Here is a 133381-nt window from a genome sequence, read left to right on the forward strand (position 1 = left end):
GGAAAGCTAGACTAAGACTTATGTGCTATGACTTACAGAAGATATTTTATTTTTCTATAGTTTCCACATATGGAAAATAAGGAAGCTAGGTTGGATGGTCTCTAATGTCTATTCCATTTCTAACATTTTTAAATTAATTATTAGAACTAAACCTGCACCACTCTGACAAAATGACAGAGCCACCCAGGAAAGGAGAAGTAAGAGCTCCAGTCTCTCCTCCATCACTGATTTTGTTACATGATTTGGGGGCACTACAGAATAAACTTAACCCTTCTTTCAATAGCATATCACCCTAGAGAACTCAGGTACCATAAATTGTACCTCTTCTGTCTGCATCCCTACATAAGCATAACTCTTCATGTGGATGCTATTAAGTATTAAGAAATGGTTGGAGAGTAAAGCCTCACTTATGTGTCTTACATGGAGCAGGGGCTTTCTTGAAAAGAAGGCTATTCCCTGTATCAATCACCTGGGGAAGGGGCCTAGATCTGAAACAGGCAACCAGAACTGAAGGAGGTGCCCTGGGTAGGACAGATGGGATACAAACTCTGGTGTTATCCATGTGATCAATATATCTGGGAAGAGCTCTCTGATGGTGGGTGTCAAGATGGTGTTTCCCACCTGGAAACACGCCAGATGCCTGGTCTGATACCTATGGCTTCCTATTCTAGTATTGCTGGGAAATGCCAAGAAGTACACTTCCTTAAGCTTGCCCTAGCTTGTCAAATTCTATTACTCACATTTACAGTTTTGAAGCCAAAGTTAAGGATTTAAAAACTGATGAAAATGAAACAGAATCCTACACAGAGGGAACTTGTGGGCTCTGCACTGGCTACCCTGCTGGATTGCCCAGTTCCTGGTCTGAGACACAGATTCCCAGGAAATGGTTGAGGACTCTGAGTCCAAATCTGGGACCCACTCAATCATCCATGTATCCACCTCCAGAGCAGAGCTTTGCCACTCCACCACCAGCTGGTCCTGAGTGAAGCAGGTCTGCATGGCCTCAATGCACTGAAATGCTGAAAGGAGAAAAGAGGACTGCTTCACAACACCCAACTCATCCTCCAAGTGCACCAACAACATTAACAACCATTCATTGCCCAAAGTGTAAAGAAGGTCAAAGTTCAGGATCCCCACTGCAGCCTTCCCCTATGATACTGTTATTACTGCTTTTATTGTGTCCCTTTTCCTTACCCTCAATATTTGATGAACTGCCTTCTTCACATTTTGTTATCTTCCCCAATTTCACCTATTTCCAGCAAAGAATCTTACTAGAAGGTTGATGACTAAGACGACTTACAGGGTAGCTCTGGTGTCTCTGCAAGTCAAAAGGAAAGCAAGCCTGAGACAAAGAATGAATCTCTAAAGGTAGAATTTCAGGCACCTGTAATTCTGTGGCTGGGAAGCTGGAATGTGGTGACGCTAAAATCATACCAGAAAAAGTACAGAGGACTTCCGGGAAGATGGCGGAAGAGTAAGACTCGGAGATCACCTTCCTCCCCACAGATACACCAGAAATACATCTACGCGTGGAACAACTCCTACGGAGCACCTACTGAACGCTGGCAGAAGACCTCAGACCTCCCAAAAGGCAAGGAACCCCCCACGTACCTGGTTAGGGCAAAAGAAAAAAATAAACAGAGACAAAAGGATAGGGACGGGTCCTGCACCAGTGGGAGAGAGCTGTGAAGAAGGAAAAGTGTCCACACACTAGGAAGCCCCTTCGCGGGCGGAGACTGCGGGTGGCGGAGTGGGGGAGCTTCGGAGGCGGAGACTGTGGGTGGCGGAGACTGCGGGTGGTGGAGTGGGGGAGCTTCAGAGCCGCGGAGGAGAGCGCAGCAACAGGGGTGCGGAGGGCAAAGCGGAGAGATTCCAGCACAGAGGATCGGAGCCGACCGGCACTCACCAGCCGAGAGGCTTGTCTGCTCACCCGCCGGGGCGGGCGGGGCTGGGAGCTGAGGCTCCGGCTTCTGTCGGAGCGCCGGGAGAGGACTGAGGTTGGCGGCGTGAACACAGTCTGCAGGGCGTTAGTGCACCGCGGCTAGTCGGGGGGTGGGGGGGGGGGGAGTCTGGACCTGCCGAAGAGGCAAGAGACTTTTTCTTCCCTCTTTGTTTCCTGGTGCACGAGGAGAGGGGATTAAGAGCGCTGCTTAAAGGAGCTCCAGAGACGAGCGCGAGCCGCGGCTAAAAGTGCGGAGCCCAGAGACAGACATGAGACGCTAAGGCCGCTGCTGCCGCCACCAAGAAGCCTGTGTGCGAACACAGGTCACTATCCACACCCCCTTCCGGGGAGCCTGTGCAGCCCGCCACTGCCAGGGTCCTGGGATCCAGGGACAACTCCCCCGGGAGAACGAACGGCGCGCCTCAGGCTAGCAACGTCACGCCGGCCTCTGCAGCTGCAGGCCCGCCCCACACTCCGTGACCCTCCCTACCGCCCCCCGCCCCCCCCCCCCCCCCCCCCCCCGCCCTGAGTGAGCCAGAGCCTCCGAATCAGAGGCTCCTTTAACCCCGTCCTGTCTGAGCAAAGAACAGACGCCCTCCGGCAACCTACACGCACAGGCGGGGCCAAATCCAAAGCTGAGCCCCTGGGAGCTGTGAAAACAAATAAGAGAAAGGGAAATCTCTCCCAGCAGCCTCAGAAGCAGCGGATTAAAGCTCTACAATCAACTTGATGTACACTGCATCTGTGGAATACATGAATAGACAACGAATCATCCCAAATTAAGGAGCCCTGTGGATGAAAGGCTCTTGGTGCTGCAGCCAGGAGTCAGTGCTGTGCCTCTGAGGTGGGAGAGCCAACTTCAGGACACTGGTCCACAAGAGGCCTCCCAGCTGCACATAATATCAAACGGTGAAAATCTCCCAGAGATCTCCATCTCAACGCCAGCACCCAGCTTCACTCAACGACCAGCAAGCTACAGTGCTGGATATCCTATGCCAAACAACTAGCAAGACAGGCACACAACCCCACCCATTAGCACAGAGGCTGCCCAAAATCATAATAAGTCTACAGACACCCCAAAACACACCACCAGACGTGGACCTGCCCACCAGAAAGAAAAGATCCAGCCTCATCCACCAGAACACAGGCACTAGTACCCTCCACCAGGAAGCCTACACAACCCACTGAACCAACCTTAGCCACTGGGGACAGACACAAAAAACAACAGGAACTACGAACCTTCAGCCTGCAAAAAGGAGACCCCAAACACAGTAAGATAAGCAAAATGAAAAGACAGAAAAACACACAGCAGATGAAGAAGCAAGATAAAAACCCACCAGACCTAACAAATGAAGAGGAAATAGGCACTCTACCTGAAAAAGAATTCAGAATAATGATAGTAAAGATGATCTAAAATCTTGGAAATAGAATGGACAAAATGCAAGAATCAGTTAACAAGGACCTAGAAGAAATAAAGATGAAACAAACAATGATGAACAACACAATAAATGAAATGAAAAATACTCTAGATGGGATCAATAGCAGAATAACTGAGGCAGAAGAACGGATAAGTGACCTGGAAGATAAAATAGTGGAAATAACTACTGCAGAGCAGAATAAAGAAAAAAGAATGAAAAGAACTGAGGACAGTCTCAGAGACCTCTGGGACAACATTAAACGCACCAACATTCGAATTATAGGGGTCCCAGAAGAAGAAGAGAAAAAGAAAGGGACTGAGGAAATATTTGAAGAGATTATAGTTGAAAACTTCCCTAATATGGGAAAGGAAATAGTTAATCAAGTCCAGGAAGCACAGAGAGTCCCATACAGGATAAACCCAAGGAGAAATACGCCAAGACACATATTAATCAAACTGTCAAAAATTAAATACAAAGAAAACATATTAAAAGCAGCAAGGGAAAAACAACAAATAATACACAAGGGAATCCCCATAAGGTTAACAGCTGATCTTTCAGCAGAAACTCTGCAAGCCAGAAGGGAGTGGCAGGACATACTGAAAGTGCTGAAGGAGAAAAACCTGCAACCAAGATTACTCTACCCAGCAAGGATCTCATTCAGATTTGATGGAGAAATTAAAACCTTTACAGACAAGCAAAAGCTGAGAGAGTTCAGCACCACCAAACCAGCTTTACAACAACTGCTAAAGGAACTTCTCTAGGCAAGAAACACAAAAGAAGGAAAAGACCTACAATAACGAACCCAAAACAATTAAGAAAATGGGAATGGGAACACACATATCAATAATTACCTTAAATGTAAATGGACTAAATGCTCCCACCAAAAGACACAGATTGGCTGAATGGATACAAAAACAAGACGCATATATTTGCTGTCTACAAGAGACCCACTTCAGACCTAGAGACACATACAGACTGAAAGTAAGGGGATGGAAAAAGATATTCCATGCAAATGGAAACCAAAAGAAAGCTGGAGTAGCAATTCTCATATCAGACAAAATAGACTTTAAAATAAAGACTATTAGAAGAGACAAAGAAGGACACTACATAATGATCAAGGGATCGATCCAAGAAGAAGATATAACAATTGCAAATATTTATGCACCCGACATAGGAGCACCTCAATACATAAGGCAAATACTGACAGCCATAAAAGGGGAAATCGACAGTAACACATTCATAGTAGATGACTTTAACACCCCACTTTCACAAATGGACAGATCATCCAAAATGAAAATAAATAAGGAAACACAAGCTTTAAATGATACATTAAACAAGATGGACTTAATTGATATTTATAGGACATTCCATCCAAAAACAACAGAATACACATTTTTCTCAAGTGCTCATGGAACATTCTCCAGGATAGATTATATCTTGGGTCACAAATCAAGCCTTGGTAAATTTAAGAATATTGAAATTGTATCAAGTATCTTTTCCGACCACAACGCTATGAGACTAGATATCAATTACAGGAAAAGATCTGTAAAAAATACAAACACATGGAGGCTAAACAATACACTACTTAATAACGAGGTGATCACTGAAGAAATCAAAGAGGAAATCAAAAAATACCTAGAAACAAATGACAATGGAGACACGACGAGTCAAAATCTATGGGATGCAGCAAAAGCAGTTCTAAGAGGGAAGTTTATAGCAATACAATCCTACCTTAAGAAACAGGAAACATCTCGAATAAACAACCTAACCTTGCACCTAAAGCAATTAGAGAAAGAAGAACAAAAAAAACCCAAAGTTAGCAGAAGGAAAGAAATCATAAAAATCAGATCAGAAATAAATGAAAAAGAAATGAAGGAAACGATAGCAAAGATCAATAAAACTAAAAGCTGGTTCTTTGAAAGGATAAACAAAATTGATAAACCATTAGCCAGACTCATCAAGAAAAAAAAGGGAGAAGACTCAAATCAATAGAATTAGAAATAAAAAAGGAGAAGTAACAGATGACACTGCAGAAGTACAAAAGATCATGAGAGATTACTACAAGCAATGCCAATAAAATGGACAACCTGGAAGAAATGGACAACTTCTTAGAAAGGCACAACCTGCCAAGACTGAATCAGGAAGAAATAGAAAATATGAACAGACCAATCACAAGCACTGAAATTGAAACTGTGATTAAAAATCTTCCAACAAACAAAAGCCCAGGACCAGATGGCTTCACAGGCGAATTCTATCAAACATTTAGAGAAGAGCTGTCACCTATCCTTCTCAAACTCTTCCAAAATATAGCAGAGGGAGGAACACTCCCCAACTCATTCTACGAGGCCCCCATCACCCTGATACCAAAACCAGACAAGGATGTCACAAAGAAAGAAAACTACAGGCCAATATCACTGATGAACATAGATGCAAAAATCCTCAACAAAATACTAGCAAACAGAATCCAACAGCACATTAAACGGATCATACACCATGATCAAGTGGGGTTTATTCCAGAAATGCAAGGATTCTTCAATATACGCAAATCAATCAACGTGATACACCATATTAATAAATTGAGGGAGAAAAACCATATGATCATCTCAATAGATGCAGAGAAAGCTTTTGACAAAATTCAACACCCATTTATGATAAAAACCCTGCAGAAAGTAGGCATAGAGGGAACTTTCCTCAACATAATAAAGGCCATATATGACAAACCCACAGCCAACATTGTCCTCAATGGTGAAAAACTGAAAGCATTTCCACTAAGATCAGGAACAAGACAAGGTTGCCCACTCTCACCACTCTTATTCAACATAGTTTTGGAAGTTTTAGCCACAGAAATCAGAGAAGAAAAGGAAATAAAAGGAATCCAAATTGGAAAAGAAGAAGTAAAGCTGTCACTCTTTGCAAATGACATGATACTATACATAGAGAATCCTAAAGATGCTACCAGAAAACTACTAGAGCTAATCAATGAATTTGGTAAAGTAGCAGGATACAAAATTAATGCACAGAAATCTCTGGCATTCCTATACACTAAGGATGAAAAATCTGAAAGTGAAATCAAGAAAACACTCCCATTAACACTGCAACAAAAAGAATAAAATATCTAGGAATAAACCTACCTAAGGAGACAAAAGACCTGTATGCAGAAAATTATAAGACACTGATGAAAGAAATTAAAGATGATACAAATAGATGGAGAAATATACCATGTTCTTGGATTAGAAGAATCAACATTGTGAAAATGACTCTACAACCCAAAGCAATCTACAGATTCAATGCAATCCCTATCAAACTACCCCTGGCATTTTTCACAGAACTAGAACAAAAAATTTTGCAATTTGTATGGAAACACAAAAGACCCCGAAGAGCCAAAGCAATCTTGAGAACGAAAAACGGAGCTGGAGGAATCAGGCTTCCTGACTTCAGACTATACTACAAAGCTACAGTAATCAAGACAGTATGGTACTGGCACAAAAACAGATATATAGATCAATGGAACAGGATAGAAAGCCCAGAGATAAACCCACGTACATATGGTCACCTTATCTTTGACAAAGGAGGCAGGAATGTACAGTGGAGAAAGGACAGCCTCTTCAATAAGTGGTGCTGGGAAAACTGGACAGCTACATGTAAAAGTATGAGATTAGATCACTCCCTAACACCATACACAAAAATAAGCTCAAAATGGATTAAAGACCTAAATGTAAGGCCAGAAACTATCAAACTCTTAGAGGAAAACATAGGCAGGACACTCTATGACATAAATCACAGCAAGGTCCTTTTTGACCCACCTCCTAGAGAAATGGAAATAAAAACAAAAGTAAACCAATGGGACCTAATGAAACTTAAAAGCTTTTGAGCGGCAAAGGAAACCATAAAGAAGACCAAAAGACAACCCTCAGAATGGGAGAAAATATTTGCAAATGAAGCAACTGACAAAGGATTAATCTCCACAATTTATAAGCAGCTCATGCAGCTTAATAACAAAAAAACAAACAACCCAATCCAAAAATGGGCAGAAGACCTAAATAGACATTTCTCCAAAGAAGATATACAGAGTGCCAACAAACACATGAAAGAATGCTCAACATCACTAATCATTAGAGAAATGCAAATCGAAACTACAATGAGATATCATCTCACAGCAGTCAGAATGGCCAGCATCAAAAAATCTAGAAACAATAAATGCTGGAGAGGGTGGGGAGAAAAGGGAACCCTCTTGCACTGTTGGTGGGAATGTAAATTGATACAGCCACTGTGGAGAACAGTATGGAGGTTCCTTAAAAAACTACAAATAGAACTACCATATGACCCAGCAATCCCACTACTGGGCATATACCCTGAGAAAACCATAATTCAAAAAGAGTCATGTACCAAAATGTTCATTGCAGCTCTATTTACAACAGCCAGGAGATGGAAACAACCTAAGTGTCCATCATCGGATGAATGGATAAAGATGTGGCAAATATATACAATGGAATATTACTCAGCCATAAAAAGAAACGAAATTGAGCTATTTGTAATGAGGTGGATAGACCTAGAGTCTGTCATACAGAGTGAAGTAAGTCAGAAAGAGAGAGACAAATACCGTATGCTAACACATATATATGGAATTTAAGGGGAAAAAATGTCATGAAAAACCTAGGGGTGAAACAGGAATAAAGACACAGACTTACTAGAGAATGGACTTGAGGCTATGGGGAGGGGGAAGGGTAAACGGTGACAATGCGAGAGAGAGGCATGGACATATATACACTACCAAACGTAAGGTAGATAGCTAGTGGGAAGCAGCCGCATAGCACAGGGAGATCAGCTCGGTGCTTTGTGACCGCCTGGAGGGGTGGGATAGGGAGGGTGGGAGGGAGGGAGACGCAAGCGGGAAGAGATATGGGAACATATGTATATATATACCTGATTCATTTTGTTGTGAAGCTGAAACTAACATACCATTGTAAAGCAATTATACTCCAATAAAGATGTTAAAATGAAAAGAAAAAAAAAGAATGAGTTTGCTTCCTATCTCTTTTCAACAACTCTATTTCCAGTGACAAACAGATTCTGGGAATTTTGAGGAAAGGTATTTTATTTTATATTATATTTTATTTTGTTTTATTTATTTATTAGTTTATCATCACCCAGATCCCTTCATAATTACTCCATTAACCTCAGTCAACATTTTATTTCGTCCACAAGTCATTTACTATATAATACAGGAAGTGCACCAGCCACCAAGAATATACTCCAGAAAGAGTACAGTCCTCCAGTTTCTGCTTCAGTTCCTGAGCACTCCAGCCAAATGGGACATCTCATAATTTCCCAAAAGCACCCTGCGATTTCGCATCTCCACACTTTGTCCATGTGGCTCCTTCTGCCTAGAATGTCATTTCCTCCTTATTCCTGAAAATTAATCCATCCTTCCAGACTCAGCTCAAGGCTAACCTCTAAATGCCTTCCCTCAACTCCCAGATGGACTCGGCCAGCCAGTCCTCCCGTGTCCCACCCACTCTCCATGCCATCTGTACTGTGGCACACGGCACACAGAATGGCGTTTAGTAGTTTATCTGTTGGCTTCTCTACAGATAGGGAGCTTCTGAAGAGTGGAGCTTCTCTAATGCCTCTATGAAGCCTTAGTGTTGAAGGCAGTGCCTGGTATATGGTAGACATTCACTACTGTTCGTGGAATAATTAGAATAAAAGACTATTGGCACTGGCTCCTCATCTCATCCCAGATGACATGGTGAGATAGTCTCAGGATATAGCAAATGTAAAAGCAATACCTCCCTTTCAGGAAGAAATAAATGCTACATTTTCAGCTGACATATCATCATGGGGCGGGGAAAAGGAGAGTGCTCAACAAAATAAATCATTTTAGAAAAAATCCCATGCAGCATTTCTGGACAAAACCACAGGGATAACATTTTCTCACACACAAACCAAGTGAAATACCTAACTGAAAATGCCTAAGGCAAAATAAAGCAGAATGAGAACTTGGATCCATAATAATAAAAATACCATCATGAAACAGTAAGAGACTGGTTACATAACAGCAATAGTTAATGCCCGTTATTCAAGAGCTATAGCTAATCTCTCCAAAAATAACTATTTTGATTGAAATGAGTATAAAACTTAAAGGGAAAAATTTTTAAGTTTTTCAGTGAAGAATAAACGTGTTCTTTGAAAATTAATTATAACGGTAATAGCATTATTTTTTTGGCCACGCGGCATGTGGGACCTTAGTTCCCCAAGTAGGGAATCGAACCCGTGCCCCCTGCAATGGAAGTGCAGAGTCCTAACCACTGGATCGCCAGGGAAATCCCAGTAATAGTATTTTTAACGTCTAACTATTCACAATGTTGTCTTAATTTTCTCTAATTCTTAGCCAAAAGACATGCCTTTACAAGATCTAAAAGCATACTGGAAAGGTAGGGAGGCCCAACCATGTAGGCTGACATTCTCAGTAATTGAATAAATAATTACAGGTGCTAAAGCTCAAACTGTTATTCCAATACAGGATTTTGCATTTAAAAATCTTATCAATATTAAATATTGAATATTTTATGTATATAAAATATTTTAATTAATTGTAGCTATTGCTTTCTTCCTTTATAGTGAGAACACTCACCTATTATTTGTGAATTTTTTTTAGGCCTTAAGAAAAAGCAACAGGGTTTCCTTGGTGACTCAGTGGTTAGGAATCCACCTGCCAATGCAGGGGACACGGGTCCGAGCCCTGGTCCGGGAAGATCCCATGTGCCACAGAGCAACTAAGCCCATGCGCCACAACTACTGAGCCTGCGCTCTAGAGCCCGTGAGCCACAACTATTGAGCCTACACACCACAACTCCTGAAGCCCATGTGCCACAACTACTGAAGCCCACGCACCTAGAGCCCATGCTCCACAACAAGAGAAGCCACCGCAATGAGAAGCCCGCGCACCACAAGGAAGAGTAGCCCCCGCTCACCGCAACTAGAGAAAGCGCACATGCAGCAACAAAGACCCAACGCAGCCAAAAATAAATAAATAAATAAATTTAAAGGAAAAAAGAAAAAGCAACAGTACTAAGTTATACCCAGAGACAAAGCTGGAAAAATTGCAGAAGATAAAAGGCTTGAGGACCAGTGATCTACTTGCAGAGACAGAAGCATGGACAGTAATAGAAAATATCACCTGGTAAGTGTTGTAATTACAGTAGTACAAGGAGAGCACAGAGTGTCCATGGAGAGGAAAGAGCTGACGACTGGGGAAAGCCAACAAGCGTTGCTAGGATGATGATAATGCCTGTTTGTCCTCCAGTGCCTTTTCCACTTCCCCTCACACAGCAGAGAACCACCGCATGTGACTGCTTGTTGGTAGTAAGTGCGAACAAATGTGAGGTGCCTCCCAGGAACTCAGAAATAAGTTCAATTGAGAGTTCAACCAGCAAAATCTGTGCACAGAGGCTATCCTAGTTAACTGTGGGAGTAAATCAAGAATGTACTCGTAAAAGGGTAATTGAAGAACTTGAATTCTCTCCAAACTCCATCCAAGGAAGCCTGGGAATAAACTCAAGAGAGTTGGATCTGGAAAATCAACATTGCCATTTAGCTGCATGAATCTATTCAACTAATTGTATCCTAAATGGAAGGAGATTTTGGGAACAGAAAAGAGAGGTCACCACAGAATGTAAAACATTGATGGTTAAAGAAGACAAAAGTTGGCAGTGTTCATCCAGTATGATCCGTGGGAGGAAATGATGAAGTTTTCTGTTGCTGGAGCAATATACAGTTGACCTTGAAAAATGTGGGCTTTAGGGGTGCTGGCTCTCCACACAGTCAGAAATCCACTCACATAACTTCCGTCCATATATGTGGTTCCTCCCCATCCAAGGTTCCGCATTCGTGGATTCAACCAACCACGAATAGTGTAGTACTATAGTATTTACCATTGAAAAAAAGTCCACATATAAGTGGACCCACACATTTCAAATCCATGCTGTTCAAGCGTCAGCTATACTCTATAAGAGGGCAACTTTATGGACCTCAAACTTCACCACGGCCTTGATGAAATATACCTCAAAACCCAAAATCTCCATGATTGCTCTGATTCTATGAAGCCCTTTCTGGTTACTAATTTAGCAGAAGGGGAGACCCTGAAAAAGGGATATAAGCCTTCTTCTAGTCATTAGAAAAGACTATCCCGCCTTTGTTTAAATATATCAGTATCATGAAGTCTTACATGAGGTGAATCAACCCTCCCAAATCTGAGCAATTCTGGGTGCAGCGAGACTACGGGCTGCAGAAAATTCACAAAGATTATCCTGTGCTCTTAAGGAGAACCATCAAACCATTTCCTTCATTGCCTGGGTTATCAGCCCTAAACTTTTAAAATGCAGCAGCTGTGAATAACTGGTCTTCACTAAGAGGGCACTTCCTAGAAATATACAGTTTCTCATTAGTGGTGCCTCATTTGAATACAGCATTTAATGGAGTCCTGGAATTCTCAAACAACGCTATGAATATTCCATGCTGAATCAAAGGACTCTTAGAATATAAAGTGATGCCACTTAAGTAATTTGTGGTGTCTTATCTTCAAAGTCGGAGCTACTGTTTGGAGTAGAATGACTGGAAATAAATCCAAGTAATTACTGCTGACTATAGCAGTGGCTGGAGACAAGGTAGGAGGGAGAAAACAAAGGAAGAGACACTGCCCCTGCCCGTTGATGTTAAATTATCCCTGCTTCCCAACATCCTGTCTCATATGACCGAAGCAAAAGCAATGGAATGGCTGTTCCACTCTCTAGCAGGCTCCCATTACACACACAAACACCCCCCCTACCTCGGCTGTCCTTTGGCAATTCAGTTCCCGCTCAAGGCTGTGTCCTGGATGCTGTTTTATCTGATTTCACTTGTATAAAAATGTATCACTATGTGATTTTTCCCAGGGCTGACCTTACTTTCACTCATTCATTCATTCATTCATACATTCACTCAATTAATGTATGTTGATACTCATACTGTGCCACAAACTATGCAGAGTGTGGGATTGGTCTTTAAAGGATGAGCAAAGGAGTAGTAAATTCTAGGGAGAGCAATACACTTTTACGTTGAATCATACAAAACTGCTCTTTTCATAAGTCTAAAACAGTCAAATATTGGCAATTTCAGCCTAATAAATAATACTATCCTTTCTTTTTGGATTATGTACCTTGCCCAAAATGAGATTAAGAGCTATCAACATGGTGACGATAGTTGGCAATACTGTATCGTATATTTGAAAGTTGCTACAACAGATTTTTTTTTTTTGATGTGGACCATCTTTAAAGTCTTTATTGAATTTGTTACAATATTGCTTCTGTTTTATGTTTTGGTTTTGGCTGTGAGGCATATGGGATCTTAGCTCCCCGACCAGGGATTGAACCCACACCCCCCGCCTTAGAAGGTGAAGTCTTAACCACTGGACTGCCAGGGAAGTCCCATGACAGTAGATCTTAAAAGTTCTCATTATAAGAAAAAAATTCTGTAACTATGTATAGTGATGGATGTTAACTAGACTTATTGTGGTGATCATTTCACAATACATACAGATATCAAATCATTATGTTGTACATCTGAAACTAATATAATAAGTCAATTATATCTCAACTATTTTTTAAAAGAACTGTCAGATAACTACATTCAATTTCAAAGTCTATAAACCCATTTGAGGTTCAGGGTGCTTTCATACAATGAACATTTTGAGACAGCCAACAGCAAGATTGGCAAAAACACAACCATGACGATAGTGAGAGTCTACAAAGTGCTGATTACATTACAAATTACATCTGTCCCTCTTAAAATCTCTGCAGAGTTGGTATTATTACCTCCACTTTACAGATATGGAAGTTGAAGCTCAGCAATATTATGTAATCAGTCCAAAAATCTTATAGTTTGTAAATGGCTTAGCTGGATTTGAACCTATGATTGTCTTATTCCAAAGCCTAGACTCTTTCCATCAAAATTAAGCAGTAACTATTAGTGATTTACTCTCCCTCAGTCCTCCTGCCACAAAACACCAATACACACAAGGATTTTCCTCTGAACCTCCTAGGTCTAATTTTCTATAGCCTAGAGTTTCCAGAAAGTTAAATCCATTATGTTCATATATTTTCTGCAGCCCCTGACCACTGTCCTCCATGATTTCCCACTCCAGTCCCAGCATTTTAAAATATTTACTGCCAAAAGATTAGATTCCCTGTAACCATCAACAACCAGTCTAAGGAGCAATTCTAAGGTTAATTCTGACCCATAATTTTACTGAAGAAAGCAGAAAAACACCCTTACATAATAGAAGAAGAGACCTAATCTGCAAGTGTTTGGGTTATCAAACTCTGCAGCACTCACCTCCCTGTATCAGATGGTGTCCCACAGATGTCCAGCTGGTTCAAAGGATCTGAATCAAACGTCTCTGTCCCCTACAGCACAAGTGAGAACAGGGAGGGTAGTCTGTAATTTATCCACATAGAGCTATGTGAATATTTCCTCTCTGGTTGTCCAGGGGCTTTTCTTTTGCTTTTAAGCCCAGCCCAAGCCAGGGTGGCACTTAACCCACTTATGCTGGGAAGCAGAGTGCATTATTGTAACTTAAAAAAAATCACTTCTGTGAGACCACTCAACTTTACAGGAAAAGTGACACCTGAACGTGCCATAAAAAAACTAAAAGGAATGACTAAATTTAAAATTTTCTATTCAGGGGAAGTCCTTACAAATGTGGTAATGGGTGAAATGCTAAAAGTACGTTTAGCTTGAAAGAGGACTATATCATCATGCAATCATCTTTAAACAAAGGAGGAGATGAAGGAGAGAAAATAACGGTAGCTAACTTGGAAAAAGTTTTATAATTCCTAAGTATGTATTAAGCATACTAAACTGAGAGGCCAGAGCCCAGCTAAACTACTAACTTAGTGGCTTATTATGATAAATAAAAATATATGGAGTTCTTACTATGTGTCAGGCACTGTACTAAGAACTTGAAATTAATTATCTCAATCCTCACAACAATTCTATGATATCGGTGGTATTTTTATTCCCATTTTACAGATGAGGAAACTGAGGCCAAACAATTAAGAAATGTACAAAGCGAGTAGTAGAGCCAGGAATTGAACCAAGACAGCCTGATTCTCAGTTTCCTATAAATCAAAGGGTTAAATCTGATGATTTCTGGGGTCACTTTGGGCATTATAATTGTACAACCTTTTGTAACTGACTGACAAAATCATAAAGAAATCTTTCTCTAGGGAAGAGATTATGATGCAAAAGGAAAGAAACCCAACCTAAGCTTTAAAACAAGGTATGCTCTCCACCGTCATATGTCTTATTTTAAACCTATTTCCCATCTTCCTTAAGCAATGTTCTACTAAGTAGGAAAGTTTAGCAGAAATAAGGAGGGGAAAGAGAGGTGGTCTTTTACCTAGTAAACTATAAGTATGAGATACTAAACATCCATTATAATGTACTAACTAGGATAGCTAAATTTTTGCATAAAAATAGCACTTCTTAATTTATTCAACCAATACTTAGTAAACCTATTATAACACCTGACTAATGGTGTCTATGTATGAAATAAAATTCTGGTTACCACATGGTTGACTGAATATATGTATTTATCTCTGTTCTATCAGGTAACTCCACAAAAATTATGGTAAAGGTAGGGGAAAGCTACAGAGCCACAAAACAAAACAAATGGGAGGAGAGACAACAAGTCGCGGCGATAAGAGAGGTCAACAAACTTTTGGAGTATGAGAAGTGAATCAAGTGGCAACTGAATTGGGAAAGATGAGAAAGCTGAAACCTAAAAACTCCTAAAAGGGAGGCCACCAAGAAGACCTATGCTGTAAATTTCATAACGGTCAATTGAGACACCAGATGGGTACAATCGACCCTCATTATCCATGGATTCATATCTGCAAATTCGCCTACTCTCTAAAATTTACTTTGTGTCCCCAAAATGAACACCTGAGCTGTATCGTGGTCATTCACAGACATGAGCCGTGTTGAAAAACTTGAGTCGCTGGAAGTACACATTCCCAGCTGAGGTTGAACAAGGCAACACTATTCTCGTACTGTACACACGTCCTTTTCATGGTCTACTTAGTGCCACAGTTTTCGCATTTTTGTGCTTTTTGATGGTGATTCTGTTTAAAATGGCCCCCAAGCATAGCGCTGAAGTGCTGTCTAGTGGTCCTAAGCAGAAGGCTGTGATGTGCCTGACAGAACATATATGTGTTAGATAAGCTTTGTCAGGCATGAGACACTGACAAAGCTTACACTGCTTACAGAGTGTAAAACTTACACAACACATACACTGCTGTTGGCTGTGACTTCAAGGTTGATGCACCAACAATATATATTAAGCTAGGTGTCTTTAAATGGAAACACGTATGAAACAAGGTTATGTACTGAATAGCTGGCAAACAGTCTCACAGGAACTCAACCCTGTGCTTCCCCTAGGGAGAAGTGTTCAGTATTCACTAATTCAGTGCTCACAGTGACTTCATAGAATACAATTACTGCAAATAACATGTACAATAGGGAAGATAAATGTGAACTGAAGGAGGAGGGCAAATTGGACCTGCAGGGGCCACTGAAGCTATGTCAGCAGGAATTTGTTGATAAGGGCTAAAGCAGATCTGAGCATGTAACAGAGCATGGGACAGAGCACATATCAGATAGCGCTGGCTAGAATGGGTAATTAATATACTTGAAGAAAGTAACACTGAGGTTGGAGGGGGAGAGAAGAAATCCATGCCTTGCAGCCTTTCAACTCGATTCCACAAACATAATTCAATGTTAGGTCCTGTGCTTGACTCTGTGGAAACAAAGTTGAGAAAAGCAGAGGCCCCAACCAGGAAAACTTCACAACTTAGGTAGGAAAACAGACTTGTAAACAAGGTGCTATAAAGCAAAGTAGCAAGTGCTGTCAAAGGTGTGTATAAAGTGCTACAGGAAATGAGAAAGAGGAGCCATTAATTCTGCTCTATGGGAAATGTACACCAGAAAGTAATTAAGAGAAAGGGAAATTTTAGTGGTACATTCAAGGTAAATGTACAAAATTATAAAATAAATATTCCTGGTAGAGATGTTTAAGAGCCTGACATTTACGGCACCTGGGATGGGGTCTAGAAGACCCAATGGTAGCCCTTGACTATACCTCCTTCAGTGAGTCAAACAGTGGACCCTCAGAAGTTAAGTCCACCCAGAACTCGCAATATGACCTTATTTGGAATAAGGGTCTTTGCAGATGTAATTAAGGTAAGGATCTCTAAAAGTGACTATTCTGGATTAGGTGGGCCCTAAAGCCAGTGACCAGTATCTTTATAAGAGGCAGAAAAGGAGAGTCAAACACAGAGAGACACAAGAGGAAAGCTATGTGACTACAGAAGCAGAGATTGGAGTGATGCATCTGCAAGTCAAAGGACACCAAGGATTGCGAAGCCACCAGAAGCTAAGAAAGAGGTATGGAACAGATTCTCCCTCAGAGCCTGCAGAGGGAACCAATCCTGCTGAAAGCTCGATTTTGGATTTTTGGCCTCCAGACTGTGAGAGAATAAATATCTATTGTTGTTACCCACCAAGTTTGGGCTAGTTTGTTACAATAGCTCAAAGAAATGAATATACCTTCCTATCTCAGGTTACATGTGATTCATAGACCAGGCTGACCCATCAGATTCTCCCCTCTGGGAATGTGGAACTGAGTGAGCTAGATGGTGGTGGACAATGGGACTGTCAGGGTCATATGGGTGCTGGCAGCCATGTTTTATATGTGTAAGAAAGAAAGGTTAAGAAGGGAGTGAAGAAAAGCAAAGAGAGAAGCAAAGGTGAGAGTCCATGTGATAACAGACAGATCGATAACCGACTTCCCAGCTGCTTGTGTGGAACACATGAGACCTGGTGTATTCCCTGCCTGTGGACGTCCCTGACATTTCCTGTTATGTAACTGAAATAATCTGCTACTGACTGAAGTTAGATTGAACCAGTTTTTGTTCCTTGCAACCAAATGAGCCCCAATTTAACAATGATGCTTGGAGTAATTTGGTTTTAAGAATATAAGGTGGTGGAAATAAAATCGTAATATCTAAACCGATGGTTTCAAAGTGTAAACTGATCAGGAAAGAAAAGGTAACAGTTGGGAAATGTTAGCAGTAAAAAGGCTCCTGAATAGAAAGCAAACACATTTTCTTTTATAATATAGCATGATTGTTTCAGGCCCTAGACTAGATATTCACATCAGGGGAGAAGATGAAAAAGGAGAGAGTATCAAATGCTCTGGAGACTTAACAAGCACAGCTCTCCTGACCCCCATTTACATGTCTCCATGGGGTAGGTCTTGTGGTCCCTCTGCCTTGGATCAGGGCTGAATATCTTATATGCCAGATTAATTACTTGATTCTTTCGATCTCTAAACATCTATTAGCATCTACTATGTACCCAATTCTAAAACTTAAACATCAATAAATAGTATTTACAATATTGATGATATAATCAGTAACCACAGCAAAATCAAATAGTGCTTTGCACACATAGAAAAAGAAATGCAACCCCATGTCCCTCGAACTATAACGCTAGATTATGTTTCAAGAATGAAAGTCAATTGGATTATCTTTTTCTAAACTCTAATGATTCCTCAAAACTATGCCACTTTTTTCTTCCTATTTGGACAATGACTCTCTAGTAGAACTTTTTATTTTTCCTGAAGTTTTTGTTTTCTATTTTCTTGCTGACATGAGGGGCCTATACTTTCATCTAATACTAAAATCGTTCAAATTCTTCATCACACATTTTCTTAAAGTAAATCCATTTTCTCTTTGAAGAGTCTTCTCGGAGCAGGCTGAAATGGAGTATATGCAACAGGAGGAGTATATGGGAAATGAGGAAGCAGCATGACTCTTGAAAGAAGCTTAACTCTGAAATGAAGGTTGCAAAAAAAAAAAAGGATACATTTGTGGTATGCAAAGCAGAGTGCTGTGGATGTGTCTATTTGTCCTCTTAGAATTAAGAATGGGCTTGAAAGTAGATGTGTTTGTAGATTGGAGCCCTTTCCACCTGACAGCCCCACTTAAATAGGAGAAATGGCCACCTGCTAAGAGAATGTATCTAAGGACAGTAATTACATTTGGAATAGCTAATGAGAGGAACGTACTAGGGACTGGATCTTGCTGAGGATAAGGACAGCTGAGTGGCATCCAGGATCCTACGTAACTGAGAAATGAAACATTCTTATTCTCAGATACTCATTGCTAAAAAATAACTTCATATTTCTATGGCACTCATCTAAAAACTTCAGCTCTCTGATATTATCTCAAGAGACAAGAACTATGGTGTTAAGTCAAAGAATATTTTCCTGGCACAGCACATAAAGAGGTTATAAACCTGTTACCATTTCTTTAAACTCCTAACTCCTTCACTCTTCCTGCTTTAATAATTATAGTGGAAGGCAATTACATAGATACCTGCAAATTAATTAATCATTATAATCTTATTCACTATAAGAATCACTGGTGGGCTTCCCTGGTGGCACAGTGGTTAAGAATCCGCCTGCCAATGCAGGGGACACGGGTTCGAGCACTGGTCTGGGAAGATTCCACATGCCACAGAGCAACAGCCAGTGCACCACAGCTACTGAGCCTGCGCTCTAGAGCCCGCGAGCCACAACTACTGAGCCTAAGTGCCACAACTACTGAAGCCCGCGCGCCTAGAGCCCGTGCTCCACAAGAGAAGGCACCGCAATGAGAAGTCTGCGCACCGCAAGGAAGAGTAGCCCCTGCTCACCACAACGAGAGAAGAAAGCCCGCGCACAGAAACAAAGACCTGATGCAGCCCAAAAAATAAATAAATAAAATAAAAAAAAAAAAAAAAAAAGAATCACTGGTAACCTTTCTCATCTGGGTTCCTCATCTGAACCACAAACAGAGAAGAATTTAAATGCCTATTTCATTTTACAAAGAATGCAACATAATTAGTATCAATCCAGATGCACAGAAGTTCATTCATATCATATACAATATAATATCAATATTATATACAATGGATGCCTTTAGGGCATTAAGCTTAAATCTCTCATATAACTTCAGCTGAGAAAGGCGAGTTGAGGTAGATATCCAAAAAGTAGTTGGAATTACTGAATTTTGAGCAGTTACAATATCCTTGAAATACATCTGTGATCCTGTAAACTGACTTGTAAAAGATAACACTCCTTTAGATTAACAAATTCTGGCTTATTTCCAAAACAAATTTCTAAACTATTATAGTTATGTCCTCTGTAATTCTTACTCCCAACTCTATACCTGCAAGAAGCAATGACCCCATTTCTAGGGCTTGGGATTTTAATAGGCTAATCAAGGAATATGGTTGTGATTCCACTAACTCAAAATTCCACTTCTGCACTTCCACTAATTACAAAAGAAAAACTGCAGTAAAACTGCAAAACCACTGTGCACACAGTCCCACTTCAATTTGAACAGTGATGTGAATGAGGCAATTTAAAGTGGTTTTCTGAAATCTACTTTCTTGAAATATAATAGAATCAAATAACAACCTTCCAAGCAAACTCTCACAAGTAGACTCCATTACATTATTATGCCAAACACTAATGATGTACCATGCTCTCTGGGAAACTTTATAAGCCTTTTAAGCATTTACCTCATTAATTAATTCAAAAAATGTTTAAGGCACATGAATGGAAAACATTTGCATTTTCACATAACTAAGCACCTGCCACAAATACCAAATGGCTTTTTCCCACATCATTATAACTAAAAAAAAAAAAAGAAATGGGAAACAGATGTACACAGATAGTCATCACTCATTTCTTCTTTCATTGTTTTAGTATCAGCTGAGAACCAGTCAAATTGCCCCAGAACTTGACTTTTCAAAGTATGGTCCATGGATCAGCCACGTGAACATTAACTAGGAACTTGTTTAGAAACACAGATTCTCAAGTTTGTTGGAACTGCATCTCAGTTTGAGTTCTCCCTCTGCCCAATCCTGATTCCTACCCCTCCCTTTCACAGGCATTGATAAATATGCTATGCCCCAAAGTAAAGCAACCACAGTAAATTCCCACAATACAAGAGAAAGCCTGCCATGTTTTTGTGCAGATCAGCATATGTCAGTATATTAGGCACTCCATAAATATCTGTCAAGTGAATGAATAGACCAGTCTCCATGTCTTGCAAATCTCACAGCAATCTTTCATATCCAAATTATGTGTCTTCTATAGTCATATTTCTCAACTTTTAAAAATCCACTCTCAATTTTGATAAACATAAAAATCCCATTAACAGCCTGCCAGAACAGGCATACTTATTTCCAGGGGTAATACTATTTACCTGAGTCTCTACACATGACTAGCATTTGAGCAAAACTTGTCAAGAGATAGTTAACAGAATCAAACTCAGAGATGACTTAGATACTGAACTATCAAACAGGAACTTTAAAATAACAACCAGGATTAGCTCAAGATGGAGGAGTAGAAGGACATGAGCTCATCCCCTTCTTACGAAAACACCAAAATCACAACTAACTGCTAAACAACCACTGACCAAAAAAATGCTGGAACCTGGGCTTCCCTGGTGGCGCAGTGGTTGAGAGTCTGCCTGCCGATGCAGGGGACGCGGGTTCGTGCCCCGGTCTGGGAGGATCCCACATGCCGCGGAGCAGCTAGGCCTGTGAGCCATGGCCGTTGAGCCTGCGTGTCTGGAGCCTGTGCTCAGCAACGGGAGAGGCTACAACAGTGAGAGGCCCACGTACCGCAAAAAAAAAAAAAAAAAAAAAAAAATGCTGGAACCTACCAAAAAAAGATACGCTACATCCAAAGACAAAGAAGAAGCCACAACAAGGTAGTAGGAAGGGCACAATTATGATAAAATCAAATCCCATATCCACTGGGTTGGCGACCCACAAACTGGAAAGCAATTACACCACAGAAGTTATCCCACAGGAGTGAAAGTTCTGAGACCCACATCAGGCTTCCCAGCCTGGGGGTCCAGCAATGGGAGGAGGAGTCCCCAGAGAATCTGGCTTTGAAAGCCAGCGGGGTTTGATCGCAGGACTTCCACAGGACTGGGGGAAAGAGAAATTCTCTCCTAGAGGGTGCACACAAAGTCTCATCTGCACCAGGACCCAGGGGGAAAAAGCGGTGACCCCATAAGAAACTGGGCCAGACGTACCTGATAGTATTGGAGGTTTTCCTGCAGAGGTGAGGGGTGGCTGTGGCTCACTGTGGGGACAAAGACACTGGCAGCAGCAGTTCTGGGAAATACTCACTGGTGTGAACCCTCCTGGAGGCCACCATCAGCCCCACCAAACAGCCTGTAGGCTCCAGTGCTGGGTCACCTCAGACCAAACAATCAACAGGCAGGAACACAACCCCACCCATCAGCAGACAAGCAGATTAAAACTGTACTGAGCACAGCCCTGCCCACCAGAGGGACTAGACCCAGCTCCACCCATCACCAGTCCCTCCCACAGGAAACTTGCACAAGCCTCTTAGACAGCCTTATCCACCAGAGGGCATACCGCAGAAGCAAGAAGAACTACAGTTCTGAAGACTGTGGAATGGAAACCACAATCACAGAAAGTTAGACAAAATGAAACAGCAGAGGAATATGTCCCAGATGAAGGAACAAAATAAAACCCCAGAAAAACAACGAAATGAAGTGAAGGTAGGCAACCTTCCAGAAAAAGAATTCAGAATAATGAGAGTGAAGATGATCCAGAATTGTGAAAAAAGAATGGAGGCAAGGATCAAGAAGATGCAAGAAATGTTTTACAAAGACCTAGAAGAACTAAAGAACAAACAAACAGAGATGAACAAAACAATAACTAAAATGAAAAATACACTAGAAGGAATCAATAGCAGAATGACTGAGGCAGAAGAAAAGATAAGTGACCTGAAAAACAGAATAGTGGAAATCACTGCTGCAGAACAGAATAAAGAATGAAAAGAAATGAAGACAGTTCAAGAGACCTCTGGGACAACATTAAACACATCAACACTTGCATTATAGGGGTCCCAGAAGGAAAAGAGAGAGGGGACCTGAGAAAATATTTGAAAAGATAATAGCAGAAAACTTCCCTAACATGGGAAAGGAAACAGTCACTCAAGTCCAGGAAGCACAGAGAGTCCCAGGCAGGATAAACCCAAGGAGGAACATGCCAAGAGACATAGTAATCAAATTGACAAAAATTAAAGACAAAGAAAAAATATTAAAAGCAACAAGGGGAAAATGACAAATAATATACAAGGGAACTCCCATAAGGTTATCAGCTGATTTCTCAGCAAAAACTCTACAGGCCAGAAGGGAGTGGCACAACATATTTAAAGTGATGAAAGGGAAGAACCTACAACCAAGAATACTCTACCCAGCAAGGCTCTCATTCAGATTTGACAGAGAAATCAAGAGCTTTACAGACAAGCAAAAGCTAAGAGAATTCAGCACCACCAGACCAGCTTTGAAACAAATGTTAAAGAAACTTCTCTAGGGGAGAAAGAGACTAGCAACTTAAAACAATATTGCACATATAAAGATTGCTATATCAAAAGTTTGTGGGAACAGCAAAGCCAAAAGCTACAATAGATACACAAACAAAAGAGAAAAAGCAACCCAAACAACACTAAAGATGGTCATCAAACCACAAGAGAACAAAAGAAGGGAAGAAAAAGGACCTATGAAAACAAACCCAAAACAATTAAGAAAATGTAAATAGGAACATACATATCGATAATTACCTTAAATATAAATGGATTAAATGCTCCAACCAAAAGACACAGACTGGCTGAATGGATACAAAAACAAGACCCACTGTCTACAAGAGACCCACTTCAGACCTAAGGACACATACAGACTGAAAGTGAAGGGATGGAAAAAGGTATTTCATGCAAATGGAAATCAAAAGAAAGCTGGAGTAGCAATACTCATAGCAGACAAAATAAGCTTTAAAATAAAGACTGTTATAAGAGACGAAGAAGGACACTACATAATTATCAACGGATCAATCCAAGAAGAAGACATAACAATTGTAAATGTATATGTACCCAACATAGGAGCACCTCAATATATAGGGCAAATACTAATAGCCATAAAGGGAGAAATCGACAGTAACACAATAATAGTGAGGGACTTTAACCCCCACTTTCATCAATGGACAGATCATCCAGACAGACAATCAGTAATGAAACACAGACCTCAAATGATACATTAGACCAGATGGACTTAACTGATATTTATACAGCATTCCATCCAAAAGCAGCAGAATACACATTCCTCTTGTGTACACGTGGAACATTTTCCAGGATTGACCACATGCTGGGCCACAAAGCGAGTCTTGATAAATTTAAGAAAACTGATATCATATCAAGCATCTTTTCTGACCACAACACTATGAGATTAGAAGTAAACTACAAGAAATAAAAAAAAAGAAGTAAACTACAAGAAAAAAACTGTATAACACAAACATGTGGAAGCTAAACAACCAATGGATCACTAAAGAAATCAAAGAGGAAATAAAAAAATACCTAGAGACAAATGAAAACAAAGGCACAATGATTCAAAACCTATGGGATGCAGCAAAACCAGTTCTAAGAGAAGTTTATAGCAATTCAATCTTATCTCAGGAAGCATGAAAAATCTCAAATAAACAACCTAACCTTACACCTAAAGCAACTAGAGAAAGAAGAACAAGCAAAACCAAAAGTTAGTAGAGGGAAAGAAATCACAAAGATCAGAGCAGAAACAAATGAAATAGAGACGAAGAAAACAATAGCAAAGATGAATGAAACTAAAAGCTGGTTCTTTGAAAAGATAAACAAAATTGATAAAACTTTAGCCAGTCTCATGAAGAAAAAAATGGAGAAGACTCAAATCAATAAAATTAGAAATGAAAAAGGTGAAGTTACAATAGACACCAGAGAAATACAAAGGACCATGAGAGACTACTACAAGCAAGTGTATGCCAATAAAATGGACAACCTAGAAGAAATGGACAAATTCTTAGAAAGGTACAATCTCTGAAGAGTGAACCAGGAAGAAATAGAAAATATGAACAGACCAATCACAAGTACTGAAATTGAAACTGATTTTTAAACTCCCAACAAACAAAAGTCCAGGATCAGATGGCTTCACAGGTGAATTCTATCAAACATTTAGGGAAGAGCTAACTATCCTTCTGAAACTGTTCCAAAATAATTGCAGAGGACAGAAAACTCCCAAATTTATTCTATGAGTCCACTATCACCCTGATACCAAAACCAGACAAAGATACCACAAAAAGAAAATTACAGGCCAATATCACTGATGAACATAGATGCAAAAATCCTCAACAAAATACTAGCAAATAGAATCCAAAAACACATTAAAAGGATCATACGCCATGATCAAGTGGGATTTATCCCAGGGATGCAAGGATTTTTCAATATCCGCAAATCAATCAGTGAGGTACACCACCATAACAAATTGAGGAATACATACCGTATGATCATCTAATGGATGCAGAAAAAGCTTTTGACAAAATTCAACACCCATTTATGATAAAAACTCTCCAGAAAGTGAGCATAGAGGGAATATACCTCAACATAATAAAGGCCATATATGACAAACCTACAGCTAACATCATACTCAACAATGAAAAGCTGAAAGTATTTCCTCTAAGATCAGGAACAAGACAAGGATACCCACTCTCACCACTTTTATTCAACATAGTTTTGGAAGTCCTAGCTACAGCAATCAGAGAAGAAAAATAAATAAAAGGACTCCAAATTGGAAAAGAAGAAGTTAAACCATCACTGTTTGCAGAAGACATGATACTATATATAGAAAACCCTAAAGACACTACCAGAAAACTACTAGAGCTCATCAATGAATCTGGTAAAGTTGCAGGTTACAAAATTAATACACAGAAATCTCTTGCATTTCTATACACTAACAATGAAAGATCAGAAAGAGAAATTAAAGAAACAATCCCATTTACCATCACATCAAAAAGAATAAAATACCTAGGAATAAACCTACCTAAGGAGACAAAAGACCTGTACTCTGAAAAGTACAAGATACTGATGAAAGAAATTGAAGATGACACAAACAAATGGAAAGATATACCATGTTCTTGGATTGGCAGAATCAATGACTATACTACCCAAGGCAATCTACAGATTCAATGCAATCCCTATCAAATTACCAATGGCATTTTTCACGGAACTAGAATAAAAAAAATCATAAAATCTGTGTGTAGACACAAAAGACCCTGAACACCCAAAGCAACCTAGAGGCAAAAAACAACAACAACAACAACAACAACAACAAAAATGCAGCAGGAGGAATCAGGATGCCTGGCTTCAGACTATACTACAAAGCTATAGTCAATAAAACAGTATGTTACTGGCACAAAAATAGAAATATAGATCAGTGGAACAGGATACAAAGCCCAGAAATAAACCCATGAATCTATGGTCAATTAATTTACAACAACGGAGGCAAGACTGTACAATGGAGGAAAGACAGCCTCTTCAATAAATGGTGCTGGGAAAACTTGACCGCTACATGTAGAAAAATGAAATTAGAACATTCTTTAACACCATACACAAAAATAAATTCAAAATGGATTAAAGACCTAAATTTGAGACTGGACACTATAAAACTCTTACAGTAAAACAGGCAGAACACTCTCTGACATAAATCACAGCAATATCTTTTTCAATCTGTCTCCCAGAGTAATGGAAATAAAAACAAAAATAAACAAATGGGACCTAATTAAACTCAAAAGCTTTTGCACAGCAAAGAAAACCATAAACAAAACGAAAAGATAATCCACAGAATGGGAGAAAATACTTGCAAATGATGTGAACGACAAGGGATTAGTCTCTAAAATTTACACACAGCTCATGTGGCTTAATATCATCAAAACAAACAACCCAATCAAAACATGACAGAAGACCTAAATAGACATTTCTCCAAAGAAAACATACAGATGGCCAAGGGGCACATGAAAAGATGTTCAACATCACCAACTATTAGAGAAATCCTAATCAAAACTACTATGAGATATTACCTCACACCAGTCAGCATGACTACCATCAAAAAATCCACAAGCAATAAATCCTGGAGAGGGTGTGGAGAGAAGGGAACCCTCCTACACTGTTAGTGGGAATGTAAATTGGTATAGCCACTGTGGAGAACAGCATGGAGGTTCCTTAAAAACTTAAAATAGAGCTATCATATGATCCAGCAATCCCACTCTTGGGCATATATTTGGAGAAAAACACAGTCTGAAAGAATACATGCTCCTCAATGTTCACTGCAGCACTGTTTACAATACCCAAGACATGGAAGTAACCTAAATGTCTATCAACAGAGGAATGGATAAAGAAGATGTGGTACATATATACAATGGAATATTAGTCAGCCATTAAAAAGAATGAAATAGTGCCATTTGCAGCAACATGGATGGACCTAGAGATTGTCATATTGAGTGAAGTCAGTCAGAGAAACAGAAATACTGTATGATATCACTTATATGCAGAATCTTAAAAAATGATACAAATGAACTTATTTACAAACCGGAAACAGACTTAGAGAATGAACTTATGGTTACCAGGGGGAAAGCAGGATTGACATATACACACTGCTATATTTAAAATGGATAACCAACAAGGACCTATTGTATAGCACAGGGAACTCTGCTCAATATTAGGTAGCAACCTAAATGGGAAAAGAATTTGAAAAAGAATAAATTCAGGTATATGTAGAACTGAATCACTTCTCTGTATACCTGAAACTAACACAACATTGTTAATCAACTATACTCCAATATAAAATAAAAAGATTTAAAAATAACAACCATATTAATAGTTTGGTGAAATAATATTTAAACAGTGTCTAAGAGGTTTCATCTTGTCCAACAGGCTAATTTTGAGATGTTAATGTTCCACTCTCTTATGTTTCCTTCCTTCCCCATTATAAGCAAGAAGACAGGACCCTTGTTATTTCTTTTACTCAGAAATGTGAACAGGCTGGAAATGTCCACTTGAAGTCAATGACTCTTCCAGTCTTTAGGGAGGGCTCAGATTAATGGGAGAGGTACCTCAAGGAAGGGAGAAGAGAGTGTCTAGAGAGGCAGCAGAGAATAAGAGGAAGAAAACCCCCACCCAGCCCCAGACCATGGAGAGGTAAAGGATTTTCTAGGTTTCAAGAGTTTGATCTGAAGGGCTTCCCCAGGACTTTGGTGGTGCTCATGAACCTGGAACCTCAGCATAACTATGAGTTTATGTGTTGGGGTGAAGGTGATCCCTAATAATGCCTGAGATCAAATTTCCTGCCATTCCAACAGGATAGGGACTATCAGATTCAGGCTGAATTTTTAAAGTTGTTATATTACTTTCAAGAGTTATGGAATAGGAGTCACACCCCTATGTGTTCCAGTTTCCAAACTGTATATCATTCATGTAATAATTTACATTCTGTTTTAGACAGCTTCTCAAACATCTCCCATTGGAATTTAAATTGATGCAGCCACTATGGAAAACAGTTTGGAGATTCCTCAAAAAACTAAAAATAAAACTACCATATGATCCAGCAATTCCACTTCTGAGTATTTATCCAGAGAAAACAAAAACAGTATTTCGAAAGGATACATGCACACCTATGTTCACTGCAGGATTATTTACAATAGCCAAGATATGGAAGCACCCTAAGTGTCCATCAATGGATGAATGGTTAAAGAAGATGTGGTATAAATATACAGTAAAATACTACTCAGCCATAGAAAAAGAATGAAATTCTGTCATTTCAGACAACATGGATGGACCTTGAGGGTACCATGCTAAGTGAAATATGTCAGACAAAGAAAGATACATACTGCATGATTTCACTTGCATGTGAAATCTAAAAACAAAACAAACAAAATTCACAGATACAGAGAACAGACTGATGGTTGCCAGAGTGGAGAGGAGTTAAGGGGAGGGCAAAATGGGAGAAGGGGATCAAAAGGTACAAACTTCAAGTTATAAAAGGGGATCAAAAGGTACAAACTTCAAGTCGGGTTTCCCTGGTGGCGCAGTGGTTGAGAATCTGCCTGCTAATGCAGGGGACACGGGTTCGAGCCCTGGTCTGGGAAGATCCCACATGCCACGGAGTAACTAGGCCCGTGAGCCACAACTACTGAGCCTGCGCGTCTGGAGCCTGTGCTCCGCAACAAGAGAGGCCACGACAGTGAGAGGCCCACGCACCACGATGAAGAGTGGCCTCCGCTTGCCACAACTAGAGAAAGCCCTTGCACAGAAACGAAGACCCAACACAGCCAAAAATAAAAATAAATAAATTAAAAGAAGGCTCAACATTTAAAAAAAGAAAATGAGTCATGAGAATGTAATGTACAGCATAGTGACTATAGTCAATATTGTACTGCAAGTCTGAAAGTTGCTAAGAAAATAAATCTTAAAATTTCTCATTACAAGAAAAAATTCTTATAACTTTGTATGGTGACAGAGCATAACTAGACAGATTGTGATAATTTCTTAATGTATACAAATACCGTATCATTATGTTGTACACCTGAAACTAATATACTGTTGTATGTCAATTAGACTTCAATTAAAAAAATAAAAATGTCTGCCAATCATCTTGCCTTTTGTTATTCATGCTCTGTGTAATGCTCTCTTGAGTGTAGGTTGGAATTGGTGAGTCACTTCTAATTAACAGAACACAGCAAAAGTGATGGGATGTCACTTCTGTGATCAGTTTATAAAATTTTAACTTTTTTCTTTCTCAACTCTCTCCTGCCCTCTCACTTGCTCACCCTGATGACACTAGTGGTCACATTGTAAACTGTGCTACGGAGAGGCACATATGGCAAGGAACTCACAGGGCAACCTTTGATAACAGCTCGTGAGAAACTGAGGTCTTAAGTCCAACAACCTGAGAGGAACTAAATCTTGCCAACAACCACTTGAGTGAGCTTGGAAGCAGATCCTTACTAACCAAGTCCTGAGATGACCATCCCAGCCAACACCTTCATTGCAGCTTTGTGAGACACGCAGAACCAGAGGACACAGCTAAGTCATGCCCAGATTCCTAACCCACAGAAATGGTGAGATAATAAATGTTGATTTATGCCTCTCAGTTTGGGGCTAATTTATTATGCAGCAATAGATAATTAAAACAGATTTCAAGAGAAAAAGTAGAAAAGAGAATGTGCTAATATACATTTACCTATAGGTGATATTTCTATAGAAAGTAAAATCTAGCCAGTGCTTCTTAAGCAGGGGTGCACATCAGAATAACTCAGGGCTAAGAGGAGTGTTAGAAGACAGAAATATACAGAAAAGGTAAAATGGGGTAATAAAAAATAAGGAAAATGAAGTCCATTTTTTTCCAATGAGATTCCACTGCCCAAGCCTCTGGTTCAGTCCATAGCAGGTGAGGCTGTCAGAGCCACTGTCTCAGGATTTGCTCTCCTTGTTACAAAAGGGCTTTTGTTCACCACATTTCTTATGTGGTCTTTCAGGATCCTTTGGCTTCCTGCTATCTACCAGTTGAATTTGGTTTCCAAATTGCATTAAAGATAAATGCAGGGGCTTCCCTGGTGGAGCAGTAGTTAAGAATCTGCCTGCCCTTGCAGGGGACAGGGGTTCAATCCCTGGCCTGGGAAGATCCCACATGCCGCGGAGCAACTAAGCCCATGCACCACAACTACTGAGCCTGCACTCTAGAGCCCGCGAGCCACAACTACTGAAAACTGCATGCCATAGCTACTGAAGCCCGCATGCCACAACTACTGAAGCCTGCACGCCTAGAGCCCATGCTCCGCAGCAAGAGAAGCCACCACAATGAGAAGCCCGAGCACCACAATGAAGAGTAGCCCCCGCTCGCCACAATTAGAGAAAGCCCATGCGCAGCAACAAAGACCCAATGCAGCCAAAAATAAATAAATAAATAAAAATTTTTAAAAATTTAAAAAAGATAAATGCAAGTGAAGAGGGACACTGTTGTGATATCATCAGAATCTTATCCCCAGTCCTTATTCCTAGACAGGCTTAGCAGTCAGATTTGGGGAAATGGCTCCAGTTGGATCCTTAGAACATTCCACAGTTTAATTAGTTTGTTCTGCCCTGGCAGAGGTTGTGAAACAGCTCATGGCAGTCCTGACACAGAGTAAAGTGAAAGTTTCCTTTCATATGTGTAGTCTCTTCAGGACTCCCTCCAGTTAGTGAGAGCCATGAGCTAGTGAAATTAGTAAAGTCTCATTTTCAGTCATATCATGTTTCCCAAAACTACTAAGCAAGATTTCAAGTCATTCCCAGAAAACCTTGGCGTGGTTAGAGGTGCTAACAATCCCTAGAAAACACTAGTGAGTGGGGGAAGAAAGAGGACATAAGATTTGACAGTTAGGTGTTTTACTACTTTGACCTTTACAAGATAAGGACTTTGGGCCAAAAAAAGAAAAAGGAAAACTTACTCTTCTCAGGTGACTGAGAAATAATTTACTTAGCCATGGGAAGCTCTCATAATTAAATACGGAGGAACAATCATCAAAGAAAAATTAGACATTGGCCTCTCTGCTTCAGAATGTCCACTGTATTCCCTTCTGATTCTATACCCTACACCTCAATCTATCTCAACAGAACATGTTAGGACAGTCTAAAACACAGATGCCAAAGACATAAACTGCCAAATTCAAGATCTTATGTAGGAAATGTTTAAAAGAAAGATAGGTAAGAAAATATAAAAAGATATTGTATCTCACCAAGATTAAGACTTTTTGATTCTGTACTTGCTTTTTTTTAAAATTGAAGTATAGTTGATTTACACGATTATATTAGTTTCAGGTGTACAACATAGTGATTAACATTTTTATAGATTATACTCCATTTAAAGTTATTACAAAATATTGGCTATGTTCCCTGTGCTGTACAATATAACCTTGTAGCTTATTTTATACATAATAGTTTGTATTTCTTAATCCTCTACCCCCGTCTCTCCCCACTGGTAATCACTAATTTGTTCTCTATAACTGTGAGTCTGTTTTGTTATATTCGTTCATTTATTTTTCAGATTCCACATATAAATGATAACATACAGTATTTGTCTTTCTCTGTTTCAATTATTTCACTAAGCATAATATATTCCAGGTCCATATATGTTGTTGCAAATGGCACAATTTCATTCTTTTTTATGGCCAAGTGATATCCCATTGTATATATATACCACAACTTCTTTATCCACACAGCTGTTGATGGACAATTAGGTTGCTTCCATAACTCGGTTACTGCAAATAATGCTGCTTTGAACACTGGAGTGCATATGTCTTTTCAAATTAGTGTTTTCCTTTTACATACCCAGGAGTGGAATTGCTGGATCATATGGTATCTCTAGTTTTTAGTTTTTTGAGGAACTTACATACTGTTTTCCATAGTGGCTGCACCAATTTACATTCCCACCAACAGCATAGGAGGGTTCCCTTTTCTCCACATCCTCACCAACACTTGTTTGTAGACTTTTTAATGATAGCCATGACATGTGTGAGGTGATATCTCACTGGGTTTTGATTTGCATTTCCCTAATGATTAGCAACGCTGAACATCTTTTCTTGTGCCTGTTGACCATCTGTATGTCTTCTTTGGAAAAATGTCTATTCGGGTCTTCTGCCCATTTTTTAATTGGGCTATTGGGTTTTTCTGATGCTAAGTTGTATGAGCTATTTATATATATTGGATATTAACTCCTTGTTGGTCATATCATTTGCAAATATTTTCTCCCATTCAGTAGGTTGTCTTTTCTTTGTTGATGGGTTCCTTTGCTGTGCAAAAGCTTTTAGTCTAATTAGGCTCCATTTGTTTATTTTTGCTTTTATTTCTTTTGCCTTAGGAAACAGATCCAAAAGAATATTGCTACACTTTATGTCAAATGGTGTTCTGCTTTTGTTTTCCTCTAGGAGTTCTAAGGCTTCAAGTTTTATATTTAGGTTTTTAACCCATTTTGAGTTTATTTTTACATATCGTGTGAGGAAATGTTCTAATCTCATTGTTTTACATGTAGCTGTCCAGTTTTCCCAGCACCACTTGTTGAAGTGATTATCTTTTCTCCATTATATATTCTTGCCTCCTTTGTCAAAGACTAATTGAACATAAGTGTGTGGGTTTATTTCTGGGCTCTCTATTCTGTCCCATTGATCTGTGAGTCTGTTTTTGTGCAAGTACCATACTGTTTTGATTACTGTAGATTTGTAGTACAGTCTGAAGTCAGGAAGCTTAACACCTACAGCTTTGTTCTTTTTTTCTCAAGATTGCTTTGGGTATTCAGAGTCTTTTGTGGTCCCATATATATTTTAGGATTATTTGTTCTACTGTGAAAAATGTCATGAATATTTTAAACAGGGATTGCATTAAATCTGTAGATTGCTTTGGGTAGTATGGGTATGTTAACAAAATTATTCCAATCCATGAACATGGGATACCTTTCCATTTCTTTGTATCATCTTCAATTTCCTTCATCAATGTTTCATAGTTTTCAGGGACTTCCCTGGCGGTCCAGTGGTTAAGACTCCATGCTTCCAATGCAGGGGATGCAGTTTCAATTCCTGGTCAGGGAACTAAGATCCCACATGCCCTCACACATGGCCTAAAAAAAAAAGTTTTCAGAGCACAGGTCTTTCACCTCCTTGGTTATGTTTATTATTAGGTATTTTATTCTTTTGATGTGATTTTAAATAGAATTGATTTCTTGCTTTCTCTTTCTGAAAGTTCATTACTAGTGGCTAGAAAAACAACAGATTTCTGTATAGTAATCTTGTATCTTGCAACTTTAATGAATTCATTTATTACTTCTGACACAGTTTGGTGGAGACTTTAGGGTTTTCTACATATATAGTATCACATCATCTGCAAATAGAGACAGTTTTACTTCTTCCCTTCCAATTTGGATGACTTTTCTTTTTCTTGTTTGCTGTGGCTAGGACTTCCAATACTATGTTAAATTAAAGTGGCGAGAGTGGACATTCTTGTCTTATTCCAGATTTGAGAGGAAAAGCTTTCAGCTTTTCACTATTGAGAATGATGTTAGCTATGAGTTTGTCATAAATGCCCTTTATTATGTTGAGGTATGTTCCCTATATACCAACTTCAATGAGAGGTTTTTTTATTGTGATTGGATGGTGAATTTTGTCAAATGCTTTTACTGAGTCTATTGAGATAATCATGTGATTTTTTTAGCCTTCCTTTTGTCAAGGTGGTGTATCACACTGATTGATTTGCAAATATTGAACCATCCTTGCAGTCCTGGAATAAATCCTACCTGATCATTGTGTATGATCCTTTTTATATATTGTTGGATTTGGTTTGCTAATATTTTGTTGAGAATTTTTGCATCTATGTTCAGCAGAGATACTGGCTTGTGATTTTGTTTTTTTTCTGTAGTGTCTTTGTCTGGTTTTGGTAACAGAGTAATACAAGCCTCATAGAAATGAATTGGGGGGTGTTCCCTCCTCTTCAACTTTTTTGGAATAGTTTGAGAAGTATAGGTATTAGTGCTTCTTTATGTGTTTGATAGAATTCCCCTGTGAAGTCTTCCAGTCCTGGATTTTTGTTTGCTGGAAGTTTTTAAAATTACAAATTCAATTTCACTAGTGATTGGTCTGTTCAGATTGTCTATTTCTTCCTGATTCAGTCTTGGAAGACTGTATGCTTAAAGAAATGTGTCCATTTCTTCTAGCTTGTCCAATTTGTTGGTGTATAACTGTTCATAGTATTCTCTTACGATTTTTTGTAGCTCTGTGGTACCAGCTGTTATTTCTCCTCTTTCACTTCTTATTTTATTTGGGTCCTCCATTTTTTTCTTGATGGGCCTGGCTAAAGACTTATCAATTTTGTTTTGTTTTGTTTTTCAAAAAAACAGCTCTTGGCTTCACTGATCTTTTCCATTGGTTTTTTTTTTGGGGGGGGGGCTCTTTTTCATTTCCTTGTTGATCTTTTTTTTTTTTTTTTTTTTTTTTTTTTTTTTTTTGCGGTACGTGGGCCTCTCACTGTTGTGGCCTCTCCTGTTGTGGAGCACAGGCTCCGGACGCACAGGCTCAGCAGCCATGGCTCACGGGCCTGGCCGCTCCACGGCACGTGGGATCTTCCCGTACCAGGGCAAGAACCCGTGTCCCCTGCATTGGCAGGTGGACTCTCAACCACTGCGTCACCAGGGAAGCCCTCCTTGTTGATCTTTACTATTTCCTTCCTTCTACTGACTTTGGGCTTTGTTTGTTCTTCTTTTCTAATTCCTTTTTCTAATTCCTTTAGATTCCTTTAGGTTAGGTTGTTTGAGATTTTTCTTGTTTCCTGAGGTAGACCTGTATCGCTATAAGCTTCCCTTTATAGACCTGTTTTTGCTGTGTCCCATAGATTTTGGAAAGTTGTGCTTTTATTTTGTCTCAAGGTATTTTCTGATTTTCTTTTTATTTCTTCATTGACCCATTGGTTTTTTAGTAGCTTGTTGTTTAGTCTCCATGTGTTTGGGGTTTTCCCCCATTTTTCTTACTGTAGCTGATCTCTAGTTTCATACTGTTGTGGTCAGAAAAAATGCTTGATATAATTTCTATCCTCTTAAATTTGTTGAGACTTGTGTTGTGGCCTAGCATATGACCTACCTTGGAGAACGTTCCATGTGCACTTGAAAAGAACGTGTATTCTTCTGGTTTGGGGTGGAATATCCTATAGATATCTATTAAGTCCAACTGATCTAATGTATCACTTAATACTACTGTTTCCTTGTTGATTTTCTGTCTGGATGATCTGTCCACTGATGTAAGTGGGGTGTTAAAGTCACCTATTATTAATGTTAATTTCTCCCTTTACATCTGTTAACATTTGCTTTATATATTTTGGTGCTCCTATGTAAGGTGCATACATGTTAACAAATGTTATATCCTCTTATTGTATTGATCCCTTTATCAATATATAATGACCTTATTTGTCTTTTGTTATAGACTTTGTTTTAAAGTCTATCTTATCTTACAAAAACAGAAACATAGATCAATGGAAGAAGATAGAAAGCCCAGAGATAAACTCACGCACCTATGGTCAACTAATCTATGACAAAGGAGGCAAGGATATACAATGGAGAAAAGACAGTCTCTTCAATAAGTGGTGCTTGGAAAACTGGACAGCTACATGTAAAAGAATGGAATTAGAACACTCCCTAACACCAAACACAAAAATAAACTCAAAATGGATTAGAGACCTAAATGTAAGACCAGACACTATAAAACACTTAGAGGAAAACATAGGAAGAACACCCTTTGACATAAATCACAGCAAGATCTTTTTTGATCTACCTCCTAGAGTAATGGAAATAAAAACAAAAATAAACAAATGGGACCTAATGAAACTCAAAAGCTTTTGCACAGCAAAGGAAACCATAAACAAGACAAAAAGACAACCCTCAGAATGGGAGAAAATATTTGCAAATGAATCAACGGACAAAGGATTAATCTCCAAAATATATAAACAGCTCATGCAGCTCAATATTTAAAAAACAAACAACCCAATCCAAAAATGGGCAGAAGACCTAAATAGACATTTCTCCAAAGAAGACATACAGATGGCCAAGAAGCACATGAAAAGCTGCTCAACATCACTAATTATTAGAGAAATGCAAACCAAAACTACAATGAGATACCACCTCATACCAGTTAGAATGGGCATCATCAGAAAATCTACAAACAACAAATGCTGGACAGGGTGTGGAGAAATGGGAACCCTCTTGCACTGTTGGTGGGGGTGTAAATTGATACAGCCACTGTGGAGAACAGTATGGAGGTTCCTTAAAAAATTAAAAATAGAATTATCATATGATCCAGCAATCCCACTACTGGGCATATACCCAGAGAAAACCATAATTCAAAAAGACACATGCACCCCAATGTTCATTGCAGCACTATTTACAACAGCCAGGTCATGGAAGCAACCTAAATGCCCATTGACAGACAAATGGATAAAGAAGATGTGGTACATATATATAATGGAATATTACTCAGCCATAAAAAGGAACGAAATTGGGTCATTTGTTGAGACGTGGATGGATCTAGAGACTGTCATACAGAGTGAAGTAAGTCAGAAAGAGAAAAACAAATATCGTATATTAACGTATGTATGTGGAACCTAGAAAAATGGTACAGATGAACCGGTTTGCAGGGCAGAACTTGAGACACAGACGTAGAGAACAAACGTATGGGCACCAAGGGGGGAAAGCCACAGTGGGGTGGGGATGGTGGTGTGATGAATTGGGCAATTGGGATTGACATGTATACACTAATGTGTATAAAATTGATGACTAATAAAAACCTACTGTATAAAAAAGTAAATAAAGTAAAATTCAAAAATTAAAGTCTATCTTGTCTTGTATGAGTATTGCTACCGCAGCTTTCTTGTCATTTCTACTTGCATGAAATATTCTTTTCCATACGCTCACTTTAATTCCATGTGTGTCTTTAGCTCTGAAGTGAGTATCTTGTAAGCAGCATATACATGGGTCTTACTGTTTTATCCAATTAGGCATTCTATGTCTTTTGATTGGGACATTTGGTCCACGGACATTTAAATATACTTATTTCCATTTTGCTACTTGTTTTCTGGTTGTTTTGTAGTTCTGTTTTCTTCTTTTTTAGTTTCTTCCCTTGTGGTTTGATTATTTGCTTTAGTGGTATGCTTGTTCTTTTTTCTCTAGCTTTTGTGTATCTATTGTAGGTTTTTGATTTGCAGTTACCATGGAGTTCATATGCTGACCTATATCTACCTGTTTTAATTAAACTGGTAGTCATTAAGTTCACACACATTCTAAAAGACTTACATTTTTTTACTCCCCACCCCTGCATTTTTGTATTTTTGATGTCATATTTTACATATTCATGTTTATCCCTTTTTTGTAGTTATAGTTGACTTTACAATTTTTTTACCTTTTAATCTTTGTACTAGGTTAAAGTGATTCACAGCCTTTACTATGTATTTGCCTTTACTAATTGGATTTTTCCTTTCCTATAAATTCTTACTTATTGTTGTAGCCTTCTTTTCCACTTATAGAAAATCCTTCAACATTTCTTTTAGGGTTGGTTTAGTGTTGATGAATTCTTTTCATTTTTTCACTTGTCTAATAAGTTCTTTATCTATCTTCCAATTCTGAATTATAACCTTACTCAGTAGAGTATCCAAAGTTTCAGGCTTTTTCCCTTCAGCACTTTAAATAAATCATGCCACTCCCCTCTGGCCTGCAAAGTTTCTGCAGAAAAATCAGCTGATGGCCTTATGGGAGCTCCCTTTTAAGTGACTCTTGTTTTTCTCTTATTGCCTTTAGAATTCTAACTTTTTGCCATTTTAATTATGTCTTATTGTGGGTCTCTTTGTGTTCATATCTTTTGGGGGACTCTGTGCTTCCTATATCTTGATATCTATTTCCTTCTTCAGTTTCAGGAATTTTTCAGCCACGGTTTAATCAAGTTACATTTTCAGTACATTTTTCTCTCTCTTCTGAGATGCCTATAATGTGACTATTAGTATACTTGGTGTTTTCCCACAGGTCCCTTAATCTGTTCTCATTTTTTTTCTTTTTGCTGTTCTGATTGGGTGATTTCCCTTATTCTATCTTCCAGATCACTTATGTGTCCTTCTGTATCACTTTAGTCTGCTGTTCATTTCTTCAAGTGTGTTTTTCATTTGTTATTGTATTCTTCAGTTCTGACTGGTTCTTTTTTACATTTCTACTTCCTTATTAAAATTCTCACTGTGTTCATCTATTCTTTTGCCTAATTCAGTTAGCATTTATTACTAATGCTTTTAACTCTTTACCTGATAAATTATCGTTTTCATTAGTTTTTTCAGGGTTTTTTCTTTTTCTTGTTCTTTCATTTGAAAAAAAAAATGCCTCTTTCTCATTTTGCTTAGCTTTCTCTTTTGAAATTAGGTGAACCAGTTACCTATCCCAGTCTTGCAAGGGTGTCCTTGTGTGGGAGCATGCCTATACTGTCTGCATGTGCCCAGTGGCTTTCCTGGGAGAGCTGGACCTGAAGTGATCATGAGTCACATCTTACCCCAGGGTGTGCTGGCAGCTATCACCTTGGTGGGAGGTGGGGCTGGAGATGGAGGGGTTAGAGTCAGAGCCAGGTGTGAGCCAGGGCATCTCCTCTGCTCAATGACCAACATCATTCTATTGGGGCCAGGGGCAGGTCCCAAACTGCTGGAACGAAAGGCCTGAGGGTCAGGTCTGAGCTGGTTCTGTTCCTTCTAAGTCTGTGCTTTCCCCCTCCCAGCATCAGTACCCTTTACCCCAGAGGGGAGCAGTGCTGGAGCAAGAGGGACTCAAGTGAGTGATGGGAGTTGGTGACTGGTGCAGGCCAGGGTGCACACTGGGGCAGTCCCAGCACACCAGAGTTCCACACCACTCCCGATCTGTTGCCCCCATAAATGCCAGTAATGCCTGCCCTCACCCTATATGGGTGCTGTGCTGGGTCTGAGCCACTCCATCCCCAACTGTGTACTCTCCTCAGAAACAGCAGCCTTCACCCTAGTGGGAAGCTGCACTGCAGAGCAAGAGGAGCTGGAGCAGGTGCTTGGCATCGGCCGGGGCATGCACTGAGTGGTCGAGGGAAACCAGCCTAAGTCCCAGGCAGTTTCAATCTACGTCTTCTGCCCTGTTTCAGGAGTAAGCAAGCATGTGCATGCTCTTCGTGAGCCAAGTCTAGTTTCCTAACAGTTCTATTGTTAGTCCCACTGGTTTTCACACCAGCTAAAAGGACTTGTCTTCCCAGTGTCAGACCTCAGGGCTAAGGCACCCAATACACGGTTTGAACTGTTCACTCCCCAGGGAGGATCTGAGCCCACATAATCCTGCTCCTCTTCTGTGTCTCCTCCCAGGGACACAGGTCCTGACCTGACCACTTTTCTTTCCTTCCTACTCAACTCCATGTGGATCTTACAGCCTTGGTTACCTAAGTCTGCCAGTCTCCAGTTTGTTTTCTATGAGAATTGCTCCACATGTAGATGTATTTCTATGTGTTCATCAGGGGAGGTGAGCTCCATATTCTCCTTCTTGGCCTTCTTGCTCTCTATCTGCTCGTACTTTTCTTGATTTTTATCCAAAAGCATCAGTTAGATCACAGCTGTTACCTGGATGATGTCAACTGTAAAATGCATTCTGATTTCAAAGATATTAAAACGTGAGGAAATGTCCATCCTAGAATAGATGAGAGTAGTTTCAGGTCCTGAGAATAGAAGTATTTAGATTTCATATGTAAGGAGTCCACCTCCCAGCCCAAAAAACCTGAGTTTTCAGGCTGACCATAGGCAATTACAAAGGCTTTCCCTGGTAGGCTTCACAGGAGAAAGAGGCCTTCTCTATATCAGATTTGGTACAAAATCAATACACAATGCATTGCCATTTCTGAAAGTTGTTGCATACAAGGACTCAGGTCCCCATGGATGGCCATGCTCTTACACACATCTGCATTCCTGGCCCAGGAGTCTCTATTTGGAAGTCTTCCTATGGTGGAAAACTTGAAGACAATTTTCTTCACCCGACTCAGTACTTTCCCACTCCTAGCTCTTCCTTCTTCCTTCTCCCAGCCCCTAGGTCCATAAATCTGCAGGTGCCTTTTGTTCAGGGCTCCCTGAAGAGTGAGACAACCCCCAACATCTGTGCTGACCCTCAACCAGTAGGCCATTCCACAGGGAAAAGTGGAACAGAGGGAGTCTTTCTTTAGTTTAGACCCCTGTTTATACAAACTCAGTAAGTGATTAACGACTTGACTGTCACTTTCACTTTGGCTTGTTGTTTAATCCAGTACTCCCAATACCTGGCAGTTCAGCTCTCTCTCTCCGTCTCAGCCAAGCTGCTGCCACTACTCAAGTCAAACAGAATGCAGTAAAGCAATTTGAACACAAACCATGGGAACAGTCAGGTTCTTAAGAAGTCTATCAGCCAGGATTTCCACTTGTTTTCTGTGTACTCAAGCAAATGTTGAGGAACTGCTATTCATGAAACACTGAGAACACTGAGTTGGCATGGCTAGATATGACATGACATGAGTCAAATGGGAAACAATTCACAACACTGTAGATATATATTTGGATGACAAAATATTGGGGTCTATGAGAAAAGAATCCAGGAATGGGAGGAAGTATTATGAACTATAGTAACCAAGGAAGGCTTTGTGGAAGAAGTGTGAGTAGAGCACCAAACTAGTAAAATTTGCATAATTAGTGGGAAAAAACATAGGGATGTTAAAACATAAAACTCCCATTCTCAAAGAATATAGTCCTTTTTTCACACTATGGAACATTGTGCAAGTTAGATTTTTGTTGTTGTTGTTGTTAAATTAGATGTGTCTGCCCCTGTAACAACAAAATAGTTTCCTCTGCTGAGCAACATAGAATAGGATGTATGATTATTTTTCAGAATTAAAACCTTAATTATTTTGACTTCATTCATTTTCCTTTAGTTTATATTCCCCAAATTCAAACCAATGAAGTACAGAAAGATCAGACTGACTACTTTCCCCCATAGTTGTTTAGCTAATCCACTATGTGGCAATTAATATGCAATTTGACCAGAGTTGCCAGCCACTGGAGTGGAAAGAGGCATGCTCCAAAAATGTATAGCCATTCTGGCCTAAATAGCTCCACACTAAATGCTTATTAGGAATAATTAAATTTTGGAAACAAAGACGTAGCTTTGGAAGCCTGGCTTCCCTCCAGCTATTCAATTAAATTAGTTTATTTATTAAGTCTCACTTTCAACTCTACCAACTTTAAAATAGGATATTATTTTCAAACCACAAATATTTCCTGAGCACTTTCTCAGTGCCAGGCAGAAGTCCCTGCCTTCCTAGAGCTTACAGTTAACTTAGTCTACACTTTAGAGTTGCACTGTCACTAAAGTAGCCATAGCCACTAACCACATATGGCTACTAAGCACTTGAAACACAGCTAGTGCAACTGAAAAACTGAATTTTTAAAAATTTTATTTTACTTAATCTAAATTTAAAACCTGAGACATGATTCAGCTACTGGAAAACTTAAGTATGTCTGGAACAACTTGAGTATGTGAATCTATATTGGGTACATGAATCATAATTTGCTATATTCAGTATAGTTGATAAAATCTAAATATCGATCCTAAGTATTTCCAATGAAAACAGCATCCAAATTGAGATATGAGGTAATTATAAAATATATACTGGATTTCAAAGATTTAGTACAAAAATGTAAAGTACCTTAATTTTTATATTGATTACATACTGAAATGATATTTGGGATATATTGATCACATATGTGGCTCACAATATACTTCTATCAGACAGTACTGCTCTAGAGCCATGATTTGCCCAAGGCAGGCTTAAAAGCAGGGCTACTTAGGAAGCTCTACTGCACCTCACCTCACACTCATTTTCTTTCTGTTCCCTTCTTTCTTCCCTTGTTTTCTTCTCCTTCTCTTCCTTCTAACAATGATGTGCACTGGACTCAAGAGCTAGAAAGATTGCTGACCCAGGGTTTAAATAATTCAAGGCAACCGCTTATTCGTTGACGATTTTAATTACAAAAGATCAGTGGAATGACTTAGCAACTACAGTATATTAGGAGTATCTTAGTAGCTCAAGGGAAAGGTGTGAAAGAAACAACTTCGCATTTCCCCATGGACAGTCTTAGAAGTAGTGTTCTAATAAGTCACTAAAAAATACTTAAACACTTTTCTAAAGTTTTAATATCAAAAAGTCCTGAAATATTAATGAAAGATAAGTTTTATTACCTTATCCTAAATTACATTTCATAAATGTAAGATATTACATAAATAAAATTACACTGGATAACAGCTTTCACCAAAGCATTTTAAGCCAGCACAAAGTGGATTTATTAAGTTATCATTATCTTTTATGGTCACTCTCCAACTCCTATAGCACAGGCAGGTTGCAAAAACACAGAATGGGGAGGTATCTTATTTAATATCTTCTTAGCAGTTTACACAGGTTCCTTGCTACTTGAAACAAATCAAGAATTTAGTCCTTGTCTTGAGTTTAGTACAGAAATCCAGTGACTGTTCCTAAGAACATCCCATTTCACCAGTATTGGCAGAGACTGCTAGCTGATTCCCAGTTTCCTGGGTGTACAGAAAAGGCTACTTTACCTAGTCTCCCTTACAATTAGATGTGACTAAATTCTCAACAGTGGAATGTGAGAAGAGGTATATATGCCATTTCCTTGCCTAATCCATAAATATCTTCCATATGTGCACCTCTGCCTTCCCCCACCCACCTCTTCCCCTTTTCCTGGTTTGATGAAGAGAAGCATAAAGACCTTGGAAGCCATGTACCAAAGATCACAGAGCCACAAGATGGAAGAAGCCTGAAGTCCTAAGTAACAATTTGAGAGGCCACCTACCTTGCAGGAACACCCTCCTTGGACAGTTAGGTGAGCAAAAACCTCCTTCTATCTTGTTAAGTCACTGAAGTTTTGGGAGTTGTAAAAGCAGCTAGTGTCATTCTAGTAGATATAATCAGTGACTCAAAAAAAGATAAACCATTTCACAATTCTTGGTGTCACCACCAAGCAGCAAGATAGCACCCCACCCCTTGATTCCACCTTTTCTCCACCCCTTTTACCACTCCCAGGTGTACTGTTGCCAAGACTGTGACCAGGTAGACATGTAAACAGGTGAAGAAAGAATGAAATAAATGACCGACACATGAAAAGGTGCTCGACATCACTAATCATCAGGTAAACATAAAACCACAGTAAATGGTTAGAATTTTAAAAGCCAGCAATACCAAAAAATGGTGAGGATGTGAAGCAAATGGAACACTCTTACAATGCTGGTAGCTATAATAAATGATTCAACCATTTTGGAAAACTCTTTGTCTGTTTCTAATAAAGTTAAACACATACCTACCCCATGATCCAGCAATTCCACTCCTAGGTACATGCCTAAGAGAACTGAGGGCTGTGTTCACCAAAAGACTTGTAGTAGAATACTCACAGAAGCTTTATTTATAGTAGTTAAAAACTGGGAACAACTCAAATGCTCATCAACAAGAAATTGGAAAAACAATTTATAGTATATTCACATGACAGAACACCACACAATAAAAGAGACCTACTGATACACACAACATGGATGAATCTCACAAATACTATCCTAAACAAAACCAAACACAAAAGAGAGCGTACTCTATGATTCCATTTATATAGAATTCAGGAACAAATATAATTTATGGTTATAAAAATCAGTATAGAGGTTACCTCTGGGCAAGGGAGTTGAGTGCAAAGGGACAAGAAGGTGATAGAAATGTTACCCACCTTGATTCACACAATGGTTTTAAGTATATGTAGGTAAAAATTTAAGCCATACACTAAATATCTGTGCATTTTATAATATGAAAATCTTATTTCAAATAAACAGATTAAAAAGTTAACCTGTCCCAAAGCACACAAATAGTAAGATGTTGAGCTCGGGTTCAAACTTAGGTCAATCTGAGTCTTCTGACTTGAGTAGGGTTCACTTTCCTACCCAATTATATACAGAGAAAACTACAAGAAGACTGTTACTACTTATTTTAAATATGTGATTAGCATCATTCTCTCTACATATTTCATTCATAATATCCATATTATGATAAACTGTACTTATTTTGGCACCAAAACATTCTGTACTTCAAATGCTGGTTTTAACTTTGTTGCACTATAGCAGCAGTAATTCTGTCTACAGAATTGAAATAAATGACTGAATCCAAACTTTCCACCATCCCCCATGACTAGTAATATAGTAAGATAATTCAGCTGAAGAACAAACATGTTAAAATTGTCAGAACCTGCACTGCATTTAACTGGTACAAATGCATTAGTTGATTAGTATCTGTAGATGCTCCGGTGGTGGAGCATCCTATGACTGATGAAACAATCGATAGATGAGATATATAGTAAGATGCAGAAATAGTCAATTAACAAGCGTCACTCATGCCCCTGTGATATTTATAAGCAATTCAAGCACTATAGTTGCATATGTGATCTTTGACATATTTCTCGAGAATCAACTATTTATTGAACGTTGATATATCAGCTAGGGACTTCCCTGGTGGCGCAGTGGTTAAGAATCTGCCTGCCAATGCAGGGGACATGGGTTCGATCCCTGGTCTGGGAAGACCCCACATGTGGCAGAGCAAGTAAGCCCATGCGCCACAACTACTGACGTGAGCCACAACTACTGAGCCCGTGCACCACAACTACTGAAGCCCATGCACCTAGAGCCCGTGCTCTGCAACGAGAAGCCACCGCAATGAGAAGCCCGCACACTGCAACAAAGAGTAGCCCACATGCTGCAACGAAGACCCAACGCAGTCAAAAAATAAATTTTTAAAAAAAATTTTTTAAAAAGATATATCAGCTAATTCAATATTAGAATATGAACATAAAAATACAAGTGCACCAGCATTTGGCTATGATACCCTGCATTCTTACACAAAGCTGCCTCTTTAAAAGTATTTTATTGTAACTGCATGCACTGACTGTGTGCATCTTCATTGGGTGAACACCAAATGAAGAAAAATCCAGTTACTGTCTTTCTTTTACATAAAAGCAAACTGAGGCATAAAGCAGATCACTGATAGTGCTAGGCAACACCAAGTCAACATTAAAGCCAGTGTTAAGGTTACTCCAACTAGTTCTTTATAATAAAGCATCATACCTACCTTGTCACACAGGAGCTTCTCATCCTACACATACAAGTTTTTGAGTATTTTAAACTGCTCTTACCTCTGTTGAGAATTTACCCCCCACATGGTAACCCCCTCCCAAAACTAAGGAGAAAATCAGGTTAAATAGATATAGCCAAGACTTTAGGAGAATTAACAAGTTCATATACAAAGAAGGGGAGAAAAAGTTGGGTTTTGTTCCTGAATGCTGAAAAAGAATTCTACAAACACATGAGACTCCAAATCCAGAAAATACTGACAGCAGAAAAAAATCTTTCAAGGAATTCTCACATGCAAAATCCCCCATAGAAAAGATTTCAAGGCCCTACGCTGATAATTTGGCAGTCTCCTAAATTACAGTAAAACAAGTAATGAGTCGCTTAAAGGATTAACCTGAATCGCCAGACCCCAAGCTCTAAGACAAATCATTTGCTCACCACAATTTCCAGCCTCCGCAGTGTTTCAGCACACTAACCCTGCTGTTTCCCCCACTCCAACCCACACCCACCCACCCCCATTCTCTCTTCACGAGGAATTCCTCGGGGCACCACCAACTGTCTCTAAAGCAGGAGTCATTTAATCTTCGGTTCTGGGGCCTTTCGCTGGGTCTACGAATGGGTTTTACATAGGTTGATAAATCCCCCGAGATTTGAAGTAAAACTTGGGTCGATAACCTACGCGGTCCAAAGTGATTTAGGAGCTGCGATTCTAAAGGGAAGGCCGGAGGAAAGCCCCGCGGTGCCAGCCCACCACGCGCGCACGCCCCACACTCACCTGGACTTGGTCAGCCGGAGCTCCCGGCGGCAGGGACGCCTTCCTAACAGCTGCTCATCGCAGTCCCTCAGATCCCTTGAGGCCAACCTCCGGCTCCGCCCCGGGGGGAAGGCCCCTGCCGCCCCACGCCCCCAGTACTAGTTGGCATTCCCCAGCCGAGGCCGCGGAGAGAACGGAGAGAACGCTGCCAGGTCCGGGAGAGGAAGGACCACCAGGTCAGGGCCGCCCCCGGGGGCCGCCTCCACAAGCCGGAGGCGGGATGCTGACGAAGCTGCTTTCCAGCACTGGCTGCTTCGAGGTGGCCACGGCCGCACACAGCCGTCTGGCCGCCGAGGCTTGGCTCTCTGCTGGCCGGATCGTAAAACGAGCGCCTTATCTCACCACCAGCACCCTGGGACATAATACGAGTCCATTCTGGACTTTTACAAAGGAGGTACTAGGTTTCCTGTTCTGCGTGGGATACAGCGGGGAAATCTAAAGCCGACATTGAACACAGACAACCCCTGTCGACCACAGCATCATGCACGCTGTTGTGTGGCTGAAATTTTAATAGTGCCATTTTAAACATATTTAAAAATCTATAAAGAGCACACAAACCAAACAACATGAAGAGCTGTCTTCTCCCGAATTAGGGGACCAATAAAGAGATTATAAAAACAGCTCAAAGTGTAAAGCTAGGGGAAATGTGGGAGGGTAAACTTATGCTGCTGCCCTATGATGAAATGTTATCAATGCTGAAAAGTTAAATCAGAAAACGAGGACTATTCTACCCCAAGACCCTAACAGACAGATGCAGTAAGTCATGTACCCAGTACGAAATCAGGACCATTCTTCATCTTTATCCCTTCACTGGTACAGCTATTCCACATTTTGAGCTTCCCACTTGAGGCCAGAACCTTTGACTTCTTAAAATGCAAAGAATTCAATAGAAGGAAATCTAAGCTTTATTATTCACATCTCAACTTATCCCTTCTCTTGAGAGGAGGCCTTGATGAACAGAGTTAGAGAGAGAGGAGAGGGCACTAGACTCTAGGGGTTGGGGGGAAATGCACAAAAATGAAGAGATTACTGAATTTGACTAAAGCCAGCATTCAATATACTTAGAAGTTGATAAAGGCTTAAGATTTCCGATGCCAAGCAGCAGGAAAACAAATGCTTGATGCAAAAAAAAAAAGATTTCTCAGGTTAAATTACAAGGATTAAACAAGTATTAGTAAAGCAGAACATTCATTATTAAGCAACATTTAGAAAAACAAAGTAAGATTGGAAATAAAATTGCTAAAAATGTTTTAAACGCGTTTAAAGATGGTAAGTATTCTACCAGAACATAAGCAAAAAGATGAAAAAACATGAACGATAGGACATTTAGAGATTAATTTTGCAGTTCTAGCAAAATTAATAGAAGTTCCATAAAGAAAGAACAGAGAAAGCTTAGGAAAAATTATCAAAGAAATACAACACACTCCCAGGGATCTGCAAAGCACACCAAGTACTCGCCAAAATTAAAATGTCCATTCATAAAAGTTAACACCACCAACATATTTGAGGATATAGCTTCCAGACAATACTAACTTTGAACCCAGAAAGGTAATAATATGATGAAAAGGGCATGTTTCTTCTCCCAACAAGAAAAAAGAAAGACAATCAAACTACAGGGTAAATAAATTGCTCTAAGAGTATGGCCCAAGGTTAAAGCAAACTGGTATGTGAAATGGTTTTGATCAATTTTCACTTGACCCTGGCATTTATAATAATTATAATAATTCTCCCTTGAAACACAGAGGTGACAAAATTGTAAAAATAGTAAAGATAATCAGACTATGTTAACTGGCCCATTCAGAGAACAATACTTGTATAATGTAAACCTTGTCTATTGATTTCCAATTTTAGAATCAACCTGTAGATATAACAAGGGAGACTTTTTGTTATAGAATAGAATGCAAATATTAACTTTGGAAATGTAAATGTATAGTTTACAGATGCTGTAATATAAAAACAGAAATAGAGGGAAGGAAAAGGGTGCCTTTATCAATCATCTCACAAAGTGTACTTCTAACTATATTAAAGTTACGATTTTTTTTCTTCTTTTGCTTTCTTATTTTATATACTATATAAGATGATTACTGCAGTAATCATTTCACAATACAGTATAAGCCAAACCATTATGCTCATTATGCACCTTCAGCTTATATAGTGATGTATAACAATTATATCTCAATAAAACTTGAAAAACGTAATAAAGTTACCAAGGAAGTAAGAGTGAGGTGAGTGATCTTTATCTATCACACACAAAGTCAATAGAAGTCTAAACTTGGTGAGACAAAAACAAAAGATGTGATGGCAACCATTGTAAATGATTAAAGGTATTTGTGGGATGTGGAAGAGCAATTTAGAAAGGCAGAGGCAGGCTTCCCTGGTGGCGCAGTGGTTGAAAGTCCGCCTGCCGATGCAGAGGACATGGGTTCGTGCCCTGGTCCGGGAAGATCCCACATGCCGTGGAGCGGCTGGGCCCGTGAGCCATGGCCGCTGAGCCTGCGCGTCCGGAGCCTGTGCTCCGCAACGGGAGAGGCCACAACAGTGACAGGCCCGTGTACCGCAAAAAAAAAAAAAAAAAAAAAGAAAGGGAGAGGCAGCAGAATATTGCTTTCTATTATTAATCTTTCTATAGAATTTTATTTTCTAGTCATATGTGTATCCATTACTTTGATTTTTTTTCTAGTCATATGTGTATCCATTACTCTGATACTTTTAAAAGAAATTATTCAAATCTATACCTAGAAATGAGGAAAGTAATTGAACACTGGGACATTTACAGTTGGTTTATAATGATGGTAGGATCATGTATGATTTTCTTTCTCTTTTTACATTTGTTTCAGTAATGCTATTATGGTAAATCTGACAAATCAAGCAAATTCAAAAAAGTTTTAAGGCAATCAGGCTATGACCAAGAAGCTCTTTGAGGAAATGAAAAAAAAAAAAAAAAAGAAATGACTTATAATGCTCTTTGTAAACAAAACAAACTGGAAATTAGCCTTTCCCAGAAGTGAGATTAACAGTACAAGTTAAATATTTCCCCTTTTTTTTCTTTCTTCCAGCTTGTGGGATCTTAGCTCCCCTGACCAGGGATCAAATCCAGGCCCCTGGCAGTGAAAGCACAGAGTCCTAACCACTGGACCACAAGGGAATTCCTGTCCCATGTTTTTTAAAATTGAACCTCCCTTTTTGAGTTGTCTGTTCTTTGCGCATTGATCTAATAGAATTCCTAAATATCCACATATAAATAACTATACACTGATAATCCACTGTAGTCACAGTAATACTTTTCCTTGTCTACTGTTTAACCTTTTTACATAAGCAATTAATTCTTTTGTGATCAAATCTGTTTGTTGTTTCCATCATGATTTCTGTCCTTTGAGCTTAATGTCAACTCTCATTACCAATTCAAAGGTTTAATATTTAACTGTATTTTTCTGTAGTTGTAATTTTTTATGTAATTCACATAGGGCTTATTTTTAATATGGCATGGGCATATAACTAGTTATAGGCATCTAACTAGTTATCCCAACAGAATCTGTTGAATATTCCATTCCTCTTTTCATATGTGATGCCTCATTTATTAACCAAATTCCTATAACAAGACATATATGTTGGGGAAATGTTGCTTTGGATATTTTAAGCGATAAAAACATACATTTGAAACTGATTATTTTTGTCCCCCTAAATATTTACATCTCACTTGTTTTATGTCCTAATGTTTTGGCTTACTCATTTAATGATTTATTAAGAATTTCTTACATTCTAGACATAGTAAGTTTAAGATATATAACGGTAAATGAAAAAAACAGAGTACTTTCCCTCAATATTAAAATATCAAAAAATTGTAACAGTGAACAGCAATGTTTTTTATTGATATAGTTTGAGTTCAAAGAATGACATTCATTATTACATCTGTGTATTAATGTATATTATATTCAACTTATATGACTTTTTGTTCACTTCATTGGTTTCACAAGACTCAATAAAATTTCAAAAGACAGGAGTTGAGAACTATGACCTGTAACAAGAAAAATTAAAAGTGCTGTTGGAAAACTTAGGGGGAAAAGAGTTTCATCCTTTATTTTCAAGGAATGTCTATATAGTATAACTACAAACAGTTGTATCATTGAGTACAGAGCTCACATTGCAAACATTTAACTATGTTCATCACATATCTGATGATATAAAATCAAAATTACTTTTAAAAGCTTGTCTATTTGTCATGAAAATCATGTCATTATATTTCAGTGACTCACTACTGTTTAAAGGCTCCTTTTAAGTAAAAATAGGACCCAATAATTTTTAACCAAAAGTGTATCGTTTGTCCTGTTTGTTATAGGATCAATAAACACTATACTAAGACATGGCATTTAGACATAAAATATGTCTAAAACCCCTGAAGAATACAATAAAAATAAGCAAGACATTTAGAATGCTTTAATCTTTCCAGTTAACACCATTTGTATCAGTAACTGCAACGTTGTAACTTTTAGCATTTCACATAACTAGTCAGCAAGGATGTCTTTTTAAGGGTGGGAGTAAGAACAGAAGACAGGAGAAACAAGAGTGTCAGGTTTCATACTTCTATTAAAAAAATCAAAAATCAAAACTATTTTCATCTCCGCGTCAAAACTGTACCACAAACTTGAAGGTTGTTTTAGCTTTAATCCCATGACTCATCATCTACTGGATTAGGAGCTTGTGAAGAAGAAAACCGTGCTGTGTTCAAAGAGCTCTTGCCCTGGTAATTCTTTAAAAAGAAAAAAAAAAAAGAAACAAACATTTAATTTTAATGTAGCTTTAAAGTTACACTGCCTAGACTGAGACTCAAGCTTTCCACCATGTCTTCCCCAAATATATAAAAAATTTCATTCCAACTGACTCCAATCCATTTGAAAAACGGTACGTATAAACCTGGAAAGTCTAAATGCACAGAGGATTTCAAGAAAACTTTAAGCCAGTAGTTTTGGCAAGTGGAAAAACAAAGCTCTTCACTTCAATGAATAAGCATAAATATTTAATGATTAGTATGCTCATTGTTTCTGTATAAAAATGATGTTGCCTATAAACTGACAACAGAAGAGATATGCAACCACATATCTCTATTATTTTCTTACTTAATAATGTGGTCAGAATTCAAAAAATAAAGAATTCCTACAAAAATCTCAGAAGATCCCAAATTAGAATTTAAAATGCCAGCAGAATTGGGAAAGGAAGGTATCTGAGCATAAATCTCAAACTCACCTTTAAGACCAAAACTATATAATATGTATATAAAACTTTTAGAGAACTATTATTCTTCCAGGTATGAAAATAATGGAATAGGTAAATTACTGAATGTTATAGTTACTTCACAATAGCACAACATTTACAAAGAATAACTAAAAGCCAAGTTCTAAATTTTTCCCTTCAACTTACCTTTCTAGTATCAATTGATACAAACATATTTCCTCTTGTACTACCACTGAAGCCAGTAACATATATACTAAAGGCAATTTCTTCCAACCATGCAGGAACATCCTGTTGAGCCTTTAAAAGAAAAAATTAACTTCATATACAACATGCATAAAGTCTCAAAGATTGGCACAGTTTACTTTTCCTTAAAATACATATATATAAAATGTCCGCTTTCAATGACAAGGTAAGAACACTATCCATTCAGTTTTAAAAATTAAAAACTGGGGCTTCCCTTGTGGCGCAGTGGTTGAGAATCTGCCTGCCAATGCAGGGGACAAGGGTTCGAGCCCTGGTCTGGGAAGATCCCGCATGCCACGGAGCAACTAGGTCCGTGAGCCACAATTACTGAGCCTGCACGTCTGGAGCCTGTGCTCCGCAACAAGAGAGGCCATGATAGTGAGAGGCCCGTGCACCGCGCTGAAGAGTGGTCCCCACTTGCCGCAACTAGAGAAAGCCCTCGCACAGAAACACAGGCCCAACACAGCCATAAATAAATAAATAAATAAATAAATAAAATTAAAAAAAAAAATTAAAAACTTACATCTGACAGTACTTTCACTAGAGGCTGTGCTAAATGGCCATCAGATTCAGGATCAAAAAAGGAAATAGCTCTGCCAGTATTTCCACAACGACCAGTACGCCCAATTCGATGAACATATTCATCAATGGTAGAAGGGAGATCAAAATTGATAACATGCTGAACATTTTCAATATCCAGCCCTCGGGCAGCTACTGAAGTAGCAACAAGAGCTAGGCACTTTCCACAGCGGAAATCTCCAAGGGCTTGTTCTCTCTCTCTCTGTTCTCGATCACTTGAAAGAAGATAAAAGTATGTATTAGGACAGCACTTAAGAAAATTATTTAAAAGAAACATTGAAGTTCGACACAAATTTCTTTTTAATAACAGTAAAAAACAGCAACATTTAACATTAATGTCTACTTCTTACATACCAAGTATTATACTAATTCCTTTCAAGTCATAATTTAGTTTGATTCTCATAATAATACTTTGAGGTTAGGACAATTAACCCCATTTGCAGATGAGGTAAGGTGACAGCTAATACACAGAGCCAAAATACAAACTCAAATATGACAAACATCAAATCTTACCTATTAATAATCTCTTTCTAGTCTTGACAAAAAATATACTACTTGATCAGAATGCCACCTCAAAAATTGCTGCTTTTTGAGTGTGGGTGGGGGCCGGGGGCCCGAGAGGTTCCGCCACCGCAGCGCTGGGAGCCGCAGTGGTTCCGAGCGGGGCTCAACATGGCGGAGAGAGAGGTGGAGTCCAGCCCCCGAAAGAGGACCAAGGTGGAGGTGGTGCTCTTACCTGAGAAGAAGTGGGGTCGTTGGCATGCCCTGATGTATGAGAAAGATTTTGGCAACTATGAATGTCATTTTCTAGTCTAGCCCCTTTACCAACATTTAAGAACGTGGAAGAGTGTGACAAGTTTTGTCATATCAAGGATGTACCCAAACAACCTGCAGAGGCGAGGCCAATTCCACATAGTTGAGTGCCTTTTAACGTTTGTCTTGAAACTTTTCTTATTTAATTCTTAGTGGTTTTTTTTTCAGATGGAGAATAATACAGTACTGTCGATTGAGCAGTTAAAAAAAAATTGCTGCTTTTTAAAGAGCATAATCTCTGAATTCTATATATTCACTGATTAATCAGAAAGATTAGATTCAGCTGAAGAAACACCTAGCTCTAACTATCAAAGAGCCTTTTAAATAGATGTCTTGAGAAGTTACCAATTCTCATAATAAGAAGTCTAAGACACACCTTTAACTCGCCCATCCCCGCCACTTGGTTCTTATAAAAACTTAAAATGAAGATGAAGAATAACAGTTTAGATCTTGAGATCTTAATTCTAGGATTTTATACGAGTTAAATATACTGACATTTCTTAACAAATGACAAACAGAAGTTACCTCCTTACTAGGAAATCATATCAATCTACTCACCCATGAATACTTGTTGTTGATATTTTTTCTTGACAAAGAAAAGTGGCAATAAAATCTGCTTTTTTCTTCGTTTCAACAAAGACCATAGTTCTTTCATCTCCTACAAGACAATGAAACAATGATTAACATTCAAACTACAAAATTAGGAAAAGAAAAGAAAAGGGTAGGGTGAGTAGGAAACTGTCTCATCCACCACTGTATTCCTAGCACCTAGACTGAGGCCTAATAGGTAATAGTAACTCAAATATTTCCTGAATGGATGAATGTCAAAGATGGAGAGACAAGGACTTTTTCCTACTTTAGGACTAAAAAAAAAAAAAAATCAGCTTGCCCTTTGACTTCCTAAGCCAACCAAGAAGTAGAGACTTAGGGAAAGATAAATGATATCTACCTGCCAACTCTTAACAGTTCCACAATTTTGTCTCAGGCCCTTTGTTTCCCTCTCTATAAATAAATGCTTTTGTTCTTTACTTCCCAAGATCATAGAATCTTTTATTCTACCTTGACTACCAGAGGTATTCATAATAATGGCATCCAACCCAGGGCTGACAAACTCTACAATATTCCATGTTCCAACATTATCTCTTAATTCAAACCCCTTAATCCCCAAAGTATCTTATATATACAGAAAATTATCCCAGGGCCTTAACGCATTAAAAAATATTTACTTGTTATTTTATAAGTACTTAATTGGCTGAAATTCAAGCATGAGCCAGAGACATTTCCACACAAGGAACTTTTCTATAAAATGTTAGAGAGGAAAGATATTTATAGCCTTAAAGTAAGAAGGTATTACATTTCATAATCCCACTCCCCCATCTTCCTATGAGCTGGCTTCACTTATTCAACAAATATTTAGTGCCTAGTAGATGCCAGTAACTATTCTAGGTGTTGAAAACACAGCAATAAAACAAAGCCCCTGCACTCACTGTGGGGAGGCAAATAACAAATATTATGCATTAAGTCTAAAAAGGAAAAAAAATCAGCAGAATAAAGGGCCCAAGTGGACGGATGTACCCTCTCTAATTAGATGACATCTGAGTAGAGATATTACTAAAATAAGTGAACCATTCAGATACCCGAGGAAACAGTATTACAAGCCAGAGGGTAAGAACAAATATAAAGGATCGATCTAAGGTATGGGTGTTCTTGGTGTGCTCAAAGAAAAAAAAAACAAACAGAAAAGAGGTCCCCATGTGGTTTTTATGTTCTAGGCAGAGGGAACATCAAGAACAAAGGCAATGAGGCAGAACCATGTCTGCTATGTGTGGGGAATAGTAACGAGCAAAGGGTGCCTGGAATAGGGTGAGCAAGGGAGAGCAGTAGGATTTGAAGACAGAGGGGTAATGGAGGCCATATCATGAAGGGCCTTGAAAACCATTGAAAGATCTTTACTTTGAGAAGGGAAGCCACTGGGTTTGGAGAAGAGAAGTGGAAAGATCTGATCTTTGTTTTAACTGAGCAGCTGATGGGTTCTGATATACTTTTTATTTTTATTTTATTATTATTTTTTTTTGGCGGTACGCGGGCCTCTCACTGTTGTGGCCTCTTCCGTTGCGAAGCACAGGCTCCGGACACGCAGGCTCAGCGGTCATGACTCACGGGCCCAGCCGCTCTGCGGCATGTGGGATCTTCCCAGACCGGGGCATGAATCCGCGTCCCCTGCATCGGCAGGCAGACTCTCAACCACTGCTCCACCAGGGAAGCCCGGTTCTGATATACTTTGATGCTAGATAGAAAAAAGAGGATTTTGCTAACAGATCAGATGTGCACACTGGAGAAAGAACTCAAGGATGCCTCAGATTTTGTGTCTGAGCAACTGGAAGAATGGAACAAACACTAAGTGAGATAGGAGGACTGTAAGAAAGGAAGGTTTAGGGGTGATATTTAATTATCAATAAATCACAGATATCTATTAGACAACCAGGTAGGAAATCAATAGAGCAACTGATTCTTACAGTAATAAATGAGTTATATCCTTGAGACATAGTCATTTTATTTATCAGAGAGTAATGATTTTATGTTTTATCAAAAATTACCTTTCAATCCAACAAGATGCCCAATGCCAAAACTGATAAATTTGATAGTCAGTTACCTAATACTACTGTGCAGCTTAAAGCCTCGATTTCATCTTTTCTTGGTTCCCAGTGTGAATCTCAAATGGTAATAAAAATTTAACTCCCCTGACACTTCTCTAGTTTTTTTCCTCTACTGATTTGGTATTTTTTCTCCTTCAGACAATAAGCTATACCCCTTTGGTGGCAGCAATAATGCAAATTTAGTTTTATAAGCAGACCACCTGGTGATCTTTGTAAATGGATTAATGAATTATAGTTACGTATTTTGTTGCGTGAAAAATAATAGACAATTCATCTTGTTAGCCTTTTTTGACTATTAGTCCATTGTGAACTAAAATCAATTAAGAATCTAAAAAGAATTCTAGCTTTGGTAGTTAGATTGCCATTTTTTGTATTTCTGTGTTTACTCTTTACCTGTGGCTGAAGTGGTAGAAATGAAGCTATAAGCTCTTTATGTACCTATAATTCAGAAAGGGCTTTACCCACCACTATGTATAAGCATTATGTTAATACTCTATGGAGAGTATTAACAAATTATAAAGTCTCTTAAAGGAGCTCAATTCTGATTGGTTTACAGAGATAAATTAGAGAATTTATAGAGATAAATACTCCTAAAATTCCTGGAAAATAAAGAAATTGACTCATAATACTTTAACTATATTAAACTTAAAAAAAAATTCTTCCTATAGGAGCTAAAGCAGAAATATTTTAAGATTCCAAGTTCCCATAATTAAGTGAAATCTTTGGTAAACAAGACTAACTTACTTGGTTTTAAAAATACAAATGTATTTTCTCGAATTTATCAGTGTTAAGTAGAAAACAAACATGTATCTTATTTTACTTGGGTTTTTCTTAATGTATAGAGATTTGCCAGTCAAAATAACTAACATTCTCCATAATGTTTTGTTTAAGTGTATGAAAATGTAAATCTGTGTTCAACTAAACTGACTATTCAACACTATCTACCGTTTTGTATACTGTCATCTGAAAGATAATTTCCAAGATCTTTGGCTTTAGATAACTTAAAATATTAGACTATATTGAGTTAATTAACTCAATAATCACTGAATATAGGATAGAATTCTCAAACATTAATTACTAAACATAAGTTTATATCCTTTTGCTTGTTATTTTTCATATACTATAGAGAGGCAATATCTTTGAGTCATATTAATGAATCTACTCGGGCTTCCCTTGGTGGCACAGTGGTTGAGAGTCTGCCTGCCGATGCAGGAGACGCAGGTTCGTGCCCCGGTCCGGGAAGATCCCACATGCCACGGAGCGGCTAGGCCCGTGAGCCGTGGCCGCTGAGCCTGCGCGTCCAGAGCCTGTGCTCCGCAACGGGAGAGGCCGCAACAGTGAGAGGCCCGCATACCGCAAAAAAAAAAAAAAAAAAAAAAAAAAAAGAACCTACTCAATTTTGCTACTTTAAGTGTAAAAGAATATGTGTGGTGTAGAAAGATATATGTGTGGTATAGAAAGTTCATGAGCTCTGGCAGTCAGCTACAATGTTTGTGTATGACATCTCTCAACTGTCCATCCCTGCCTCTAGTTTACTCTCTGAAATAGAAGTTACTACAGTTAAAATAATTAACATAAGTGGTTGAGACTACACTTGGAGTAACAGTGACCAAGAAATATAAACCATTTGTGTGTTTGTTTTTCAAGAAAAGAGCAAAGATGATCACTGATGAGCACACCCTTCAGGGTTGTCTGTGTCTTTTACTGTCTTTTATTTTTTTATACCTCTATTGCAACTGAGAGCAATGCAAATGATTCTTATCAATAAAAATACAAATGAAAATTTTCCCTCAAATGTAATTGATTATTGCTTTGTGGATACTGACCACTTTTGCATCTATTTGTAAATCCATCTTAGCTTTCCTGATATCCTATACATAAATGTGTTCTCTGGGGACTTCCCTGGTGGTCCAGTGGTAAAGAATCCGCCTTCCAATGCAGGGGACACAGGTTCGATCCCTGGTCGGGGAACTAAGAGCCCATATGCCGTGGGGCAACTAAGCCTGCGCACCACAACTACCGAGCCCATGCGCCTCAATGAGAGAGCCCACATGCCGCAAACTACAGAGCCCATGTGCTCTGGAGCTCGCACGCCACAACTAGAGAAGAAAAGACCCGCACGCTAAAGAGAAGCTCACGTGCCACAATGAAAGATCCTGCATGCCTCAACTAAGACCCAACACAGCCAAAAAACTAAAAATAAATAAACATAAATGTGTTTTTTCAATTCTCCTTAGAATTGGCTGTAACATCTTACTAGCTCCCTTTGTAATTAATGAGCTCAACAAAATCTTTGACACCTGTTCATTTAAAATTATGAAAAAGGCAGATGGTACACTACTATGAAATAATGAAACCTACACATTTTAAAGGCAGAAGAGGAAAGCTAGCAGATTTAAGTTAACAATTAGAAAAAGAGATAAATTATATGAACAAAAATATGTAAAATACTAGGATATATGGCATGACATTTCCATGCAAAGTAAAAAAAAAAAAGGCCATATTAGAAAATTTTATTTCAAGGCACAAACTAAAGCTATCTCAATCAAAGAAATACAACTTTCTATTGAAAAAAAATTTTTTTGAGGGTAAAGAGATAGATTTCTCATCAACATTGTGAAGGGACAGAACTAGAGCTTTAAAGTCCCTTCTATCTCCAAAATTCTTTGAACTATGAATACAGGAAGCCTTAGAGAGCAGAAACTGGGAAGTAGAAATACAACAAAGATTTCACTTTTAGTGGAGTAAACAGAGCTTGATGTAGATATGTTACTCTTCCTTTCTATTTTCTAAAACAAGAAAATACGTATTTCTGCTGGAATAGTTTTTTGTCAAACACTGTTCAAACAAAGTCTCAAATTCTTCCTATTTTTAACATTTATGGAGGAGAAAGGATTATACTGCTACATCATTTATCCAAAATATCGAATCATAAGAAAAAGAGCTTTAGAGAAAGAGGAAACAGTGAAAACTTATTTATTTAACTTATGCCAAATAATGTTTAAAGTCATTTCCAGAAGTCATTATTGTAAAAATCAAAATCATAACAAAAGATAATTATATCAATGTAAGGTACCTATGTTTCGTAGAATTTCGACAAGTTTTTCTCTTTTTGAGTACTGGCCAACTTGGAGAATGGTCTGCTGAACATCTCTACATGCTCCACCCACTTGTCCAACAGCAACAAACAAATAATTCGACTTTAAAAACTCCCCAGCCAACCTTGAAAGACAAGAGACAAGAAAGAAAGACAAGAGAGTATTCCTTAACTTATCCTCTTCCATTAATACTCATAATATTTACTGAATTCCTGCAAGTGTTACCTCAATATTAATAAGCCAGATTATAACAGCTATAATAAGAGAAGGTGGATACTTACATCATCCAAGTACTTAGATGTACATCCAAGTACATTCAAATATCAGTACTTTGCACATTCAAATACCAGTACCAAGTACATTCAAATATCAGTACATCCAATGTACATCCAAGTACATTCAAATATCAGTATTAAATGTTAAGATTTTGCAAAATACTTAACAACTACTAGTGAAAAAGTCTGTGTCAAATTACGGATAAGTAATTTCAAGTGGATGTGCTCACCATACAAAACTATATAAAACGTGTATATAACAATAAAAAAAAGTATGCTAAGTATCAGACTACAAGCAGGAATTTTTTTATTAAAAATTAAAATGTAACCCTACAACAGAAATTCTGTTTTTCATTCATTGCTTTCATGTATGTTATTTCTAGGAGTTGTTTCCTGAAAATATTAGTTGTCAAATTAGTATACTTCAAATGAAGTATTAGAAGCAAACCAGATCTTAAGTCAGTGCTTTTTGTAACATGACAAACATAGAAAATGATAATATTTGTACAGCATAATTGGGCAAAAAAATGTGATGATGTGAAGAGACTAGGGGCCAGGGCCACACCAAGTTGTGGAGGCTCACCTCAAAGGTTGGGGGTATCAGCATCTTCACACACACACAACTCACTGACAGCACACAATTAAGAAGCCCTGCTCTAGATCACCCAGGAACATGGAGTAGGGAGAAGGGGAATTGCCAATTACAGAGCAAGTTTGGAAGGAAAAAAAGGGAAGGTCATGTAGCAGTCATGTATATACTCTCCTATGTAGCAGTGCCAAAAGCAGTCCCTTTCTAGCCACCTCCTAGCATATCAAGAAAATAGTTCAAACTCAGTAAATCCATAATCTTAATAAATCACTGCTGCTTCTCTCTCTTCATCTGCTCTCTTACCATAAAAGAAAAACACTGTTGATATACTACCTCTAGAGACAAGAACCCTCTCAAACCTTGAGATCATCTGCAAATCTTAATTGTCAATCATCCTTTACACTCATGAAAACATATTCTGAGTGCCTCGTGTCAGGCATACATGGTACAAGGCACTGGGTGTATAAAGATGAATGTGATGGTCTCTGCCTCTGAGGTGCTCATATCAGGTAGCATAAATATAATTATATTAAAAAATAATTACTATAATCTAAAATATTTATATAGGTTAATATTTACATATTTTAATTATTTAATGATTTACTATAATAATCCAGTGTTACAATAGTTAATATCTATTGAACCTAACTATATTCCAAGAAACATGAAAAGTGTTTTAAATAGTTCCTTTCACAAGATACAGGATTCTTTCACAAGACTGGCAGGAAATGGATGAAATGATGTCTGTTAAAGAGTCTTCAAGTTTGAAGCTTCATCTAAGGAAGCAGCAAGCAAGAATGTGAAAAAATGATGACTAGGGAAAGGCACTCAATGCATAAGAAGACACAAGGATAAATAATGAGGAGGAACAGAATTTGGCTTGTGTGGCTGATAGGAAATAGTCTAAATAAGCCAGAAATACATTGGTCCAGGTAAAAAAGTGGCAAATGAGGCAGAAACTGTCTTGTGTAAAAGAATTTGAAAGTTGGTTAGTCTGTGGAGATGGAAAGACATGGGAGGGTTTATCTTAAATAAATAGCTATAAAGATCAGACTTTGTTTTGGAATTTTTACCAGCATAAAAATGAAACTACAGGCAGGGAGACAGGTTAGAAAGAAAGCTACCACCAATGAGCAGAGGGAAACTGAAAAGGACCTAAAATAAGGTGGGAAATAAAGAAACTAACGAATTTGAAATATTTTAGAGATAACTGCCAAGTTGAACACTTTTGAAGGGCAGAATTAAAGGAGTATGAGGGAGGAATCAATATGATTCAAAGGACTCTGGCTGCCAAAGACCACAATGCCAATAAGGAAAACTGGAAAGGAAAGAGGGAGCTGAAGAATAGGTTCAATTTTGGACTTGATGAACATGAGTTACCGGTTAATTCATCTAAGAGGAAAAACAATCCTAAAGAGTTAAATCTAAAAGTCTGGAGCTGAGGAGAGAGATTAAGCATACAAGTAATAATTGGGTTGTTTGTTTTTCATATTAAGTTGTAGCAGATCTTTACATAATCCCTTATGGAACATATCATCTGCAATTATCTTCTCCCAACCAGTACATTGTCTTTTTGTGTTTCTTCATGGTTTCCTTCACAGTACAAGACAAACAACCCAATTTTTAAAACTGGGCAGAGGACCTGAATAGACAGTTTTCCAAAGAAGACATACAGATGGCCACCTGGCACATGAAAAGATGCTCAATATCACTAATCATCAGGGAAATGCAAATCAAAACCACAATGAGATACCACCTCACACCTGTCAGAATGGCTATTATCAAAAAGACAAGAAATAACAAGGGTTGGCAAGATGTGGAGAAAAGGGAACCCTTGTGTAGTGCTGGTGGGAATGTAAATTGGTACAGCCACTATAGAAAACAGTATGGAAGTTTTTCAAAAAATTAAAAATAGAACGATCGTATGGAGCAATTCCACTCCTGGGTATATATCCAAAGAAAATAAAAACACTAATTTGAAAAGATATGTGCACCCCAATGTTCACAGCAGCATCATTTACAATAGCCAAGATATGAAAACCTAGGTTTCCATCAACAGATGAATGGATAAAGAAGATGTGGGGTATACATATATGCAATGGAATATTACTAAGCCATAAAAAAGAATGAAATTTTGCCATCTGCAACAACATGGATGGACCTGGAGATTATTATGCTTAGTGAAATAAGTCAGAGAATGACAAACACTGTATGTTTTCACTTATACGTGGAATCTAAAAATAAAAGGAACAAATATAACAAAACAGGAACAGACTCACAGATACTGAGAACAAACCAGTGGTCACCAGAAGGGAGGGGGCTGAGAGAGGAGTAAAGGAGGCGAAGAGGATTAAGAGTTACAAACTACTAAGTATAAAATAAATAAGTTACAAAAATGTAATGTACAGTACAGGGAATATACTTCATATTTTAAAATAACTTTGTATGGAATATATTCTACAAAAATACTGAATTACTACACTGAGCACTTAAAAATAATATAATATTGTAAACCAACTATACGTCAATCAAAAAAATACAGGTAATAAGTTTGGGAGAGTAAACAGGTACAAGTGCAAGCCAAGGAAATGGATGCTTCAATGGTTCAGTGAATATGTAGAATGAAAAAAGTGGACTTTAGACAGAATAATAGGCAACTTGTAACATTTAAATGCAGACAGTAAAGCAACTGAGAAGTCATCAAGAACTCAAGAATATAAACAACTCAAGGTCAGGAACTCTATCCTATTTATCATATAGCCCCAGGGCTTATAATCAAATATGGCTCATAAAAAGTCCTCAACAAATATTACTGACTGACGGTAGTATACATTAGTCATTTGGGCTGGCCAATATCTGGCCAAACACTTTCCTATTTCAGGGTAAATTAAAAAAATAGATGGGACTTCCCTGGTGGCGCAGTGGTTAAGAATCTGCCTGCCAATGCAGGGCATACAGGTTCAACCCCTGGTCCAGGAAGATCCCACATGCTGTGGAGCAACTAAGTCGGTGCGCCACAACTACAGAGCCTGTGCTCTAGAGCCTGCATGCTTCAACTACTGAGCCCGCGCACCTAGAGCCCATGCTCCACAACAAGAGAGGCCACCACAATGAGAAGCCCGCACACCACAACAAAGAGTAGCCCCACTCGCCACAACTAGAGAAAGCCCCACGTGCAGCAACGAAGACCCAACATAGCCAAAAAAAAAAAAATTAAAATTAAAAAAAAAAAATAGAGTGGCTTTGTAGCAGCAGCGGCGGCTGGTCTCCAGCATCATGAGCGGCTTCAGCAGCGAGGAGCACGCCACACCCTTCACCCTCGAGTACTGAGTCTTCCTCAAAAATGAAAAAGGACAATATATATCTCCATTTCATGATATTCCAATTTATGCAGATAAGGATGTGTTCCACATGGTGGTTGAAGTACCACGCTGGTCGAATGCAAAAATGGGAGATTGCTACAAAGGATCCTTTAAACCCAATTAAACAAGATGTGAAAAAAGGAAAACTCCGTTATGTTGCAAATTTGTTCCCTTATAAAGGATATATCTGGAACTATGGTGCCATCCCTCAGACTTGGGAAGACCCAGGACACAATTGTGAACACACCAGCTGCTGTGGTGACAATGATCCAACTGATGTGTGTGAAATTGGAAGCAAGGTATGTGCAAGAGGGGAAATAATCAGGGTGAAAGTTCTGGGCATACTGGCTATGATCGATGAAGGGGAAACTGACTGGAAAGTCATTGCCATTAATGTGGATGATCCTGATGCAGCCAATTATAATGATATTAATGATGTCAAGCGGCTGAAACCTGGCTACCTGGAAGCTACTGTGGACTGGTTTAGAAGGTACAAGGTTCCTGATGGAAAACCTGAGAACCAGTTTGCTTTCAACGCAGAATTTAAAGATAAGGACTTTGCAATTGATATTATTAAAAGCACTCATGACTACTGGAGAGCATTAGTGACTTAGAAAACTGATGGAAAAGGAATCAGTTGCATGAATACCACAGTGTTTGAGATCCCCTTCCAGTGTGATACTGATGCTGCCAAAGCCATTGTGGATGCTTTACCACCACCATGTGAATCTGCCTGCACAATACCAACAGATGGGGATAAGTGGTTCCATCACCAGAAAAACTAAGGAAATTTCTCTGGAATACAAGTTGATATTGCTGCATCCTATTCGTCTGAAAGCATTAGATGCAAAAGTAGTAACTTTTCCAAGCTTTAAATTTATAGAACTAATCAATCAAATTCTGCTGTGACCAATGCAATATATCCATACTGTTATCCATCTAAAAGCATCTTTCATATCAACTAAGATAACTTTTAGTTCCTGCTTAAATATCAAGACAGTTGTAGTTTGGAAGTCATCTGTGAATAAATGTCCAAGATAAGTACGTACTGGATGTATATGTTTGCCACGTGTTAGGAAATAAATAAATAAAAATAAATTTTAAAAAATTTTATTTATTTATTGTTGGCTGTGTTGGGTCTTCATTGCTGCGTGCGGGCTTTCCCTAGTTGCGGCGAGCGGGGGCTACTCTTTGTTGCGGTGCGCAGGCTTCTCATTGCAGTTGCTTCTCTTGTTGCGGAGCACAGGCTCTAGGTGCTCGGGCTTCAGTAGTTGTGGCACGTGGGCTCAGTAGTTGTGGCTCGCGGGCTCTAGAGCACAGGCTCAGTAGTTGTGACGCACGGGCTTAGTTGCCCCGCAACATGTGGGACCTTCTCGGACCAGGGCTCGAACCCATGTCCCCTGCATTGGCAGGTGGATTCTTAACCACTGTGCCACCAGGGAAGTCCCAGAAATAAAATTATTTTGTTGAAAAAAAAAATAGATAGGCAGCAGGAATATTACCTGCTAATTAGGTAGGTATTTACCCACCTAGTATTAATTACCTATGATGATGATGGGAATGTAGATACCCCATTTCAAATTTAAGACACCATTTAAATATAAGAAACTATTCTTTTATGTACCACTAAGAAAGAAAAAAATCCTGGCAACTGGCCAAATGCTTTATTACGATTTAGACTTTTTCCTCAGTAAAGAGCTCTTTTTAACTTTATACAAAGGCTTTTAAAATCATCTAATAAGTAATACAAATTGATAGTGTTTGACCCCACGTAACATTCTATCAGACCAGGGGATCCACTTTCAGCAAAGGTGGTATTGCAGCAGGTGCACAACCATGGGGTCCATATCATATCACAACACCCAGAAGTTGCCAGCCTGACAAACTGGAACTGTCCACTGAAAGAACAGCTAAAGGGACAGCTTGGAAGTGATTCTTTATGAGGATGGAATATCTTTCAGTAGGAATCAAAGATCTTCATGTGGTACATGGGTCTGTGAACCAAGAGATACAAGCAAGGGTGGTCCACATACCATCCATCACTTCCAGTGACCCACATGGGAAATTTGTGCTTCCTACCCCCACTACAAGTATAGGTTCTGCAGTTTTGGAGGTCTTGGTTCCCAAAGAGAGAATGGTTCCACCAGAGAAAACAGGAAGAGTCTTACTGAACTGTAAGCTAGAGCTGCTGCATGGGCATTTCAGGTTCCCTGTGGCCAAGGGATCAGCAGGCAGGAGGTAGAGTCACCACTCTAGCAGGAATGTGTCATCCTAATCTCAGAACTCACAGACCACAGAGTACGTGGTATGATACTCAAATATCTGCGGAAATTGGTATATAAATTTTCCAACACAAGCACAATTCCCCCAAGCTCTATTATTTGGTTTGAGGAGAAGGCACAACAATAAAAATAATTTCATTTAGTAAGCACTTATTAAATCCTAGCTAGGTGTTGCACTCATGTGCTCGCTCGCTCGCTCACTCTCCCTCTCCCTCCCTCCCTCCCTCCCTCCCTCCCTCCCTCCCTCTCTCTCTCTCTCTCTCTCTCTCTCTCTCTCTCTCTCTCTCTCACACACACACACACACACACACACACACACAGACTTTAATAAAATGTGATGCTAATGTAAAGCCAGGAATTAAGGTAAGAAACAATGAAAAATAGGGTAAACTTCCTGGAAATACTTCTAAACTACCTACGTTACAATCTTAAATTTAGGATTAAATGAAGTAAATCTCTCAAAAATAAGATATTCACAGTATTTCTCCTGCTATAAAAGCATCAAGTACATAGCAACTACTTTTAAGAAGAAAAAATTTACCTTTGAATTTCTTCTGGAAAAGTTGCGCTAAACATAAGGGTCTGACGCTGTTCCTTTGATGGCATTCCTGGGCAGGAAATTAACTTCTTCATTTCTGGTCCAAAACCCATATCCAGCATGCGATCAGCTTCATCCAAAACTATATATTTGACTTGTCTGAGACCAATCTTTAAGGATATTTTCAAGGGTGAGGGCAGAGAATGCATACTAGTTAATGTATTAAACTAAAATATTCTCTACAACTCCAACTATTAATATATTCTTAAGGATGAAGATTAGAAATAAATGCATACAACAAAGAGAACTGTTATGTTTAGGTAATACTACCAGTGTTTATTTCAGTTCTCAATTTTGCCTTATGTTATAAAACATTTTATAAGAAAGAAACCAAAACATCTAGATCAGTACTACACAATACACCTTTCTGTAATTACTTAAAAATTCTGTATCTTCACTGTTAGCCAGTAGCCACATGCAGCTATAAGCACTTGAAATGTAGCTAGTGTGCCTGAAGAAATGAATTTTTAATTTTATATCACTTTGACATTTAAATAGCCACATGTAGCTAGTGACTACTGTACTGGACAGCACAGATCTAGACTATATTATCTGATAAAGTCAGACTCTTTAATGTAAAAAATAAAATTGCTTAACAGCATGACATATTCAAATGTCTTGTAACTGCTAAACTTATTTCTAACTCCTTTAAACCCTTAATAAATCCCCCATTCTCTAATCACTCAGGAACAACTGAGAAACTTTTCTAACCTATCATGGATACTTAGTGCTAAAAACAGACACACATTTGCAAAAAGAAAACAAGTTATTTTGGTACCCCAGGGAAGATGTTTAATCAAGGTGGATTTCTCTGGATACTCTTAATAAGTATCCTAAGAAAAGTCCCTTTATGCAGAAACAGCATGTTTTGAACAATCCCTTTAGAGAAGGGCCTTAAAAAAGCAAATCAGAGTCATGAAAGTGAACTGAAAATATTGATACAGAGATGTAGTACTGTGGTATGTGAATACCAAAAAGAAACACATAGCCCTAAAATCTCTTTCTGAAGACAGAAAATTAATAGTCCTGGATAATAATCACTCCCACACCTAAAACAGAAGACAAAATTACTGATGCCACAAAGGCTTTCTTTCAGGAAAAAAAATTTATTTCATCAAGACATATGAAACTAGATAAAACCACTTATTACATTTCTCTCCCGGTGTAGTGGGGTATAGGATATAGATTCTGGAATCAGATCCAGATTCTAACCCTAGCTCTATCACTTACTAGAGCTAACTGAGAGGTTTAAAATAAATTACATAATCTCACTAAGCTTGTTTTCCCAAGTATAAAATGGAAAATACTATTTACCTCCTATTTTCATTATTTTAAGATTTATATGAGAATGCATTCAAAGCATCTGATGGGGGCCTAATATATAAATGGTGCTGTAATAAATATATGTATCTTTATACCAATCTCTCTCTTCCCCAAACAAAAAAAATTATTAATCAATACCACAACTTTGTTATCCCTCTAGAGCCTACCTTTTCTTTACGTATGATATCCATCAGTCTCCCAGGAGTAGCACATAATATATTACAGCCTTGTACTATTTGTCGAATGGAATGCCCCAACTGGGTTCCCCCATATATAGCAACAGCTCTTACACAAGTCCTATTAACAATAAAAGTAAATGCCACTTTCTAGTTACTTGAAAATTAGCCATTTGTTTCTAACAAGATGTAAAATGAAATCCATAAAGGAAAAGCTAATACATTCAACATAATTTTAAAAAAATTAAATTCTTCCCAGAAAGAAGCTGAAAAGCTGTGAGAAAAAAATATTTGCAACCTGTCTGATAAAGGGCTCTTCAAAAACAATGATAAACATGACCAACACTCACGCAATAAGCCAAAAACATGAACAAATGGTTCACAGAAAATACAAAGGTTTTTAAACACTTTAAGTTCAACATTACTTTTAAAAGCAAAATAAATGAAGACTAACAACATTTTCCCTCAAGTGTGATAATACCATGTTATCCAGGGCATAGGGAAACTGGCATTCAGGAGGATAAACTGATACAACACCTTTCACAATTTTAATCTCTATTAAAATTTTAAAACATATCTTTTTCCCAATAAATTCACATCTAGGAATTTTCCCTTCAGATGTGTCCCCACACATGGGTAAAGATGACTGTAAAATAATATTCACTACTAACATTATTTTTAGTATCAAAAGATTGAAACCTATCTAATTGTCTAACAATAAAAGACTTAAAATTATAGCCCACCCATACAAAGAAATACTGTGCATTCATAAAAAGGAGTACAGTTCTAGAGTAAACAATAGCTCCAACATACACAACTTTTAAAAAACAGGGTGACAACAAGCTTAGTATGCCACCATTTGTTGAGAGAATTAAAGTGCATACATGTGCACCAGCTATTTCACATAAACTGTTAATAGTGTGTAAACTCTGAAGAGGAGAATTAAAGATAAACATTGATACTTTTCAGTTTTTTGCCACAAAAATGTTCCAACAAATATCCATGTACTAATATTCATTTTGTGCATAATTATCTGAATTTATCATACATATGCTTTCGTTTTTTAAAAAAGAAAACTGTTATCTTTTACGTGATTTAAAAGCCTGAAGTTGGGACGTCCCTGGTAGCGCAGTGGTTAAGAACCTGCCTACCAATGCAGAGGACATGGGTTTGAGCCCTGGTCCAGGAAGATCCCACAGGCCACAGAGCAACTAAGCCCATGCGGCACAACTACTGAGCCTGCGCTCCAGAGCCCACGCACCACAACTACTGGAGCCTGCGCACCTGGAGCCCGTGCTCCGCAAAAAGAGAAGCCACCACGATAAGAAGCCCACACACCACAACAAAGAGTAGCCCCCGCTCGCCACAACTACAGAAAGCCCGCGCACAGCAACGAAGACCCAACACAGTCAAAAATAAAATAAATAAGTAAAAATTTTAAAAAATTTACTGGAAAAGCTTTAAAAAAAAAGTAAAATTAAAAGACTGAAGAGCAACATACTACATGGGGATAAGCAAGAAATAAACACTGATATAAGCAATGTACACCTACTTTTTCCAAAAGATCTGTCAAACTTGACATTAAAGGGATTTTAATAATTTTAATTTTTTCTACTCTCATTTAAATAAACTGATTTATACAAAATAAAAGGTTAAGCTTCTATACAGAGAAAACTCTAAAAAATTGTAAAGAAAAACACTAATATCCCAATAGATAAACTGGTAGATAATACATAATTCACAAAAGAAAATGTATAAAGCGTTCAACCTCTCAATAACCAAATAAATGAAAAAAAAATGAAGATACCTGTGGTGGTTTTAAAATATGTACATAAATTCTTCAATACTCCTTCCTTTAAATATAGATCCTAACTCCGCTCCCCTATAGGTGTGTACAAGGCTGGCTTCATAGGTGTACAACCTGTGCAGTCATACAGGGTCCCAAGCTTAGAAGAGCCCTGTGCTTGGTTTAATGTTCTATATTTGCTGCTTAAAATTCATAATCTTTTAACAACGGACCCTGCATTTTCATTTTGCACTAGTTCTAGCAAAATATATAGCCAGTCCTGAGTATGGGATAGACTTACTGACTTGCTTAGTAACTAACAGAATATGGCCAAAGTGACTGCAACTGTTTTATAAAAGTCATAGCAACCTCCTCCTTGCTCTTTCTCATTGACCACTCAATCTAAGGGAAGCCAGTTGTCATTTCCTAAGGACAATCAAGCATCCATACACAGAGATCCAGTCAAACCTTCAGATGACTGCAATCCTAGCTGACATCTTGTCTGCAACCTCATAAGTGATCCCAAGTCAGAAACACCCAGCTAAACTGTTCCGCAATTCCTAACCCTCAGAAACTGTAAGATAATATTTATTGTTTTTTTGTTTTGTTTTGTTTGTTTGTTTTTACAGTACGCGGGCCTCTCACTGTTGTGGCCTCTTCCGATGCGGAGCACAGGCTCTGGACGCGCAGGCTCAGCGGCCATGGCTCACGGGCCCAGCCGCTCTGCGGCATGTGGGATCTTCCCAGACCAGGGCACGAACCCGTGTCCCCTGCATTGGCAGACTCTCAACCACTGCGCCACCAGGGAAGCCCGATAATATTTATTGTTTTGAGCAACTATGTTTTAAGGTAAGCAGCAACAAATAACTAATACCAAATACTGGCAAAGTGTGTAGTGAAATTGGCATTCTCATATACTGCTGGTAGAAGGCAAGCTTTAAAATAAGTCCATATTCTTTAACATTAAATTTATAAAAATCTCTAAGAAAATACTTAAAACATAAAAGTAGAAAAAATTTATATAGCAAGCTGTTCATTACAGCAAGAATTATTTTTATTTATAGTAGCTCCAAATTAGAAACAACCTAAATCCCCCAAAATAGAGAAATAAAATACATACACATGGGCAATCTTAAAGTCATTAAAAATTAGGTCTGGTTGTTAAATAAGCAGTTATCCATTTTATTAAGTTACGTGTAAAGAACAGAAAATTATTAGGAACACCCTAAGTTCATTTTTTAAACATACATTTAAAAACTACCAGAAGACACACCAATATGTTCACTATTGTCTTATCTATTTCTATTATCATCTAATTTTTAATAAGAATGTTTCTTTTTAAAATAAAGAGATTCCATAAACAAGATTATGAAAAAGGAAACTTCAATCAATTACATGAGTGCATTCTTATTCATGCACTGTGTTCTTCCCAAAATAAGTAAGAAAATTCTCTAAAGAAAAACTTGTTTGTGAGTGGCATTCTAGATGTACTTACCCAAAAGAAAATTTTCTGGCTTCCAAATAGATCTGACTGATCAATTCTCGGGTTGGTGCGACAATAATACACTCTGGTTCCTGCAGCTCTTTAAAACGACTGGCAGTTACTCCATCACGCATCATATGAGCCAAAATTGGCAAGAGAAAAGCTGCCTAGAAGTTAAATTCCATAAATTACAAATGTATAGTGCATCATCCTTCTCCCTATGGCAACCTATTCCTCATGTCTTCATATCCTTTAGCTTCTTCTTTCATCTTTTTGGTAAATTTAAGATGAGAAAGGAAAACTATTTTTATTTCCACGAGTTTTTAACATTTAGGTCTTCATGCTCATATTATACAATATAAAATGTCTGATAGTTAATCTACCCTATGAAAATATCTTTTGTTCTTTTTTTAAAAAGCACAGCCACAGATTCTAAATAAACTTATTTTTAGAGGTTAATGCAGCATGCAGCATTCATTCTAAATGACTCCTTTTGGGGTAGGAATAAAATTATCAGAATGCATGACAAAAGTGGTCCACAAGCAGAGCAAAACTTGGGAAATCATTCATTTGGATTACTAAACATATCACCCTTATTAAAGTTACATGTGGCAAGAAACTTTGTGCTATAGTTTTCTCATTAAACAAATAAGACACTAAAATCTACCTTCAAAACCACATTTAAGTCACACAACAGCTGCTGTATTATACAACTCACTTATTTTCCCTTCAACTCTACTATGGAAGTTTTTTAAGACTAATACAGTATGAACCAAGAGTCTATCATCCTGGAAATGACAGTCTTTAATACTCATCTCATGGAACCCTATTTAATAGACAAACCCCACAGTTTAGTCCTAAGACCAACCTGGTCCCATCAGAGTTCTTTTAGAATTAGCATAACCGGAGGTCACTTCATACTAAGGAACAGGTATAATACCTACAGCTATTTCTCATTCTCTTGACTCCAAAACTGTATCAGCTGTATTACATAAATTATTTTTTACCTTTCTCTGTGGCTTATAAACTTTGGTGCTTTGACCCTCAATCATTTTGTTTTAGATACTATGTTGCACAGAAAAAGCTGACCACACTTAGAGATTAAAAATCTATGAAGTACTCTGGAAATAGTTCAAAATTCTTTCTTCAGAAGCACACAAACCTCAATAAAACCAGAAATCAGAAGCAAACACACATGAATATTTATGACAGTTCACTGAAATCTTCACTTGGGAAGAACCAAAGTTCAAAAAGTAGCAGTTTGAATATGGGGCAGAATACATGCAGGGAAGTGACTTACAGTCTTTCCAGACCCTGTCTGAGCACAAGCCATCAAATCTCTTCCTCCTAGTATAATAGGAATACTGTATTTTTGCACAGGAGTAAGCTTAGTATAACCAGCTTTAGCAATGTTGCTATTCAGTGTCTGACAAAGATTAGCTTCTTCAAAAGTCTAAAAAAAAGCAGGTGGCAGTGATTAAATTCCATATATCATATACAGGTCATTCCATAAACATATTCTATTTGAATTAGTTTCAAGTTGTTAATTCCACTTTATATACTATGTTAACTTTACAAATATGCCCCCACTCAAAAGTAGTATCCAGAACCTGTATGTTATTACTTGATAGAATTAAGGAATATTCCGTATAGACAGTGGTTCTAGAAACTCTTTTCTGTCCCCTTAAAACCTGTGAGATACAAATAACTCTAATCAGTAAAAATGGTTCATTACCAACAAGGGACTCTGGGCTCCCCCACTCCTTAGAAAACCACTCCCCTAAGACACACTTTCTCACACACTTAGGAAGCAGAAATCTTGATCTCTAGGAAAAGTATCCTTTTTAGTGAATTTAAATAAAGTTCTCATCCTGGTTTTGGGAGGTGGGGAGGAAATATAGTACCCTCCCTTTCAACATAGCAATTAATTCTAATGTAGATGGTAGTCATGGTTCTAAATTTCCAACCTAAGACATTAGAGAATAAGATGAAATTTTTGTATTCTTTAATACCAACTTAAAGAAATGTACTAAATTTTTAAAAACCGAAGTTTGCTACACAGTCATTATAGAAACAATTATTACACTGACCAGAATTGCTGGTGGTACATCATGTCCAGATACTTCTACAAGAATAGCATCATATTTGTCAAAGTTTATGCCTGTCTGATAATGTGCAAAGATGGAGTTCTCATCCTCAGGTGGAGGAGGTGGTATGTAGGTCACTTTTGGTCCTTAGAATTTAAAAAGAAAATTTACATTACAAGGACTAGAATAAAAATAAGAGGGAAAACATACAAAAACTGACAAACTCAAATTTTAAATACTGTAGTAATTCCCAATGTTTACCATTAAAGTTTTCACTTCAAATTTTAAAAAGTTACCTCTGTTTTTAAATATTCTGTATTTGTATTAAAATGCAATATACACTCATGTGGATCACACAAAAATTAATATACCTTGAGTGTCACCACTTTCTCCTCCTTTAGCTTCTGACTTCCAAGAATCTTAAAAGGAATCAAATCGAAAAACAGATAAATGTTCTTAAAAATCGAAGGGTAAAAGAATGCTCACTATAAAAATCAAATACCTTATCTAAAGTAAAACTTACTCTTTCCAGAGCCTGTAATTACTTCTTCATTTAAACCTTTGTAACCACCTATTAAAGAAATCCACAAGATACAGTCAAGATACAAGATTATGCACATCTTTCTTTTCATTGCTTATCTTCAAAGAGAAAAAGTTCTGAAAATGCATAAAGTCCCTTCGTACAAATAATACTTGACACAATTAAGATAAATAGAACCCTGAACATTTTGTTTCCTTAGCATTCAACATGCTGATTTTATGATTACACTGTTATAACATATTAGTATTCTTTCATTTAAACTGTTATGTCTCTTTCTTAATCCCTATATTCCTCAGCAAAAGAATGTATTTTCTAAAAGGAACTAAAAATCCATCTTTGTTGGGATGTCCCCACTACAACCCATAGGTTCTATGATTTGCTAGGACTCAGAATATAGTCATAACCATGGCTGTGACTTATTACATAGAAAGGATAGGGAGCAAAATCAGCAAAGGAAAAAGGTGTACAGGGAAAAGTCCAGAGAAAACCAGGCAACCAAGCTTTCAAGAGTCTCTTCCACTGGTATCACACAGGACAAGTTGTGACAACATGTTGGAAATGCTGTCTACCAGAGAAGCCCATTAGAGGTTCAATATCCAGGGTTCTTATGAGGTGCTGATAATGCAGGAACCTTCTGCCTGGCATGTACCAAACTTCCAGACTCCCAGAAGAAAAGCAGGTATTCAGCATAAACCACACAGTTGTACAAACTGTTTAGGCACAGTGAGCCACTCACACCAGTTAAGAGTGGTGAGAACCCTAAATTCAAGTTCTCAGAAGCCAGGTCTTTCAAAGAACAGCAGTCAGGTCTGCCGTATTGACTCCTTTCTATACACTATCTTTCTGATCTTTAGACAAGGAGTCATCTATTGTGCCACTTTCAGGTACTATCACAAAAAAAGAACAAGGACTGCATTAGATTTGAAAGGCTAACTAGATATAGCATCTTTACATGTGAGCTAATTTTCTTGTCCTGTATGTCCATAGGTCTTGAAATCCTTTTTCAAACAACATCTGAGCATTTGTAGAAGATACGGTTTAGCCATTAATAATCTTTTTCTATAGTGAAGAATCCAAGAATCCAAAGGAAGGAAGTGGGGACTAATAATGATCACTAAGAATTTTTCAGAGACATCAAACAAGCTTTATGGTTTTACTAGTCTGGAAAACATTTCAACTTTTATATGACATTTAAATATTTTTAACTCTGAAAAATTTTTTCATAGTATAAAATCATCTATACTGAACTTTCTTTATCCCCTATGCCAAGCCAAATAACTATCTCATAAGAAAAAACATTATTTTAGTAAGAATTTATACATATAGATTACATCTCAATCTTTAACATCTGCATGGTATCTCCCATTTTATGGTTATATCATTTATTAAACAGACTGATGAGTTTTTAGGTGGTTTTCAGTTTTTACTTATTATAAATGAAGCTGCAGTGAACACACTTTTACATGTACTGAGCAAATACACCTACAGTATGTAATTCCTATAACAGAATTGTTGGATTAAAGAGTAGTAGTAAACAACTCCCCAAAACTGGCTGTGCAAATGCATACTGCATACTCCACAAAGTGTATAAAAGCAGCAACAGTTACCTTTAACTTCAAAAATTAAGCTTCGATTACAGTAATTTTAACCACTTACAGGTAAACCAGATAAGAACTCACCTCGTCCACTTCCACTACCACTTCTGCTTTGATAAGTGTCACCCTTACCTGTAAGGCATTGTTTTACAGAAGATTTAGAGAAATCACAGCTCCTCCTCAAGCACATAAACCATATAGCTATTTCTTTTCAAATACTGAGTAATTACTCAGGATTCTAGTCCCTTAATCCACCCATCTCTTAATTCTATACTTAAACCTTTTTCTCATTTGAACATTTTGTTTAAAGACTTCATTTTTTTTAGGGCAGTTTTAGGTTCACAGAAAAATTAAGCAGAAAGTACAGAGATGTCCCATATACCTCCTATCCCCACACCTGCATGGCCTCCCCCCATTATCAACATCCTCCACCAAAGAGGTAATTTGTTACAATTGATGAACCTACACTGACACATCATAATCACCCAAAGTCCATCATTTACATTACAGTTCACTCCTGGTATTATACATTCTTTATGTTTGGACAAATGTATAATGGCATGTCTCCACCATTACAGTATCATACAAAGTAACTTCACTGCCCTAAAAATCCTCAGTGCTCTGCCTATTCATCCCTTCCCCCAACCCCTAGCAACCACCTATTTTTTTCACCCTTCTTCTTATAGTTTTGCCTTTTCCTGAATTTCATATAGCTGGAATCATACAGTATGTAGCCTTTTCAGATTGGCTTCTTTCACTCAGGAATACATATTTAAGGTTCCTCTATGTCTTTTCATACCTTAATAGCTCATTTCTTTTTAGTACCACAGTTTATTTATCCACATTTCAACATTTTTCGTCAATAATTATGTTCCTTTTTTTCACTTTCTCCTCAAATCCCCTAACTCAGAATCCTTTCTTTGAAATCAAAGCAAACTTCATTTTCCTTCCTCCAATTAAAAGTATAATTTATAACTCAAATTAACTGGTAGATAAGAAAGAAGAAATAATTCACAGAGCACAAACTTTGTAAGGGAGGCAAAACTGTCCATGTATTTTTGCCTACAAATTTAAAAAGCAGAGAAAATCATGAGCCAATCTAGTACACTTAAACATATATATTAGGTTTATTAATCCTAGAGATAAAAGCAAATGTGAATGATTAATATTCAGTAATAAATTCTATTTCTCACCTACACCAGTTAATGCTGATCTTCTAGAGCCAAAAATGCCACCAGTGCACTGGGTCCCCTCATCTTGTTCATATTTGCTATCTAGATTTACAGATAATAAATTTAGATTATGTTACTTTTAAGAAGCTTTTAAATCATGCAGCAAAGAAAAAAAATCAACTTATGGTGCCATAAGTTAAAAAGATGCAGAATAAAATAATCTAAATTTAACAGGAATTACAGTATTTTTCTAGGAAGCACACAAAAGAATTTCTCCACAAATTATTTCCTTCAATTACAAATTACTTCCTTAAAATTTTTATTTTATTAAAATTATTTTATAAAAGTAGTTAGGGTCAATACTACACCAAAATATGATATAAGCAAAAGTTAAATTACCTCTGAAAAACAGCATGGTTACTGCCCCCAGAAATTTCACATTACATAATCTCACTGCTTATTCTCCGGAAAAGCACCCCTTGCACCCACAGTTCCCAAATCAAACTTTATCAGTCCTGAACAGCAACCCTCCAGATCCCTTCACTTTTTTTAAAGTGACAATTCACTAATCCACTATACATCTATTATATCATTATTACAATTTATGTTTTTAGCTTCCACTATTCTGTCCTCCTCTGTTAAGTGACAAATGCATTCCAACAGTGACTTCAGAAAACAATACCTTAGCACCAAGGAATGATGACTGGTAGAATTTAGGTAGAAAGCCACATTGGTATAAAAGAGGTATAATGGGACACAGAGCCATAGAGAAGGCCACCTATTTGTAAGGTCAGCCATCTTTATCAAAGCTCTAAAATGCTTCACAGTATGTAATATTAAAGAAATGAGTCACACACACTGCTAAAAAGATTCATATATTCCCACTTAACTGTAAGGAATTACATGTGTCTAAAAAATAATATTTTATACAATATAAGTGATTATGTACCAACCACTATGCTTAACTATTCTCATATAATCATCATAACAACCTTATATGATAAGTATTATTTTTTATCATTTCTTTCGTAATAAATGAACACACTATTTGCAATCCACCACTAACTTGGACTTCCTAGAACAAACCCTCCACAGCAACCTCAGAAACTACCTCTTCCACCTCTTCTGGATGACCCTGAAGCTTCTGAATCATTTCCATCTTGACAGCCTATAATATTAAAACATACACGCAAAAACAACACAAAACAACAAGAAAGAAATACTGGGGACATGGTGGCCAAGTTAATTCAAGTCTTGCATAATTCAATGACTTTAATATTTTAAGCCATTAACAGATAGTTACTAAAAAGAAACGCTGTATGTGACCTATAAATGTTCAACTTCATTAGTATAAATAGATATACTACAGTATTTTAAAAACCTGCTACTTGCTTTGGGAGTAAAAACTAAAAATGACTAAAAGGAAAAAATGACAGTTGTAAAACACTAAAAGTTGCCACAACTGCACCATTAACAGGGTATTTCCACAATCCATGGGAAGAAAAAGTACTTACCATAAGTTTAGTGAGGTTACTGAACCTTCAATATACAAAAGTTAATTGTATTTCTATACACCAGCAAACAAAATGAAAATTATTAAATGGTATGTATCACTGATATCAATGAAAATGGCAAAGTAAGGGACTCCAAATGCTGCTACTCCAAAGAAGAAAAAAAATTGAAAAAACTGTTAGAATTAACATTTTCCAAACTGAAAATTCAACAAGGACTTGCATCAACCCAAGGAACATTTCTTTTTTTTAAAAAAAGGCAGATTCTTGGTAAGAGCAGTGATTTTGACCACAAGGCTATGAGACTAGATATCAATTACAGGAAAAGATGTGTAAAAAATACAAACACGTGGAGGCTAAACAATACACTACTTAATAACGAAGTGATCACAGAAGAAATCAAAAAACACCTAGAAACAAATGACAATGGAGACACGACGACCCAAAACCTATGGGAGGCAGCAAAAGCAGTTCTAAGAGGGAAGTTTATAGCAATACAATCCTACCTTAAGAAACAGGAAGCATCTCGAATAAACAACCTAACCTTGCACCTAAAGCAATTAGAGAAAGAAGAACAAAAAAAACCCAAAGTTAGCAAAAGGAAAGAAATCATAAAGATCAGATCAGAAATAAATGAAAAAGATATGAAGGAAACGAGAGCAAAGATCAATAAAACTAAAAGCTGGTTCTTTGAGAAGATAAACAAAATTGATAAAACATTATCCAGACTCATCAAGAAAAAAAGGGTGAAGACTCAAATCAATAGAATTACAAATGAAAAAGAAGTAACAACTGACACTGCAGAAATACAAAGGGTCATGAGAGATTACTACAAGCAACTGTATGCCAATAAAATGGACAACCTGGAAGAAATGGACAAATTCTTGGAAATGCACAATCTACCGAGACTGAACCAGGAAGTAATAGAAAATATGAACAGACCAATCACAAGCACTGAAATTAAAACTGTGATTAAAAATCTTCCAGCAGGGCTCCCCTGGTGTCGAAGTGGGTGAGAGTCCACCTGCCGATGCAGGGGACACGGGTTCGTGCCCTGGTCCGGGAAGATCCCACATGCCGCGGAGCGGCTGGTACCCATGAGCCATGGCCGCTGGGCCTGCGTGTCTGGAACCTGTGCTCCGCAACAGGAGAGGCCACAACAGTGAAAGGCCCACGTACAGCAAAAAAAGAAAAAGAAAAATCTTCCAGCAAACAAAAGCCCAAGACCAGATGGCTTCACAGGTGAGTTCTATCAAACATTTAGAGAAGACCTAACACCTATCCTTCTTAAACTTTCCAAAATATAGCAGAGGGAGGAATACTCCCAAACTCATTCTACAAGGCCACCATCACCCTGATACCAAAACCAGACAAAGATGTAACAAAGAAAGAAAACTACAGGCCAATATAACTGATGAACATAGATGCAAAAATCCTCAACAAAATACTAGCAAAAAGAATCCAACAGCACATTAAAAGGATCATGCACCATGATCAAGTGGGGTTTATTCCAGGAATGCAAGGATTCTTCAATATACTCAAATCAATCAACGTGATACACCATATTAACAAACTGAAGGAGAAAAACCATAGGATCCTCTCAATAGATGCAGAGAAAGCTTTCGACAAAATTCAACACCCATTTGTGATAAAAACCCTCCAGAAAGTAGGCATAGAGGGAACTTTCCTCAACATGATAAAGGCCATATACGAGAAACCCACAGCCAACATCATTCTCAGTGGTGAAAAACTGAAACCATTTCCACTAAGATCAGGAACAAGAAAAGGTTGCCCACTCTCACCACTATTACTCAACATCGTTTTGGAAGTTTTAGCCACAGAAATCAGAGAAGAAAAGGAAATAAAAGGAATCCAAATCAGAAAAGAAGAAGTAAAGCTGTCACTGTTTGCAGATGACATGATACTACACGTAGAGAATCCTAAAGATGCTACCAGACAACTACTAGAGCTAATCAATGAATTTGGTAAAGTAGCAGGATACAAAATTAATGCACAGAAATCTCTGGCATTCCTATACACTAATGATGAAAAATCTGAAAATGAAGTTAAGAAAACACTCCCATTTACCACTGCAACAAAAAGAATAAAATATCTAGGAATAAACCTACCTACGGAGACAAAAGACCTGTATGCAGAAAATTATAAGACACGGATGAAAGAAATTGAAGATGATACAAATAGATGGAGAGATATACCATGTTCTTGGATGGGAAGAATCAACATTGTGAAAATGACTCTACTACCCAAAGCAATCTACAGATTCAATGCAATCCCTATCAAACTACCACTGGCATTTTTCACAGAACTAGAACAAAAAATTTCACAATTTGTATGGAAACACAAAAGACCCTAAAGAGCCAAAGCAATCTTGAGAACGAAAAATGGAGCTGGAGGAATCAGGCTCCCTGACTTCAGACTATACTACAAAGCTACAGTAATCAAGACAGTACAATACTGGCACAAAAACAGAAATATAGATCAATGGAACAGGATAGAAAGCCCAGAGATAAACCCACGTACATATGGTCACCTTATCTTTGATAAAGGAGGCAAGAATACACAGTGGATAAGACAGCCTCTTCAGTAAGTGGTGCTGGGAAAACTGGACAGCTACATGTAAAAGAATGAAATTAGAACACTTTAACACCATACACAAAAATAAACTCAAAATGGATTAAAGACCTAAATTAAGGCCAGGCACTATCAAACTGTTAGAGGAAAACATAGGCAGAACACTCTATGACATAAATCACAGCAAGATCCTTTTTGACCCACCTCCTACAGTGGAAATAAAAACAAAAATAAACAAATGGGACCTAATGAAACTTGAAAGCTTTTGCACAGCAAAGGAAACCATAAAGAAGACCAAAAGACAACCCTCAGAATGGGAGAAAATATTTGCAAATGAAGCAACTGACAAAGGATTAATCTTCAAGATTTACAAGCAGCTCATGCAGCTCAATAACAAGAAAACAAACCCAATCCAAAAATGGGCAGAAGACCTAAATAGACATTTCTCCAAAGAAGATATACAGATTGCTAACAAACACATGAAAGAATGCTCAACATCATTAATCATTAGAGAAATGCAAATCAAAACTACAATGAGATATCATCTCACACCGGTCAGAATGGCCATCATCAAAAAATCTACAAACAATGAATGCAGGAGAGGGTGTGGAGAAAAGGGAACCCTCTTGCACTGTTGGTGGGAATGTAAATTGATACAGCCACTATGGAGAACAGTATGGAGGTTCCTTAAAAAACTAAAAATAGAACTACCATACAACCCGGCAATCCCACTACCGGGCATATACCCTGAGAAAACGGTAATTCAAAAAGAGTCATGTACCAAAATGTTCACTGCAGCTCTATTTACAATAGCCAGGACATGGAAGCAACCTAAGTGTCCATCATTGGATGAATGGATAAAAAAGATGTGGCACAGGGCTTCCCTGATGGCACAGTGGTTGAAAGTCCGCCTGCCGATACAGGGGACACGGGTTCGTGCCCCGGTCCAGGAAGATCCCACATGCCGCGAGCAGCTGGGCCCATGAGCCATGGCCGCTGAGCCTGCGGGTCCGGAGCCTGTGCTCCGCAACGGGAGAGGCCACAACAGTGAGAGGCCTGCGTACCGCAAAAAAAAAAAAAAGAAAAAATAAACAAAAAAATAAGATGTGGCACACATATACAATGGAATATTACTCAGCCATAAAAAGAAACAAAATTGAGATATTTGTAGTGACGTGGATGGACCTAGAGTCTGTCATACAGAGTGAAGTAAGTCAGAAAGAGAAAAACAAATACCGTATGCTAACACATATATATGGAATCTAAGAAAAAATAAAAAGGTCATGAAGAAACTAGGGGTAAGACGGGAAGAAAGACACAGACCTACTAGAGAATGGACTTGAGGATATGGGAAGGGGGAAGGGGAAGCTGTGACAAAGTGAGAGAGTGGCATGGACATATATACACTACCAAACGTAAAATAGATAGCTAGTGGGAAGCAGCCGTATAGCACAGGGAGATCAGCTCGGTGCTTTGTGACCACCTAGAGGGGTGCAATAGGGATGGTGGGAGGGAGGGAGATCTAAGAGGGAAGAGATATGGGAACATATGTATATGTATATGTATAACTGATTCACTTTGTATAAAACAGAAACTAACACACCACTGTAAAGCAATTATACTCCAATAAAGATGTTAAAAAAAAAAAAGGCTGATTCTTGGTAAGAGCAGTGATTTTGTGGCATATTTTAACTTACCACAGTCCCATTCCCTGGCAATTCCACTTCTAGACATATACCCCAAAAATGCAAAAACAGCGACTCAAACAGATAACTGTATATTAATGTTCACATAAGCATTACTCAAAACAGCCAAAAGTAGTAAGAAACCCAAGTGTACATCAACAGATGAATGGATTTTAAAAAGTACAGGAGAGGCCACAACAGTGAGAGGCCCGCGTACCGCAAAAACAAAAAAAAAAGTACACATACAATGGAATAGTAGTATTCAGCCATAAAAAGGAATGTAGTTTTCAGTTTCGTATCTCTGTCTTAAGTACAAATTGTTCCAAAACATGGTCCTTACCGCCTCTCTTGGAAAACCCTCTGTTCCGTGTTTGATTATCTTCACGGTCATTATTAGACTCTTGAATAAAAATTTAACATGTGAATAGCATCTAAATAATTACTTTAGTATTTACATTAATGTAGCATCTAAAGAATAGCACTGTCACAAGAGAAATTAGTAAGAAAAAATAAAAATCTTTATAAGTTAAAATATGAACATTTTAATTTTTAAAATAATTGTAACCACAGAAATACAAAGACATTATTCAGTCAATTCCCTATAGAAATCACCTAATATATCTAAATATTAAATGTTAAGCATATAATTTGTCAAATTCTGAGCACAGCCAAAAAATAAGAATTTCATAAATATCAGTTTAAGTAGAAACAGTTTCAGAAATATCTAACCATTAAGTAGTGGGGATCTCAGAAATGCATGACTGTTCTTCTTATAACGTCATCATTTCTGTAACTTGCCTTTCTTAATAAATCTGAGATGTCAGTGTTTTTTTAATATATGCAAACTTTCTCCCATTCATCTTAATGGAGAAATTGGGGGATATCCTGGTTTTCTGTTTTTAGTGACATTATCAAGTAACATTACCAGGGTTTCTAAATAGTGGTATGAGGATCACTACACTGAAGGCTGTCTAAAAATTATTAGTAAGTTGGAAAGAGCCCACCCCCAGAGATGTTTATTTTGAACGTGTAGAGTGACAGCAAGGAATGGATGATTTTTCTAAATTAAAAAATTACAACTTTTAGTAATAACTTTAAGCTTTCTAGAAGATTCCAATAAAGCCATGTTTGGGAAATACCGAGATGGTTTCAAGGGATCTTTGTACATATCACTAACGTTTAGCACCTGAGAACTTTAGGTCCCAGTGATGACACAAATGGCTGAACAGATTAGAAGCTATCAGATAAGTTTCTGCGCAAAAGTACTAATCTACTCAATTAATATTGTTTTGTAATAAACAATGGCCCAGAGCTCTTGTTGCAGGCTCCTATTTGAGCTGACATCAACAACTGACAAATATTCCTGAAGAGCCATCTAACATCAAGACAACTTTCTTAGAAGCAAGATATAATATGACAAGCGTGCTGAACAGTAAAGAAAGAATTTTGGAAAGATACTTAGAATAATAATTCTGGAATAATGATGACGTTAGCTAATATTTATTGCCTTACAGAAAAAAAAAACTATGAATTAATCTGGGGCCTGACATGGAGAAAAAGGTCTCATATAATCTTTGGCCAACTGTTCTAAAACAAGCCCAAAGCTATTTTTACCACACTGGGAATTAAAATAGGCTGATGACATTAGCAGTTGGGTGAAGGGTACAATTACATTAGAAGAAGAAGGGTGGAGGAAACCCTCTGTACTATTTTCGAAACTTCTTTTGAGTCAAATGATTTCAAAATTAAAAATTAAAAAAATTATTTCTGTAGCTTAAAAAATAAAGCCAAGCGCAAACAAAAATGAGACGATGATTCCAAGATCAGTTATAATCTATTAATTATATAAAAATAATAGTAATAACAACAAATAGAACTTAGTATCTGTCTGGCACTGCTCTAAATGAAGTCTGTTTTAACTTTTTAAGTCCTCACAAAAACCTTACGAGGTGGGTATTATCCTCAAATTATAAACAAAGAAAAAGAAATGCAGAATTTTTTAAGATAATACAACTGACAGGAGGAGCATCTGGGTCTCAAATCCAAGGTGTCTGAGCTCCTTATCGCCATACTATACCAGCTATGGGACATGAGATTGCAGAGAAAATAACCACAGAACACTCTATACATCTGTGTGCAGAGAAAAAGCTTCTATAATGATAGCAAAACCTGCTCCTGGGCTTGCCAACAACTGTGAGAGTGAAAGAAATTTTTAGGAATATACACAGTTTTTTAGTATAGGGGAACTAAAACTGAGAATAGAAGTAAATAAGGAAAGGAAGGGTGGGGGGGAGGGATACACAAGAGGGAAGAGATATGGGAACATATGTATAACTGATTCACTTTATTATAAAGCAGAAACTAACACACCATTGTAAAGCAATTATACTCCAATAAAGATGTTAAAAAAAAAAAAGAAGTAAATAGATCAAAGGAAGAAAGTAGACCATTTTGGAGGAGAGAAGTTCTCTCAAGTGCTGTGAGAAATTGGAATTTGTGCTCAAAAGCACTCTGGCTCATCACTAAAGAGTCAACTGGGGAGGAAGGAATGTCTTTGGTGAGTAGAAATGATCTTGAATACTAATTAAAAGTTGGAAAACTAGGACAAGGAGAAATGGAAAAGGATAAAAATGGTGATGTTTTTCTTCTCTCAAATATTAGTTGTATGTTACATATGTTTTCATTAAAAGAGGATAGGAGAAAAAGCAGACAAAAGCAGGGAGAATGAGACAGAGTAGTTTGGAGAAGCAGTCTTAACTGATATATTAAAACCCCACCATGTTCCAAAAGGGTTTTAAGGTGATCAGGTCTAGGTTTGGTTTTGATTTTGAGAATCACAGTTAAGATCAAGTTTCAAAAAAAAAAAAAAAAAAGATCAAGTTTCAAATATTTAATGAAGATAGATGACATTTACTGGTTACCATGAATGTGTCTGGGACTAAGCTTCGTGCTTTTACACACATTCTCATTTAGTGTGCCTAACAAGCTACAAAATGAATGGTCTCCAGTCTACAGAAGAGGAAATTGTGGCTCCGAGAAATTAAGCAACTCGCTCTATGTTATTCAACTAGCAGATAGCAGAGCAGGGACATGAAACAAAGTTTGGAACTCCAAAGTGTATTATGTTATAAAGATTCCATAGATCAGTGGTTACCAAACAAAAGAGGCATCAGAGTCACCAGGGATGCTTTTTAAATACAGGTTCCAGGGCCTCACCCAAATCTACTCAACCAGGCTCTCCTGGAAGAGTAATGTTAATTATTGTAGTCTACCTTATGGTAACATTACTCTATTCTCATCATTCTCTGTATTCCTCCAAACCAGAGTGTCAGTACCTTTGACAGAAATGTCTTTGATTTCAGCAGTGATCCACAGTCTCATGAATCTGAGTAAAGACCTATATGTCTCAAACTATATTTATATATGAAACTGGAATTCTGATTCGTTTTTTTTTTTTCAGAGTGGCTAAAACCATTTTATTTTCCCACCAGTGATGTGATATAATTTTTATACGTACTCACCAGCATTTGATGTTGTCACTATACTTTAATTTTAGTTATTCTCTGATATCTCATTATGGTCTTAATTTGCATTTCCCTAATGGCTAATGATGTTGAGCATCTTTTCATGTGCTTCTTTGCCATGTGTATATTCTCTTCCATGAAATGTCTGTTCCTGTCTTCTGCCTATTTTCTAGTTGGATTTTTTTAAGTTGTTTGGAGGGTTCTTTGTATATTATAGATACAAGTCATTTGTCTCATATGGGATTTTCACATATGTTTTCCCACTGTGTAATTTTAGTTTTCATCCACTTAAAAGGATCTTCTATGAAGCATTTTTAACTCATTTTGATGAGATTCAATTTATCAGTTTTTGCTTTTATTGATCATACTTGCAGTGTCAAGTCTAAGAATTATTCACCTAGTTCTAGATGCCAAAGATTTTCTATTTTTTTTTCTAAAAATGTCCTGCTTTTACATTTAAGATTATGATCCACTTTGACTTAATTTTTATGTAAGGTGTGGAGTTTAGGTTAAGGTTCATTTTTTGTTTGTTTTTGTTGAGGGATGTCCAACTGTTTCAGTACCATTTTTTGAAAAGTCTATTCTTCCTTGATAGCTTTTGCACTGCTGTCAAAAACAAGTAAAATGTATTTATGTCAGTCTATTTCTGGGTTCTCTATTCCATTCCATTGATCTATGTATCTACCCTCCATCATTACTGCAAAATCTTGAAATTGCGTAGATTAATTCCTCCCATTTTAATCTTCCTTCACAAATTGTTTTAGCTATTCTTTTTTTTTTTTTACATCTTTATTGAAATTCTGATTCTTGACTTGCTCTTTCTACTATCCTCTTTTTCTTAAGGAAGCACAGCATTCAAAAGTTGCACTTTATAGATTAATTAAGGCAGGTGACAATAGGCCAAATTAGGATGGCTGAACTCTTGGTTAAGGCTCTGGCTATAGCTGCTTTATAAAATGGGTTTAAATAAAATAGAACTGGAACAGACTAAGATAATTAATCTTAGTTTCTCTTTAGCATGTACTCTGGACACTAAATTCTTAAAGTCACTACAAAAAACAATGAACTTACCTCTCCAGAAACCAGAGCTATCACCTTCTTCAAACTTGTTATTTGAAAAACCTACAAAAAATATAAAATTAAACTTGCACATTTCTGAAAACAACAATTACCTATACCTTTGTAGAAGAAAGAAAGAAAGAGAAACATAGAAACAAAGAAACACTCTCTTTACAGGGACTTCTAGTCTTGATGCCCCTTTAAAACAGTATAAACCACATACAACTGTATATATAAATAGTGAATGAGAATTCATACACATTGTATGACAACTTCTTCCTGTGTCAGTTTATTAAAATACCAGCCAATCTTATATTACCTCAAATGTCACATATTCCTCTATACGTACATGGCTGTGTGTGTGTATATATATCACTATAACCACTATGTACTTTCTATTCAAAATATAAAAACTTTTTAAACTTTATAAATTAACTTGTAATCTCTTCATCTGCTGGAGGACAATACAACTAAATTATAATTCAATATTCAATAATTTTCCCCTTCTCAATAACAAGGAAATTCTGCCAACTTCTTTTTGTTTATAAAATTTTAAAGAAACAATCTTTCATCAAGCTCTGCTTTCAAATTTCTCATTTAATAAAAACTTGTATCTCCAGATTTATGCATCTCTGGAGCATATAGATATATCTCTAAAATTCATTTTAAAAGCATCCATCAAAACATTTCATAAAATTTTAAAAATTTGAGTCTTGATAAAATGATCTTTACTGCAGAGATACTCAGGGAATAATGTAAGTTAAAACTAATGTCAGGGCTTCCCTGGTGGCGCAGTGGTTGAGAGTCCTCCTGCTGATGCAGGGGACACGGGTTCGTGCCCCAGTCCGGGAACATCTCACATGCCACGGAGCGGCTGGGCCCGTGAGCCATGGCCGCTGAGCCTGCGCGTCTGGAGCCTGTGCTCCGCAGCAGGAGGGGCCACAACAGTGAGAGGCCCACATGTCGCAAAAAAAAACCAAAAAACTAATGTCAATATGCAATGCCTATCAATTAGTATCTAACCTAAATAATAAAATACATTAAATTATGGCTTTGGTACTACAGAGACCAATCAGTTACTGTTTGACAGATGTTAAATTTATATGCAGGGACTTCCCTGGTGGCACAGTAGTTAAGAATCCGTCTGCCAATGCAGGGAACACGGGTTCAAGCCCTGGTCAGGGAAGATCCCACATGCCACGGAGCAACTAAGCCTGTGCGCCACACTACTGAACCGGTGCTCTAGAGCCCGCGAACCACAATTCCTGAGCCCGCGTGCCACGACTACTGAAGTCCGCACGCCTAGAGCCCATGCTCCGCAATAGAGTAATCCCCGCTCACTGCAACTAGAGAAAGCCTGCGCAGCAATGAAGACCCAACACAGCCAAAAGTAAATAAATAAAAAATAAATTTAAAAATACATATATATGCAAAATGTCTACATATAAAGTCATTTAACATCTCAGGTTCAACAAACCTATGTACCCTCCAGCATTAAACCTCTTGGAAATTTAATACCCAATTAGCATATAAAAAATAAGTACCCTTTGACCTCAATATATGATTGGATGATACTTTTTCCTTGAACAGATATGTAATGTCAAAATAAAGATAATCCCTACAAAAAGACTATATATCACAAAACTTGAATTTTGAGTTATTTTATTCATTTAAATATTTGCAATCTTTGAAGTTGGTTCAGAAAAGGATTACGTTCTACTGCCCTCTACAATTGCCCCTTCCCCTCCATACACCTCTCCCAGAAAAGTCAAGTGCTGGGTCTCCAAAATGCTTGAGAAAGTCTTCCACCTACACACTACTGGTCTTGATCTTAAACTCTTACCTAAGTTCTACTTTACAGTTTTTAAAGTTTTTATGGAAAAAAATGTAATTTCAAAGCTTCTACTGGTTCTTTGCTCAAGTAAAGATGGCGACTCAGATTCACCTTTGGAAGTATAAGATAGATCTCTTGCTTGTGGGAGCAGGGAAAGCAAGTCATGAGTATAGTAGAAAAGAACTGGGGTTCACCTGTGGGGTAAATCAATTTGAAGAGATGTTGCAGCAAGTAGCATGGCTATTAAAGAGAAAAAAAAAAAGCGAAATAGAGTAGCAGACACATCCAAAGCAGCATAAACTGCTGCTCTAAACTATGACCAGGAAAGTGAAAGCACTCCCTTGTGATCTCCACAAAGTCTTGGGAAAGGCACACACTTTCTATGTATATTAAAGGGAAACAGAATTCAAAGACTATAAAACTTGGGGTCACTTAAGTTTTGATTGTAAGATATCATAAGCAGGTTACCTCTGTTTCCAAAACTCCTTCCAACTCTAAAGCCACCCACTGTGGATGTATTCTCTCTTGTATTAGACTCGCCAGGATCTGAAAAAGTTCAGAGAGAGTTAAAACTCTTCAACATACAAAATCAAGTGTGCCATCAATAACTAGGAATTAAATGAATCTGTGGGTTAAGGGAACTCCCAAGGACAGGGAGAGAGTAGTACAGGAACTTATAAAGATAAAATACACCTGCAACTTTTTAAAATCATTAAATTACACCAAAGTAAAAACAAATATACTATTGGTGAAATACAACTGTCTACTAGGTGTTATTTTACTAGTGACCTTTAATCAAGAAATTCAACTCTGATTTTCTATATATTGAAACCTCACCCTGATAGCTATTTACATTATACCCCTATGTGAAAGTCATTGCTACTGAAAATTTTACACTGCTGTCCTGTAATTATTCTGTTACTTATTCATTTTTCTAGTACTTCAGTCGCTCTCAGTCTTTCCACTTTTTAAAATTAAAATTAAGAAGGGACTACATAATAAAGAAAAAAATGCCATGAATACCTCCCACCCCTCCATAGTATGTCCTCATATCAGCCTTATTAGCTTTATCCCCCACTACACGGCTCTGAACACCCAACATTTTAATTCATAAAACAACTTCCCATACTCCACATTGTGAACTTCTAATATTTTCTACCTTCCTACATGCTGTTCCTTCAGTATGACATTCCCTGCTTTCTTATTTTTCCTAGCAAAATTCTTTTCACTCTTCAAAAGCCGGGTTCAAAAGCCACCTCTTCAGTGAAGTCCTCCTTCAGTCCTCCAGCCATAGTCAATCCTTCAGTCACATTCCCACAATACACTATGTGTATCTCTTTTTTAGCAATATTTCTTTCCATGTGTTTCTCTACCACTAAATTAAGAATTTTGAGGGCAGAGTTGCTATGGCAAGCAGCACAGGTATTTAAAACAAAAACTTAGAACAGACATCCAAAACATCATAAACTGCCACTTCAAACTATCATTGGGATAACTATCATTATCTTGTGATCCTCATAAACTGTCTTACCTCCATCTGTAATATCCTAGTGCAGAGGAGTTAAGGGATCTGTGAAACTCCTAATGCCAAATGCAAAATTGCATATATGCAACTATCAGTATTTTCATCAGATTCTAAAGAAGTGTGTGATTCAGGAAGTTAAGGCTTTTTAGGCCATACTTCACAGAAGATAAAAAGCTAATCAATATATATGTTAAGCAATTAAGAGTCAATTTCAAAACCATGTGACTAGATATGCAAGTTCTGAGAACAAATATCACAGAGATTGAAAATAGCGAAAATGTTAAATGGATCATTCGGGAAAGGGGTTATACTCATGGGTCTTCTATGAATTTCCAGGATTATATGTAGTATTAAAGATAGCTTTTTTTTCTTTTTTTCTTTTAATTTTATTGGAGTACAGATGATTTATAATGTATTAGTTTCAGGTGTACAGCAAAGTGATTCAGTTATACATACACATGTTTATTCTTTTTCAGATTCTTTTCAAAGATAACTTTTTAAAGTATTAACATTTACAAAGAGTTTTGATCAGAAATTTAATGTATTTCAACCTACAACATATGGAATTAACAATTTATAGTGAAGTCTCTCTCAGTGATGGCTTTCTCATTTAAAAAGGCTTTATTCAACAATGTTTAGAAGTCTTCATCAAAAAGTATTATAACCCATTCTAAATTAGGATTTTAAAATATATCTAAATATTAAATAGTTCCCTGAGTATAATATTAAGGTATTTGTATTTCTAATCTTAGTAGTAGCAAACAAAACCCACACTTCAACCTCTTAGCACAACTACATGCTCCAAATCATCAACGACTCTTACTTAATATGCAGGCTTAAAAAACAAAATGTATATAGACATATTTAACAAATAAATTATTTCCATTAGTAGCAGAAACATGTCAAAACATAAAAGTTCACATTTATGTTAACTGTATCTAAAAATATTAAATTTTCCAAATGGCAAATGAAATACACGCATCAACCTTTAGTTTCCAATGAATAAAAATATCTAGAAGGATTGACGTCTTTCAAAAAATAATAATAAATTCAAGAATAAGTGTCGTGTATATTTAAAACTGCCAATTAACCCTAGCTTACGGCATCCCATAAAAGAAATAAATTTATTTAAAAATCCATATGACCATTTAATTTGAGGTTCTAATAATAAATATTTTGTTGCACTATAATAAAACATAGTGCAGAATATTTTCAGCATTTTAATATCAAATGGACTGGAGGAAGGTATTTTGCTGGGTCATTATCTGTCAAATCTAGCACTGGTTGTTCTAAAAGTAACAACAAAAAATTCCAATTTTTGGAAAACAACCTCTTAATATTAATGAGTTAACAGAACTGCTTTTCATACTTCCTCTTCTTGAGAAATATAAAACTTAAGAAAGAGTTCCTTCACACCATAATCTTTGGAGCTTTTACAAACATTCCTCCTATGCCAATTGTTGGGAACAATAATCACCAACACCTGAAGAAGCTCTGGGAAGCAACTCTCTTTGACCAATCTATCTAATCAATTTAACTACTGCCTGCTATCTTAAAAAAAGTAAAGCAGCGGGCTCCCCTGGTGGCGCAGTGGTTGAGAGTCCGCCTGCCAATGCAGGGGACACAGGTTCGTGCCCCGGTCCAGGAGGATCCCACGTGCCGCAGAGCAGCTGGGCCCGTGAGCCATGGCTGCTGGGCCTGCGCGTCCGGAGTCTGTGCTCTGCAGCAGGAGAGGCCGCGGCAGTAAGAGGCCCGCGTACCGCAAAAAAAAAAAAAAGTAAAGCAGCAAAAAATAACAGACATCAAAAAAAAAAACTCATTATCCCAACAAAGTCTACTGTACACTAAGTTATAAAAGATTTTACCTTGCACTAAACAGCCATAAAGGCCTCTATTCATTCCACTATTCAAAACTATCTAACAGAAGATTAAGGAAAGATACTTACCCCTGTTTCCCAAACTCCTCCCAGCAGCAAATCTGCTTCTCATGAAATGATCTCTTCGAGAAGATCCATCATCCATTTCTAAAGCAAATAACATTTGAAGCAAGTCAAAATAACAAAAAAAATACCTTGGTGGTAAGCAAACTTTAAACCTTCTCAAAGTGCCATCCACATGGCAAAGGAAGAATTTTATATAGCACTAAGAAAGATGAAAAGCCTAGTAGAAAAATGGGCTATGAATAAGAATAGGTAGTTCTCCAAAAGAAAGAAAGAAAAAAAAAGCGTCTCTCACTTTCCAAAGAAATTGGAAATCAAAAAAGGATATAATTTTCCCAACCACAACTGACTGGAAAACAGTTTGCTAATACTGAGACTAATCAAGGACATAGCGAAACAAGCACAAATCATATACAATATTGAAACTATAAACTGGATCAATCTTGATTGATTTTAAAAGAAAATACTTTTTGGAAGTATACTAGTATGATTTTCCCTGTGGATATACTCAGATGGTAACAGATACACACAAAGATGTTTTTATAAGCATTGTCTATAATAGCCAAAAAAAAAAAAAATCAAAGGAGAACAGGTAAATTACAGTCATTCACAGAACACTGTGCACATTCACAGAACTAAAAACATTAAAGAAGTTGACATTCAACAATAGAATGTTCATAAAAACTGGCCACATGGAAGGCCAAAATGCAAATTCAACAATTTCAAAAATCAATATCATATACACAAAATTCTCTAATGGCAATGCAATCAATTTGGAAGTTACCAAAAGAAAGACAAATACTGTATATTTTCACTTATATGTGAAATCTAAAAAACAAAACAAGCAAACAAATACACAAAACAGAAAAGAGTAACAGATACAGAAAACAAATAGTGGTTTGCCAGATGGGAGAGGGGTGGGGGAAGGTACGAAATAGGTGAAGGGGATTAAGAGGTACGAACTACCAGTTATAAAATAAATAAGTTACAGGGATGTAATGTATAGCACAGAGAATATAGTCAATGTCTTATATTAACTTTGTATGGTGTGTAACCCAAAAAAAATCAAATCACTGTTATATACCTGAAACTAATATGGTATTGTAACTCAAGTATACTTCAATTTAAAAAAATTAGAAATTATTAAATACCAAAAAAACTTGATTAAAATCCTCCTACATTTGGAAATGTATTTCTAAAACACTTCTATATAACATAGTGCAAAGAAAAAAGTTACAATGGAACTTTAGAAATACTTAGGATTGTATGATAAAAATGACATATATCAGAACTTAAATTTTTATACAAAAAAAAGGAACTCAAAAAAAAAAAGAACTCAAAATTAATGAGCTAAACAGCCATCTCAACTAATAGGAATGTTAGAAAAAGAACAAAATAAATCACACAAAAGTAAAGGAGGAAAAAAATGGTAAGAGCAGAAATTAATGAAATAGGAGAAACAAACATATAATAGCGGCTCAACAAAACCAAAACCTAGCTCTTTAGGAAACCGATAACCCACTTTAGGATGGAGGACACACATAGACTGAAAGTGAGGAGATGGAAAAAAGATATTTCATGCAAATGAAAATGACAAGAAAGTGGGGGTAGCAATACTCATATCAGACAAAATCAACTTTAAAACAAAAGCCATAAAGAAAGCTAAAGAAGGACACTATATAATGATAAAAGGATCAATACAAGAAGAGGATATTACACTCATTAACATATATACAGCCAATATAGGAGCATCTAAATACATAAAACAAATACTAACAGACATAAAGGGAGAAATGGATGGGAATACAATAATAGTAGGAGACTTTAACACCCCACTGACATCAATGGACAGATCTTCCAGACTGAAAATCAATAAGACAACAGAGGTCCTAAATGACACAATAGAACAGTTAGACTTAATTGATATTTTCAGGACATTACGGTCAAAATATATACATACTACACATTCTTTCCAAGCACACGTGGAACATTCTCTAGGTTAGACCCATACCAGGACACAAACCAAGCCTCAACATATTTTAGATGATAGAAATTATTTCAAGCATCTTTTCTGACCACAATGGCATGAAACCAGAAATCAATCACAGAAAGAGAAACAAGAAAAAAATGATTACAAGGAGACTAAACAACATGCTACGACAAAAACCAATGGGTCAACAATGAGATCAAAGAGTAAATTTTAAAAATACCTTGAGACAAATGACAACAAACACACAAAATCTAAGAGGGAAGTTTATTGTGATATAGGCCTTCCTCAAAAAACAAGAAAAACTCTCAAACAAGCAACCTAACCTACCATCTAAAAGTATTAGAAAAAGAAGAACAAAAACTACAGTCACAAGGAGAGAAATAATATAGATCAAAGAGGAAATAAATAAAACAGAGATTAAAAAAACAATAGAGGGCTTCCCTGGTGGCGCAGTGGTTAAGAGTCCGCCTGCCGATGCAGGGGACACAGGTTCGTGCCCCGGTTCGGGAAGATCCCACATGCCGCGGAGCGGCTGGGCCCGTGAGCCATGGCCACTGAACCTGCACGTCCGGAGCATGTGCTCCGCAATGGGAGAGGCCACAACAGTGAGAGGCCCGTGTACTACAAAAAAAAAAAAAAAAAGAAAAAATCAATAAAACCAAGATCTGGTTTTTTTGAAATGATAAACAAAATCAAGAAACCTCTGGCCAGGCTCACCAAGAAGAAGAGACAGAGGACCCAAAATAAACAAAGTAAGAAATGAAAGAGGATAAATACCAACTAACACTGCAGAAATACAAAAAAAAATAAGAGAATACTATAGACAATTATATGCCAACAAATTGGACAACCTAGAAGAAATGGACAAGTTTCTAGAAACATACAGCCCACCAAAACTGAATCAAGACAAAACAGATAATTTGAACAGACTGATCACTATAAGTGAAATAGAAACTGTAATTTAAAAACTCCCTGCAAACAAAAGTCCAGGACTGGATGGCTTCACTGGAGAATTCTATCAAACATAAAAAGAAGAACTTGTACCAATCTTTCTTGAACTCTTCCAAAAGACTGAGAAGAGGGAATACTCCCAAAGTGATTTTATGAAGCCACCATCACCCTGATACCAGGCAAAGACACTACCAAAAAAGAAAATTATAGGCTAGTACCTTTGACAAATATAGATGCAAAAATTCTCAACAAAATATTAGCAAACCGAATCCAAACAACACATAAGAAGGATCATACACCATGATCAAGCTGGATTCATCCCAGGGTCACAAGAATGGTTCAACACATACAAAATCAATGTGACACACCACATCAACAAAACAAAAGACAAAAACCACATGATCATCTCAATAGACTCAGAAAAAGCATTTGATAAAATTCAACACCCATTCATGATAAAAAAAAAGCTCTTACCAAAGTGGGTATGGAGGGAACATACCTAAGCATAACAAAAGCAATTTATGACAAACCCACAGCCAACATAATACTCAACAGTGAAAAACAACACCTTCACGCTGAAATTTGGAACAGGACAAGTATGCCCACTCTCACCACTTCCATTCAACATAGTATTGAAAGTCCTAGCCACAGCAATCAGACAAGAAAAAGAAATAAAAGATATCCAAATTGGAAAGGGAGAGGTAACACTGTCATTATATGCAGATAACATAATATATATAGAACACCCTAAAGACTCCACACAAAAACTACTAGAACTGATAAACAAATTCAGCAAAGTAGCAGAACAAGATTAACATACATAAATCTGTTGATTTTCAAACAGCTCATACAAACAACTCAATAACAAACAACCCAATCAAAAAATGAGCAGAAGACCTAAATAGACATTTCTCCAAAGAAGACATACAGATGGCCAATAGGCACATGAAAAGATGCTCAACATTGCTAATTATCTGAGAAATGCAAATCAAAACTATAATGAGGCATCACCTCACATGGGTCAGAATGGCCATCATTTAGAAGTTTACAAATAATAAATGCTGGAGAGGGTGTGGAGAAAAGGGAACCCTCCTATACTGCTGGTGGGAATGTAAACTGGTGCAGCCATTCTGGAAAACAGTATGGAGGTTCCTTAAAAAACTAAAAATAAAGTTACCATATGATCCAGCAATCTCACTCCTGGGCATATATCTGGAGAAAACTCTTAATTCAAAATGATACATACACCCCAATGTTCACAGCAGCACTATTTACAATAGCCAAGACTTGGAAGCAACCTAAATGTCCATCAACAGATGAATGGATAAAGAAGATGTGGCATATATGTACAATGGAATACTGCTCAGTCATAAAAAAGACTGAAATAATGCCATCTGCAGCAACATGGATGGACCCAGAGATTATCATACTAAGTGAAGTCAGAAAAAGAAAGACAAATATCATATGATATCCCTTATATGTGAAATCTTAAAAAAATGATACAAATGAACTTATTTAAAAAACAGAAACAGACTCACAGACATAAAAACAAATTTATGGTTACCAAAGGGAAAAGGGGAGGGAGGGATAAATTAGGAGTTTGGGATTAGCAGATACAAACTACTATATATAAAATAGACAACAAGGTCCTAGTGTATAACACAGGGAACTATATTCAGGATCTTGTAATAAACTATAATGGAAGAGAATCTGAAAAGAACATATGTATGTATATATATGTATAACCGAATCACTTTGCTGTATACCAGAAACTAACACAACATTTAGGTCAACTATACTTCAATTAAAAAAAAATTTTTTTTTAAGAAACCAATAAAGACTTGCCAGAGTGACAAATCACTAGAAGTCTGATGGAGGCAGGAGGAAGGGAAAGAAAGAAAAGACATAACTGAACAGTATTTGGAATTTTTTTAAAAAGGAAATAACCTCAAAAACAGCGAGAGGTGCTGTTAAATGGATATAAGGTTTCAATTACGTAAGATAAAAAAGTTTCTAGAGTTCTGCTTGAACACTGTGCTTGTAGTTAACAGTAATACTGTACACTTAAAAGTTTAAGAGAATAACTCTCATGTTATATGCTTTTTACCACAATAAAATAAAAATTACCATGAACGACTTCATACTACTAAATTTAAAACTTAAACAGAAAAGTTCCAAGAAAATTAACTCATCAAAACAGACTCAAGAAGCAATAAAAACAAACAAAATTGTCCTAAGAAACTGAACCAGTACTTAAATCTCTGCATCACACCTAAATGTAGTTTCACAGGTGAATTCTACCAAACTCTCAAAGAACAAATCATTCCAATGTCATACAAGTCCACCAGAAAATAGAAAGAGGAATTATACCCCAACTCATTCCACAAGGCCATCGTAATTTTGATATGACAAGACAGAAGAAAATTATAAACCCCTCTTACTCATAAGTAGATACAAAATCTCAAGAACACATATTAGCGAATCAAGCCCAACAGTAACTGAACAGATAAAACACTATGACCAAGTTGGGTTTATTCCAATATGCAAGGGTATTTTAACATCAGAACATCTAAAAAGGTAATTAACAACCTTAACAGATTAGAAAAGAAAAAACTAATTATCCCCACAGATTAAAGTAAATAATACAATTCAACACCATTCACGACTGAAAACATATACTTAGCAAACAAGGAAAAAAAGAGATGTTCATGGCAGCTTTGTTCATAACAATAAAAAAGGAAACAACTCAAATGTGCACCAAGAAACGAATTAAAATATGTGGTATATAGTCACACAACAGAGTTTTACATACACTGTGTTCTATATTATATAGTATTATATATATGATAGATTCACACAGCAGATTATAATTATAAATGAACTACAACAACTGGCAACACAGATAAAGAATAAAGAAAGAATACTGAGTGAAAAATCCAAATTGCGGAACAAAAACTATTTATGGTACAGCACCATTTTTGTAAAACTTAAAGAAGCAAACTTAAATATAGTGTTTGGGGAGACATACGTATGTGATAAAGCTTTTTTTTGAAAAGGAAGGGAAAGAACGCAGGATGTGGACTGGACAACAGAACAGGAAAATAATACATAAACAATATAACAATATTAGTAGTGTTCTTAAAAATGGGTGGTAGTTCAAAACATTTATGAAGCTTTATAATTTGCAAATGTGACATTTTTAATATAGTAGGTATTTCTTTTTATGAAAAGTCCTTCAATAAAGGTTCTATCAATAAAATAAAGTCACAAGGTAACAATTATTCTTTGAATTCTTACTGTCACTAGTTGCCACATATTAGGGTAAAAAAAAACTTTCAAAAATAAAAAATGCTAAAAGACATTTAAATCACATATCCCTCCTCTGTATGTTCCTCCTCTAGCTATATTCTGGTATCACAATTCATACTAGTTTCCTTCTCTCTTGATCAGGCTAAACATTTCATCAAGCAACCTAAAGGCTTCTGAGTTCCAGGTAGTAGTAAATAGGTAAAGCTCAGATGCTCTCAGATGACGGAAAGCTCAAAGCCAACTTAAGAAGATCTATTCAAAAATCTAGCTGCTCCAACATTCAAGGGACTCCTCATGAAGGAAGTACCAATTTCAGCATCACAGTAAGAAGTAGCTTTGCTTTTGGTAAAGAGAAAAGGGAAGGGGACATTACAAGGACAAGAACATTCCAGGCAAGGACACAGCCAGAAAAATTAACAATTTTCCAAACACTAGTTTCTAATGTTTGCCAGGCTCTCCCCAAATATACAAGATGAGAATAGCCATGCCTTAGCTGGCTCAAATTTTAAAGCTATGCTGTATAATACAGTAGTGCCTAGCCACATGTGACTATTTAACTTCAAAATTAATTAAAATTAAATAGAATCAAAAATTCAGTTACTCGGTTGCACGAGTCATGTTAGTCATGTTTCAAGTGCTCAACAATCAAATATAAATTGTAGTTCAACAGCCAAATGCAGTACAACTAGAGAATATCTGCATCCTTGCAGAAAGTCCTAATGAACAGCACTGGTCTAAGACTGGTAGTTCCCAAGCTATATCACTAAGACATAAATGGAAAAAGGAATAAAGTACTCACTCATTCTCTATAGTGAATCAACATATAAAGCAAATGTTGCAATGATACTCAAATACATAAGAAAGTAACTTGTGTATAAGAAATGGCAAGCCCTTAGAGTCAACAGGAAATGTTTTAGGCTCAAGAAACAGACTAACATACCTTTCAATCAACTAAAGTTTCTGTATACTCTTCCCAAGATTTCCTGTCTCTGTTAGAAATCAGAATAGTAGTTACTCCTGACAGAGGGATTGTACCTTGAAGGGAGACACAGGAGGGCTTCTAGGGTTCTCCTATAATGCATTGTTTCTTGATCTGGGTGCTGGTTACAAGGGAGTGTTCAGCTTGTAAAACTCCAGTGACCTGTACATTTATGATATGTATATTACTCAATTAAAAATACTGAATCTGTGTGTACACTATGCTTCAATAAAAAAAAATTATTTAGTTAAGAAGAACCTGGCCTGGCCTAGACACTTCTGTGGACAAATTCTACTAAACTTATAAAAAGCAGGTAATTTCCATGTTCCAGAGCTTATTTTTCTTTTAAATGAAAAGCCTGAAAACAGAATCAAATGAGAACAACTTAAAGAAAACTACAGGCCAATCTTTTTTCTTTTTTTTTTGCGGTACGCGGGCCTCTCACTGTTGTGGCCTCTCCCATCGCGGAGCACAGGCTCCGGACGCGCAGGCTCAGCGGCCATGGCTCACAGGCTTAGCCACTCCGTGGCATGTGGGATCTTCCCGGACCGGGGCACGAACCCACGTCCCCTGCATCGGCAGGCAGACTCTCAACCACTGCACCACCAGAGAAGCCCCAGGCCAATCTTATATAATTCAAAAAGTGCTAAATAAAACACCTGATTTCATCCAATACTGCAATAAAATAACTATATTTATCCAAGGAATGAATTTATCCTAGAAACTTATCCTAGGAACACAAAGTTAGTTCAAGTTAAAAAAAAAAAAATCCAATTGATATAACCACTATGGAGAACAGTATGGAGATGCCTTAAAAAACTAAAAATAGAACTACCATATGACCCAACAATCCCAACACTGGGCATATACCCAGAGAAAACCATAATTCAAAAAGACACATGCACCCTAATGTTCACTGCAGCACTATCAGCAACAGCCAGGACATGGAAGCAACCTAAATGTCCATCAACAGAGGAATGGATAAAGAAGATGTGGTACATATATATATAATGGAATATTACTCAGCCATAAAAAGGAATGAAATGGGGTCATCTGTACAGACACGGATGGACCTAGAGACTGTCACACAGAGTGAAGTAAGTCAGAAAGAGAAAAACAAATATCGTATATTAACACATATGTGGAATCTGAAAAAACTGGTATAGACAATCTTATTTACAAAGCAGAAATAGAGACACAGATGTAGAGAACAAACATACAGATACCAAGGGGGAAAGGGGGAGGTGGGATGAATTGGGAGATGGGGATTGACATATATACACTATTGATACTATGTATAAAATAGATAACGAATGAGAACCTACTATGTAGCACAGGGAACTCTACTCAGTGCTCTGTGGTGACCTAAATGAGAAGAAAATCCAAAAAAGAGGGGATATATGTATACATATCGCTGATTCACTCTGCTGTACAATATAAACTAACACAATATTGTAAAGCAACTATACTCCAATAAATAAATAAAATCTAAATAAATTAATTTAAAAAATAAAATAGAAAATCCATTTATTTCCCTACACTAAAATATTTAAAGAAGAAAAACAACAGAAATCAGTAATTCCAAAAAAAAAAAAAAAGCACTGGCTAACTTTCAACTGCCATTCCTGAACAAAACTAATAGTCAAGCAGAAAGGAAAGAAACTTCCTTGGCATGACTGAAAAAAAAATTAACAGAAGCCTAAAGCAAACATTACACTTTAATTATAAAAAATGTGGCGCATTCCCACTGAAATGAGGAAAAGCCTAAATGCTTGTTACTTCTACTACTATTCAATGAATGGTAGATTTGTCCAGTGCTTCAAGACAAAAAAAAAAAAAAAAAAAAAGAATAAAATTGCATGAGATGAATCTGCATCAGACATCATGAGGGAAGAGACAGAATGCTTAACAGATGGTGCCGGGAAAACTGGGTTACCATATGCAGATAAAATGATCTCTATTTCACACCATATTCAAAAGGATGGATTCAACTGTACACTTAAAAATTGTTAAGATGAGAGAGCTTATTCAACTTGATAAAGTATAGCTAAAAAAACCCTATAGCTAACATCATACTTAATAATGAGAAACTCAAAAGTTTTCCCACTAATATCAGGTATAAAGCAAGGATGTGCCCTCTCATCACTCCTTTTCAACATCATACTGGAAGTTCTATCTAAAAACTATACATATTGGGAAGGAAGACATACAACATAAAACTGTCTTTTTTCACAAATGACATGATCACCAATGTAGACAACCCAAAAGAACTGACAAAAAAACCTCCTGTGGAATTAACGTGCAATTTCAGCAAGGTTGGAGGATACAAGGTTATTACACAGAAGTTAACTGCATTCCTACACACCAGCAATGAACAAGTAGAATTTGAAATTAAAAACACATTACCATTTACATTAACACCCCAAAAAATGAACCTGTTGGGTATAAACCTAACAAAATATGTAGATCTATATGTGGGAAACTGTAAAACTCTGGTTAATGAAATCAAAGAAAAACTAAATAGACTGAGAGATAATTCCACATTCATGGATAGGAAGACTCCATATTGTCAAGATGTCAGTTCTTCCCAACTTGATCTATAAGTTCAATATCAATCAAAATTGCAGCAAGTTATATATTTTGTGGATATCAACAACTGATTTTAAAGTTTATATGGAAAGACAAAAGACCCAGAACAGCCACCACAATATTGAAGGAGAACAAAGTTGGAGGTCTGACACTACCCAACTTTAAGACTTACTATAAAGCTATAGTAACCAGGCCAGTGTGGTATTAGCAAAATAACAAATAGATCAATGGAACAGAACAGAGAGCCTAGAAATAGACCCATATTAATATAGTCAACTGATCTTTGACAAAACAGCAAAGGCAATAAAATGGAGCAAAGAAAATCTTTTCAACAAATGGTGCTGGAACAACTGGACATCCACATGGTATAAAAAAAAGAAAAAAGGAATCTAGGGCTTCTCTGGTGGCGCAGTGGTTGAGAGTCCACCTGCCGATGCAGGGGACACAGGTTCGTGCCCCGGTTCAGGAAGATCCCACATGCCGTTGAGCGGCTGGGCCCGTGAGCCATGGCCGCTGAGCCTGCGCGTCCGGAGCCTGTGCTCTGCAATGGGAGAGGCCACAACAGTGAGAGGCCCGTGTACCGCAAAAAAAAAAAAAAAAAAAAAAAAAAAAAAAAGAATCTAGAGCAGACCTTACACCCTTCACAAAAATTAACTACAAATGGATCACAGACCTAAATGTAAATGCAAAACTATAGAACTCCTAGAATATAACAGGAGAAAATCTAGATGACCTTGAGAATGGCAATGGCTTTTTAGATACAACACCAAAGGCATAATCCATTAAAGAAATAATTGATAAGCTGGACTTCACTAAAATTAAAAACTTCTCTGTGAAAGATAATGTCAAGTAAATGAAAAGACAAGCCACACACTGCGAGAAGATATTTGCAAAAGACATATCTGATAAAAGACTGTTATCCAAAATAAACAACTCTTAAAATTCAACAATAAGAAAACCCAATTAAAAAATGGGTCAAAGACCTTAACAGTCACCTCATCAAAGAAGAATATAGGGCAAATAAGCATATGGAAAGATGCTCCACATGACAGGACATCAGAGAAATGCAAATTAAAACAATAAGATGCCACTATATACCTATTAGAATGGCCAAAATCAATAACACTGACAACAACAAATGCTGAGGAGTATGTGGAGCAACAAAAACTCTCATTTATTGCTGGTGGGAATGCAAAATGTTACAGACACAATTTGGAAGACAGTCTGGTTGTTTCTTACAAAAATAAACATACTCTTAACCATACCATCCAGCAACTATGCTCCCTGGTATTTATCCAAAGGAGTTGAAAACTTATGTCCACAAAGAAACCTGCACATGGATGTTTCTAACAGTTTTATTCATAACTGCCAAAACTTGGAAGCAACAAAGATGTCCATCAGTAGGTGAATGTTTAAAAAAAAAACAAAAAACCCGTGGTACATTCAGACAATGGAATGTTATTCAGTACTAAAAAAAGAAAAAAGAAAAAAAAATAATACCTATCAAGCCATGAAAAGACATGGAGGAAGCTTAAATGCATATTACTAAGTGAAAGGAGCCAATCTGAAAAGGCCACATACTGTATGATTCCAGCTATACGACCTTCTGGAAAAGGCAGAACTATGGAGACAATAAAAAGATCAGTGGTTGCTAGGAGTTGAAGAAGAGGGCAGGGATGAATGGGTGGAGCATGGAGGATTTTTAGAGCAGTGAAAATATTCTGTATGATACTATAATGGTGGATACATGTCATTACACATTTGTGCAAACCCACAGAATATACAACACAATGAGTGAACCATAATGTAAACTATGGACTTTGGGTAATAATGATGTGCCAACGTAGATTCATCAATTGTAACAAATGTACTACTCTGGTGGGGGAGGTTGGTAGTTGGGGAAGCAGAGCATGCGTCAGGACAGGGGGTTTATGGGAACTCTATACCTTCCCTTTAATTTTGCTGTGACCCTAAAATTGCTCTAAAAAGTAATTTTTAATCATTTTTTACCTTAAAAAATGATTAAGACAGTAAATTTTATGTTACATTTATGTTACCAAGATTTAAAAAAAAAAACCTCCACTATCACTGAAGACCCATGGCCCAAGTTGACGAGAAAAACCCTAACGTCAAAGATTCTTTTTTGTGAGCCCTGTATGTACACTCATACTACATATACTATGTCCCGATTTGGCACCCAAATAAATATGGCCATCATGAATTTTTTTTTTAAAGTACAGATTCGGATGAATAAAATTTAAACGTGAAAGGTAAAACTCTAAAGATAACTTAGGTGGTTACTTTTTTGACACAGAGGTAGGGAAAAGCATCTTAACTAAAAGTGCAAAAGCAAATCAGAAAGCAAAAAAAAATTAATGGCTTTGAATTAAAATTTTTGATCAGCAAGGAATATCATGGACAAAGTTGACAGATAATAAATGGAAGAAGATATTCACAACGTCTAAATCAGAAAAAAGTGTAAAATCTTGAGCATACAAAGAATACCTGCCAATCAACAAGAGGAAGAAAGCAAACCCAATAGAAAAATGGACTAAATATATGATACGCAACTTACAGAAGTGGAAACCCAAAAAGATAACATGCATGCATATGAAGAGACAGTTAAGCTAATAAATAATCAGATAAGCGAATTTAAAACAGAGATTTTACTATATACCCAATAGGCTGGCTAAAAGCACAAGACTGAATAGTAATGTCAATGGAATATAAGAGCCCTCAGGTCCTACTTATGGGAGTATAGACTGACATAGCTATTCTGGAAAGCAATTATTAAATATTTAATCAAATTAAGTATTTATACACCCCATGACCCTGTAATTCCTCTCCTGAGTCCATTACCCAAAGAATTCTCACTTAGACCCATAAAGGGACATGTAAAAGAATGTTCATCCTTGTGGTGCTGGAGGGGAATAAGAGGTAATTACAGTGTCCATCATGGGGATAGGGAGGATATAAAACTTGGTGATAAAGTATATGAAATACCATACAGTAGTTAGAAATAATGCAATCAATTATCAATTAGGAATATGTCATAAACATAGTGGTGGGGGGTAAGAAAAAATTATGAGATCTTCAGCACAGTAACATTTTTCTAAGTTAAAATTACAAGCACACAAAAAAATAGGCACACGTAACAACATATCTTTTAAAACACACACACAAAAAGAATGGCTGCTTCAGGGAAGTAGAGGAGTAAGAATTCCCTGACACTTCTAATAGCTAGTCTAGGAAGAATTCAAATCATTCAAAAATGGGTAAAAAAGAAATCAGCAAAGGCAGCACAGGATCTGTTCAATACAACAAGGAAAGAGAGAGGAGGGAAGGATGAAACAAGAAATGAGAGCTTAAAAAACTTAAATCCTCTAGAAAAGCACAACATGATTCCTCTCTAAGAAAACTGCTCTCCCCAACAAAACAGCCTAGCCCTGGCCCAATCACTTAAGAGTAGAACCCATCAGTCAAGAAGCTGTGTCCAGGCACAGGGGTGAGTTTTTAATGTTCCACTCTTAAATACAAAAAGGCAGTCAAGGATCACCAGACTTCTGAAGAAAGTCACCTACATGAAACAAAACAAACACAGGGAAAAGAAGTCTAAGAACCAGCACAGGGAACAGAAATAACATTCAAATGAAATTATAATAATCCTCAGAGAAAAAAATAAGAAAATAAGTAAAGGGTATGAATTTCAGATTTAAAAGGCCCACTCACTAAGTGTCTATATAGACTAAGTGTATAATAAATAAAAAGTTCCACATCAAGTTACACAATCATAAAATTTTCAGAATACAGAAGACAAAGTAAGATCCTAAAAGCTTTAGAAGAGTTTAGAAAAAGTCATATACAAAGGACCAGAACTCATATCAAACTAAGCAGCATCACTAGTATTTCACGTACAATGAAGCAATTATAAAGTTTTGGGGGAAAATTATTTCCAACCTAAAATGTTACTCAAAGTGGGAATCAATCTTCTGTTTTTATGAATCAATTATGAAAGTAAAGATATTTGCAATCTCTCAAATTTCTTTCCCATGCTTCCTTTCCCAAGAAGCTGCAGGAAAATGGGCTCCACTGAAGTGGGGAGGCAGGGGAATCAAGATAGAAAAAACATGGGATTCAGGGAAAAGAAAGGTGACACACGAAAGAGGTGAAGGGTAATTCTTGGGATGAGAGGCTAGAGAGGCAAGTCTATCCTGGAGAGGATAGAGGAATCAAGAAAAAATGAAACTGATAGATCACTGTATACGTCATAGAACCTAACCATGAATATAGTCTGATGCATATCCATGCTTAGAAAGATGTGTTAAAAACTATGAACATAAATAGATATGAATAAATAGCTGTGCTTCTGGCAGAGGGTTTTGAAGTAAATTAGCAATAGAAACACAGATCAAGTAAACAAGGTAATGATTAACTCTAGTAAAAAACAAAACAGAAGATTGAATAATAAAGGAAATGCAACCATAATATATTACATGGTTCACGTATGAATGATATGTACACAGCCATGATATAAAAACTGAGTATAGGTTTTTATGCAAAAAGTGTGGTAACTATTAGGAGAGTGCGAAGGGAAGAAGTGTGAGTGGAGTATACAGGGGAAAGGGAGGGAGCTAAATATTGGTATCGGAGGAGGGTTGGATCCAGGACCCACCACCTAATCCCCTCCACCCACCCCCTACCCCCAAGGATACCAAAATTCCTGGGCGCACAGGTCCCTCATATAAAATGGTGTCGTCTTTGCATATAACCTAACATCCTCCACATACTTTAAATGATCTCTAGATTACATATAATACTAAATACAATGTAAATGCTATATATATAGTTGCCAGTGGAGGGCAAATTCAAGTTTTGCTTTGGGGAACTTTCTGGAATTTTTTTCCAAGTATTTTTCATCCATAGTTGGTTGATTCATGCAGAAATCTAAACAATCAGAGTTGAAAGACTGTCAACAGACACTCATGGTTAAACCTGGGAGCCAAGATTTCACTTCATTTTCTTTCTTTTCACAACTATATTTAAGTTTTTCCACTATTTTTTTTTACAATAAGAGTATGTAGGTATTAACTTAGTATAGCATTCATTGGCCTAGTATGTATTTCTGTAATAAGGAAATCTATTTTCATGAAAAAAATATTTTACTTAAAAAAGAGCTACCAAAGTATTTGTTATCCAGAAGGTGAGCAGGCAATCTATATTTTTCATTATTTGATTTTATATCATTAGCCTGAACATTCAAGATCTAATGCTAAGAAAAGTCCAGGGTTTTAGTTGGTGGCTATTTCAATCTAGTTTACTGATGATTTCACTACAAAGTCACGTTATACCTTAATATACTATAGACCCAAACTTTCATTCCCTTACAAAAATTATCTTTGACACCTCACAGAACAAGGTTTCTCCTGATTACGCAATGATCTATGCATATAGATGTGTTAAGAAGTATAGATTACTTTTACCCAATTTTCTTTTTTGAATACTTCAAGTACATACACATGCATGTGGTTAGCCTTCTGCTGGGGTTTCAGCAGGCATAAATTTCATCAACTTCTGAGAATCTGAATATTCTATATTAAACCGCTGCATTTAAGTGTTTACAAAAGACAAATGCATCTTGGTAATAGCAAAAGCATTTCTTCTAAACTCAACTTCCTTCTATCAAGAGAATTACTCTAAGAAAAGAGAGAGAGAGAGAATTACTCTGAAATTAAGGTGAACATGGGAATTAAATTTGCTTTAACCCAATGAACTCTGATTCTCGAACTCCCCTTCACATTTTAGAAACTACCTCTCCACAGGTTTTTTCACTTTGGGACAGGCTTCAGTGAGCCAGTAGCTTCCTAGACTATAAAATGTTTTACTTCATCCACTAATTTTTGATGAGAGAAATGAAACTACCTGGTGTCACCAGGCCCTCTCTTGTATCAGAGTAAGACTTAAAAGTAGTAGTTACTCAAATTCATAGAGACTCACAGTAAATTCATAGTAACTCAAATTCATAGAAAGTAAACAGTGATTGCCAAGAGCTGAGGAGACGAAGTACTGGCGAGTTATTGTTCAATGGGCACGAAGTTTCAGTTTGGGAAGATGAAAAAATTCCAGAGGTAGATGGTGGTGATGGCTGCACAGCAATATGAATGTCCTTAATGTCACTGAACTGTACACTTAAAAATGGTTAATACAGTTAATTTTGTGTTACGTGTATTTTACCACAATAAGAAAAACTGAAGAAAAATAGTAGAAATAGCATTTCAGCCTGCTTTGGACTTCAACAAAATGAAACACTACTGCCATAAGTTTAACTTCCTAGCCCAGGTCCTACCACTTCCACCCATCTTCCCATCCACATCAACTTTATAAAATATGTAGGCGAACCAGATGGAAATAAATGGTAGGAGAAAACAACAGCTCCCTTATCTTGATTTGTTTCTCTTATTTGCCTAGGACCTCCCCTAAATTTGTTTTCAGATCCCAAAGAAACTCATATTATCTAGATATGAGTTTGGTTTAAACAGTTATCCTGACAGGTCACCACCACTGCAACCTGCTTCAACACCTTACAGAGTCCAATCTCCTACTGCCTTATATCAGGAACCCTGACAATTCCCTAAGCAGCCTGAAAGCCAAACATGCAACTTCCAGGTCGGGCAAAGGTTTTACAGCAAACCTACTAAATCAAAGGATACACTCTACAGCACTACACTCTCTCCTCTCTCCTTTAGCTGTAAGTGGCCCCCAACCCAAAATATTCAAGTCAGAATGAATTCTCACTAGAAAATTTAGAAAACATCCTCTACAAGACATCTACTAGTCAGCTCCTCATCCACTGGATGAAGCCCTTAACCTAAAAACGGTTTTACATTTTTGCCTTAACACATACCTGACAATGAAGCCAGAGCCCTGTTAAAAGTGTCTCCATTTGCTCCAGAAGAATACCTATCCTGTAAGAAAAAAAAAAGACTAGTTTTCTACTTTGAATAATAAAAATGTGTAATCTATCTCACAAATACTACAAAATTTTAACAACTGGGTTTTGTTCAGAACAAAACAATTACAGAATTTAAGATTTTCTGAGTCACTGCATGTTCCTTTATTAATTACTCTAAAACACCTCCACTTTAACATTGTACGTATAGCGTATTAATATATCACTTAAAACACTGGTCAGCAAACTACAGCCACAAGAGAAATCTGGTGGGCTACCAGTTTTTGTAAATAAAGTTTTACTGGAACACAGCCACGCTCAATTCATCTAGGTATGTCGATGGCTGCTTTTGCATTACAATAGCAAAGTCGCAACAGAGACCATAAGGCCTTCAAAGTTTAAAATGTTTACTACCTGGCCCTGTATGGAGTTTGCTGACACCCAACTTCAAATAAAACTTTAGCCACCCTACTTGAAAAGTATAATCAAACACTATTATTATATAACTACAATAACCAAAGTAATACATGAGTAAATCAATACCTGCCAATACACAATATAGGTTACAGAGTTCAGTATTTTACAGTATACTCATCAAATCTGTACAGAATAAAGTAGAGCACAGAAGGAGAGTGGCAGATAACAATTTCTACAGTAAAGCACTACAGAAATTTATTTTTAAACTTCAATTGTTTTTATATGAAGTGAAACTAATGTACTCACATTATTAAAAAAAGAATTAATTCTAAAGCAAAGAAAACCTCACTTATGCACTAAAAACAGTGTATCTACAGATGTTATCTCGCAGGTGCACTAAAAATCCAATGAAATGGTGGACGCCAGCTACAGGTCAGAATATTCATGGTTAATTTCAATCAAATTTGTCACAGAAATAGTTCAAGATTGCCTTTAATGCTCCCAAATACTGATTGTCCCATTTTCCCTACTTCAGTCTCAAAATATATTCGCTATTAATACATATGCATTATGCTTGCAATGGTGTAACGACTGGTGGACTCAGAAAATTCATAGCTAAATGTCAAGTTAATTTTGGAACCTTCCAACATTTCTCAGGGTATTCCTGGGTTAATGACAACATGAGTAACATTTTTCTCACTTCCAACTCCTAGGATGTCCTTATCATCATTAAATCTTTATTTCCTCTCAAACAAGCTTCCTCTACTTAAGGCAAAACTTTTGAACAGAGCTCTGAAATTCTTGCACATCAAAATCAGAATTCAATCATTTAAAAACGAAAAGTGACCTAAAATTTACAGATGATACTTTAATTAACTGATTGCATTAGAAGAATCACAATATTTTTTCAAATAAATTCCTTTAAATAAACCCAAAGCTGGAGGGAGCGTACCAAGGTAGGTCTCTTCAGGTAATACTTTTATCTAAAATTTCTTTCACAAAAGACACTAAATGACTTTAAAAACTACCTTTATAAAGCTCAAAAGTCATCCAGTTATTTTTCCAACTTATTAAAAATAGACAATAGAATCCTGGAAATGGCTTGGGCTACAGTAAAAAGTTCCAATTTATGATTACCATAGACATTAAAACAAGAAAAGTAATCCAGTTTTCCCTGTTTAAACTGAAACCCTGAAGACTTCTTTCTCTTTTCTAGTGGCCAAAGTATTACTGGATGAATAGAGCCCCAAAAAGGGCTGGTTTTATAAGTGTTATAATGCTTTCAGCATTATATAACTGATAAAAAAGTAATGAAACACTCTGGCACCAAAGAATCGAAAAATTACTATTATTAGACAATCTTCAGACTGTGGAATTTAATGTCCCAAATACATTCCAAGGCAAATTTTTTTAAAAAAATTTTTTCAACAGAATTCACCTTTCATCATAAAAAATCCTTAACCTTTTTCATTACCTTAAAAATGAATTAACTTCATATTTCCTTCCAGCTATTGCATCACTTCTCTGCTCCTTTGTAGGCAAAACATCTTGTCTACAGTTGCTGCCTCCACTTTCTCATATTCCATTTTTCCTTCAAGCCACTCTAGTCTAGCCTCCATCCTCACCTCTGCTCTGAAAAAGCTTATAATAAGGATATTATGTAATAAAATTACTACTTTTATGCTTCATCCTACCAGAACTCTCAGCAGCATTTGAAACAACAGACTCTCCTTCCTCTTTCCAACATTCTTCTCTGGCTTAAGGAACACACACTCCCCTGGTTTTCCTCTTGCCCCACTGGCCACTCCCTCCTCAATCTCCTTTGCCAGCTCCTCCTCTAACGTTCCTTTAAAGTTGGAGTGCCCCACAGTTCATGGCACAGCCCTCAGTCTATTTTACTCTATCTAACTTTACCCAATCTCACAGCTTTAAACCCCATTAATATATAGGTAATTCCCAAATTTGTATCTATAGCTCTGATCCCTCTCCTAAGCAACAAATTCATATTATCTACTGACTGGCATTCCTACTTACATGTTTTCTTAGGTATCTCAAAATGAACACAGCAAATTCAGAATTCTTGATTTTTTTCCCCTCCCAAATTTGTTCATCTTCCACATGTTTCCCATTTCAGTAAAGAGCACCATCATCCATCTAGTTGCTTAAATTTAAAAACCTGGCATCACTCTCTCTTTCATTCCCCATATCCAGCCCATCCAGTCCTATCAGCTCTATGTCCACCACTATCTCCAGGGTCCTCTCCCTCTCCTTTTCTCTTTCCTTCTCGGATTTCATTTTCTACCAATCTTGTCTTATCTCACTGTGCTTCAGCCATACTAGCTATAGCAGATTGAATAATGGCCACTCGATATTGTCCTAATTCCTGAAAGGTGTAAATGTTATCTTATTTGGAAAAAAGAGATCGAGCAGATATAATTAAGAATTCTGGGACTTTCCTGGAAGTGCAGTGGTTAAGAATCTGCCTGCCAATGCAGGGGACACGGGTTCGTGCCCTGGTCCGGGAAGATCCCACATGCCGTGGAACAACTAAGCCCGTGTGCCACAACTACTGAGCCCACGTGCCCTAGAGCCCGTACTCTGCAACAAGAGAAGCCACTGCAATGAGAAGCCCGCACACTGCAACTGAAGAGTAGCCCCCGCTCGCTGCAACTACAGAAAGCCCACACGCGGCAACGAAGACCCAACGCAGCCAAAAATTAAAAAAAAAAAAAAAAGAATTCTGAAATGAGGAGATTACCCCAGATTATCACAGTGGGCTCTAAATGTCATCACAAGTGTCCTTATGAGAGGCAAAGGGTATTAAGACAAACACAGAGAAGGCCTGTGAAGACAGCAGAAAAAGAGGCAGCCACAAGCCAAGGACTGCCCATAACCACCAGAAGCTAGAAGAGGCATGGATTATCTCCTAGAGTCTACAGAAGGAAGACAGCACTGCTGACACCATGATTTCTAACTTCTGGCCTCCAGAACTGTAAGAGAAATTTTTCTGTTACTGTAAGCCACCTAGGTTGTGGTAATTTGTTACAGCAGCCATAGGAAACTAATACATTGTACTTCCTCCTGTTGCCCTGATACCCCAAGTTTGTTCCCTTCTCTGGATCTTTACACATCATGTCCTACTGGGACTCCTTCAGGTCTCCAGCTCATGAGTCATAGTCTCAGGGAAGCTTTTCCTCTCCAAGTAATCTAAATCTACCCCATCCCAATATCTCTCTCTCTCTCTCTCTCTCTCTCCCTTTCTCTCTCTCTCTCTCTCTCTCTCTCTCTCTCTCTCTCTCTCACACACATACACACACACACACACACACACACAGAGTTTCCTGATATTTTTCATAATATTTTTCACTCTATATTTGATTTTCAATGTGCTTATTCTGTGTCCCCCAGTAAAACAGAACATCCATGACAGTGAGCCCCTTATCTATCACGTTCACCACTCTCTCCAGCACCAAGTATGGCTGAAATAAAAATGTGCTGGGACTTTCCTGGCAGTGCAGTGGTTAAGAATCTGCCTGCCAATGAAGGGGACATGGGTTCGATCCCTGGTCCGGGAAGATCCCACATGCCACGGAGCAACTAAGCCCGTGTGCCACACTACTGAGCCTGCGCTCCACAACTACTGAAGCCTGTGCGCCTAGAGCCTGTGCTTCGCAACAAGAGAAGCCACCGCACCACAACAAAGAGTAGCCCCTGCTCACTGCAACTAGAGAAAGCCAGCAAAGCAACAATGACCCAACGCAGCCAAAAAATAATAATAATAATAAAAATGTGCTGAATGAGTCTCAGGTCTTAACATTACCTTATTTTTAGAACACTTAGCTATAAAATATTTATAACCTCTTTATCCATTCAAATGAACCAACTGAGAAATTTCAAAATGTTTTAAACATAAGGATTCTCACAGGTAGCTACAAATAATCTATTTGCATTTTGATGAACACATTTCTTTTTACCTTATACGTACTCTTATTATTTTCAATTCTGGAATATCTTACTTTTTTTTTTTAGATCTTTTGTCTTTCCAAACAAATGAATACTTCCATTAACATGTTAAGTTGTTTTTTTTAAAAACATGGTAGAGTTTTGATCTCAATTACTTGTCAGGTCTGCTACTCAAGCGAACTTATAGCTGGACAGCTTACGAACCTTGAAGATGCCTCTTCCCTGTCCATTCAGTGACCTATGCAGACAGTTCCATGTGTTTCTTCCCCAGCCCTTTAAGGACCTTTGCAAATATCCTCCATTTTATGCCCAGAATACCCTGAAATGCATCAGAGTACTAAATCAACTTGTACACAATACCAAGATCTCATCTCCTATTCTAGGTTCCATGTCAAATAAAGCCGAGTTACATTGTCCAAATAAACTGACCAGATAGGTTGCATCAGATAGCATGCCATGTAAAATTTAAATTTTGAACAAAATACATCTCTCCTCCTATGATCTAAAACAGAAATTAAAGCCCCCAAATACAGACAATACCATCCTCCATCCCTTCTTCTGATTCATCAGTCCCAGCCAGATCAGCCCCATTCACATTCCCAGTTGAAGTCTGGTCCCTTCTTCAGTTTCTCCAGCAATTGCTGCATGGAGTCATCTTCTAGAATTAATGCAGCTCCTTCAGCACCTCCAGAGCTAGAGAACTCCAACTCTGAGTGTCATGTATCACACACAGACCTAAGGTTCCAGATGACCTATCATGTCACATAAGAAAGAGCAAATCACCTCAAAATAGAAACAATAACCAAAGCCCAGGAACAAATGTGTCTGTTGCAAATGCTTACAATCTAAGCCCTAATTTCTGCATGTGACAGCATTTTCCAAATAAAAGTTATTTCCCCAAACAAAAACATTTAGCAATCAAAACTCACGTCGACGTTATCAACTGCAGACTATACCACAAACCTACTGTGAGGACAGAGTATATACAGAGAAAAAAGAGAGAAAACGAAAGACTCTCTCTCTGGTGTTAGGTTCTCGTGGGCATCAGCCAATCTCCATCAGTTCATTGGAATCCTTTGGTCATAAACTGCCAATCCTCCTTCAAGAGGATTCACTTTTCTCTATCCCCTGGACTAACTCGACCAACATTTCTACCATCATTGCAATCTCTTTAGCCTTCTTCTCAGCCTTCCCATACTTTTTTGTCACTCTGCCCTTGATGCCGTCATTTAGATTTGGGAGATGAGTGAGAGCACTTTCCTGGGTTTTTATTTGGATGAACATATTATGTATCTCCCACAACTTGCTCCTATTCCACATATATGATTTTCTGTGCTCTTGAGTAAGAGACACAGTATCTTCCCACATCTCACTGATGACTAGAAGCAGAAATTGCTGGAAATCTTCCTCAGGCTCCGGCACATCAACTTCCTTAGGTCTGCCAACCCAACGATGTCCAACCACCACATTTTCCCCTGCTACTTCAGAACTGCAGTATGAACATGAACAAAGAAGCCATGAACTTTACTTTCTTATCTAAACAATTATTACAAACTTTGCTTTTACTACTTAATAAAATAATTGTGGATGGACTAATTATCTCAAGCTGTTTCCACTTTAATCACAAGAGTATCTGCCTTTGAAATATGCCACAAAAAAGGCAAAAAGATCAGACAGAAGTGATCACTGTGTAGACTTACTCCCAGGGTCATCTAACAAGAAACATTACAACTAGCAAGCAAACTCAGCATCCTGTCACAGTCATCATACTCATCCATTCCACCACTCATCCCAACAAGTTTGCATGCAACGTGCAAATGCCTAACCACTGGGTTTTCTGGACTGCTGTAACTGTTAACATTATCAAATTTCTCTCAACCCCACATCTTTTATTATTCTATCTTCAGGTGGTACACTCACTTCAAAAACTAGAATTGGGAAGTTCTGAGAACTACCAGAATAGTAGCCTGTTAGTTCAAAATTATATAAGCATGTATCAATATTAAATCTCCAAGTAAGGATCCTGAGAAGCATTCAGAAGAGGCTGATCACATAATAAGGACCTAGGGTATAGCATAGGAAACTCTACTCAATACTCTGTAATGACCTATATGGGAATAGAATCTAAAAAAGAGTGGATATACGTGTATATGTATAACTGACTCACTTTGCTATACAGCAGAAACTAACACAACATTGTAAATCAACTATACTCCAATTTTTAAAAATTAATAAAAAAAAAGAAAAGGCTGATCACAGATATTGTTACCAATCTAAGATGGTCTCAGAGCCAATATAAATTGAACAAAAGGGAAGCCCAGCTGTCTCTTGAAATGGAAATTCAATTAGAACAACCAATCAAAACGGTGCCTTTAAAAGAAAATAGGCTGCAGGCTTCCCTGGTGGCGCAGTGGTTGAGAGACCGCCTGCCGACGCAGGGGACACGGATCCGTGAGCCATGGCCGCCGAGCCTGCGCGTCCGGAGCCTGTGCTCCACAACGGGAGAGGCCACAACAGTGAGAGGCCCACGTACCGCAAAAAAAAAAAAAAAAAAAAAAAAAGAAAATAGGCTGAAGAAAAGACCTCATTTTTCCTACATAAAAACGTCATATATTTATCCTTAGTTTCTACATTTCTTATTCAACCAAGGCAGGCAAACAGAGCCACTGATTGCACCATGTTCCTTCAAGTCAAGTAGGCCAAATAACTAATTGCACAACCAGTACCAGGTGTTAAGTTTGCAGACAAGTGCAAAAAGTTTACTACAAACTGGCCCCACACAAATAGATACTAAGAATCATAAGGTAGAAATGTTAACATAAATTAATATTCAACTCAGTATGACCAATATCAAGAAACAAAGTATGTTACTGAATAGCACAAAGATTTCCAAAAGGTAAATCTAGAAGCCTGACAGTTGACCATCCTCAATTTCAGACACCCTTTGCAATAACCATGCACAACATGCTACAGTGCAGTAAGTACACTGTTTGAAGAGTATTTAGTGAAGACAAAATCTCAGAGTAAGAAAAAATAAAAATTAGACAAGTCCAAGTGGAAGAACATCTGTATTTGTGAGTTAAACTTTGTATTAGAACAAATCTGTTGAGAACCAGGGAAAGAAAGAACCATAAAATATTCTTTGACCAAGTAATTACATTTTAGAAAAAAATACTCCCAAATTAAAACAAAGAATAAACTGTAGATATTCATGACAATATTACAGTGGAAAGATAACAACATCTTAAATTCGCACCAACAGAAAATTATTTATGTTATGGTAGCTCTAGTCCATGAAATATTATATAACCATTAGAAATTATTTTTAGGAAATTAGTAATATGGAATAGTTAATGCTGAAGAGTGAAAAAGCTGAAATCAAAAATTATTATGTACTATGATTACAATCTATATAAAAACATGTTTGGGAAAAATAGAAGAAAATTTACTAAAAACAGAGCATTTGTGCTAGTGAGCAAGACTGTTAGGTGATTTTTCTCCTCTTTTCCCAATGGTGTTCCAATATTTTTATGATGGGAAGACTGTAAAAAGATAACATACAAAAGATGTTACTTCTAAAGTAAGTCCCAAAACAAGAAACACGATAAATTCAGATTAACATTTTAGATATTTTAACATAAACTTTATATACATACAGATCAAATCCAATTGAGACAAAGAATTACTTATCTTATGATTTGGGGTAAATTAAGAATTTCCACTAAGACATCACTTTGAAATAGAAAGTGTCAGAATTGACTAACATAAACACCAACTGGAAATTCTAAAAGGAAAAAAATCAACTTTTGGAGACATTTTCAAGTATGTAACACTTATGTAAAAGCAACCCGTTAAAATACACTATCTTCTAAAGTAGAGTCTGTTCACCCTATTAAGTCAATTTTCAAGTGAAAACTGAAATCCAAAACCCACTCCATAACCCCTTCTTCTGAATTCCAATGTAACTCTTCAAACACCATTGAGAAAAAAGATCTGCTGATTTGTACATTTGAAGATCAAACTGATGTTACCATCTGAATCAGCCTAATGTTTTTATCTTGAGAGCCCTGCTTGTAGGAAACCAATTTTCAGAATTCAAAACATCAACCAAAATCAAATTAAATTTTTTCAGTTTTCTGTATGACTGTATCTCAGAAACATTCAACCACATTAGCATAAGCTTGCTTTCACCCACAAGTCCTAAATCATTGAGATTTAAATTAAATTGTTAATATTATTATATACATTTTAGTTTTTAATTATCAAATTACCTCAGACTATTTTATTCTATTTGAGGCTTAGCGTGCCTCTTCATCATTCGCCATGAGATAGTTAATAACAATCACACCGAGATAAGCACAACAAACTGTAATTTAGAACTTTCTCACCACAGTGATTTTCAACTTCGATAAAATCTGCAGCATTTAATAACTGCAAACTTTGAATTTTATTACCTTCTCAAATACAGGAACATAGGAAGACATACGAGGTTTGATTATTTCTGCTTCCCAATCTTCATCTCCCATGGTGGCTTCCAGTTCTATTTTCATAAAAATACAAACATGCACATTTAGCCTCAATTAGAATCAGAGAGATCAGAATCATATCTTTAAAAGCATAAACCCTCATCATTTCACATATACCCCTCCAAACTACTCAACTAAGTGTTGATCCTCCCAAAAAGTTTTTGCAAAACAAGCAATTAGGGCTTCCCTGGTGGTGCGGTGGTTGAGAGTCCGCCTGCCAATGCAGGGTACACGGGTTCGTGCCCCAGTCCGGGAAGATCCCACATGCCGCGAAGCGGTTGCGCCCGTGAGCCATGGCCGCTGAGCCTGTGCTCCGCAACGGGAGAGGCCACAACAGTGAGAGGCCCGCGTACCGCAAAAAAAAAAAAAAAAAAAAAAAAAAAACCAAGCAATTAAGTTTTGTTTCTTCCCTAGAGACAGCATTTATGTCCATCCTTTTTCTCTTTAAAAATCAGTTGAACCACTTACCTAATCACTCTAGCAATCACCATGTCCCCACTGATGTTTAGGCTTTCTCCCAAAATCTGTTGTTAGAATTTATCGTCTCCATCGAAGGGTCCTCAAACGTCTTATTGTATATTAAGGGGAGGGGACATTTTTCAGATACTACTCAAGGTTTCTCCCTTCACATGCCTCCCTTCAAAACTAGGTAAGCCGTTTAGCTTGAGGTTTTTTACTTAGTTTCTTGGAGGGGGGCGGGGATCAAGGCCTCGAAGTTTGGCAGGGAAGGAAGCAGTGGTTAGGTGGCCCGAATACCTCCAACAAAGGACTGGCTTCACCAAGGAGGATTTATACACAGTGTTACTACAACCATCCCTATTCAGAGAAAAAGACAAGCAGGGGCTGGTCAAAAAGGCTCCTTCACCTCCTCTGCAGGCCTCAACCTCAGACTTCGGGCACCCACGGTGCTTTTGGACCCTCCGGCAGAAAGCAGAATGACGCCAAAGGACGGCTTCAAACCCCCGCCCACCGCGTCCGTCCTTCAGTCGGCCCAAAGTCCAGCTACTGGGAAGCCCAGAAGGTCGGGACGAGACGCGTACGGGGCGGAAAAAGCCGCTAGCTCACTCACCTCTCCGCTGCTTGCTCTCCCAGAGTTCTCGCAGGCGCTGACGCCGCGTAAACGGCTGCACGTGCAGGACGCAGGCTGCGTCAGGCGAGCCCCTCCAACAACAAATGGCGCCAGGCAACGAGTGCCCTCAGCCAATCAGCGGTCAGGCAGACGCGCCGTCCCGCCCCCATCTCCAGCCTCTCCTACCCTACTTGTTGGCATTCTAGGCCGCAGTGGCGCGACCCATTAGGCTCCTCCCAGAGTGGTCCGTTAGGCCTGGGGTAGAGAGCTGGCCGTACGCCGCTTGTCTCTAGATTCTTGGGTGGGGTCCTCAAACTGGAGTGGCTATAGGATTTCCGTATGCGAGAGCTGCAAGTCAGAGTTGAAAACAGGGCTTCCTTGGTGGCGCAGTTGTTGAGAGTCCGCCGGCCAATGCTAGGGGACACAGGTTCGTGCCCCGGTCCGCGAAGATCCCACATGCCGCGAAGCAGCTGGGCGCGTGAGCCATGGCCGCTGAGCCTGCGCGTCTGGGGCCTGTGCTGTGCAACGGGAGAAGGCCAGAACAGTGAGAGGCCCGCGTACCGCAAAAAAAAAAAAAATTAGAGGAATAAAATGCCTTCTCACCTACCTCTTTAAGCGTCCTCTCCCCTTTTGCCTATTGCAGTCCCTGGCAGTTGGCCTATTTCTGAGGCGCTTGCTTCACATCCGGGAGATTCCCGAGTGCTTCAACGTACGGCTGAGGCCGGTGGAGGTTGCATTCCTTTTCCTCCCAGTGAAGGCAGGGATGAGACTGTCATGCTGATACCCAGAAAACTGTGGAGAAAGTAGCTTGTCTTATAGAGTTGGGGGTCCAACTCTTTGGGAAGGAGACGCTCTCTGATCCAGAAGGAAGAAGGAAATTCTGCTGGTGTAGGTCGTTCATCAGCGCTTGGATTTGTGGCCCACCTGTTTATATCCCTAGAGCTACTGGCCAAAGTTAAGGGTGACCGAAGGTCATTTTGGTACTTATGTTCTCACCAATCAGATATTCTTGTTCTGCCCCACAAAAAGTCAGGGAAATCCCTCCGTATTTTCCCATCCCTCCAAAAGGCATAACAACGGTCTACTTGAAAAGTGTCATTTTCATTTTGGGTTCTATTTTCATCACTTTGTGTTCTCTGAATCTTTGAATAAATTCCCGAATACTTCATAATTATAAGTCCCAACACAGTCCAGCACTCAGGCACAGAGGTTGAGGTATCTTATGGGCACGCTTCATACTTTTCAGCTCTAGAACCACCATTACTGGTCTGCCTCTTCCGTAAAAAATATGTCAGGATTTATTTAGTTAGCACCAAACTTTGTCAGACTATTTTCAAGGTGAATTATCTTTTTTTTATTTGATGTGGACCATTTTTAAAGTCTTTATTGAACTTATTACAATATTGCTTCTGTTTTATGTTTTGGTTTTTTAGCCACGAGGCATGTGGGATCTTAGCTCCCTGACCAAGGATGGAACCCACACCCCCTGCAATTTCTATTTTTAAACAAAATTTTCACATCATACCCTTGAGGCAGCTGACACTTTCAATCACTGTATACGTAAGGGGGAGAGACACAAATACTCTTTCTGGTGCTCTGAACTTGTACACAGGGTCCTCTGAGGTATTTTAACTCACTTTGAATATTCTTTCAAAATTTTTTATGTCACGGGAAAATACTTATTAAGTGAAAAGAGCAAAATATGAAATTGTATAGAGAGAATTATAACCAACTAGATTTTTTATTTTAGGAATGGAAAGTTTGGAGATATTTTCTAAAATGAGCATATTTTTTAAAACATTTAGCAAACATTCTCTGCTGTTAAATCTTGGAGAGAAGAGATTTTTGTTGCTTTCAATGAAATAGTTCTTTATGAAACACTCAATGTATATAATTTTTGAGAGCTAGCCCTGGTTAAGAAAAAGTGAATTCTGATGAGAACTGAAGTTCAATATTGAGGAAAGGATAAACAATGGATGAAGATAATGAAATTCAAAAATTGAACGTAAACAGTGAAAAAGGACAAACAATTTAGTAAACACTTGCTCCTTAATGTGTGTCCCAAGAAAGTGAAGCCAGTATATTCCATTTTCTGGTTCCATCTAACAGATCTTAAATTAGTGATGGTATTAAATCACAACATAGGGAAAAGGCAGGGATTCATTCAGCTCTTAAATAGGCTTTAAATAAGCACCTACTGTATGCCAGGTACTATGCTAAATGCTATAGGTAAAATTAACCTATCAAGGGACATTCTAGTGAAAAGAATGGCAATGGCTAACAGAACTTAAAACCTTAAGATTCGTGTCTCAAAATTCCCTGGAAAGCTTATATACAGTTTCTCCAAATTCTCTGAATCCCATATAATAAAGGTACTTGTTTCTCAAGTACCTTTAATTCAAACCAATCAATATGCCAAAGTGGCATATTTTGGGGTGCTCCCCTTCAGAGTATTCTGCAGCTGTACAAAGGAAAGAGGGTTATCTCTGTATATTGCTATGGAGTGATCCCTAGGATATATTATTGGAAAAAAGCCAGGTACAGAGTAGGGTGTCAAGTATGCTAGCTTATATATAAAGAGATGTATCTGTTTATATTTTTTAAAAATGGAAGGATAAGCCAAATATTAGACTACCTATGAGATGAGAGAACAGGTTGAAAAGGATAAGAATGTGTGCCAGACGTGTCTGAGTGAGTGGATTTGATTGTGAAACCATGTGATTGTTATGCAAAACTATAAAACTAAATTAAATTTAAAGAGCTATTTTAGAATTTAAAGCAAAAAACCAAATACACTTAAATAAATGTATATTTATTTAGTGGCTTTTTAGTGGGTATTTAGAGTTAGTGGCTTAACCACACAGAGAAGAGTTATTTCAAGTGATTTAAAATACAGTAATTTGACCATATGTCCCTAGTGGGATATATCATAAGGCAAAAAGAACTGCAAAAAATAAACCAATTCTGTAATCATATTGTTGGTAATAAACTAGTACATAATTAATATTGTTTAAGAATTAAGATTTTTAGTGTGAGAGAAAAGAGATTGAAATAGAAATCAGAGGTTAAGAAATAGCCCTATACTCTTAAACTTGAATTGGAAATATCATTATGAACTCATGATATATTATCTCCATAAAATAAAAAGGATTTCCTTACTCTGCCCACTGAAAAAGCATAGAAACAATGACAAACCCATTAGCAGTGCACATGCTAGCACACAGACTGCTGTTGACCTGAAACAAAAACACTGCCAAATATGTCTCCAGCAAAGATGGGTTTATTCAGGATTAGCAGAGAATTGCAATTTGGGGTCTGCAACCATGCCAAACCACATGCAAGTCCCGGCATGGCAAAGGAAGGAGAACACTTTTATAGAGAGGAAAAGGAATTTTCAAAGCACCTGGCCAGTAAGATGGGTTCCTCACAGTTCTAGAGGAGTTCCCCAGGTAGGGATAACCTTTTCTAAAGAGACTTTAGCCACAGAAGAGGCCGTCTGTCTTCAAGGAAAGGCTTCAGTCCAGTGTGAAAACATACAGACCATAAGTAAAACAAAGAGCTCATAGCTTTTCATTGGCTGAGTCCCTGCCAGGAAAGGAGTCCTTCTTCTTCCTGTTAGGTTCTATCACCAGAGGGTGTGAGAGCTCCCCCTTCTGGTCTCCCAACTCTATTTAATTGAGGTTTCTGTTTATTAATTTTTTACATTTTCCCCTTTTGATCAGGATTTTTCTCTGAAAGCACTGCTATCAAGAGTCAGGGTTTTTAGTTTCAATGGCTTTTTGTCCCTCAATGTCAAGAAGGACCATTCCTGGGTATAGTGTCTCACATCAGAGGGAAAGTGCACAGATTGGAAGCCTATTAAGGTCACATTTGAGTAACAAGGAGGAGGAAGGAGGACTCTCAGGCACTTTTTATCTAAAGTCCTGTTATCAAAATCATAGACATCAGAGATCTCCTGAGGCATTATGCCATCATCAAAGGCTTGGTGACAAACTTCCAACAGGCCTGGTCCAGATATCTTGGGAAAGCTGTCTTATCAGATGTCATCTGCTTCAATTCTGGAAAATCTTTACTTTCAGGTCACCAGATGATGTGCAGTTTCAGTTAAGGTTCGATGCTTTCTTTAGGTGTGTCTCATGAATCCAAGAGTCTATTCCTTGGAGTCTGGAAGCACAAGGGCTGTTTGGAGTACTTGATAGAGTACTTTCCAGCAAGGTTGAAGAGAGTTCTTCTGATGTATCTTTTCCGATAGATGAAATCTCCAGGTTGCAAGATGTGATGCTTAAGGTCTTTGTCCCCCAAGGGTGCACTGTGAAAAGACTGATCCACCAAAACATGGTTATTTTTAATAGAAGCAATTAGGCCTTTGCAATATTGGAGTATCTCTCCTTTTATCAGTTGTAGGTTAAAGAAGTAGGAGCCAAGTTCATTGGGTATACTGTGACTAGCTCAAAGGATGAGAGTTTATAAATTCCAAAAGGGGTGGATGTGAGGTTTAGAAGGATCACAGTAAGGCAAGGGGGTTATCCTCATGCCACAGGGTCCAGCTGTTGGCTATAATACCCTATGGGTCAATGGTGAATCCATGTTTTGGGGTGAGTACCCCAAGGGCATTCCCTTCCTTTTCATATACAACAAGGAAAAATGGAATTTGATAATTGTGAAGATCAAGGGCAGGTGGGTTCAGCAAACTCTTCTCTAAGACCTTGAGGCTATGTCATCCAGTTCTTCCCATAAAATTAAGTTGTGTTGTTATTGTTGAGTAAAACGTACAGAAGTTTGGCCATAAGAGGGAAAAATTGGAATCCAATTTTAGCCATTAAGGTCTAGCCCAAGGAAACCTGTCACAATTTCAGCAATTACAAACTAGACCAAGAAAATCTCACAGTTGGCACTTAGTTTTGGGTTTTGGGAAACTAAGACACCATGAAGTCTATCTGGATCTAAGTGTATCCCTTGTTCTGATATCTGACGCCCTACATATCAAACCTGGTTTGGGGCAAACTGCCATTTTTCTTTGGTGATATTATGTCCCTTTAAGGCTAAAAGTTTAGCAAGTGGTTGCTGTCTTCCTGTAAGGAGGCTTGAGAACGAGAGCAAAGAAGTGAATCATCCACTTGTTACAACAAAGCAGTATCTCTAGGGATCAACCTTGAGGATTTGCCCAAGAAATAGGGGCTCCGTATAACCCTGAGGCATTACAGTCCAGGTGAATTGGCTTTCTTGCAAAGTGAAGGCAAAAAGGTATTGGCTAGCTTCACCAACTGAAATACTAAAGACTGCGTTATATAAATCAGCTACAGTAAAGAATTTACTACCTAATAACTATGAGGGCTAGGAACAACAGAGATAACAATGTTGTTTGTTGCTGGGAGGTCCTGGACAAACCTCCACCCTTGGCCCTTAGGTTTTCTCACCAGTAAAATGGGAGTGTCTGCCTAGTACAAGGGATAATGAGGCCTTGAGCCTTGTAATCTTCTATTATAGGCTTTACACCTTGAATGGCTTCCTTACTCTTAGGGTATCAATTAATTCTGGGAAGAGATTTTGAGGAGTCTCTCTGAATTTTAATGGGAAATGTGCTATGAATTTTGCCAACATCATTTGGAGATTTTGCTCATAAGGGAAGTGTGAACTGATTCAATAGGGACAAATGATCAGCGTTTCCAGAATCTGCTCTAGTACGGTCAGAGATGGAATAAAAGATATCAAAGGGTCATTTAATTCACTTGGTGGATTGCTTAGATGACTACTGTCAATTTCTATATTTTCCCTTTCGGGGAGAAAGAATACTGGCATGATAATTCTCTAAGAAGTCTTAGCCTAATAAGTGGGTAGGGGCAGAGGAGCCAAGGAGAAAAGTGTGAGTATCTCTCAAAAGCCCTAAACTAAAGGGAATAGGTTCAGAGACAAGAACCTCTTGAGGCTCATTAAAGATCTGCACTATTTGAACTGTTTTAGTACTTTGAGGCAGGGCTGTTTTATAGTAGCAGAATTGAGCAATGAGTGTAGCTCCCTTGTCAGTTAGGACTAGAAGAGATTTTCCCCCAATCTGGAGAAATGTTCCTTCAAGCCAGTTAAGAAGGAGGGTTGGGAAAACCACCTATAGTTCCTTGGAGCCCTGTCACTGAGAATTGGGAGGATGTTGGAAGACAAGTGCTTAATTTTGTAACAATCTAGAAACTAGGCAGGTTTTGATTATATTTAGGATCATTCATTTGCTGGAGTTGGAGATTAAGAATTTTGACTGTATTCCTTTAAGGTAACATCTAGAGAATGAGAGAGATGTTTTGCCAGATTTACTAAATCTGGAGTGAACAAAGTTTTCCATTCCAACCTGGTCATTTTTACTAGAAGGAAAAGGTCCCAGTTCCACCCATTAATAAACATAAGAGTTGGGGGAGAGGAACCAAGATGGCGGAGTAGAAGGACGTGCTCTCACTCCCTCTTGCGAGAACACCAGAATCACAAATAGCTGCTGGACAATCTCAACAGGAAGACACTGGAACTCACCAAAAAAGATACCCCACATCCAAAGACAAAGGAGAAGCCACAAAGAGATGGTAGGAGGGGCGCAATCACAGTAAAATCAAATCCCATAACTGGGGTGGGTGACTCACAAACTGCAGAACACCTATACCACAGAAGTCCACCCACTGGAGTGAAGGTTCTGAGCCCCATGTCAGGCTCCCCAACCTGGGGGTCTGGCAACGGGAGGAGGAATTCCTAGAGAATCAGACTTTGAAGCCTAGTGGGAATTGATTGCAGGACTTTGACAGGACTTGGGGAAACAGAGTCTCCACTCTTGGAGGGCACACACAAAGTAGTGTGTGCATCGGGACCCAGGGGAAGGAGCAGTGACCCCGGGGGAGACTGAACCAGACCTACCTGCTAGAGTTGGAGGGTCTCCTGCAGAGGTGGGGGGTGGCTGTGGCTCACTGTGGGGACAAGGACACTGGCAGCAGAAGTTCTGGGAAGTACTCCTTGGTGTGAGCCCTCCCAGAGTCTGCCATTGGCCCCAGCAAAGAGCCCAGGTAGGCTCCAGTGTAGGGTTGCCTCAGGCCAAACAACCAACAGGGAGGGAACCCAGCCCCACCCATCAGCAGTCAAGTAGATAAAAGTTTTACTGAGCTCTGCCCACCAGAGCAACAGTCAGCTCTACCCACCATCAGTCCCTCCCATCAAGCCTCTTAGATAGCCTCATCCAACAGAGGGCAGACAGCAGAAGCAAGAAGAACTACAATCCTGCAGCCTGTGGAAGGAAAACCACATTCACAGAAAGATAGACAAGATGAAAAGGCAGAGGGCTAAGTACCAGATGAAGGAACAAGATAAAACCCCAGAAAAACAACTAAATGAAGTGGAGATAGGCAACCTTCCAGAAAAAGAATTCAGAATAATGATAGTGAAGATGATCCAGGACCTCAGAAAAAGAATGGAGGCAAAGATCGAGAAGATGCAAGAAATGTTTAACAAAGACCTAGAAGAATTAAAGAACAAACAAACAGAGATGAACAATACAATAACTGAAATGAAAACTACACTAGAAGGAATCAAGAGCAGAATAACTGAGGCAGAAGAACGGATAAGTAACCTGGAAGACAGAATGATGGAATTCACTGCTGCGGAAGAGAATAAAGAAAAAAGAATGAAAAGAAATGAAGACAGCCTAAGAGACCTCTGGGACAACATTAAACGCAACAACATTCGCATTATAGGGATCCCAGAAGGAGAAGAGAGGGAGAAAGGACCAGAGAAAATATTTGAAGAGATTATAGTCGAAAACTTCCCTAACATGGGAAAGGAAATAGCCACCCAAGTCCAGGAAGCAGAGTGAGTCCCATACAGGATAAACCCAAGGAGAAACACGCCGAGACACATAGTAATCAAACTGGCAAAAATTAAATACAAAGAAAAATTATTGAAAGCAGCAAGGGAAAACCAAAAAATAACATACAAGGGAACTCCCATAAGGTTAACAGCTGATTTCTCAGCAGAAACTCTACAAGCCAGAAGGGAGTGGCATGATGTACTTAAAGTGATGAAAGGGAAGAACCTACAAACAAGATTACTCTACCCAGCAAGGGTCTCATTCAGATTCGTTGGAGAAATCAAAAGCTTTACAGACAAGCAAAACCTAAGAGAATTCAGCACCAACAAACCAGCTCTACAACAAATGCGAAAGGAACTTCTCTAAGTGGGAAACACAAGAGAAGAAAAGGACCTACAAAAACAAACCCAAAACAATTAAGAAAATGGTCACAGGAACATACATATGGATAATTACCTTAAACATGAATGAATTAAATGCTCCAACCAAAAGACACAGGCTTGCTAAATGGATACAAAAACAAGACCCATATATATACTGTCTACAAGAGACCCACTTCAGACTTAGGGACACATACAGACTGAAAGTGAGGGGATGGAAAAAGGTATTCCATGCAAATGGAAATCAAAAGAAAGCTGGAGTAGGTGGTATTTTATTGTGTATATGCAATATAATTAATTTAGCTAGTTTCCCGTTGAAAAAAAAAAGAAAAAAACCCATAAGAGTTAAAAACCATACGGATGGATGGAACCATAAAAGACTCAGAATTGCTAAAGCAATCCTGAGGAAAAAGAACAAAGCTGAAGGCATAACCCTCCCAGACTTCAGAGAATACTACAAAGCTGCAATAATCAAAACAGCATGCTATTGGCACAAAACCAGACATATAGATCAATGGATCAGAATAAAGAGCCCAGAAATAAACCTACACACCTACAGTCAATCTTTGACAAAGGAGGCAACTGAGAAAAGACAGTCTCTGCAGCAAGTGGTGTTGGGAAAACTGGACAGCCGCATGTAAATCACTGAAGTTAGAACACTCCCTCACACCATACACAAAAATAAACTCAAAATGACTTAAAGACTTAAATATAAGACATGACATCATAAAACTACTGGAGGAGAACACAGGCAAAACATTCTCTGAAATGGGGACTTCCCTGGTGGTCCAGTGGTAAAGAATCCACCTTACAATGCAGGGGACACGGGTTTGATCCCTGGTCAGGGAACTAAGATCCCAGATGCCGCGGGGCAACTAAGCCTATGTGCCACAACTGCTGAGTTTGCACACCTCAACTAGAGCCTGCATGCCGCAAACTACATGCTCTGGAACCTGCGCACCACAACTACAGAGGCCATGTACCCTGGAGCCTGTGCACCACAACTAGAGAGAGAAAACCCACATGTTGCAACTAGAGAGAAGTCTGCACACCACAACGAAGAGCCTGCATGCCTCAACGAAGATCCCCCATGTGCTGCAACTAAGACCCGATGCAGCCCAAAATAAAAATAAAATAAATAAATAATAAATAAATCTTTTAAAAAAATCAAAAAACATTTCTCTGAAGTAAATTGTACCAGTGTTTTCTTAGGTCGGTCTCCCAAGGCAATAGAAATAAAGGGAAAATAAACAAATGGAACCTAATCAAACTTGTAAGTTTTGGCATAGCAAAGGAAACTATAAACAAAACGAAAAGACAACCCATGGAGTGGGAGAAAATATTTGCAAATGATACAACCAATAAGAGCTTGACTTCCAAAATATATAAACAGCTCATGCAACTCAATAACAAAACAAAAAAAAAAACCCAATCAAAAAATGGGCAGAAGACCTAAATAGACATTTCTCCAAAGGAGATGGCCAATAGGCACATGAAAAGATGCTCAACATTGCTAATTATCAGAGAAATGCAAATCAAAACTACCATAAGGCATCACCTCACATGGGTCAGAATGGCTATCTTTAAAAAGTCTACAAATAATAAATGCTGGAGAGGGTGTGGAGTAAAGGGGATCCTCCTACATTGTTGGTGGGAATGTAAATTGGTACAGCCACTATGGAAAACAGCATGAAAGTTCCTTAAAGAGTTACCATATTATCCAGCAATCCCACTCTTGGGCATATATCTGGAAAAGACAAAAATTCTAATTTGAAAAGATACATGCACCCCAATGTTCATAGCAGCACTATTTATAATAGCCAAGATGTGGAAGCGACTGAAATGTCCATCGACAGGTGAATGGATAAAGCAGATGTGGTATATATATATATATATATATATATATATATACACACACACAAAGGAATACTACTCGGCCATAAAAAAGAATAAAATAATGCCATTTGCAGCAACATGAATAGACCTAGAGGTTATCATACTAAGTGAAGCGAGTCAGAAAAAGAAAGACAAATATCATATGATATCACTTATATGTGGAACCTAAAAAAATGATACAAATGAACTTATGAAACAGAAATAGACTCACAGACATTGAAAACAAACTTATGGTTATCAAAGCAGAAAGGGGGTGCATGAGGGATAAATTAGGAGTAAAAAAATTTAAAAACTACTCAGGTGGAATCAACATTTGAAGGAAGACCAGAATTTTATTTAAAAACATTCTGAAGTCAATTGTAATATTCATGAGCAGGTTCATTAGATTTTTGTGTGCAAGTCTGAATTTTGTTCAAATCAAATTTCCCGTTTTGGAAAAGCCCTAGGAATTGCTCGATGAAGTCATCTAGCAATTGCCTGAGCCTAATCATAAAATAAGTTAGCGCGCTGGTTTCTCAGTTGTAATTCTAGAGCTCTTTCAGGACTTTCCCAATTAGCAGTTTTCATCCAATGCTGGACCTGGCCTTTACCAACAAGCATATACCAACTAGCTGATATTAATCAGAGAAACCAGGTTGATACACTTTAATGGCTATATTAAATTCCTCAGCGAATCTGTGTAAACCTTCAGTTACTTTGGAAAAATCTTTGGCTATGGCTCGCAGTTCAGCTTTAGTCCAGAGGATATCAAGAAATTAAGCTTTTAGCCTCGATCCTCAGAATGCTAAATTTTAAAGCAACAGGTACTGACAAGTGCAGAGAAAAAGGAAATAGGGAGAGTTTCAGAGAAAGGGGGAAGTTTGGTGAGAGAATTAGTATGGGGATGGTGGTAAAAAAGAGGAAGACAGAGCTGTGGGAAACAAGAAGGGGCCAGAGGCAGAGCCTGAGACAAAGAAGCCAAGGAAGAAGAGCCTGAGGCTTCAGGAGCCATTTTACCTTTCTTTAATCATTTGTCTGCCTCAGTTAATCTTAAAGTCTTATTTTGCAGAAGCAATTTTAGACTCCTGATAATTTCAGAAAGCCTCAAAATACCCATAGAAATAAGCATTCCACTCAATTGTAAATTTTTGAGCTATTGTAGTCCAATTCTGTTTTAAGAATATTAAGTTTGGGGATTTCAAAAGTTCCCCATAATGACTATTGATATTCTCAATTGTCTTTGGTCAGGTCAGTCTATTTAATTAGAAGTGCACAAAGGGAAGGACCTTGGGTTTTTTTTTAACATCTTTATTGGAGTATAATTGCTTTATAATGGTGTGTTAGTTTCTGCCTTATAGCAAAGTGAATCAGCTATACATATACACATATCCCCACTCCTCCCTCACCCTCCCTTTCCCACCCCTCTAGGTGGACACAAAGCTGATCTCCCTGTGCTATGCAGCTGCTTCCCACTAGCTATCTATTTTACATTTGGTAGTGTATGTATGTCCATGCCACTCTCTCACCTTGTCCCAGCTTACCCTTCCTCCTCCCTGTAGGACCTTGGTTTTAAACATAAAATTGGCTAAAGTCCCTGTAGAGGGTGTGCCCTCAAAATACTTAGATAACTGGGATCTCATTTTCTAGATGTTTTTCCTCTAGAGTAAAGAACAATTTTCAAACAGTTTAAACAGCTTACAGCACAATAGGTTCAATTCAAACAGCGTGCAATCTCATCCCAGCCAGTCTTAAGAAGACAGCTTGGTCCCTGAGGAGCCAGGACAAAGGCCCTTCCTCCCTCCCTTCCTTCCCTCCCTCCCTCCTTCCTTCCTCCCTCTCTTCCTCCCTTCTTTTGCCATTCTCCAGAAAACAGCCCTTCCAGAGGAATGGGCTGAAGGCTAAACCAGCAGTTTCATTTGAAGCAGCCCCTTCCCAAAGAAATTGGGCCAAAGTCATTTTCAGCTAACTTCAGTTGAAACATTCTGATCTCAAGACCAGACCAAAGTGCCAAACGAGTACTCAAAACAAGGCCTTACCAAGAAAGATGAAACCTTTAAATAAATCCCAAACAAAGCTGGAGAGCTTCAAATGCAAAAAGGGAGTGAGCTCAGATCCTGGAGGAAAGGGGAAATTCCTCTCCTTTGAAGAATCCAGCTAATAAAGGAAAATCTCCACTCTGTGTTCTCTAGGCCAGAGGGTCAGAAAGCTACAGTTCTGGGAACAAATCCAGTCTAGTACCTATTTCTATAAATAAATTAAAATATAGCCACCTCATTGGTTTATATATTGCCTATGTTGGCTGCATTCACGCCATAAAGGCAGAATTGGGTAGTTGTTAACAGAGACCATATGGCTATAAAACCTAAAATACTTACTACTAGGCCCTTTACATAAAATGTTTGTCAATTCTTGCTTTAGGCCAGGAACATAATTGCTAGTGACCTGCAGTTCCTAAGCTATGAGGTTACCACAGGGAACTCACAAGGACTTCACAGAGTATTTTAAATTTTTGAGGAAAACAGCAATATCTGTCAGACACCATGTGAACGCTTGAGGTACTTCACAGTTTCAACATTAGATCAAGTTAATTCTTTTGGCTAACATACCTTTTCAAAATTGAGTTTTCAGCAATTCCTATGATCTCAAGCAAGTGCTGTGCAAAATCCAATGTGGAAGAGGAAATGGAGACAGTGATGTCCCATCTGATTTCAAGGTTTGAGAAGTTATGCAGTGCCCAATAGGTGTATACACCCAATTAGTAAGCAATTGTGGTTATTAAAGAATGAAATAAAATCTTTTTCTTTCAATTTCCATATATATTTAAATAAACACATATTAATTTGTTTGGACCTAACCACTTAGTAAACAGAAACTAAGGACACTGAGAAAAATTTACTCAGACACTAAGGGTGACACAAACCTCTGATCTAGAAGATGATCATCAATGGCTACTGATCATCAATGACTGGTGAAAAGCTAAAGATGAACTTTGTAAGAGACAATATTTGAGCCCACTGAATAGTCTTAATATCACAAATGAAAGAATTCCAGAAATGTGCTTCCTGATGTGATGGGAAGTCTATAACACCAACTATAAATGCTTGATTTTAAAAATCAAGTTTAAATGTGATCAAGCTTTTAGACTTAACTACCAGTCAGCTAATTCTACAAAGTCTGTATTCTTTGTTGTGTGACCACTCTGTTCCATTAGCTTAGTGGTCAGCTAGTGATTTAGCAGAGATATCTTTATTAAATGCTTATAAGCAAAAAAGAAAAAGAAAAAACCAGATAAAATGCAAAAAATCTCTCCCAGTCTTTGTCAGCTAGCTGTGTGCTGGGGCACTCCTTCAATGCTTAGCAGGATACTTTACATTTCTGCATTAGCCTTCACTTCCTGCTTGTACAGAGTCTGAAAGTCAGCCAGAAGTGAGAGCTTAGGGTCTTCTCAGGTCTTTTCTGAGCATGGGTCCAGACCAAGGCATGCATGTGGCCTTCTGGATTCCCCAGAAGAGGAGGAAGCTTTTCAAGAAAACCCTTATACCAGGACTTCCCTGGTGGCACAGTGGATAAGACTCCATGCTCCCAACGCAGGGGGCCCGGGTCCATCCCTGGTCAGGGAACTAGATCCCGCATACATGCCTCAACTAAGGAGCCCACCTGCTGCAACTAAGATACAGCACGACCAAATAAATAAGTAAATATTTAAAAAATAGAAAACAAAAACCCTTTATTCCCCAAGTATCTGCTTCCCCAGCCTCTTCCTTCCTAGGTTTCTTGGCCTGTTTATTGTTTGTCCCAACTGTTACATCGTACCCTGGTGGCAGTGACTAATACATTTGCTTTAAACTCTTTTGACAATCCTGCCTCAGCCCTGGGAGGCTCCAAGGCTGGGGAAACAAAGGTAAGCCCTTGAGCCAAACCTTCAGGACACCACCAGATAGGTCAAAACACAAAATTACAACTCCTTTAGAATAAGGTCCATATTACTCTCTCTGGTACCAGCAACTTACACCAGGAATGTGGGCTGCTGTCCTCAAGGCCACTGGCAAGCTAGAGATAATCACAGAGCTTTCTTGCCAAAATTCAGCAGTCTTTTCTTAAGTGTTCCCCTGGTTGTTGTGAGTTTTTTTTATTAGATTCCAGAGTTCCAAAAAAAGCTGATTCTGACAGTTTCACCAGGTTATTCGTTGCTTTTGTGGAGGGAGAGTTTTCAAGTTCCCTATTCAGCCATTTTCGCTGACGTCATTCCATACCATCTACTTTCGTGCTTCTCAGCCTTACCTAAAAATATTTTCTCAGCCTGAAAAGCAGAGAAAGAAGAAAATTTTGCCACCATTGCAGCTATCAAAAGAATGTACTGTTGAAGGCAGGCTAAAAAGCAGTTGCAAAAGTTTTTTAATAAGGACACCATTAGCAAAATAACTTTTATCTGCCTTAAAGGCAATATTCATCACATTACCTGCCTTGCATTTATCAAACCCTCGATAATAGAGGCAGAGTTTGAGAGCATAGGCTTTGGAAGAAGACCTCAGTTTGAATTCCAGATCTTCTGCCACTTGATAGTTGTTTGGCCTTGGGTAACTCTTAAAATTCTCTAGGGCTGTTTCCTTATTTGTAAAATAGGGATAATATACACTTCTAGAATCATGGTAAAGACTTAATGAGATATTTTATGTAAAATGCTTGGCACTCAGTTTTAACTATTTGTTAAATTTGGTTTCTTTCATTTGGGATTAACACATTACACTAACGTTGGATTTTTCCTGGTTGTTTTGCTTAAAAAAAAACAGCCACCGGCTTCCTACGTAAGAAGAGCTGAGGTATTGCCATATGCTTTTCAGGAGACTTACCTTAAGCTGACTTTTTATAACAAGCACACCAATTTTCCTTAGACTGTATGTTTATTTGGGGTGGCTGTCGGCGAAATTGTTAGGGATGGGGAGAGGGTGCTTAAAATCCTACCAAAGCCCCTCTTTTAGCCTAGTGACTAAACTGCCAACACGTAAAAAACAAAAAACAAACCTAAATGTCTAGACAAGGGAGAGAAAGTGCCAAATCTAACAATTTTTTTTCCAAACCAGCTTCCCTTGGTGTCCAC

At 37.8% G+C, this 133381-nt stretch overlaps 2 protein-coding genes and 1 pseudogene across 2 annotated transcripts in view; 1 reads left to right on the forward strand and 2 right to left on the reverse strand.

Moving 5' to 3' along the window:
• Nucleotides 1-1432, reverse strand: part of IL31RA (interleukin 31 receptor A) — a 19880-nt gene extending 18448 nt beyond the window's left edge. Inside the window, 2 exon segments of the mRNA XM_069540528.1 lie at nucleotides 837-1019; nucleotides 1273-1432. Coding sequence (XP_069396629.1) covers nucleotides 837-1019; nucleotides 1273-1432 — 343 coding nt within the window.
• A 48923-nt stretch (nucleotides 1433-50355) lies between these two features.
• DDX4 (DEAD-box helicase 4) lies at nucleotides 50356-117128 on the reverse strand. The gene is made up of 20 exons (XM_060007037.1): nucleotides 117057-117128; nucleotides 108178-108238; nucleotides 91465-91542; nucleotides 88462-88539; nucleotides 86172-86222; nucleotides 81917-81976; nucleotides 75810-75890; nucleotides 74701-74748; nucleotides 73004-73051; nucleotides 72852-72899; nucleotides 72484-72626; nucleotides 71694-71846; nucleotides 70406-70560; nucleotides 67116-67245; nucleotides 65569-65735; nucleotides 58498-58643; nucleotides 53323-53422; nucleotides 51896-52166; nucleotides 51316-51426; nucleotides 50356-50638 (listed from the first exon to the last, which is right to left on the reverse strand). The coding sequence occupies exons 1-20, from the start codon at nucleotides 117126-117128 to the stop codon at nucleotides 50561-50563; spliced, it is 2079 nt and encodes a 692-aa protein (XP_059863020.1). The 3' UTR covers nucleotides 50356-50560.
• Nucleotides 62660-63530, forward strand: LOC132422235 (inorganic pyrophosphatase pseudogene; annotated as a pseudogene).
• Nucleotides 117129-133381: the final 16253 nt, after the last annotated feature.

Source organism: Delphinus delphis, chromosome 3 (assembly GCF_949987515.2).
Source record: "Delphinus delphis chromosome 3, mDelDel1.2, whole genome shotgun sequence".
In the NCBI taxonomy this organism is placed as follows: domain Eukaryota; kingdom Metazoa; phylum Chordata; class Mammalia; order Artiodactyla; family Delphinidae; genus Delphinus; species Delphinus delphis.

What these genes read in the sequence shown, in the direction of transcription:
- DDX4 (XM_060007037.1), bottom strand. Translation starts at nt 117,128, where the DNA reads ATGGGAGATGAAGATTGGGAAGCAGAAATAATCAAACCTCGTATGTCT. An exon ending in GAGGAGTTTGGGAAACAGGG is followed by an intron (nt 88,540 to 91,464) that starts GTAAGTATCTTT and finishes GAACTTTTTCAG; the next exon opens with ATCCTGGCGAGTCTAATACA. An exon ending in AAGGAGTTTTGGAAACAGAG is followed by an intron (nt 86,223 to 88,461) that starts GTAACCTGCTTA and finishes TATTTTTTGTAG; the next exon opens with GTTTTTCAAATAACAAGTTT.